At 46.0% G+C, this 110913-nt stretch overlaps 3 protein-coding genes and 1 pseudogene across 5 annotated transcripts; 2 read left to right on the plus strand and 2 right to left on the minus strand.

Moving 5' to 3' along the window:
* Positions 1-1833: 1833 nt before the first annotated feature.
* On the minus strand, positions 1834-15816 carry LOC121453321 (protein FAM53C). Of its 3 annotated transcripts, none has more exons than XM_041659998.1 (5): positions 15678-15816; positions 12054-12282; positions 11652-11709; positions 6021-6814; positions 1834-4712 (listed from the first exon to the last, which is right to left on the minus strand). In XM_041659998.1, the coding sequence occupies exons 2-5, from the start codon at positions 12129-12131 to the stop codon at positions 4455-4457; spliced, it is 1188 nt and encodes a 395-aa protein (XP_041515932.1). In that variant the 5' UTR covers positions 12132-12282; positions 15678-15816; the 3' UTR covers positions 1834-4454. The 3 variants fall into 3 exon arrangements, with proteins under 3 accessions (XP_041515932.1, XP_041515931.1, XP_041515934.1); XM_041659997.1 differs by lacking the exon at positions 15678-15816 and adding an exon at positions 15226-15490; XM_041660000.1 differs by lacking the exon at positions 15678-15816 and adding an exon at positions 15226-15489 and having other exon boundaries at positions 6030-6814.
* Positions 15817-16551: 735 nt separating this feature from the next.
* Positions 16552-21001, minus strand: LOC121453570 (annotated as a pseudogene).
* A 3857-nt stretch (positions 21002-24858) lies between these two features.
* Positions 24859-48583, plus strand: LOC121453320 (M-phase inducer phosphatase 3-like). Its single transcript, XM_041659996.1, has 14 exons — positions 24859-25002; positions 25300-25524; positions 27124-27218; positions 28763-28808; positions 32359-32392; positions 32637-32726; positions 33255-33353; positions 34281-34430; positions 37778-37879; positions 43308-43370; positions 45287-45385; positions 45898-46031; positions 46899-47010; positions 47239-48583. The coding sequence occupies exons 2-14, from the start codon at positions 25334-25336 to the stop codon at positions 47386-47388; spliced, it is 1365 nt and encodes a 454-aa protein (XP_041515930.1). The 5' UTR covers positions 24859-25002; positions 25300-25333; the 3' UTR covers positions 47389-48583.
* Positions 48584-61154: 12571 nt separating this feature from the next.
* LOC121453517 (GDNF family receptor alpha-3-like) lies at positions 61155-87614 on the plus strand. The gene is made up of 8 exons (XM_041660365.1): positions 61155-61285; positions 72641-72928; positions 78060-78152; positions 80598-80910; positions 84714-84817; positions 84975-85109; positions 85441-85532; positions 85740-87614. Exons 1-8 carry the CDS (start codon positions 61204-61206, stop codon positions 85827-85829), a joined length of 1197 nt encoding a protein of 398 aa, XP_041516299.1. The 5' UTR covers positions 61155-61203; the 3' UTR covers positions 85830-87614.
* The last annotated feature ends 23299 nt before the right edge of the window (positions 87615-110913 follow it).

Here is a 110913-nt window from a genome sequence, read left to right on the forward strand (position 1 = left end):
TTCTCTGGTTACAGGTACGTTCCAACCCCTATTCCTTGTAACTTTTCTCTCCTGTAACAAAGTGGAGAGACCTGGACTGAGTCCTTAGAGCACATGGCCCATAAATTATTCATAGAAGGAAAACGGGTGAATCCATATAGGACCTATCTGCCTTGCATCTTTTCTACCAAAATTAACTACTGAAGGGTTTTCCTTCCATATGAGCCTTTAATCCCTGCCCCAGTGTCTACAGCTGACTTTGCACAGCACTGTGACAACTATATTTAAGCTCAGGGATGGGATGGGCAAAGGAGAAATTCATCTAACAAATAAAACAGGCACCTTTTCATGTGCCAAGAAATTCCCAAGTATTGAGGCCACAACACTGAATAAAACAATCCCCTGCCCTTATAAAATTTACACCTCTTTCCTATAGAGACTTCAGCAATGAAAGTGATGAGCACATTTGGCCTCAGAGAACTTACAGAACTTACAGCTCTCCATAGAGCTGAGGGAGAGCTGAGCAGGAGACTATTCACCTAGCATGTACTCAACCCTTGTGGTTTTATCCTCCGCACAGCAGATGCACACACACAAACACACACAAATTATAAACCAACTACAAGACTAAAAAACAAAAATAAGGATTATTGTCATTTTAGTTGTTCAAACTTTGCCCTGGCTCAAGCAAGTGCAACAGGATAGTTGTGAAGAGAGAAAAAGCAGGAATAGAAATTTCCCTAACCATGTGTCTGCCATAGTCTATCTCCAAAGCCCCTCCTCCTTTATTTCCAGGGCAGGTGGCAACTCCCACTCTCTAGATTCCTGCTCCAGGTAACCAGGCCAGTCCTGTCTTGTACACAACATTGGTTTCCAAGATGAGTCCCACAGATTTGAAGTAGAAAACCAGGACATAGGGTGAGCACCTTGACTCTCCATTCAGCCTGGTAAGGAAAGGCAGAGGCCCTTGCTTAGCTAAAGTAGCTGTATTTCATCCATACACATTAAAAAATGTTAACATAAGGAGAAGGGTGGAATATAAAAGCAAAGACTTCAACAACACCTTTTTTTTTTTTTTTTTTAGGCAACAACAGAAATTTTTTTTTTTTTTTTTTTTTTTTTTTTTTTTTTTTTGGTTTTTCGAGACAGGGTTTCTCTGTGGCTTTGGAGCCTGTCCTGGAACTAGCTCTCTAGACCAGGCTGGTCTCGAACTCACAGAGATCCGCCCACCTCTGCCTCCCGAGTGCTGGGATTAAAGGCGTGCGCCACCATCGCCCGGCCAACAACAGAAATTTTAAGGAACATGTCCTTTTCTAGGACAAAAGAGCTTTGCTGTTAGGATAATTTTGCAAACAGGATTTTTAAGATGGAAAAGTTACCCAGATCTTGGAATCTGAGTTCTGAGGACTAAATCTCTCTCTCCAGAATATTACGTGAAAACTTACGAAGGGATTCTTTTCTGTTCTCTCACCATTCAAAGACAATGAATTAACCTAGTCAAGTGTCTAAGTGCCCATCAGCCATATCTCAGGGAATTGGAATGTATTAGTACTTGCTTTTAACCAGCTGGAAATGAGAGTGATGGCAGACAACACATGTAAGTACCAGGAAAACTGGAACCAAGCCATGTGAACAGAATTCCAGGCAACAGGGTCTGATCATAGAAGGGTCTAGGGACCAGATACAGTCCTTTTGTGGGGGCTGGTCATGCCTTAAAAGGATTGGGAAGTCAAGCATCGTTCAGTTTCTTCCTCTTACTCTCTCTCTCCCTGTGTGTGTGTGTGTGTGTGTGTGTGTGTGTGTGTGTGTGTGTGTATGCACACGTAAGGGAAAAAGACACTATAGTACACGAGGTTGCTTGGGAAAATGGATTATTCTAATAAAACTTTATTTTTTCAAACACAGCCACAGAGGCAGAACCTCATGTTTTAACACACACAGACTTATGGAATTTTTAATATAAAACAAAGTTTACGAAAAATTTTTTTCCACTTTTTGTTTCTATAATCCCATTAGCACAGGGACTTTGGCAGCAGGTGGGAATGAAGGGCAGCTAGGGCTGCCACTGGGCAGTCACCGGGCACAGGAGGAGAGCATCAGCCTGGGAGTGGCTTCACTCACACACGCAATAATACTCACCTACCGGCCAGCCACACCACACACGCAGCACAGATGCAGACGTCTAGTCAGCCACAAGCCCCGGAGGTGTGCTCCACTCTGGGAAAGCCCAAATGTGAAAACCCAGATAACGAAACCAGCTAAAGTAGAGGGAGGTTGCTTGCTTTACAAAAGAAGCAATCATAGGCTGCTTTTAAATGACCAGCAGTCCAAATGCATCAAAAAATAGCATTTGGTTTACACAGAACTGTCGGAACAGATCTATTGTGTAAAGCAAAATGATTCACTTCTTGAAAAGGCTTGTTCCAGGGCCAGAGGCTTTTAAACTGGGAAGCAAGATGATAGTTCTGCTTAGTTTAACATTCCAGACTTAAAGGAATGGAATTAAACTATGACAACTGTAGGCCTCCTTTCCCTAAGGGTGGTGACCTAAGGGCTCTGGGAAAACCAGAATGAAGGCAGAATCACTGCCTTCACTTAAACTTAGGGTCTTGCAGAGACCCCATTGGCATTGCCAGTGACCTATTGGAAGCTGACACTGCCATCTGCAGCAGAGACCCCATGGATGAGGATGCCCCAGGTGGAAAAGAAGCTGGCACCAGGGAAATTATGGACCAGAGAGGGAGAACCAGGGAAGGATGAAACCAAGGATAGGTAACTCCCGGGCTGTTTCCCTGGACTCTCAAGAGAGCCTCTCTTAGGCCCTCAGAGACTGGGAGCCCAGTGGTAATATGTGGTAACTAGCCAGGAGACAGGGAGGAGTCCTGGAAAAGCAGAACCTCTGAGGGCCACAGGCTCAAGAAGACATGGCTACCTCCCTTGAAGACACCCTGGAAATTGAACAGAAAAATGCCCTTACTATAATAAGCGGGAAGGGCAGGTTCAATTTCATTATGCAGGGTGTTCTAAACAAAGACTCGCAGATTGCAATCGTGGCAGCTTCTATACACATGCCCACTGGTGCCAATCCTACCACGGTACCTACAATCTTTAAGTCCATTACTGTAGCCATTGGGACCTGCTGCACTGGCTGAAGTTGTGGGTAAGAAACAAGAAAGGAAATTCAATCCAACAACAACAAACTCCCAGCTGCTTCTCATAGTCTTTGCTTTACACATCCCCAGCCAATCCCTTGGTGAGCCCCAGCCTTTCTGTGGTCTCTCAGGGCCAATTAGAGGCAAATAAACATTTCCTGGCAAGAGTGGAAGACAAGCAAACTATTAAATGCTGAACGCCCTTCCTCTGTCTCGCAGATCAGAAAGAGACTGGGCCTCCATCTCGCAAGAGTAAGTTTCCCTACAGCCAGCTTCCAAAAGGCAGTGCTGGGGTGGGCTCCAGGACTTCTGGATACAAAATGTCACTGCTCCCGCTACAGGTCAGCCTCAACATATTCTGGGGATCAACTTTGTCTCTGATTTAAAAGATCAGAGCATGAAAGGGTCCCCTTGGTGAAGAAGAGAAAGAACCCCTCTGCTCTGCCTCAGCTGCCCATGTGTGCACCTACTCAGAGAACGAGAGAGGCAGGCTGTGTGCAGCTTAGGTAATCGATGAACACAATGAAAGTGACCTTTCTACAAGCCTTCTTGTGAGATTTATCTAGTGAGTGAGGGTGGGACTGAGGAAAAGACCATTAGCTGAGGTCACAGTTCTTAGATCCCAAAACAGAGCCATCTGCAGAGCAAGTAATGCTATGAACTTAAAAGCCTGGCTCCAGAGTTAAGACCAAAAAAATAAAAAAATTTTAAAAAAATTAAAAAAAGAGCCCCCTTTTCTCTAGACACCTTGAACAAGCCCAACGTCATATTTAAAAAGAGGAAAACAAAACAAAACAAAACGTCAAGATTCTGGGGGCATGCTGACGCTCTGCTGTTAAAGGAGCAGCTGCCTTCCTTCCCTAAGGCTACACAAACACACCCCTCCTCAAGTACACGCCCAAGCACACACACACTCACACAATTTCTCCGAGGAGGCTGACTGAACGCCCCCACCCTGGCCAAATTCTAAGACACAAGTGCCCTTTGAAGCAAAGGGGCTAGTGAAATTCCCCGAGCTGGGGTCAGCAGACCCCTTCCTTCCCTGCCCATTGCTCTCTCAGTGGCAGGGATACTCACACTCAGGGCCGCCATGGGGAGGGTCTGCTCTGGGGCTGTCCCTCCCGCCACCAGCTCCGTTTATCTTGTCCCGGCCAGTTTCTTGGCATGGTCGAGCTTGCTGGAGCGAGAAGACTTGGGCTGCCCTGAGTTGGAGCCCTCACTCACCCCCTTTCCCAGGCTGGGCCCTCAGCCTTGGAGCCTCCACACGTGTTAGTAGCCATTAGACAGTCAGTCAGTGTGGCCCCAGGAAGCAGTCTCTCAGTTTTAGTTTTCCTCAATCAGATTCAGGTCCAGGTCCCCAAAGTCCTGCTGGCACAGTGTCCGCTTGTTTAGTTCCTGCCGTCCCCACCGCACAGCCCCCTCTTCTTCCTCTTCACTTTCACTCAGCACATGGGATGAACCCTCAACAGGACTGCAGGAAGCAGAGAGAGGTGGGGGGCTACAGGCCATGAACCATGGTGGAGAGATGCTGCTGCCTTCTGGAGCTGTTTCTTGGAGACAGAGACCTCCTGAGTATGGTTTCTGTCAAATAACATAGTTAAGACAAAAATATTAATTTCCCATAAGTAACCTAAAATTTAAAAACTTTCCATTGATTACTTTATGTGTATAGGGGTTTTGCTTGCATGGAAGTCTGCGTACCAAGCAGACAGAACAATGCCTGCAGAGGCCACTAGAGGGCGACAAATCTCCTGAAACTGGAGTTACACGACACGGGTGCTAGGAACCAAATTCAGGTCCTCTGTAGGAGTAGATGTGCCCTCCTGGCCCTCCAAAAATATATTTTAAAGGATCCCTCTCAGTTACACTTGAGGGCCAAAATTCTAGGCTTTAGAGCGAGGTTCCAAATCATAAAATTTGGAGCATTTAGTACACATGTAAATTCTCTGAGGAGAGAACTCCAGTTTCCCCCTTTAATCTATTACTTGGGAGGCAGATCTCTGAGAGTCCAAGGCAGGCCTGGTCTACATAGTGGGTTCTGGATTACAGTAATGGCCTATCTCAAAAAACCAAAGCAAACCAAAACCACAGCAAAGCATAGAAGCCTGGGGGTTGACTATTAAACACAGGGACACAGGTTCACTCACAAGTACCACAGAATAGAAGCAATGAGTTATGATGGGGCATGGTGGTATCTAAAATCTCATAGCTCAGCGAGCTGAACCCAACCTGGGATAAACAGAAAAACTTTATCTTAAAAAACAAACAAAATAAAACAAACAAACAAAAAAAACCCAGCTCATTTATAAGCTTTTACAAGCTCCATGCAGCCAGCAACACCATCTGCTTATTTGGCCACTCTTGTCTGCCTGTGCCTAAGCAGAATCGAGTACATAGATTTTGCCATGAACGCTTCCTGAATGGAAGACTAAAGGAACAAATTCTCAGAGTCCTGTGACCAAGAAAAATCTGGAAAAAGTGGACAAGTACATCTCCAGCAACTGCTCTCAGGCTAGGACTTTAGAAAAGTGCCTGCTAAACTTGTTTCGGCCTCCGAAGGCCCACGGGGCAGTGAGGGCAGAGAGCAAAGCCCACCCTGAGCACAAGGCCTCAGCGCCAATGACAGGGCTTTCGTGACTTAGGAGTTCTCTGAGAGGAATAGTGCCTCTGGCAGGACAAGGTTTAATGTCTCAGCCTAGTTTCTTCAAATACCAAGGACTAATCTGACAGGGCTGGAAACTTTAAAGGTTAAAACTCAAATAGTTCCAGGCAAGCCAGAAAGGTCTTCCCAGAACAAACTCCAGAGAAGAGTTCTCAGAGATGCCTGCAAAAAAGGCGGAGCTAGATGTTTCAGCCGTCTTCCCACTCATCTCTGCTCTTCCGGCTTACCAGTCCCACCTGATTCATCTTGTCAAAGTCCAAGGAAGGCCTCAGGCGCCGGGAGTCCTCTTCGTGCCGCCGCTTGATGCCAGTTTTGCGGGCATCCAGGTCACAAGGCTGCGAGCGGCTTCGGGGAAGGTTGCGGAGACCTCGAGGTCTCCAGGGTAGCTCTGGGGAAGATGCAGGGGAGCTCCGGGCAGAGGGCAGAAAGCGGCTTGCCTGTGGGCCCAGGCTGGGTGACAGGGAGAAGCGGCGCTGGGGTGGGCAGGGTGACAGGGACTCAGCATCACTCTCCCAAGAACCATTCTGAGGGGAGGTGGCACAGGGTTGAGAGGAATCTTGGGCCAGAGCCAGGCTGAAGAAAGGAGGGCTGTAGGGTCTGTGGGCTGGGGCACATTGAGAAGAGGCACTGGGAGCTTGGAGGAACCTGAGGCTGGAGACCCGCTTTGGGGGGCTCTGGTGAGGCACCTGCGGCCCACCCCCTCCAGCACTGCCCCGGTGCTTGATGGGAGTCCACAGCTTGGAGGGGGCGGGCCGCCAGACTGGCTGCCAGCGAGACAGGTCCACAGGCACCGAGAGTGAGCGGCAGTGCCTCTTGGATGGAGGAGCAGGGGGCACAGGAAGCTTCTCTGGGTCTGGGGGTTCAGGGCTTAGTACTTGGGAGAGGGGCTGCTCTTGTGGAGAATTCTCCCGACTGGGTGGTCTGAGGTGCAGGCTTAGGCCTGAGGGATGGTAGCTGAAGTTGAGGCTGTCCTGGAATTCCGCACAGGAACAGTGGGGCAGGCCCCTCCAGGAAGCACCTTCTGAAAGGCATTCATCATAAAAAGGATTAATAACTAACATCATATAATGCAGAGAATACTTCATGTAGTTTCACAAAAATCTTCATGAAGGAGGTACTATGATTACCCTTTTTCAAGGTGACAGCAGTTAACCTGCTATCAGTGAAGAAAACAGGATTCCAACTGTACTATACTATGCTACCTTTATCCTAAGAACGTTTACACACCGTCTTTCACTTCCTCTCGAATGCGCAATTGTCAAAAGAAACCTGTATGTCTGTGTGTGTATGCCCTACTCACCCCAATCTCCCAGACCAATCCTATCTACGGCCCAACCTTCCCTGTGCCCAGTCTGGTTCTGAAAACCAGGCCTATATTCACTTTCTCTGGCCTTGTTCCTTCCTTATGTTCTCCAGGACCAAGCAAAGCAGTACTGTCTGGAAGAAGTAATCAAGTGGCTAAGCAATCACTTTCTTGTTGTTTTTTGGTTTTTCAAGACAGGGTTTCTCTTTGTAGCTCTGGCTGTCACTTTGTAGACCAGGCTGACCTCGAACTCACTTTCATCCTAAGTGAGATGTTGGTGGGTCTGATGGCAGAACGTGCTAGAGAATCTTGTGTTACTTTTGTTCTTTTATGTTTGTTTGTGTATATACTCTAGTTCTCTTCCCCTTAGGCCTTCATAATAAATGTTTGAGAAAAAAAAATGTTTTTGAGCCTAGGTCTCACTATATTTCCCTGGCTGGTCTGAAACTTGCTATGTCTAGATCAAGCTGGCCGCAAACTCACAGAATCTACCTATATCTGCCTCCCAAGCGCTGGGATTAAAGGTGTGTGCCACTATGCCCAGCTCCAAGCCTTTTAATGTTTTTTTTTTGGTTTTTCGAGACGGTTTCTTTGTTGCTTTGGAACCTGTCCTGGAACTAGCTCTGTAGACCAGGCTGGTCTCGAACTCACAGAGATCTGCCTGCCTCTGCCTCCCGAGTGCTGGGATTAAAGGCGTGCGCCACCACCGCCTGGCCAGCTCCAAGCCTTTTAAAGACAAATAGATTGAAGGACCAAGTGGGTATAATGGCTCAAGCCCATACTCCAAGAATTCTGAAAATGCAGGCAGGAAATGAGTTCGCAGTAATCAATAACTACAATGTTGAATTTGAGGCCAACCTGGGCTACAGAAGTAAAGATAAGAGAACTGAAAGAAAAGGAAATGAGCTAAAAGAATGATCCTCACTTGCTACACTCCAATAAAAACCGTAACGTACGGAGTGTATGTGTGTGCACACGTTCATGTTTGTGTACACGTTCATGTTCACATGGGTATGTATGGACTGATCTCAGAGGTCAACATCTGATGCCTTGCTCAACAGCACTCTACCGCATTTTATTTTTAAATTACATTTATTTATGTGTGTGGGTATGTGTGCCCCAACACCACAATCATGTGTGTGCAGGTCAGAGGACACTTGGGGAAGCCACTCTCTCCTTCAATCATGTGGGTCCTATGGATGGAACTCAGGTCATCAAGAACTTTAGGACACCCTACCCTACCTGCCCCCCCCCCCCGAGGTAGGGACCCTCACTGAACTGGTCACTCCTCAATTTGGACAGGCTGGCTGGCCAACTGTCTCTCAGTCTCTAGACACTGGAATTAGACTCTGCTACCACTCCTGGTTTTATGTGAATGCTGGGAACCCTAACAAGTTTATAATGCAAGCACTTTATACCATCTTTCCAGCCCCCAAATTGTGACTTTTTTGGAGACAAGGTCTCGTGTAATCCAAACTGGCCTCAAACTTGCTATATAACCTTTATTCTCCTTCTTCTACCTCCCCATGTAAGACACATTTGGGGGAAATAGCTCACTACAGGACAATGGACCTATTCCAAGTTTTCTCAAGAATTCTCTAGAAAAGGCACAAATCAAAGTACATAAAATCAGACTTGATGACAGCAAGTATTTGGTCAACAGTTCTTCATCTTACTGAACTTCATAGGGCAGGAATAGTGGATCCTTATGGTATAATAACTTGCTTTCAACAAGTGCTTAAGGAAGAGAAAGAAAATGGATGTAGCTGCTTGCCAGGTCCCCCAGAACAGGAAATGTGTAGCAGCCCAGCAACACGGGTTAGGGAGCTCCTGGCTGTCTTAGCTATGCTCACGATCACAGGCCCTTAGATTAATCCTACGCTAGGAATTTACATCTCAGATGTATTTTTACATATCAAACATGACCTGGGGCAAAGCTATTCACTACAGTTCTCTGTAAAGAATAGAAAATGAGTCTGGAGAGGTAGCTAGTAGGTGAGAACACTTGCTGTGTAAACATGAGCCCTAGAGTTTAGATCCTAGCACAAATAGCCAGGGATCCACCCCTGAGTCTGTAGGGTGGAGACAGGAGGATCATTGAGGCTTGCTGACTGCAAGCCTACCTCTCCAAATGAAAGACTGTCTCAAAGGAGTGAGGCAGAGGGAGAGAACACAACACCTGACACCCTCCTCGGGCTTCAGTACACGTTTAGTATCCATACATGCATACATGCATATACAATACATGCACAAACGCCCCAAAAGTAGAAGACTGCAAATGTCCAAATCTCCATCAACAGGGAGTCGGTAAGTGAACGCAGATCCATGCAGTGCAGTAACGTACAACTACATAAAACAGGAAAACACTCAGCGCAGACAGGGAAAGGTACTCAGCTGCACTAAGCTATAATGAAGCGTGGACTAGCAGAAACTCTGTGCCAAAAAACAATAAAGCAAATAGACTTATATTGGCCTCTACTTGCATACAGATATCTCGGTGCTGCGAGAGGACTCAGAGAATAAAGGTATTTGCTAGCAAGCCTGATGACCTGAGTCATCCCTGAGATCTACACAGTAGCAGAGAACCAACTCAGCTCTACAGGCCATGGTACACATACCCTGCCCCTCCGTAAGTACAATTTTAAAAATTAGACATTATGAGTTAGGCCTGGTGGCACAGACCTGTAATCCCAGAGGCTGAGGCAGGAGGTTATAAAGTAAAAGTCAGCCTGTGACATTTAGAAATGCCCTCTCTCAAGATAAAAAAGTGAGCTGGGCCTAGAGGCACACACCTGTAATCCCAGAACTCAGGAAGTGGGAGCAGAGAATCAGGAATCAACATCAGCCTCAACTACAGAGCAAGATCAAGACAAAACTGAGCTGGAGATGCAGTCCTGCTGTGGAATAATCCTGTACTCTGTGAAGGTGTGCTGCTCTCATTGTTAATAAATAGCTGACTGGCCAATGGCTAGCTAGGCAGGAAGAGGTTAGGTGGGACAGCCAAACTGAGAGGATGCTGGGAAGAAGAGCAGAGTCAAAGAGTTGCCATGGAGAGCTGAGGAAGCAGGAAATGAACATGCCATGCTGAAAAAAGGTACTGCCACATTGTACAGTGTAAATAAGAAATATGGGTTAAGTTGTAAGAGCTAGTTAGTAATAAGCCTAAGCTATTGGCCAACCATTTATACTTAATAAGTTTCTGTATGGTTATTTGGGGGCAGGTTGGTGGGACAGAAAAACTCCACCCACACAGTCCTGTACAGAGTGCTTGCTTAGCATGTCTTAGCATGAGGTTCAATCCCATGTACTACCAAAAAAGGAAAAAAAAAATTCTAGTTGGATATGTGTACAAGAAACTAGTTAACAAAGCCCAAGCAAGAAAGCTCAACAGATAAAGATAGCTGCTGTCAAGCTTGTTGACTTGAGATGGATCCCTGATCCCTAGAAGCGACATGGTAGAAAGAGAAACCCAACTCCTGAGGCATGTCCCTCACCTCCACACATGTACCCGACATTCATGCATGCACAGCCCATCCGTCCCCTTCCCCAATGTAAAAAAGAGAACAAGAAATTTATAGGTCAACAAAATGGCTCAAAGGGTAAAGATGCTTCAGGCCATGTGGTGGGTGAGAACTGATTTCCTATAAAGTGTCCTCTGACCTCCACACACTGTAGCATAAACTTTATAAAATAAATGTAAAAAAATGACAAATAAAACCTAGTGTAGGAGTTGCCTCTCCATTCCATATATAGTTCTTAACAAAGGAAGAGCCGCACATACACTGGCCGAATGCCCTGTCACTGAGCACGGCTTACAGAAGTTACTTTTAGAGAGGAACTAGGAGCTAACTAGGAGCTAAATGGATTGGAAACAGGAGACAATGACTTCTATCAACGTAATATTTTTGCTATTTTTAAACTACATAAATGTATTACCTCTTCAAAGCAATTACATTAGGAAAGTTATACTGATTGAGGCTCACACCTGTAACCCAGCACTCAAAAGCAAGACTGTTAAGAGCTCTAGGTCAGCCTGGACTAGAAGATCCTGCCTCAAATCTAAACACAACAGTAAAATAGAGATAAGTAGCACTCTTAGAAGGTGGCCTTGACAAAAACAAAAAACAAGCTGGTAGGCAGAGGAAGGTGGAACTCTGAGTTCCAGGCCAGCCTGATCCACAGAGTAAGTTCCAGGGCAGCCGGAGCTACACAGAGAGCCGGTTTCAGGAAAAATAAAAACAAAGAAACTAACAAAATGAAAATAAAGAATCAAACACAAATGAAAACAAAAATAAAAAAACAAAAAACCAAGTTGGGGTGGTGGCAGAACGTCTCTTACACTAATACTTTATTACTTGAGGCAAAAGCAGGAGATCTCCATGGCTTCAAGGCTAGCCTGGTCTACAGAGTAAGACCCTGTCTCAAAACAAAACAATTAGGCTACCACAAAAACTAGAGGTAGGCTAACCATCTCTGGTCACTAAAAATTAATCAAAGAAATGTGTGGACAGAAGCACAAACAAACACACATATATATAAACCACAGATTCCTTACCAGACACAAGCTGGAAAGGGTTCCCACAGTTGGATATGTCTGCATGATCAGGCAAAGGCTAAGAGAGAGATTATCCATCATTATTTGGGTTCAGGACAAGGACATTTCTAGAGAGACCTCTTATATTCTTCCTATAGCTCATGAGCTACCAGCATATTAGAGACTCCTGTGTTGTTCTCTTCCTATTGTGAGAAACAATCCACACCTTCAAACATTACAAAGCCCTTTTCACCCAAGTTTTAGCGTCCCTGCCCCCTTCCTCTTGGGCTGGGTTGAGCCGTTAGTGGGCTTTTCCAGTATAAGTATGTTTCATACAACACAGAACAAGGGTAAAGTCGTAGCAACAAACAGCCTCCAGGAAAGGGGCTAGATCATGAAGAAGTGGAAACACTGGTCTTTTACCAGACTGATGCTGAAGCGCGTGCATTTCAGCTCATCCAGGGTCTGCTTCTGTAGCTGCTCAGTGATCAGGGTTATCATGTTTTGTCCAGGATTTGACTTGCACACTTCGGAGCAAGTGATGGATGTCTTCTATGTCTTTCTTCCAGGTCTCACTCGTGAGCCGACTTCTGCCACTGCAGCACCGTGCTAGCACCATTGGGACTTCCCTCTCCAGTCATGCCTGCTGAGTCTGCCAATTACAGAGGGATCGGCCCCAAGTAACATTAGAGATGCTCCTGATGCAGAGATGGGGAATGCATGGTACACATACCACAGCATCCCCATGCCAGGCCTCTGGCAGACATCATTAATTGATCATAGTCCTCTCCCAGCAAGCCTAAAAGAAGCCTCAGAAACACACTGAACTAGGCACTCTAGATATCCAGTAAAATAAACTGGAGAGGGCAAACTGAAGCCTATTTACTGTTCCTAACTTGGCTTATGCTCTGTTTTGTCTACCTAGAATATCAGCACCACTAAAGAAACAGCTCAAATGAGAAAGATGCCCAAGTGGTTATTTCCATACAGAATCAGCACAATATTCTCTTTATCTTACAGCCAGAAGCCAAGAAAGGAACCCTTCTCCTAAACCACCGGGGCACAGTGCAGGGAGAGGAGCAAGGCATGGCCTTCTGCTTCAGATCAGAATACGATTTTGAATCCTCCTATGGCCTAAATAGCTGATCCATCTTTATTCCCCAGCAGATATTGTGGGTATTCTCTTACACAGTGAGAAGGAATGGTCAGGGTGGTTCCGATTACATTTCAACTGTTCAGATATTAAAAACAACTCCATGACTTCATTCAGCCAAGTTTTTTCATGATCCCACTCAAAGGCCATGAATATAGCTAACCAAGAATCTTCCTTATGACTGAAGCAAACTATTTTTTTTTTTTTTTAATCAAAGAGCAAGCTTCAAAATCCCACACATTACTACCTGAGCAGCCTTGGCTTGCTCAGAGGGAGGTCAACAACATCTTTTCTTCTACCTCTTCCATAACTAACCAACATGCAGACCAGAGTACGCGGAGGATTAACTAGTACAGAGAACAATTAACCAAGAAATCTAAGTCCTGAGCACACACCCGGGATCCCAGCACTTGGGAGGTGAAAGCAGAAACACGAGAGCTCACCAAGGCAAGCCTGGGCTACAAAACTGTCTACAACACAAAGAGAAAAAGCTGCCGCCACCACCACCAAGTCTTAATTCAATTTGCTCAGTTTTGGCTGACCACGTAACAGTCCTGCTTACCCATATGCAAGATGGGTCTAACAATCTTATTCTATCACAGGAACGAGGCTACATGAAATATCGAACTGTACAATACCTTAACAAATGGCCTATAAAAGGTAGAAGTTCACATAGGCTCTTGTTTCTTATCGCTCCTATTTGTTTGCTGCTCCTCAAAAGCCTTGGCGTGCCCAAAGTGGTGATATCATTAAGGTGAAGAAAGTACAGGGTCTATCTCTGGCTGGACGCCATCCTCCCTCTCTTGTTCACCAGGGAAGAGCCTAAGGGGTCGGGCTCTTCCTCCTGTGACCTTGGGGGTGGGGGACACCACCCCTACAAAAAAAGAGGGTGTCACCTCAGAGAAAGGCAAAAAAAGAATGCAAAGCACCCTAGGATGTATTTGGAGGTCTTTGGAAGAGAGGTGCAGAAGTCAATCACCGCTCTAGTTAACTATCATTTCCACACATAATTAGTACTACCACTCTGAACAAAGTTCCAGCTTCCTGCGAACTGCTTCAGCTGCTTCCCCTGTGTTCTGGTGGGAGACGCCAAAGCCGGAATTACTTCTGCTCCTATTTTCTTAGTTCTGCCCTCAAAAATCAACAAGGCAACCTAAGTGGAGACTTTTACCCTAGAGACCCCAGGCTGACCAGACATAAGGAGCAGGGAGTGAGAAACCTTTGAAGCTTTTCATGAGGCATTTGGACAAGCAGCAAACTCCCAGCCCTCTCTAGAAGCAGCTGAAGAGAGTGATTTTCTATTTTTCTGCATTTTAATTGTTGGGATGTGGCCACACACAGCGGTAATTGGAACAATGCAACTACCACCACGCAAATGATACTCTGAGCCCGAGTTTCCTAAAACAGGCCAGGCTGAGAGGGGGAACAGAACGGAAGCCATAAGGAATCAAACCAGGACACAAAAGAAGGCAAACCAGCTCTGCAAGGGGCCTTCTCGTTCTCAAGCAGACATTAAAAAAAGTGTGAGAAGGCCTCTCTGGCAGCCTTCCTTCCCCTTCCATTTTGTAGATCTGAAGGGTAGACAGCCCTCGACATCCACTAAACAAGTTAAAACTTCTCAGCTTAACATTACTGGCACAAGGCTCAGCCCTTCACTGAGCAGCAGGCCGCACGGCCCTCCCAGCAACCCCACCAGGCCTAACTCTCAACCCAGGATCTCCCGGCACCACAAGCCCCCTAAGATAACGACTGACCCTCCTCCCCTATTGGAAGGAAGTAACCCCTGACACTTGCGTTTCAGGGATACTGAGGTTGTGCTGAAACCTGGACAAGCTAGCAGTCAGGCCAGGGGAAAAGAAAGTCATAAATTCCCTGGGGGGGGGGCATCCCCCCCCCCCCCAGGTCCCAGTCCCAAACCTCTGGGAGAAACTGAAGGAAAACATAAGCGAGGCGGGGAGGTGCAGGAAAAGGTAAATGGGTATCAGACTGCTCTTCTTCCATATGGCTCTGGGGAAGATAGGGGTGACAAGTGGGGTGCACCCATCCCCCCACCACGACGAAAGAGCAAACGGCTAGGCTCCCTCTAATCTTCAACCTCTCCCTCAGTTGCCCTGCCTGTCCCCGCGGGGTGGGGCATGGGGCATCTACTGGCTCCCGGGGTGGGGGGGGCACTCCAGGGTTTGCTCAGGGGGCCTGTCGCTCTCCTTTTTCCAGTCGGGTTCCCCATCTGACCGCGGGAAGCGAACTCAGGACGCAGAGGATGGGGAGGGTCTGGGACATGCACTCCGCCACCCCCTCCCCCACCGGGTCCCGTGCTCTCCCGCCGAGGCGGCCCTGCGAGGCTCAGCCGCACAAGCGGCTGGACTGGGGGAGGGGAGAGAGGGAGGGACGGTCGCGGTGCCCGCCCCGAGGCCCCAGCACCACCTGCCCTCCGCTACCTACCGCGGCTCCTCCAGCTCCCAGGGCCGCGGCCGGAGCAGCTCTGAGCGCTCCGTTCGCCCCACGGTGCCCTTAAAAGGCGCTAGCACGAACCAACGGGCCCTTGAGGAGAGTGGGAGGATCGCTCCTGTTCGCAGACTCTCCCGGTACCGCCCGAAGAGGCCCGAGCCCTAAGTGGTTTCTCCCTTAAGCCTTTCCAGAATAGTGCCGTCGGAAAGGAGCCTAGAGCTGTGATTTGGGGACTCGAAGGTCTCCTCACTAACGAATCACCCCCTCCAAAATATTGCAGAAAGTGGACGGGCCCAGTTGGAAGCATATCCTGAAGCCCGTAGGGGTAGCCATGTCGGATAAAGGTAAACAAAGCCACTGTCCACTCCTTCCATTTCTTCATCTTCCCAACTGAACTGTCTTACTTAACTCAGACCCCGAAACAGTATTAGACATAGCCTTCTCACCTGGTCTTCTGTCCCTTCCGAAACAGCCACCTTTCTGTAAGCATCCCCCCCTTCCCCCTGGCAAAGGACCGATCCTTGGTGTGAAGGCTGCCGGGAAATGTAGTCCAAGCGCCGATCAGGGCCTGCTCTGAGCCCCTGGAGCCCCTCTTCTAGCTGCGGATCTGCTGGAACCTTTATAAATCTGGGATTTATAACGGTTGTGGGGCTGTGTCTTATTCTATAATTTGTCCTCCCCCAAAATACTTTGTAAAGCTGAGGCGGCCCCGAGGCTGTTCACTCCCTCCCTTCCCTATCCGCCTCATCCCGCCCCCCCCCCCCAGCAGGATGAGGTAATGGGATTGTGATTATGACATCATAGGTGGTTCAGTTGCAGGGTGTGTGTGTGTGTGTGTGTGTGTATGTATGGAGGGGGAGCACGGTGGTTATGGCTGAACCACTTAAGACAGAGAGGGAGGAAGCTGGCATATGAGGAACCGATGTCGACAGTACTGTATTTCCTCTTCAGGAACTGGAAACCACCTTTTTATTAAGTCTCCACTACCACCACCATCTCCCACCTCAGCCAAAGTTTTAAGTCCTTTTTCAAGAACTGAATGTTGATATAGGTGGTGTGTGAGGGGGGGGGGGAGTCAAACCACCATACAGGTTCCTATCTCTTCTGTAAATTGGAGTCTCAGCTGACTAAAAAGTTTTCAATAAATGTTGTCGTGCTGTGATCACTAGTAGGTCATAGTTTTAGATGTCCTTATTAATTGGTTGGAAAGTGGTCATTCCAGTCACTTGTCTAGGACAATAGTAGCAGCGAGTCCCTACCAAACATGGGTTTTCTTTAGTTTGCACCCTACATGTCTGGGATAGGTAAACAGCAGTAGACTCAGTGGTGAAGCTCTTCCTTTTTGAGCTTGGGAGGAGAGGAAACAGGACCCTTCAAGTATGCAAACTGAAAAAGAATGAAAAAGAGAAGAAGTATTAAAGAGTGGAGATAGAAAGTCAGGTGTGGTGGCACACGTGTAAAATCCCAGCACTTGGGAGGCAGAGCCTAGCCTGCTCCACATTTCAGGTACCAAATAAAATATAGGAGGGGGAGGGTGGAGATTCACTTTGCTTTGTACATTTGACAAAGCCTATGGGAGCCATGGTTCCCAGCAATTGCACTGCGCTACTTACTCTATATCCTTGTTTTTGAGACAAGCTTTTGTGCAGCTCCTGCTGGCCTCAAACTCACTATGTAGCTAAGAATATCCTTAAACTCTGTTCTTCCTGCCTCAGCCTCCCGGATGCTAGGATTACAGACATGGACCTCCATGTCTAGTTGCAATATATACTTTTGTTTTGGTTTTGATTTTTGGAAACAGGGTCTCTCTTTGGGTAGCACTGGCTGTCCTGGAACTCACTCTGTAGACCAGGCTGGCCTCAAACTCACAAGAGATCCACCTGCCTCTGCCTCCCAAGTACTGGGATTAAAGGCGTGCGCCACCACTGCCTAGCGTGCACTCTGTAGTTTAAGTAAATATATTTATTATCGTTTTCCTTTCAATCACCATATTTAAAAAGTCAACAAAAGAACCACCTGAAAGGGTAAAGGGCTGCCAAATAGTAGGTAAGGTTATATCAAAATCTGAGACTCTAACTCCTTGTATGTTTGTTTCGTTTTTTTGTTTTGAGATATGATCTCACCGTGAACATCTGGCTGTCCTGGAACTTACTATGTAGACTAAACTAGCCTACAATTCCCTGATATCCCCCTGCCTCAGCCTCACCAGTACTGAGATTATGGACATGGACCACTAGATCCAGTAACACCTTGCTATTATTAATATGTTTACTAACGTTAGATGGCTGTGTGAAAGTTTAGTGCTTATTAGCAAAACATAGAAACTGAGTCAGATTAAAATTTACAATCCCAACCCTGGAGAGAAGCAGGAGGATTACTATAAACTCCGGGCCACCCTGGGTTACATAGCGAATTCTAAATCAACCTGGACTACAGAGTAAGATGCTGTCTCACCTCCCTCTCACCAACAAATGAATAACTAAATAAATAAAATTAAAAAGGAAGGAAGGAAAGAAGGAGATTAAAGTAACCTTAAGGACATATAGCTCAATACTGCAGGGCAAAAGAAAACCGCAAAACTAAATTTAAAACCACTGCAAGTCAGGCATAAGAACTCATGTGAGGGGCGGGAGAGATGGCTCAGCGGTTAAGAGAACTGGCTGTTCATGCTGAGGACCCGGGTTCAATTCCCAGCACCCACATGGCAGCTCATTCCTGCCTGTGATTCCAGTTTCAGAGTATCCCACACCCTCACACAGATATACATGCAGGCAAAGCTCTAATGCACATGAAATAATAAAAAATTAAAAAAAAAAAGAACTCATTTGAAAGGAAGGGCACACCGTGTTTCAGTGTGGCCTAAGACTGCCTACTTGTAGAGCCAACACTGCCCATACCTATGCCTGCTTCAATTTTCAAGGGTGTTTTAGATTGCCTGGTTGATGTTTTTGTTTGCTTGCTTGCTTGTGAGTCTTGTTTTTGTTTGGCAACAGGATATAATGTAGCCGAGGCTGGCCTTAACCTCCTGATCCTACTGTTAATTTCTGTAATAACGAACTCTTAAATGTTTCATACAAATCAAGTTTTAAATGACAGAAATAAACAATTCCTTGTCCTTTGCTTTTCCCTTCCTAGTGCTGGGATTACAGGGGTTGCCAACATGCCCAATTCCCTTTGTTCTATTTGTGGTGAAGGAGATGAAACTCAAGGCCATATGCATGGAAGGCCACGCCCTCTATCTCCAACCCCCAGCTCTTTTGGACTCTACCCTGTGCCCTCATAGGTCAGACCCCATCTAGTTCCCTAATCCAGTGGTTTTTGGCAGAGGACACTACCTGGGCCTCTTTCTGGCCTCTGTCCCAATTCTCTGAGGATTCTGGGGCCTGGAGCCAGTCATCCAGGAGATCATCCAAAGGAGCAGAATCCACTGGCCTTAGGAAGTTCTTAGTTGCCTTCCTAGAGAGGCAGTGGAGTGAGAGAACATGCACTCATGCAGATAACCCCAACTTCTACCCAACAAAACCTAAATCTTGCAAAGTGGAGAAAGTAGGGCTCATCCTACACCACTCATAGAAGGAACCAGATTAGTGAACACACCCCAAAGCCTCCCTGTCATGCAGAGGCTGGCTTGGGGGGTCCCAGGTATGCAGGGCTCTTCTCCATTGCCTGATCTGGGCATCCCAGGATCGGCGACTGTACCTCCTGTTTTTGTTTGGTGTTTGAGGGTAAAACCCAGGCTGTCGCTGTGCCCTGGCAACAACAAACATGGGTCAGATTGAGGTCAAAGGAAAGGGATACTGCCCACTGCTTACCTGTGAATCAGAGGCCTAGACAGGGATTACACAAGGGCAGGATAATACTCCATTCCAGCAAATACAGTGGGACCAGGCCTGGTGGCACATACCTAGAATCCTGAAATCTTAGCACTTAGAGGTGGAGCAGGAGGATCAGAATTTCAGTGTCATAATTGACTGACTACACAGTGAGTTTGAAACTAGCCTAGGCTACATGAGACTAAGAGACACAGAGGGAGGGGCAAGGAATAACGCCCATTTCAGCAAGCACACATACTAAAATTAGAATTATACAGAAGCTTAAGCTGGTCCCGAATTAAGGATGAGATCCAACTTTTTGATGCATTTCACATTGTGTGTGTGTGTGTGTGAGAGAGAGAGAGAGAGAGACAGAGAGAGAGACAGAGAGAGAGAGACAGAGAGAGATTAAAATAGAAAGGGAACTATAGAGGAAGAGGAGGTAAGAGGTCTAAATGCAGCAGAGAGGAGAGAATATTGGAATGTATGTGACATGAAAACAGAAGAGGGGGGCTGGAGAGATGGCTCAGAGGACCTGGGTTTGATTTCCAGCACCCACACGGTGGCTTGCAACTGTGTGTAGTTCCAGTTCTAGGGGATCTGATATCCTCTTCTGGCCTCCACAGGCATACATGTGGTGCACAGACATACATGCAGGGAAAAAACCCATATACATAATAAAAGATTTAAAAACAATGAACAAAGAATAATGGAATACATTCGTATAATGAAAACATCCCAGCAAAATCCATTCATTTGCAGGGCGGTGGTGGCGCACACCTTTAATCCCAGCACTTGGGAGGCAGAGGCAGGCGGATCTCTGTGAGTTCGAGACCAGCCTGGTCTACAGAGCTAGTTCCAGGACAGGAACCAAAACCACAGAGAAACCCTGTCTCAAAAAAAAAAAAAAAAAGAAAGAAAGAAAGAAAAAGAAAGAAAGAAAGAAATCCATTCCTTTGTACATCAACAAAGAAAATTCATAATAAAAAAAAGAAACACGGGGGCCAACAAGATGGCTCAGTAGGTAAAAACATTTGCCAGGGTGCGGGAGGCTGATGACCAAGTGTGATCCCCAGAACTGCCTGTGCTAGAAGCAAAGAACAACGTTTGAAAGTTATCCTTTGACTGTGACAGGCACATCTGCACTCACACAGCTCAGACATTAAATGACAAAAGCAGGGAGGCTGGAGAGATGGCTCAGAGGTTAAGAGCACTGGCTGCTCCTCCGGAGGTCCTGAGTTCAATTCCCAGCAACCACATGATGGCTGACAACCATCTGTAATGAGATCTGGTGCCCTCTTCTGGCATGGAGGTGTACATACAGGAGGCACATTGTATACGTAATAAATAAATCTTTTTGAAAAATGATTAAAAATAGAACACAACAAAGACTTTAGAAAAAAGAAACGGACAAGCTTTGAAAATCTTCTGGGTTAAGGCTTTTTCTACTTGAGAGAAATCTCACACTTATTTTGGGGGACTAGATTGTGGGAGAATTGGTCATTTTTCACCTCTGCTAGAGCACTCAGCTGCCAGTGATCTTTCCATCACTCGACCATGAGCTACAGCCTTCTGGTTGACATTCTGGCTGTAAGCGCCCCCAGTTGCACTCACCTGGGGACCTGCTGCAGAAAGCACTAGTAACCAGGTGTGCCCTTGCCAGTCTATCTGCTTCTGCCGCCGCTACAGGACTACCTCATCTGTCTCAACTTCCCACCTGCAGGGAAGTACATGCGGTGCCTTGAAAAGTATGATGGTAGCCATCAAAGCAGAAATAAGCACACCTCACACTCCCTTAAACCCCAGGCTTATTTTTCAACTTACCTGGCATGACAGGGCTCTGTGATGACTCCCACACTTACCATCTCTATCCTAGAGGACAAAAACTTTCCACATACCTCCTCTCTGGGGAAGCAGTTTCTGCAGATAAAAAATATCCTGCATCTATCTTCCACCATCACCACCAAGATTTTCATAGGAGATGAAGGTTATAGATTTTTGTTTGTTTATTTATTTATTTATTATGTATACAATATTCTGTCTGTATGCCTGAAGGCCAGAAGAGGGCGCCAGACCTCTTTACAGATGGTTGTGAGCCACCATGTGGTTGCTGGGAATTGAACTCAGGACCTTTGGAAGAGCAGGCAATGCTCTTAACCACTGAGCCATCTCTCCAGCCCCTATTTTTTGTTTTTGTTGTTGTTTTGGGTTTTGGTTTTCAAGACAGGGTTTATCTGTGTGGCTTTGGAGCCTGTCTTGGAACTCACTCTGTAGACTAAGGTTGGCCTTGAACTCAGAGATCCCTCTGCCTCTGTCTCCTGAGTGCTGGAATTAAACGTGTGCACTATCAAGCCCAGTTTCTTTTTCATGTGTGTGGGGTGTGTATGTGTACAGCTGTCCACGTGTGTGGGGGGTGTGTATGTGTACAGCTGTCCACGTGTGTGTGGGGTGTGTATGTGTACAGCTGTCCACGTGTGTGTGGGGTGTGTATGTGTACAGCTGTCCACGTGTGTGTGGGGTGTGTATGTGTACAGCTGTCCACGTGTGTGTGGGGTGTGTATGTGTACAGCTGTCCACATGTGTGGATGCATATGTGCCTGAAGGCAGGTCTCTTAGTCCTCACCTTGTATATTGGAGTAGGGTCTCTCATTTGAACCCAGAGCTCACAGATTTGGCTAGTCTAACTAGCCAGCTTGCTCCAAGTGCCTCTGCCTCCAGAAGGCTAAGATAACAGGCAGGCCGTCGTGCATTTATGTGGGTTCTAGGAATCCAAATCTGGTCCGTAAGCTTGGTCTGCAAATGCTTTATCCACGGAGACATGTCTCTAGTCCTCAAGTCCAGCTTTAAAGGTTATTTTTCTGACTTTTCTCAAAAAGTGGCCTGCTATTAGCATGAGTAGTACCTGACAGCCTTGATCATTCCTGGGCCATACTCTATAGATCTACTGACCTGCATTTAAAATACTTCCTAAGGTTTTATATTAAAACATGTCCTTTGTTTTTGAGACATCATTTTACTTGGTAGCCCAGGTAGCATTGAACTTGTGATCCTCCAGCCTCAGCCTCTCAAGGGCTTTGACTACAAGCTCTCACCACCAAGTTCCCCACATTTTCTTTGATACTAGGTCTCATTATGTAGTGAAGACTAGTAATTCTTCTTAATCCTTTGCAGAGCTGGGATTACAAATGGACATTACCATACCTATCTTAAAAAAATTTAATTACAAAAAATTTCAAGAGAGGTGTGGTGACACATGCTCTCCCAGTCTGGAGTCTGGGACATGCAGTCCCAGAATTTAGGCGGTTAAGGCAGAAGAATCATGAGTTTGAGGTTAAGACCTTGCCTCAACTACCCATTAAAAAGAAGAGAAAGGGGCTGGAGAGATGGCTCAGCGGTTAAGAGCATTGCCTGCTCTTCCAAAGGTCCTGAGTTCAATTCCCGGCAACCACATGGTGGCTCACAACCATCTGTAGTGAGGTCTGGTACCCTCTTCTGGCCTGCAGACATACACACAGACAGAATATTGTATACATAATAAATAAATAAATATTTTTAAAAAAAAGAAGAGAAAAAAAATGGCTGGAGAGATGGCTCAATGGTTAAGAGCACTGGCTGCTCTTCCAGAAGACCTGGGTTCAATTCCCAGCACCCACATGGCAGGGGATCTGACACCTTCACGCAGATTTACATGCGGGAAAACATGAATGTACATGAAATCGAAATAAATAAATTATAAAAAAGAAAGACAAGAGCCAGGCAGTGGTGGCGCACGCCTTTAATCCCACCACTTGGGAGACAGAGGCAGGCAGATCTTTGTGAGTTTAAGGCCAGCCTGGTCTACAAGAGCTAGTTTAAGGACAGGCTCCAAAGCTACAGAGAAACCCTGTCTCAAGAAAACAAAAACAAAACAACAAGACAGACAAGAAAATATTCACATTTATTCTGAAGCAGAGTATAGGAAACTGGATGGGTATGGGATCACACACCTGTAATCTCAGAATCCAAGTGGTTGAGGTGGAAGGATTTCAAGCTGAAGACAAATTTAGGCTAAACAACACACAAAATCATAGCATAATGCTTTGTTACTTAAGAGTATGGTCCTGGGGGCTGGAGAGATGGCTCAGTGGTTAAGAGCATTGCCTGCTCTTCCAAAGGTCCTGAGTTCAATTCCCGGCAACCACATGGTGGCTCACAACCATCTGTAATGAGGTCTGGTGCCCTCTTCTGGCCTGCAGACATACATGCAGACAGATTATTATATACATAATGAATAAATAAATATATAAATATTTAAAAAAAAAGAGTATGGTCCTGGGGCCAGAGGCATCATCATCAACTGAGAATTTGTTATGAATGTAGAAATTTTGGTCTCATACCCCGACCTACTGAATCAGAATCCAGTTTCTCAGGATCTCCAGGTGGTTAGTATGTATGTTAACTAAAATTTCCCACCCAGTCATCACCCCCACACTCACGGCCAATTATCTAATCTATACTCACGCTCGCTCTCAAAAGATTTGAAGAAAATAAAAAAGACCAACATAAGAACTTTTTGGGCTCAGGGGCTGGAGAGATGGTTCGGCAGTTAAGAGACGTATAGCTCTTGCAGAGAAATTGAATTTGGTTCCCAGCACCAATGTTGGGCAGCTTATAACTGTCAGCAACTCCAGCTCTGAGGGATAGCCTCTGACCTCCCAACTGGCACAAATTCTCACTCACACACACACTCACACACACACAATTAAAAATAAAAGAAATTGAAATCAGGCAGTGGTGGCACATGCCTTTAATCGCAGCATGGAGAGACAGCAGCAGATGGAGCTCTGTGAGTTTGAAGCCATCCTGGTCTACAAAGCGAGTTCCAAGGAAGCCAGAACTGTTACACAAAGAAACCCTATCTCGACAAAAAAAAAAAAAAAAAAAAAAAAAAATCTAAAAGCTGTTACCGGGGAGTAGCAGCTAAATGACAGTACTTGTCTAGCATTCCCAAGGCTCTGGTTCCATTCCTTCCATTCCTATTTTCACCACCACCACCACTACTAATATAATAATCTTCGCCAGCCCTCTCCTCCTTCTAGAAGGGTCTCTCTCTAGCCGAGGGTGATCTGGAGCTGACTGTGCAGTGCAGGCTGTCCTCAAATCACGACGATCTTATCTCAGTCTCTCAAATGCTGGGTTACAGTCATGAAACCACCCATCTCCCTACATATAAACCTCATCTTGTCAATGTTCGAATCTACATAAATAGCTAAAGGTTAAGATCCTTTAGAATGTCGTAAGGATTACGTCAAAAGGTTTAATTCCTCTATTCTCCCTAACAGGAATTTCTACCCAGAAAACGTCTTGGAAGTGGTCAGCGGCGACTCAGCATCAACACACTCCTGTCATGCCCCAACAACTGCCACGCCGGCGACAAAATGCTCCATTTCCAGCCGAAAGCTAACAAAAGTCAAGAGAAACAACGCAAGAAAGTAACAAGGAGAAGGAAACACTTCCAACTCAAAAACAGTTCCTCCAGACCATCATCATTAGTGGGGCTCTATTTAAATCTCCCGGGTTGCTGGGGTTGCGGGAACTGTGTACAGGAAGGGTGTGCCGATTGGCCAGAGGGAGAGCCAATGTACATCAGGCTCTCTGTGTGCCGGAGAGATACTAGCCTAGTGATTGGTCAGAGGGCGGGGTCATGGTCTGAAATGCTGATTGGCTGACGGTGCAGGCAGGCGGGCGGTGATAGGTTGTTGGGAGAGCGGAAGGTTTGAATGGACTGGCCTATGTCTGTTGGTCTTGTCCTTCTGGCAGTTCCGGAGAGAAGCTGCAAAGCTGGACCTCTAGTTACAGAGATACAATTTTAACCCGAAGAAACGCTTCTGTTCCTCAGATTCTTTGTCATCCTTTGGAATCTTTGCTTCTGTCCAGTCCTGCAGGAGGTTCTCCAAGTTTAAGTCCGCCTCTACTTAAGGTAAGCGGAGAGCTGTGTCCGTTCGGGAATCTCGGAAACCCGATTGTCCCTGCAGGATTCTTTCGGGACCAGAGGTCCCAAAAGCCTTATCGCATTAGTTAGATTCATTTTTTTCTGGTCAAGAGTGTGAAACTGGATGATTTGGATCAAGCCAATTTTCTCTGAGCAACTGCAGTGTGACATTCCAGCTGCTTTAGACTCGATCGTTTGGGGTTGCTCTTCCACCCGGGCTTAGGCGGGCTCTGGAAAGGGCGGAGAGCTTGAAAAAGTTGAATATCTGCAGTGTTCTTCTCTTAGATAACCCTCCTCCCTTGGTGAAGACTTGGAAGTCATGTCTACAGGACCCTTTCCACCTGCAAGAGAAGAGGAACGTTCTGTTTCAGCACCCAGTTTTAGGTCCAGTCAAAGGAAGATGTTACACCTAATTTTGGAGAGAAATGCTTCTTTTACCGCCCGTTCAGATTTCCCCGGATCTCCAGGAGACAAACTCCTTGATTTGCCAAACCTAAGCATTTTGTCTGGGTAAATTCATTTTTTAAAAAAGACTTATTATTTTTAATGATGTATAGGAGTGTGTGTGTGTGTGTGTGTGTGTGTGTGTGTGTGTATTTCACATGTGGATATATGTTTGTGATTGTAGGTGTTTTCAGAGGTCAGAGACATTGTACCCCTGTACAGGTGGTTGCTCTGCTTGAAATAGGTGCTGGGATCCTAACTACAGTCTTCTGGAAGAATTTTTTTATTTTTATTTATTTTATTTTTTTTTGTTTTTGGAGACGGGGTTTCTCTGTGGCTTTGGAGCCTGTCCTGGAACTAGCTCTGTAGACCAGGCTGGTCTCGAACTCACAGAGATCCGCCTGCCTCTGCCTCCCAAGTGCTGGGATTAAAGGCATGTGCCACCACTGCCCAGCGAGAACAGCAAACTCTTAACCACAGCCATCACTCCAGCCAGTAAATTAATTTTTAGTTTTACATCTTATTTTTGATTTTATGAGCAGGTTTGTTTGCTGAATTATCCTGTTTCAAGTTTCAGGGTTTGAGTCTCATCCACGACCTTGAACATGTGACTCTTTTGAGTCTTGAGCTTCCTTTCTATGTAACAAACAATAAAAAACATCTTTTTCTATCTGGGACTTGGTGGAGTATGTTTGTGAAGACAGGATGACCACAGGTTCAGGGCCAACCTGGGCTTACCTTGAATTTCAGGACAATTATTGGGCTATGGAGTGAGACTCTATTGCAAATAAATAATAACAGAAAGAAAAAAATCATATCTTTTTAAAATTATTTATTTATTATGTGTATGGCTACATATATGCTTCCACACCAGAAGAGAGCACCAGATCTCATTATAGATGGTTGTGAGCCACCATGCGGTTGCTGGGAATTGAACCTGGGTCCATCTGGAAGAGTAGCCAGTGCCCTTAACCTCTAAGCCGTCTCTCCATTTCTGTCTTAACAGGAATAATCTTTTCCTGTCTTGTCAGAGTCAATGTGCCGTCTAGGGAGAACTCTGAAAATTCTATTTTGATGTTGTGTGAGTTGGTCACTTTAATTGTATCCGTTTTTGTGCTGTACTTTTGGACTCTGGTCGTTTCGTCTTTACACCTCACTAGCAGACAAGGTTTGAGGAGTAGCAGAGATTCCAGGGAGAAACTGAACAGGATAGAGAATGTGGGCTCTAGATCCTATTGACTGGGCAGTGAGATGGCACCAAGCCTGATGACCTCAGTTAGAGCCACTGTCTCCTCGAGTTGTCTTCTGACCTTCACACACAAGTATGTGCTCATACAAAAATAAAATGTAGTAAAATTCTAAAAAAAAAAAAGAAAGAAAGAAAGAAATCCCTTTAGTTCTCATTAAATAAATCACCTCCGTATGTTGGTGAGAAGAGATTGAGGCTCACATTGTCACACTGTTGTCAGGGAGATACGTGAAACGTGGAGGATTGTTTTTCTCAACCCAGTCTGAACTATTTCAAAATAGCAGCTAAATTGGTTTGGATACTGTTTAGACCTTTGTGGTGGTAACTGAGAGAGATTTCATATGAAGACATGATCTCTACCTTTTTAGGATAGTATACCCTAATGGGAGTCTTGATAGAGTCTTATGTCTCAACAGAGGAACTCCAAAACGTTGCCTTGATCTTTCGAATCTTAGCAATGGAGAGCTGTCTGCTTCTCAGCTTCCTGCTTCTGCTGACTTTGATGAAACCGGTAGGGGACAGTCTTCAAAGAGAAAACTAACTTTAAATTTTTATCTTTATTTAATTTTTATGTGTATAAATGCTTTTCACGTGCATGTATGATGTGTACCACATGCATGCCTGGTACCCTCAGGAGCCGGAAGAAGAGTTGTGAGTTGGATCCCCTGGAACTGGGATTTCTGACTGTGATGAGCTACTGTGTAGATGCTAGGAAATGAACCTGGGTCCTTTGGAAGAGCAGCAAGTGCTCTCAGCTGCTAACATCGCTTGTGCTGGAGAGGTGGCTCAGCCTTTGAAGGCTAAGGCTTGGCCTGGCAGTGGTGGCGCACACCTTTAATCCCAGCACTCGGGAGGCAGAGACAGGCGGATCTTTGTGAGTTTGAGGCCAGCCTGATCTAAAAGAGCTAGTTTCTGGACAGGCTCCAAAGCTACAGAGAAACCCTGTCTCGAAAAACAAACAAACAAACAAAAAAGGCTAAGGCTTATTATAACTTTTTCGAGAGAACACAAGGTAATAGCATAGAAATGGAAGATGGTGAAAATAGATAAAGAACCTATGTAAAACCAGGTATATTAGTTTATGTAAACCCAAAACTTGGAAGGTTGAGACCAGCCAGCGCTACCACATACCAAAGCCCTGAGAGAGAACATTTGCCTAAAAGTAGAAATTTTGAGGTTAGATAATTTTTAGTTGAATGATAAATGGAAAGAGAAAATAACAGTAATAGAAGTTGCTTTGCATTAGAAAAGTTTTTCAAGAAGTAATTTATTTTGTTGACTGATTAATGGTGCGGATGCAAGTGCAGTAAATTTTTTTTAATCCCAATTTAATCTCACTAGAAGCAAAGAAATTGGCATAAAAATACTTTGTTCTACAAGACCCTTCATTCAGTCCTCAGTACCCTCCAAACTCAAAAGATATACGTTGTCAACTAATTGGTGTGTGTGTGCGTGCACGCGTGTGTCTGTGTGTTTCTGGGTCTAAACCAAAAAATTTTGCTAGTAAACCATTCTAATGTTTGCTGTAATTTCAGATTTCCTGAATAGCCACTTTCTTTTCTGTTTGCTTTCTTGGCGAGGAGAGAAGGTGGAGGTTTGAGACTGTCTCATGTAGCTCAGGCTGGCCTCAAACTTACTCCGTAGTCATTGCACTTCTGATCTTCTTTACCTCCCAGGTTCTGGAATTGCAGGCATATTTGTGTTTATTCCTTCTGAAGCCTATGTTGTTTTGCCTGCATGTACAGTGAATTCTGGAGCTGAGAATGGTTGTGGAGCACCGTGTGGGTGTTGAGAACCAAACCTGGGTCTCCTGCGAAAGCAGCAAGTGTTCTTAACCTCTGAGCCATCTCTCTAGCCCAATTAATGTTTTTTTTCCAAATTATTTATTATTAGTGCGTGTTTGTGTGGTGGGGTGGGGGTAACAGACTATGAGATAACGGATGTGTGCCACCATGTTTTCATACAGTGCTGAGGATTGAACTTTGTGCATGCTAAACAAACACTCTACCAAGTAAGCATCATGCCCAGCCCATTATTCTCCATAACTGATTGCAGGTTCCTTGGATTCTTCAGGACCTCAGGATGCACAGTTAACCGCGAAGTAAGTTCTGCTGTTGAAAATGGTCTGCACGCCCTCACTGCTCACAGGGAAGTCCTTTGTGGACTCCGCAGACGGCGAAGTTCTTCCCTTGGGGTATTCGTGGGCTTGGAGGCCTTAGATTCTGGCTTGACAGATTTTAAGTTTTCTGGTTCTAAATTGTGTTGTGAAATGCAGACTATTTTAAACCGGCACACACAGAAATAATCTTGTTTTTACATGAAGGGAATGGTATACTGCGCGCACGCTGGAGCTTCTCTGCACGTGTGAGGTGCTGTATTTCAGTGACTCGGGATGCAGGGTCAGGAATGAGATTGTCTGGATCCTTGTGACTTACTACTTCACCAGCTGTGACCCACAGTTTCTTAATTCATTGGATCAAACTTTCTTTATTCATAATAAAAGATAACAGTAGCACTTTTTTTTTCTTTTGATTTTTCGAGACAGGATTTCTTTTTTTTTTTTTAATATTTATTTATTTATTTATTATGTATACAATCGTCTGTCTGTGTGTATGTCTGCAGGCCAGAAGAGGGAACCAGACCTCATTACAGATGGTTGTGAGCCACCATGTGGTTGCCGGGAATTGAACTCAGGACCTTTGGAAGAGCAGGCAATGCTCTTAACCACTGAGCCATCTCTCCAGCCCCTCGAGACAGGATTTCTATGTAGCTTTGGAGCCTGTCCTGGAACTCACTCTGTAGACCAGGCTGACCTCAAACTCACAAAGATCTGTCCTCCTTTGCCTCCCGAGTGCTGGGATTAAAGGTGTGTGTCACCACTGCTTGGCAATAGTAGCACTTTTTAAAAACAGCTATTGAAAAGATTACTTAAAAGTGAGAAGGCTGCCGGGCATTGGTGGCGCACTCCTTTAATTCCAGCACTCGGGAGGCAGAGGTAGGCGGATCTCTGTGAGTTCGAGGCCAGCCTGGTCTACAAGAGCTAGTTCCGGGACAGGCACCAAAGCTACAGAGAAACCCTGTCTTGAAAAACCAAAAAAAAAAAAAAAAAAAAAAGTGAGAAGGCTGCTGGGCCATTTGAGACACTGTCTTAAATGAAACAAAATACCATCCAACCCAAACGTTAAAAACAAATACTAATCAGAGCCAGGTGATATGGTTTACATTCTAATTCCAAAACTCCAGTGGTCGAGGCAGGGCAGCCTTACCTATGTAACAAGTCTGAGGCTAGCCTGGGCTTTGTAAGTACCGTCCCCATTTCTACCCCCTCCCCTCAAAAAGCAAACAAACACAGAAGAACGAAGCAAAACATATATATAGCAAATACCAAGCATTTTATGTTAGTTGTTATAACTATGATGAAGTATCTCTTGGAGATCCTAAAATATTTAGCTAGGAGGTGTACACAGAATAAAAACTGACTTCGGTTAAACTCAAAACTTATTCTAGACAGTGGTGGCGCACGCTTTTAACTCCAACACTTGGGAGGCAGAGGCAGCAGATCTCTGAGGTCAAGGCCAGCCTGGTCTACAGAGCAAGTTCTAGGAGAGTCAGGAACTTGTGTTTCTTTTGTGTGTTTGTTTGTTTGTTTGTTTATTTATTTATTTTTTATTAACTGGTCAGTTTTATTCCCAGAGTTATAGAAGGTGTATGTGCACACCCCCACCCCCAATAAGTACTGTAAAGCATTCCCAGTATAACTCTGGCACTCCATGCTCTGTGAAAATAAAAATAAGTGTTTATGCTGGCAGATTGTAAAATCCCCTACTACTTCCTTTATTCCATCTTGTGCTTTTTGTTTTGTTTAATCTATTTTTTATTGACCTCTACATTTTTCTCTGCTCCTCTTTCTGCCTCTCCCCTCCTCTTCCACCCTCTCCCAAGGTCCCCATGCTCCCAATTTACTCAGGAGATCTTGTCTTTTTCTACTACCCATGTAGATTAGATCCATGTAAATCTCTCTTAGTGTCCTCATTGTTGTCTAGGTTCTCTGGGATTGTGGTTTATAGGCTGGCTTTCTTTGCTTTATGTTTAAAAACCACTTATGAGTGAGTACATGTGATAATTGCCTTTCTGGGTCTGGGTTACCTCTCTCAAAATGATATTTTCTAGCTCCATCCATTTTCCTGCAAAATTCAAGCTGTCGTTATTTTTTCTGCTGTGTAGTACTCCATTGTATAAATGTACCTCATTTTCCTTATCCATTCTTCGGTTGAGGGGCATTTAGGTTGTTTCCAGGTTCTGGTTATGACAAACAAAGCTGCTGTGAACATAGTTGAGCACACGTCCTTGTGGCACGATTGAGCATCCTTTGGATATATACCCAAAAGTGGTATTACTGGGTCTTGAGGAAGGTTGGAGAAACCCTATTTTAAAAAACTAAAACCATGGGGCTGGAGAGATGGCTCAGCGGTTAAGATCACTGGCTGTTCTTCCAGAGGTCCTGAGTTCAATTCCCAGCAACCACATGGTGGCTCACAACCATCCATATAATGAGATCTGGTGCCCTCTTCTGTCCTGCAGGTGTACATGCAGACACTGTATACATAATAAATAAATAAATATTTTAAAAAACTAAAACCATAACAAAAAATCAATACTTATTCTAAATTAACTGTTTTAGTCTTCTTAGACTCTCCTTAGATATTGTATAAGTAGATACTATGTAATCGCACTGGGGAAAGCTTTCTCTTTTTTTTTGTTTTTCGAGACAGGGTTTCTCTGCGGCTTTGGAGCCTGTCCTGGAACTAGCTCTGTAGACCAGGCTGGTCTCGAACTCACAGAGATCCGCCTGCCTCTGCCTCCCGAGTGCTGGGATTAAAGGCGTGCGCCACCATCGCCCGGCTGGGGAAAGCTTTCTATGGCAGCTTTTATGAGTACATATGAAAATTTTATTTGTATTCATTGTTGTCTTTGAACCGATTTTTCTGTCCCTCCTCCTCTTCCTCCTCCTCCTCCTCCTCCTCCTCCTCCTCCTCCTTCTTTTTCTCCTTCTTCTTCTTCCAGGATTTCTCTGTGTAGATCAGGCTCCAGAGTGCTGGGATTAAAGGCTTGTGACCACCACCTGGATTGATTTTGGTTTTTTTCCTCTTTCAATACTTTTTTCTTGGAGGCTGGGTCTCATTGTTGTCCAGTATGACCTGACTGCTGGCTCCACAGTGTCGGGCCACCGGCCTGGTTTTGGGTTGTTGTAAATAGCCCATGCTTGTCGACTAGGTAGGTTGTGGGAGGGAAGATCGAAACTCAGCTCTAAAGAGCCTCCTGTAGCCAGTGTGGGAACAGGAGTGGCAGGTGTTGTCTGGTGGTCGCTGGGCTCACCCAAGGCCCCAGGGGTACATCCTAGCATCAGAATAGACTTTCTTGTGCACGTGTTTATCTCATCCAGGTCAGGTATGCTGGTGAACTGAGGGCCTTTTCCCCAGGACGCCACTGAGTCTTGATATTTAATACCCTGCGTATTGTTGGAAGAGGCAAATAAACACTAGGACTCCTTGAATAGAAGAAAGGAAAAGCCAGGTGCCCCTAACCACCGAAGAACCAAACTGTGTTTGGGGATTACCTGACTAGTGGTCTGTTTTTGTTTTAATCTTCAGGAATCATCACCAGGACCTTATGAAAGGCATCCCAGTAGGTAGACCGGCCTGCCCACCCACCTTCCTACCTCCGCCCCTTCCTTTGAATAGGGGTCTCACTATGCTTGGCTAGCTGGGCTGGAGTTGAGCGCTGACACTTCAGGCATGCATCACCAAGCCCAGCCTAGACTCTCCCTTGGTTTGACTGTGGCTTTATTTCTCTGGTGGGAAGCAGAGGGGTCCCAGCTGGTGGTGTGGCTTACGGAGATTGGATGTTTTCAGTAGACACCGTCTTTTAGGTGCAGCTTCTGTGTAGTACTCCAAATGCTTTGGACCATGGCCACAGAAAAAAAGATGCAATGCGTGACCTATCTGCAAATAAAGAAAATGTGAGTATTTAGTGGAAACCTTGCTATATTAATTTTATTTTTTTAAATGAACAACTGCTTGATGTCATGAAACCTAGGCTCAATATGCTAGACAAGTGAATTCCATCACTGTACAACAAAAAAAAAACTCTTGTTTTTCTACCTAATGTTTAACCTTAGGACAAACATCTAGCTCTATTGCAAGTTATCAGTTATCTCCAGTTCATCAGTTTAAGTATACAGATTGCCATTACTATCATGTAAATGATTGTTTTGAAATGGTCATGTTGTGTTTGTAGGTGTAGGCACGCGTAGTACAACCTATATGCAAATATACCTTCCCAAGCAAACTTTCTTCTCTATCCTTTTGCTTATGATGATAAAATTTGTATTCTCCAAAGCAAATCTAAGTATCAGACATGAAGTCCAAAGTATTATATATCTTCCGATACGCATTTGATGTTTGTGTGTATGTGTTTATGAGATGTGATTCTTTTGGCAGACATTACTACTTCTCTTCCTCCAGCCAATGCAGTTTTTCTTATGCAGATAAACACCAATCTGAAGACACTGGAGTGGGAGGCACCTAGGACCCCGAGGTTTCGAAACCTGCCTGGAGAGCCCCTGGCTTCTCCCCTTCCTGTGCTGGTGAGTTGTTGGATGTGTTGATGACTGGAGTATCATGGACCAGAGAGTAAGCTGTGGACTTCTGGCCTGTTGACTCTTTCTCAGCTGCTTTAGGTGATAAAAGGGTGAGGGAGTAAATCCAATCTCTGTCTTTTTAGGTGTTTAAACTATGGAGTGAGAATTTTTCTTAGGCCTTTGGTTCCTTCTTCTTTTCTCTTCCTTTCTTTTTGGGATTTTGAAACAAGGTCTCACTCTGTAGTTCAAGCTAGCCTGGAAGTCGCTGTGTAGTTCAGGCTGTCCTAAAACCTACAACAATCCTGATATCTCAGTTTAGTGCTAGGATAACAACCCTGCGCCACGATGCATGTTGCCTAGATTCTTTATTCTTTTTTGAAGTGAGGTTTCACTGCTCAGGCTAGCCTTGAATGCCTGTTCTCTGTCCTCCTCTTTGGTCTTTTGAGTCCTGATGTTATAGGTTTCTGCCCCTACAGGTCGCTTTTAAGAGTTGTACACTTTTAATTCTTACATTTATATTGTTAGTATATTTTGAGTCAGTCTTTGTACATGATACAAGTGTTCTGGTTTTGTTTTGTTTTTCCGGTTTTTCAAGACAGGGTTTCTCTGTAGCTTTGAAACTAACTCTTGTAGACCAGGCTGTCCTTGAACTCACAGAGTTCTGCCTGCCTCCAACTCCCAAACAATGGAATTAAAGGTGTGCGCTACCATCCCCCTCCCCCGACTGATACAAGTGTTCTGAATAAAGTCAGGGTTTCTTGTTTGTTATTTTTCATTTTTTGTTCCTTCATTGAGACAGGATTTGAATATGTAGACCAGGCTTGCCTTGGCCTGCTCTTCCATTTGTACCAGCCTCTTGATTAGTGGGATCATGGACATGTGCTTTCCCACTCAGCCCTAACTAGGTTTTAATCTCGTCAATATACTTGATAGGAAAATAGAATCATGGTGGAAAATGAAATGAGGTGTCTGGGCAGTCCCATTACTACAGTTCCAAAACTGAGTCAAAATCTAAAGCTAGAAGACCAAGAAGGGATTTCAGAGGAGCCAATGGAGTTTTCCCTGGAAGACCAAGGCACCAAGGTACGGTATTCTGTTATTTTCAATTTTTCATCCTTTCTTTTCCATTTCATTTTTTATGTGCATCTGTCTGTATGTTTGTGTGTATGTGCATGCCATATGTGTGGTGGTCAGAGGGCAACTTGTGAAAGTTAGTTCTCTCTTATCATCCAGGCATCAATCTCAGATCAGCAGGCTTCACGAGCTGAGTCATCTCAGTGGCCCTTGATTTCTGCTATTGTTGTTGTTGTTGTTGTTGTTTTTTTCTGTTTTTGGTTGGTATTTTTTCTTTTAGTTTTTTGAGACAAGGTTTCTCTGTGTAACAGCCCTAGCTGCCCTGGAACACACTCTGTAGACCAGGCTGGCCTTGAACTCACAGAGATCCGCCTGCCTCTGCCTCCCTACTGCTGGGATTAAAGGTGTGTGCCACCACCGCCCTGCTGTCTTAGTTTTTTAAAAACAGGGTCTCAGGATGTAGTCCGAGTTGCTGACATTGCTGTTCAGAGCAGCTTTGACAGCACACTCCTGTTTTAGCCCCCGGGATACTAAGACTACAGGTGTGTGGTCTTGTGCTGCTTTTCCAAATTGTCCATCTCAGTTTGTTTGTTTGTTTGTGACAGGGTCTAACTTTGAGGCCCAGGCTGTCCTAGAACTTACTTGTATCCAAAACTGGTCTAGAATTCACTGTATAGCCCAGGTTGTCTTGGAACTCCTTAATCCTCCTGCCTCAGTCTCCCAAGTGCTAGAATTACAGGTATGAGCTTCTACATTTGTTCCTAAGTAAACAATAGTCTATACCTATTTTTTTTAGGATTTTTTAAAATATTTATTTATTTATTTATTATGTATACAATATTCTGTCTGTGTGTATGTCTGCAGGCCAGAAGAGGGCACCAGACCTCATTCCAGATGGTTGTGAGCCACCATGTGGTTGCCGGGAATTGAACTCAGGACCTTTGGAAGAGTAGGCAATGCTCTTAACAACTGAGCCATCTCTCCAGCCCCTAGTCTATACCTATTGTACAGGGCTGTGAAAACAAAACAAAAAGCCAGGATCTTAGTCATGATACATGCCTATAATTTCACTGCTTGGTAAATAGAAACAGGAAGGTTGTAAGTGAAAAGCCAGCCTTGATTACTTAGTGAGGCCTGGTCTCAAAGGGGTAGTGGGCTGGAGAGATGGCTCAGCAGTTAAGAGCCCGGGCTGCTCTTTCAGGAGATCAGGGTTTAAGTTCAAATTTTTATTTTAATTGAGAAAGAAAGAAAGAAAGAAAGAAAGAAAGAAGTCTATAGACTCAAAGACTCACCTGACGGATAGAGTCTTGTCACCATGGAGATCATCCTATTACTGGATGAGAAATTTTAGTCAGTAATTTGAGGCATCAGCAGAAGTGATGACTGGAATAACCAGGCAGGATCTTGTAAGTGTTTTATGGTGTACTTCCCACACCACTAGGAGATAATTTGAAACTGCTTGTGCCTTGTATGTGTGTGTTGACATTCCAGAGATAGTTTCTGAGGTGTTTAGCACTTCTGAATCAGCTTCATTGATTTGAAACTAATGTGGGCAAAGATGTTTGAAAATCCACTCCTGTAAGTGGAGTAACTCTGTCTGGAGGGATAAGCTGACTAATGGAAGTGGATGGACACAAAAGGGCAGGATGAGGGGTTTGGAAATAGTGCACTCGACATACAATGCACCCTTGTACTGAAACTTTATAAAGTTAAAGATAAATGATTTGCCAGGCTTGGTGGCTGATGCTTATAATTCTCGCACTTGGTGCGCTGAGACAGGAAGGTTTCCTCGAGCTCGAAGTTGGCCAGGGTAGCAGAGGGATACCCTGTTTCCACAAGCTAAGTGTAGTGAGTTCACAAGGCAGATGTGGTCCATGGGTTTCAGTTCCTGTGTTAGGCCATCTGCCATCTACTGCGAGCCTCAGTTTTCCCTTATAAATGGGAGAGCAGGGCTGGGCAGAAGGCTCAGCTTATAAAGTCCCAGAACCCACATAAATGCTGGGTGGTTCCACCTGTAATCCAGCTCTAGAAAGGGGAAGACACAGACGGAGATTGGGGTCAGCAGGCTAGTAGAGCAGCCTCACCAGCCAGCTCTCCGTTCAGTTGACAGACTGCCTCCGTGAATGAGGAGAGCGATTGAGGAAGACTATTGGCGTCCACCTAGGGCCTCCACACGCATTCACAGACACGTGCACACATGCACGTGGGTTACACAAATACGTATGTCAAATGGAGGACATGATAACTTCCACAGAATTCCTGTCCATATGATAAAGTATTAAGAGCAATTTGTATAATTCCCGCACTCAGGAAGCTGAGGCAAGAGAAGTCCAAATTCAAGGCCAGCCTGTCTCAATCTCTGCTTCTCCCTAAAATAAAGCATGTATGTTCTTATCTCACACATCTGTGTGTATGTGTGTGTGTAAACACAGGGTAGCAGTGTTTAATGGAGGAGAGATCCACCTGCTTCTGCCTCCCAATTGCTGGAATTAAAGGCGTGCACCACCCTGCCTGGCTAGAGAAGACTGTGGAGCTGGTTCTCCCTTCCACATTTATATGGGTTCTGGGAATTGAACTCAGGCTGCCAGGCGCCAGCAGGTACCTTACTTACTGCGCCATCTTGCCAGCCCTGTTCTTTACACCTTTTTTTTTTTTAATTGTATTGATTTTTATTGAGCTCTACATTTTTCTCTGCTCCCTTCCCTTCAGCCCTCTCCCAAGGTCCCCATGCTCCCAATTTACTCAGGAGATCTTGTCTTTTTCTACTTCCCATGTAGATTAAATCTATGTATGTCTCTCTTAGTCCCCATTGATGTCTAGGTTCTCTGGGATTGTGGTTTATAGGCTGATTTTCTTTGCTTTTTGTTTAAAAACCACATGTGATAATTGTCTTTCTGGGTCTGGGTTACCTCACTCAAAATTATGTTTTCTAGCTCCATCCATTTTCCTGCAAAATTCAAGGTGTCGTTATTTTTTTCTGCTGTGTAGTACTCCATTGTGTAAATGTACCACTTTTTTTTTTTAATCCATTCTTTGGTCGAGGGGCATTTAGGTTGTTTCTAGGTTCTAACTATGACAAAGCTGCTATGAACATAGTTGAGCACATGTCCTTGTGGCACAATTGAGCATCTTTTGGATATATACCCCAAAATACCCAAAAGTAGTATTACTGAGTCTTGAGGAAGGTTGTTTCCTAATTTTCTGAGAAATCGCCGCACTGACTTCTGAAGGGACTGTACCAGCTTGCACTCCCTTTACCCCACAACCTCTCCAGCATAAGTTGTCATCAGTGGTTCTGATTGTTCTTTAAATCTTTAACATGAGAATTGGGGTAAGTGAGAGTTTTGTCATTTCAGAGCTTAAGTCTAAAGAAGATGGCCCCTCTCTGTGGCATCAATGCCATTCAGATGGAGGAGGAAGAGTCTGAACAAGGGTATCTGATTGGTGATTTCTCCAAGGTGAGTTTGTTTCTATCTGCCTTTACTATGCATGCGCGCGCGCGCGTGTGTGTGTGTGTGTGTGTGTGTGTGTGAGCTCATAGAAATCTCCCTGCCTGTGCCTCCTGAGTGCTGGGATCAAAAGTGTGTGCCATCACCACCAGGCTGAATCGTCTGGATTTTAATTTCTGTTTGCAGAGGATGCTAGATGTAACACTAAATGTGCTTTGCTGACTTAAAGGTATATATACCTCAACCCTAAGTCTGTCTACTAAGAAGGTATTTCTTGTTTATCTAAGAAAAATCCACAACCCTGGTATGTATATGAAACTTTGTATCCTTTATTCTTGTTAGAAATATCTTTTTGAGAGCTGGCAAGATGGCTCAGCAGGCAAAAAGCACCCTGGAGCTTGTGGTGGAAGAAAAGAACCAATTCCGGAAAGTTGTTCTCTGACCTTGACACACGCGTGGTGGCGCATGAGTACCCACAGTCACCCTCACACACATTTCAAAGGCATTTATTGATTGTGTATACAGTGTCCTGCCTGCATTTGTGCCAACGTGCCAGAAGAGGGCGCCAGATCTCACTACAGATGGTTGTGAGTCACCATGTGGTTGCTGGGAACTGAACTCAGGACCTCTGGAAGAGGAGCCAATGCTTTTACCCTCTGAGCCATCTCTGCAGCTCTCACACACAATTTTTAGGATGTTTAAAAATCTTTTAACTGGGTATAACGGCTCATATATATAGTCTCAGCACTCAGTAGACAGAAGCAGGAGAATTGCTGCAAGTTTCAGATCAGCTTAAACTCTATAGTGAGTTCTAGCAAACCAGACTATCCAGTGAGACCTTGTCTCCAAAAGCAGTTTGTGTGTGTGTGTGTGCAAATAAGTAAAATGATATTAATACTTGGTTAATATAAAAAAGTAGAAAAATTTATTCCAAACCTTTTTAACCAGGAAGATTATTTTTTGTATATATTTCTATTTCTACAGACTTTTTCCACACAAACACACACAGACACACACAGACAGTATTTTTATCCCCCAGCCCTCACTAACAAAAAAAAATAACTGTTATGCTCTTTTGGGTCTGCTGAGGTTTTGTTTGCTTCTCTGTTGTTTTATGTCATCTTGTGGGCTCCTCGGAATAAGAGCACAGCTCAGTGGTAGAGAGAATGCTTGCCTGCTGTGCCCAGGTTTCGGACTGGATCCTCAAACTGCCATCTTTTCTGAGGCGGGGTGGTGAGATCCTGTCCCCAAACCACAGCCGAAGCTTTCAGGTGGGGGCTGGAGATGTAACAGTGATAGAATGTGTGCTTAGATGTCCAAGGCCCTGGGTTCAGACCTCAGGCAGACAATCTTCCCAGCAGCAAACAGTTCTGTTTCATCATTTATCTTTGCTTTTACAATGTTTTTATTGTTAACGTCTTTAAGTTTTTTCGAGTGAGTGTGCGTGTGCATGAGAGTGTGCGTGTGCATGAGAGTGTGAGTGTGCATGAGAGTGTGTAGTGTGCATGAGAGTGTGAGTGTGCATGAGAGTGTGTAGTGTGCATGAGAGTGTGAGTGTGCATGAGAGTGTGCGTGTGCATGAGAGTGTGTAGTGTGCATGAGAGTGTGCGTGTGCATGAGAGTGTGAGTGTGCATGAGAGTGTGTAGTGTGCATGAGAGTGTGCGTGTGCATGAGAGTGTGTAGTGTGCATGAGAGTGTGTAGTATGTATGAGAGTGTGTAGTGTGCATGAGAGTGTAGTGTGCATGAGAGTGTGGAGTGTGCATGAGAGTGTGTAGTGTGCATGAGAGTGTGCGTGTGCATGAGAGTGTGGAGTGTGCGTGTGCATGAGAGTGTGAGTGTGCATGAGAGTGTGTAGTGTGCATGAGAGTGTGAGTGTGCATGAGAGTGTGTAGTGTGCATGAGAGTGTGTAGTGTGCATGAGAGTGTGTAGTGTGCATGAGTGTGAGTGTGCATGAGAGTGTGTAGTGTGCATGAGAGTGTGCGTGTGCATGAGAGTGTGTAGTGTGCATGAGAGTGTGTAGTGTGTATGAGAGTGTGTAGTGTGCATGAGAGTGTGTAGTGTGCATGAGAGTGTGCGTGTGCATGAGAGTGTGAGTGTGCATGAGAGTGTGTAGTGTGCATGAGAGTGTGAGTGTGCATGAGAGTGTGTAGTGTGCATGAGAGTGTGAGTGTGCATGAGAGTGTGCGTGTGCATGAGAGTGTGTAGTGTGCATGAGAGTGTGCGTGTGCATGAGAGTGTGAGTGTGCATGAGAATGTGTAGTGTGCATGAGAGTGTGTAGTGTGCATGAGTGTGAGTGTGCATGAGAGTGTGTAGTGTGCATGAGAGTGTGCGTGTGCATGAGAGTGTGTAGTGTGCATGAGAGTGTGTAGTATGTATGAGAGTGTGTAGTGTGCATGAGAGTGTAGTGTGCATGAGAGTGTGGAGTGTGCATGAGAGTGTGTAGTGTGCATGAGAGTGTGCGTGTGCATGAGAGTGTGGAGTGTGCGTGTGCATGAGAGTGTGAGTGTGCATGAGAGTGTGTAGTGTGCATGAGAGTGTGAGTGTGCATGAGAGTGTGTAGTGTGCATGAGAGTGTGTAGTGTGCATGAGAGTGTGTAGTGTGCATGAGTGTGAGTGTGCATGAGAGTGTGTAGTGTGCATGAGAGTGTGCGTGTGCATGAGAGTGTGTAGTGTGCATGAGAGTGTGTAGTGTGTATGAGAGTGTGTAGTGTGCATGAGAGTGTGTAGTGTGCATGAGAGTGTGGAGTGTGCATGAGAGTGTGGAGTGTGCATGAGAGTGTGCGTGTGCATGAGAGTGTGCGTGTGCATGAGAGTGTGAAGTGTGCATGAGAGTGAGTGTGCATGAGAGTGTGCGTGTGCATGAGAGTGTGTAGTGTGCATGCGAGTGTGCGTGTTCATGAGAGTGTGCGTGTGCATGAGAGTGTGTAGTGTGCATGCGAGTGTGTGTGTTCATGAGAGTGTGCGTGTGCATGAGAGTGTGGAGTGTGCAAGAGAGTGCGTGTGCATGAGTGTGTAGTGATCATGTCATATACTGGAGAACTACTTACGGGAGCTGGCTTTCTCCTTCTACTATGTAGGTCCTGGGGTTGAACTCAGGTTTTCAAGTTTGGTGGCAAATACCTTTACCCACTGACCTCTGGTCCTGTTTTTGTTTTTGTTTTTGAGACAGCCTATTTTTTTGCCAGGCTTATGCACAGCCACTTGGCTTATGTTTTTGTTTTTTAAGATATCTCATATTGCCAGGAGGTGGTGGCTCACGCCTCTAATCCCAGCATTTGGAAGGCAGAAGCAGGCGGCTCTCTGTGAGTTTGAGGCCAGCCTGCACTACAGAGTGAGTTCTGGGATGGCCAGGGCTGTTACACAGAGAAACCATCTCAAAAAAAGATAGCATCTCATAGCTCAGGATCCTTCTGCTTCAATCTCCCAAATGCTAGGATTACAGATGTATACCAGTTCTTGAACATTTAATCTTTTGACTTTGGGTGTGTGGAGGCTGCTGTATGTGCTTTAGTGTATGCGTCCATGTGAAGCCATAGGTCAACCTTTGGTGTTCCTCAGGAGCTGTCACCATGTGTCTCTCACTGGAACCTAGGCTTATAGATGAGTCTAGACAAGCTCCAAGGATCCTTGTGCCTCTGCCACCCCAGCTCTGGGATTACAAATGCATACCATCCCGCTAGCTTTGCTTGTGGATGCTAGGGGGTCAATGTGGGTCCTCATAGTTGTATTTTCTCACCTGACCTATCTCCCCACCACCCCCATTTTATTTTTTTATTTTTTTTGGTTTTTCAAGACAGGGTTTCGCTGTGGCTTTGGAGCCTGTCCTGGAACTAGCTCTGTAGACCAGGCTGGTCTCGAACTCACAGAGATCCGCCTGCCTCTGCCTCCCGAGTGCTGGGATTAACCCCCATTTTATTGTTAACAACAACAACAGAATTGTTTATTTTTATTTTGTTTTTACGTGTTTTGCCTGAATATCAGTACAGGCCAGTGACCTATAATGTGGGTGCTGAGAAATGAACCTTGGTCCTCTACAAGAGCACCAAGTACTCTTAACTACTGAGCAATGTCTCCAGCTCCACATTTCATCAAATAGTGCACACCTTTAGGTAGCCAGATCTCTGTTTTTTTTTTTTTTTGTTTTGTTTTTTGTTTTTTCAAGACAGGGTTTCTCTGTGGCTTTGGAGCCTCTCCTGGAACTAGCTCTGTAGACCAGGCTGGTCTCGAACTCACAGAGATCAGCCTACCTCTGCCTCCCGAGTGCTGGGATTAAAGGCGTGCGCCACCACCGCCCGGCGCCAGATCTCTGTTAATCCAAGGTCAGCCTGGTCTACGTAGTAATTTCCAGTACTCTCAGAGTTACGTAGTGAGACTCAGAAAACAACAACAAATTTTTGTTTGTTTGTTTGTTTTTTCTAGACAGGGTTTGGTTTTCTCTGTAGTTTTAGAGCCTGTCCTGGATCTAGCTCTTGTAGACCAGGCTGGCCTCGAATTCACAGAGATCCACCTGCCTCTGCCTCCTGAGTGCTGGGATTAAAGGTGTGTGCTACCACTGCCCAGCCAAAAATGTTGTTGTTTTTTTTTTTTTAAAGTTTTATTTATTTTGTATACAGTTTTGCCTGCATGCCAGAAGAGACCACTAGATCTCATTATGTAGTTGTGAACCACCATGTGGGTGCTGGGAATTGAGCTCAAGAAGAGCAGCCAGTGCTCTGAACTGCTGAGCCGTTTCTCCAGCCCCAACAAAATGTTTTTGTTTTATGTATATGGGTTGTGTGCCTGTGTCTATGCATTACATGTGGGCAGTGTCGTCAGAGGCCGAAAGAGGGCATCAGAGCTATTGATGCTACAGCTGGAGACGACTGTGAGCCACCACGTGGGTGCTGGGAGTCTGAACCCGGGTCCTCGGGAAAGCAGCCAGCCATCTCCCCTGAGCCACCATGTGGGTGCTGGGGGTCTGAACCCGGGTCCTCGGAAAGCAGCCAGCCATCCCCCAGACCTGTAGTTCATCATTTTCAATATCTGTTCATTAGTTAATTCTTTGGCTATTCATGATTTCTCTATAAATCCTTTCTGTGGGACATTTGGGTTTATAACTTTCCTTATGAGTAAAATGGGCATACTTGTGAAAATGTAGAGTTCTGTGTACATCCTTGAAAAGTTCCTAGGGATCGGTTATTAGAAACAGAATTGCTGTTTGGTTTTCTAATATCACTTGAAAGCCAGATGTGGTGTTGCACACCTTTAATCCTAGAGCTCTGGAGGCAAAGGCAGGGGGATCTCTGAGTTAAGGCCAGCCTGCTCTATAAAGTGAGTTCCAGGATAGATGTACACAGAGAAACTCTGTCTCACTTGGAAAGGACACTGTGGGAGTCTTGGATCTGACTTGGGCTGGGAATCCCTGCTGTAAATTCAGTTCTTGGGTCTTTCTAGGTGTGTGTGCTGCCGACGGTGTCAGGAAAACACCAAGATCTGAAGTACGTCACCCCGGACACAGTAAGCAAATTTCTGCAGATGATAACTGGGTGATCATATCGTCAGCCATCTGGCCTGTGCGCCCCTAAAGCCTACCTTGTCTGTGTTGCCATCACTCTGTCCACTCTCATGGGCTTCTTATTCCACTGAGGCTGTGTTAGAAGGACTTCTTTGTATCCATTTTCTATCTTTTTATCAATCTGTCCATCTATTTTAGAGATAAGGTTTCCCTCTGTAGACCAAGCTGTCCCGGAACTCACAGAGATCTGCCTGCCTCTGCCTCTGGAGTGTTGGGATTAAAGGTGTGTGCACCATGCTTTTCTGCCTTTTAAAATTTTTAAATTAAGTAAATGATATATTATAAATAAGGGAGAGAAGGGAAGGAAGACATAAAAAGAAAAAAAATTATTCAGTTGGGACCAAAGTAGCCTTGAACACTTATTTATATGTTAGCAGTCTCTCTCTTTCTCACAAACAATAGCAACAACAACAACACACACACATACACACAAACAATAGCAGCAGAATCACACACACACACACACACACACACACACACACATACACGATGACTCTGAAAAAGTCTCCTTTATCCCAGACTGTTTGTAAATTCACTGTGTAGTTTTTTTTTTGTTTTTTTTTTTTTAATTTTTGAGACAGGGTTTCTCTGTAGCTTTTTGGTTCCTGTCCTGGAACTAGCTCTTGTAGACCAGGCTGGCCTCAAACTCAGACATCCTCCTGCCTCTTCTCACTCTTTTTGAGACAGGATCTCTCTATGTAGTTTGAGCTGGCCTGGAACTTGCTATGTAGATCACACTGGCCTTGATCTGCTTGCCTCTTTCTTCTGAGTACTGGGATTAATTTTAGTTTATAAAAAAATGATGAAGTTACACTTTTGCTTGGTGAGATTATTGTAAGTATTTGAAGCCAGCAATGGCTACATGGTAAGACCTTGTCTCAAGAAAAAAAAGGCCTGTCATGGCACACATCTTTAATCCCAGCACAGCACCTGGGAGGAGAGGCAGGTACATCTCTGAGTTTGAGGCCATCCTGATTTATAGAGAGATCCAGGACAGCCAGGGGTATACAGAGAAACTCTGCCTTGAAAAACAAAACAAAGAAAAAGATGCACTGTATTATTTTAATAACTATATAATCCATTATACCAGAATGTATAGTTTATTTAACTAAACCTTTCTTATTGAATATTAAGTTGTTTCTAATATTTCAGTGTCCTAAAACAATGCTAAGATGAATATCAATTTGTGAATTTTTACTTAAAGTGTTAGAAGAAACTGGGGGTAGTGAGTACATGCTTTTAATCCCAGCAGTTAGGAGGCAGGGCCAGGAGGGTCAAGAGTTCAGAGTCATCCTCAGGTATAGTGAGTTTGAGGACAGCCTGGGCAACATAAGACTTTATCTCTTCAAAACAAAGACTTTAAAATAGGAGGTATAATTTTATGTATTTTTATATGTATTTATAAAGTTTCTTTCTAGAAAGGCTGAACCTAATTTATTCTTCTAGATGCAATTTTAAGTTTTCCCCTTTAAATACAAATCCTCACCTGTATGTTTTCTGAAAGACTTGGTGAATGGGGAACTATTTCCCATGTCTTCTTATAAAATTGGGTTCTCTAGCTACTACGCTACTGCTGTCCTCCTCGGACGTCTCCTGAGAGGCTGCTGGTGACCATGCTTGTCTCTAGATGGATAGGTAACCTCAACATCAGCCACATGGGGCCTCTGCACAGGCATCTCCGCTTCATGCTCATATGTGGGACTGGGCTTAACCATTGCCATGTTGCAGATGCAGGCTACCTCTGGAGGCTGTGCATGCAGCGCGGCCCTGGGTGACAAATGGGAGTATACAAAAAGGTGCTGTGGCTCCTCTCTCTGAGTGACAGCGGACAGGATGTTCAGTCTCCCTTTCCCTGCAGGTGGCTGATTTACTGTCTGGAAAGTTCCAGGATCTGGTTGAGAAGTTTTATATCATCGATTGCCGCTATCCGTATGAGTACCTGGGAGGACACATCCTGGTGAGGTGACACTGGGAACATTAGCAAGGAAGAGGCTGGAGATTTGGGTTTATTGAGAAGAGTGAATGGGATCGAGGGTCCTGAAATCTAGCACCAGGACGGGGATTATCCGTTTGGATCACATCAGAGGGAATCTTCATGTCTGTGTTAAGTCTGTGCCTTGAGCAATTCCTTTCCCTCCTAGATAATCTCCCTCTTTCCTGTGGGAGCCCCGAAGTAAAAACAGTCGGAGAACCAGGAACACTTGCAAACATTTAATGTTCACACACAGTTCTCAGAGTTTAACCTGTACTCCAGTGGTTCAGTTCTGTGAACAGGCGTGGAGCAGCTACAAACCAAACTCTTTGCCATGCCCTAGGGTAGATACAGAGATAGGCTTAGCCTTTTGCCCTGAAATGTCTTCTTGCCTAGTCTTTCTGGCCTGAATATCCCCGCATAGTATCCCAGGCATTCCTGAGTATTGACTGGACACAAGCCCTTGAGGAAATTCTTACTAACATCCTTTTCTACAGGGAGCCTTAAACCTGTACAGTCAGAAGGAACTGCATGAGTTCTTCCTGAAGAAGCCTGTTGTCCCTCTGGATGGCCAGAAAAGAATCATCATTGTGTTCCTCTGTGAATTCTCCTCAGAGCGAGGCCCCCGAATGTGAGTGTCTAAGGTTGGCGATGGAAATGGATCTTGAGACTTGTCAGACCAGTTTAGACAGACTAACCCGAATGAGCTCCTTCCACTGCAGTTAGATGGTGTAAAACTTTGAGACACAGGTCTTGGCTAGAACACACAGGCCATAGGATTGGGCCTTGGGGGTTGTAGTCCAGCCCTACTTCCTGTCCCATACCTGCTTCCTCATTCACCAAGATGTGAACAAGCTGGGCAGTAACCTCCCACTGCCAGCAGTGAGGCTGCAAGACTCCATGCCTTAGGGTGATTGAAGAAAAGTGTTCCCAGATTCAGAAGTTTGAGCACTAAAGGGAAGAACTGGGCACTGGAGATGTGATTCAGCTGGCAGTATGCTTGCCTAGAATGCATGTCCTTGGGTTTGATCCCCAACATTGCATAAAACTGGTCATGACTGTACACACCTAGAATCCCACCTGGAAAGGTGGGAGTCACACAACCAGGAAGAACAGAAGTTTAAGGTCCTCCTGGGTTCTAGATCAGTTTGAGCTAGAGAGCCGGTCTCAAAAAAAGAGCCAGACACGGTGGCGCATGCCTATAATCCCAGTACTTTGGAGGCAGAGGCTGGCAGATCTCTTTGAGTTTGAGACCCTGTCTCAAAAACAAAACAAAACACAAACAAAAATCCATGTAAAGACACACACACACACACAAAGAGGTTTGGGGATGAAGCTTCAATGGAGGAAATGGAAGAGAATGCTATTTGGACCTTGGTTAGCCACAAAGGTTCTTTTGGGAAGTTAGTCATGGTCTGCCCCCAACCCCCACTGAAGGCTCGCGGGCTCCTGACTTTTTGCTTCCTTCACCCAATTCATCTCTGGATTTTCTCTAAAGGTGCCGTTCTCTGAGAGAAAAAGACAGAGCTTTGAACCAGTACCCGGCATTATACTACCCAGAGCTGTATATCCTCAAAGGGGGCTACAGAGACTTCTTTCCAGAATATATGGTAAAGGGACATGGAAGAGCCCAAACATGGTGGGATGTGGAGATGAGGTGAGGTGGGTGGTGGTGGTGTGGCTCAGACTCGGAAGAGCCAGCGTTAGCCTGCAACCTCCAAAACTGTAAACATCCTGAGAGGAAAATACAGCTCAGCCACTGGGAGCAGCACCTCTTGTCCTTCGTGGGCAGAGCTCAGGAGCCTAAGGAGACCTTGTCCTTGTCCCCTACCTTTCAGGAGCTGTGTGAACCACAGAGCTACTGTCCTATGCACCACCAGGACCACCAGGCTGAGCTGCTCAGATGGAGAAGCCAGAGCAAAGCGCAGGAAGAGGAGCGGCAGCTTTGGGAGCAGATTGCCATCCTGGTGAAGGATGTGAGGCCATGATAGTGGGTATGACAGTGGCCATGAAGTCGCCAGAAGACAATGGAGATGCCAAACAGAAAGAGTCATCTATGCCGCTAACCCTATGATTGTTAAGCTGCAAACATTGGGGATAGTCAGGCACGGTGCAACACCTTTAGTCCCAGCACTCAGGAGGTAGAGGCAGGAGGATCTCTGTGAGTTTGAGGCCAACCAGGGCTACACATGACCCTATCTCAAAAACAAATAAAAAGCAAACAAAGCAAAACCCATCAGACAAAAGCCTCCAGGTGTCTACAAGCCAACAGGCTGTCATTCTGACGGACTGCTAGGCCTGAGAACCCGCTCGGTGTCAGTGAGCTGCTGCCCGGGGGCTGAATGGTGAACTGAGGTGTTCACCCTGCTTCAGGGAGTTCATAGAGCTCTGCTCAGTTTCCCATGTCTTAGCAGAAGCCAGACAGCTGGTTCTCTGACCAGGCCTGGCTGTCTGACATCCTGCCTCTTCTCTTTCTTTGTATTTTCTCCCATTGCTCCCCATCCTCTTTACTGAATGGGAAGGTAAACATAGATGTGTGATTGTGAACCCAGGCTCTTCCTAGAAGATCTACATAAAGCAGCGAGGAATCATGAGTGAAGCCCCTTTAAGGGATTGTCATGCTTGGTGAGGGGTTTGCCCAGCAGCTGCAAGTACCCTGAGTTTGGGCTCTAGCACTGTAAACAATTTAAAGATGCAGTCTTGGGCTGGGGAGATGGCTCCAAGGTACACATTTGCTGCGTACGCATGAGGACTGAGTTCCAAACCCAAGAAGCCCTGTAAAACTGAGCACTGTAACTGCATCTGGAGTCCTGCTGCCCTTCCATGAGACGGAGGTGGGAACAGAGGCCCGGGACCCTCTCGGGCCAACTGAACCGGCATACGTGAGTGGACAACAGAAAGGAGACCCTGACTTAAATAAGGTGGAAGATGGAGACCAACACCAGAGGATGCCCTGACTCACACGCACACAGCTTTGAGACCTAAAGGTATAACCTGATAATGCCAAATTCTTCTCTTTAGTGCTTAAGTTTTAGAGCATGGGCCCTCAGCATCATGAATTTGAACTAAAAAAATCATGGTGTTTGCTTCAGCAGCACATATACTAAAAATGGAACAAAAGCTCAAGGAGAATGCACAGATCAGTGAGCCATTCAATATATACCTGTATACCACACATGTATGCATACATATACAGATAAAATACTTATTCCTCATTTCAGGTTTTTTTTTTTTAAGATTTATATATTATTATTTTGTTTTCTTTGAGACAGGGTTTCCTAGTAGCTATGGAGCCTGTCCTGGAACTCACTCTGTAGACCAGGGATTAAATGTATATGCCACCACCACCACCACCACTAGCAACAATCCCAGCACTCAAGAGGCAGAGGCAGGCAGATCTCTGTGAGTTCAGGGTCAGCCTGGTCTACAGAGTGAATTCAGGACAGCCAGGGCAACACAGAGAAAACATGTTTCCGGAAAAACAACAACAACAAAACAACTTTCAAGTGTGGAGCTAGTGCCTGTAATCTGAGTACTTGATGAGGTGGACCTAGGAGGACCTGAAGTTCAAGGCCAACCTCGGCTACTTGATCCTACTTCACAAAATCAGCGGGGCAAACGTTCCTCCTCAGGTCCTCTGATGTGCCTTGAAGCACAGTAGCCATTGTTCTGGAACTAAGGAAGGTTTTCGCTGAATTCTCATGCTGGACTTAGTGGTAAGTCCCTAAGAGGCCAAGGCAGGAAGTTGGTGAACATTAGGTGTCAAACCTGGGATTCACTAACAATGAGCTCATGTACAAGATACAGGCCTGTGGTGAACTTTTTCATTGTCTTTTCTTTGAAAATTTATAAAGATTAATTTATGTCTATGAGTGATGTGTGTGTGAATATGTGTATTTGTGACTTGTGTGTGTGTGTGTATGTGTGACTTGTCTGTGTGTGTATGTGTGACTTATGTGCCCGACACAAGATGCCGAGGCCATCACAGGACACTAGAACACCTGGAGCTGGAGTTGGGGATGATAGTGAAGCCACCATGTGGGAACAAGTGCTCGTAACTGCTGAGCCATCTCACCACCCCGTTTCTCATTTTTATTTTTGAAATGACTTCACTCTGTAGCTCAGGCCTGTCTGGAGTGACTAGTTTGGTGAGCACTTGTCTAGTATACGTGATTTCCCGGGTTCAGTCTCCAGCACCACACGAATGGGCATGCTGGGTACATGGCTGTAATCCCAGCTACTGGAGATAAGAGAAGGGAAATTAGAAAGTCCGTGTCACTCTTGGGTGCTTATCAGCACAGGCCACACAAGACCATGGCTTTAAAATGGCAAGAGGGTGGAGAAGTGCTTGGCAGTTAAGAGTAGTCACTGTTCCTCCAGAGGACCCATGTTCAGTTCCCAGCATTGTCGTCAGTAGCCACCTGTTCTCCAGCTCCAGGGGAGTCAATGCCTTCCTGTGGCCCCCATGGGTACCCACATGTGGTAAACACTTAGCAGTTATTTTCCTTTCTCTTTTTTTTAAAGAACTGAAAAGACGGCTCAGTGGTTAAGAACACTTGTTGCTTTTGTGGAAGACATTCACATGGTGGCTCACAAACAGTCTCTAATCCCAGTTCCAGGGTATCTGACTCCCTCTTCTCGGGGGCATCTGACACATGTGATGCACATACATACATGAAGGCAAAACACTCATAAATCTAAAAATATCCATACACACATGCCATGGTAATCATGCAGAGGTCAGAGGATAAATTGCAGGAGTTGATTTCCGCCTACCACCTGACTTGGAACTGGATTTGGGAGGGACATCAGGCTTGGAGGCGATGCCTTTACACACTGAGCGTCTCCCCAGCTGTGCTGGCTAGTTTTCAATGCTTCTGACAGAAGCTAGGGTCATGTGGAGAGAGGAACTCTTAATGAGAAAGTGCTCCACGGGGTTGGCCATAGGCAAGTCTGCGGGGCCTTCTTGATTGGTGATTGATGTGGGAGGCCCAGCTCACTCTAGGTGGTACTACTCCTGTGCTGGTGGGCCTGGGTTAAAGGAGAAAGCGGGCTGAGCAAGTCAGTAAGCAGTGTTCCTCCATGGCCTCTGTGTCAGCGCCTGCCTCCAGATTTCCAGTACAGCCAGTGCTACACAGAGAAACCCTGTCTTCAACAACAACAACAACCAAAAAGAAAAGTCACTCTTTAGTTGCTTTCTTGACAGAGTTGCCTAAAAGTGTCCTTAGTGGGTAGAAGCTAGGGAGATGGCTCAGAGGTTGTTAAGAGCACTGCTTCTTCCAGAGGTCCTGAGTTTGATTTCCAGAAACCACACGGTGGCTCACAACCATCTGTATTGAGATCTGGTGCCCTCTTCTGGCCTGCAGGTGCACATGCAGGCACACTGTATGCATAATAAATAAATAAATCTTTAAAGTAAATAAAATTGTCCAGGGCAGAGGTGGCAGCTCTGAGTTGGTTTTATAATTTCCTTGTCTGTAGCTGGGATTTTGTTTTTCTATTTTTCAAGCTCCATTCCATTTTAAATCTCAAGGATAAAGTGTAGACTCTAGGTTAGTTGAAAATGGAGACTTGTGATATATGAAGATGCAGATAGAAGTACAGGAGCTTGGGCATGGTGACGCGCCCTTAATGCCAGCACTGGGAGGCAGAGGGAGGTGTATCTGAGTTCGAGGCCAGCCTGGTCCACAGAGTGAGTCCTAGAACAGCCAGGGCTACACAGAGAAACCCTGTCTTTAAAAACATAACAACAACAATAATAAATAAGAAGAAAGAAAAAGTAGAAGTGCAGGGGAAAATCAGCTGGACTTCAGGAAGACCTTTCAAACCTTCCGCAGTGCTCCGGACATTCCCAGAGCTCTTTAGGTGGGCAGCTTTCGTCGTGTGGTGAGACACACAACTCTGGTACTAGTGACTGAGAACCCAAGATTAGGAAAGGAGGAAGCACTCTAAAACAGACCAGAGACAAAAAAAGAAAAAGATTCTGGAACAGGATAACATTCTTGATGTAAATCTGTTTCTTGTTGAATGCAGGCTTCCCAGCAGAGGGCACTGCTGCATTCTCAAAGACAGCCTGAGCCTTGACTCCAGCTGTCTGTGGGAATGAATGCTACCTCCATTGCCACTAAGCCCTTGATCTCAGCCTCTGAGAGAGAGGGCGGAGGGGAAGGTACTGCTCCCAGTTCCAAGCTTACAAGTGCCAGGGCCAAGCCAGGACCCAGTAGCCTGAGGAAGAAAGTATTCAAAACACCCAACTGGGGAGTGGGGAGGCACTCTGGACTCCTTACTGTCCCGGAGAGGTAGATCCAAGCCCCAATACGATACTGCTGTCTGTGTGTTCACATTTCAGTAATCTTCTTTATTATTTATTTTTGGTTTTTAAGGTAGGGTTTCTCTTGTATAGCTTTAGTTGTCCTGGAACTCTCTAGACCAGGCTGGCCTCGAACTCATAGAGATTCACCTGCCTCTGCCTCCCCAAATTCTGGGATTAAAGGTGTGGGCCCCCACCTCCCTGATACCTCCCTCTATGTTGGGACTGGATTGTCAAATTCATATTACTTTCAAAAATATTAATAGCACTTTGCAACTGCTTGCTGCATGCAAGACTGTTTAATCTCACCGGGCGGTGGTGGCTCACGCCTTTAATCCCAGCACTCAGAAGGCAGAGTCAGGTGGATCTCTGTGAGTTCGAGGCCAGCCTGGTCTACAAGAGCTAGTTCCAAGACAGCCAGGACTACTACACAGAGAAACCCTGTCTCGGGGGAAAAAGAAAAAAAGAAAGACTTTTAATCTCATTCCATACATACAAACTAATTTTCACAGCAATCCTATGGAGAGAAATCGAGGAACAGAGAGGATAGCCAAACCACATAGCTGCCCCACACAGCTCACACCTGTAATTCCAGCGCTCCAGACAGGCAGGAGGATTGCCTAGAGTTTGAGGCCAGTCTAGATTACATAGTCCTAAACTAGTCTGAACTAGTATGAGATTTGTCTCAAACAAAAACAGAAAAGCAGGTATGATAGCACACTTATAATCCCAGTATTGGGTTTAAGACCAGCCTGGGCTACATGGAATCCTGTCTCATAAGGGAAAGGGCCTAGGTCTGTAGTTCAGCAGAGTGTCTTGCACCCACAAAGCCCTGGGTGTGACCACAGCTATAATTCCAGCGCTGTGGAGCTAGAGGCAGAGGACTGGAATCTCAAGATTATTCTTAGCTACTTAGTGAATTCATGGGCAGCCTGGAATACTCAAGAGAACATGTAACAACACATGCACGCACACACACAAGTGAACAAAAACAGTAAACTAGTAAATAGTTACTCTTCATGTTTTTTTTTGTTTGTTTTGTTTTGTTTTCTTTTGTTGTTCTGGTTTTTGAGACAGGGTTTCTCTGTGGCTTTGGAGCCTGTCCTGGAACTTGCTCTGTAGTGGCTGCCCTCAAACTCACAGAGATCCACCTGCCTCTGCCTCCCAAGTGTTGGGATTAAAGGTGTGTGCCACCACTCAGGATTTTATGCAGCATTGATAAAGATCTAAAAGATTAAACTCTTTCTTTGACTTCATCATACACACTCATAATACATTCTGATTACTCTCCCCTACCTGTCCTCGTATCCCTTCCATACTTCATAAATTCTGATGTTACCAAATCCTCATCCTACCTTTTGGGAGTGGGTGTGTAGTGGGCTTTAAATCTGTATTATATTTGTAGGTTCTTGAGCACTCGTGTGTGGTTTAGGCTTGGAAAAATAGACCAAGGGCAGACACTAAATCACAAGGCTTTGTAGGGGGCATAGCTCTCACTGTTGGCCTTGAACTACCTGATATTTGTCAGGCAATGAAGAATGGAAATCTTTTGATGTAAAAGTTGAGTAGTTATCAGTGTCAGCTCAGTGCCTGGCTGACCTGATTAGGAACATATTATTAGGCACAAGCTATTATTGCTCACTCAGGTCAGGCAGATATTACCCGAAGTCCCACGAGGTAGACGAGGTGGTCATGTCTATAAGTCTCAGCACTGAGGAGGTAGAGGCAGGAGAATTTTTTGCAAGTTTAAGGCCAGCCTGGTCTACATAGCCAGCTGCAGGTCAGTCAGGTCTACATTGAAAGTCCCTGTCTAGGAAAAAAGGAAGGACAATTCTTTCTAACATGTATATATAGAATTGTCAATTCTTGGTGCCAACAGTGTTTAAACGTGACAGAAGCACTGCCCTTAGGAAACCGACAAGGCATGTAGAGATGAAGGCAGCTGGAGCTACCTGAGACCCTGTCTCAAAGCCAAACAAAAAAATACCATATCCAGCCAAAGAAAGAAATGCTGTCCCCTCTTTGTTCCAAATCGGCAGACCAGGTGGTGGGAGCTGGCCAAGTTCACAGAATAATTAGCTCCTGTACTCCACCTGAGATGAGGCAGTTCGTTCAGCGCTTGCTCCGCTGAGGTCATTTGCTGAACCCACATCCAGTATGCACTCAACTCATAAACCTTATATAATATAATGCCCTTAACTTTATAGATGAAGAAATGGAGCGCAGAAAATTGACTTGTTATTGTTGCTCTGCAAGGTGCTGGACAGAATATTGAACCTAGGCAATCTATAATGTGTGCTATTAACTACTCACTATGTAATAAATAAATACATAAATAAATATAGCCAGGCGATGGTGGTGCACAACTTTAATCCCAGCACTTGGGAGGCAGAGGCAGGGGGATCTCTGTGAGTTCGAGGCCAGCCTGAGCTACAAGAGCTAGTTCCAGGACAGGCTCCAAAGCTACAGAAAAACCCTGTCTCAAAAAAAAAAATGAGATGTCAGTACCTCCCTTTCTTAAAAAGTTAGCTGATCCAGAGCGACTATGATGTCTTATGACCAAAGAACAACACCAAAAAACAAAAGCCAGGATTCAACATATAAACAAATTCTGTAAATAAATAAAATATAAACATTGTATTATGTCAGAATTTGGATAATAACTGTAGCAGCTTTGGCCTAAGCATTGTTCTTGGGCACTCTGACTATTAAGAGTTAATACACTGGCCGGGCAGTGGTGGCACACGCCTTTAATCCCAGCACTTAGGAGGCAGAGGCAGGCGGATCTCTGTGAGTTCGAGACCAGCCTGGTCTACAAGAGCTAGTTCCAGGACAGGCTCCAAAACCACAGGGAAACCCTGTCTCGAAAAACCAAAAAAAGGGGGCTGGTGAGATGGCTCAGTGGCTAAGAGCACTGACTGCTCTTCCGGAGGACCTGGGTTCAATTCCCAGCAACCACATGGCAGCTCGCAGCTGTCTGTAACCCCTATTCCAGAGAATCTGAGGTCGTTATATCAATGTGCATGAAATAAGGTTAAATAAAGTTTTTTTTTTAAAAAAAAGATTTAATACACTCCTTGGGACAAGGCAATCTGCCAGGGTTGACTTGGAGATTTTATATTGGTTGAGGATCCTTGTAGCCACAAAAGCTACTATCCTGAGAACGGGCTTTCACATACCTCTAGATTCTTAAAAATCGAGATATGGGGTTGATGAGTAAAAATTATTATAAAAGATAACTCTCAATGATGATTAAACTTGCGGGAAAATGATTGTAAAACTCTGTTCTGTCACAGTTTATCAATGATAAGTAAAAATGCGCAAGAGGAAGTGAAACACATATTCAAAAATCTATGCTTTGGAACAACATAAATCTATCCCTGATTACTGAATTCTGTATAAATAAAGAAACATTCTGGCTGCTAGTCAGTGAGGCTGCAAAATTCTCCCAACCACCGTGCTTGGCTCATCTTCCTGGCCTCCTCCTCTCCTCCCAGAACCTGTCAACGGTTGGGGCTGGCCCCCAGCAGTTCAATGGGGAGGGGATATGCAGAGCACACAGCCCATTAGCCTACTCAGAGGGGAGAAAATCAACATTGCAAAGGCCAGTGCATTAAGACAAGGGACTTTGGACCTCTGGGCACCGTTGGTAGACTGTAAGGCCTCCCAAGTCTGGGTTTGTGTCTTAATCACTTTATACTAGCCAAAGCTGTGCATGTAGTTGATCTTAAGAAGTCCGTGACTGATGGCTAATGTCATTTCTGTAGACATGACTGGTTCATTTGTCACCATCTACAAGTTTCCTAAGGGCGATGCCACATGCTTCGCAGGTGTTGGCAGTCTGAGGACATGGTTGATGGGAAGAGTATGCCAGGGGCAGTCAAAATTAGTCTTGGGGTTATATTTATTTGCAGATTTCCTCAACCCTCCCTAACCTTGGTTGCCAATCCTCATTAAAGCCCAGGGATGGTAAGCTCAGACAGAAACAATTCCTTGGGCACCTCTTTTGCCTTCATAAAAGGCTGGTCTCTTCCAGGTGAAAGTGGGCAGCTCGAGTTAATTTGACTGACTGAGCCATGTGGGCGGCCGGGTGCCGGAATGTAGCCCGCCGCTCCTACTACAACAGATGGCGCCCAGACGTGATGGACTAAATCCACTTAAAAACCTGAGAAGGCTTAAAAATAAGGGAGAGAGAGTTTAACACAGATTTTTGCTGTTTGTTGGTGGCATGCTGTAGAGAGATTTCCTGATTCAGCAGCAGCAGCAGAAAAAAAGCTGTGTCATTTTAAAGTGCGGCTTCTTGGGACTGTGCTGCCAATGCAAACTCTGGCTTTAAAGCATTTCAACTGCTTTTATGGGACTCGATGTTTGTGTTCCCGCTTGGGATCGAAAGGAGAATGCTCTGAGACCATGCCAATGGCTCAGCCGCAGCTCAGAGGCACAAGCAGCTCCACCATGCTAATGGTGCAATGTGCAAGGATCAGAGGCACGAGCAGCTCCGCCATGTACAGCAGGCAGTACCTGTTTTTGACCTAGGAATGTCACAGCTTAGATTCTTAAGCGCCTAATGATTTAAAGGCGCAAATCAAAAGTGCTCCTGGATAGTAAAAAAAAAAAATTACAGATTCACAATAAAACAGATTCAGACACTGTTGGATGAATATACATAGGCTTGGGAGAGAGAAGAAAAAGAATATAGAAAATAAAGTTAATGGTTTTAAAAAAAGGTAAAGTCTTTAAAGAGACAGAGTACAGATAGTTAAGAGATTAAAAGAAATAAAGAAAAATAAGCCATGTAAAAATGGAAAATTCACAGTCTGGATTATGTACATTGTGTTTTCTTTAAAATTTTTGACTGTGAAGGAGCTAAGTACAGAGAGACATTTTATTACATGGGCTGCCAAGCTAAACCAGAATGGATATAAGGGTATTACGATTTCAAAATTTGGGTCTAAGGATATGATGCTTTGGAGAGGGTCTTCTTTTGTTTTCACAGAGGACCAGACCCTATGGATTGCATCTATCCCGATATGGTATGATAGACCACGACCTCCCAAAAAGTTCCTATGAACACCCTCAAAAAATTACTTCACTCAACTGCCAACTGAGATAAACCTGGCACACAGGTTACACCCTAAATGATCTGATTAACAGCACCCCCATTCAGCAGGAAGCAGTTTGGAGAGAAAAAACCGCGCCCATGTTCCCAAAATATTGTTTATAAATGTTCTTTTACATTTAAAGGGGGAAATGATATAGGTATGAATAATTTGCATTGGTGTGGATTTTAAGGTCAATTTTGCTATATGTATATGTATTTCTGCTCTTGATTAAGGTATTGTGATTGTGGGCCGGGCGGTGGTGGTGCGCGCCTTTAATCCCAGCACTCGGGAGGCAGAGGCAGGCGGATCTCTGTGAGTTTGAGACCAGCCTGGTCTACAGAGCTAGTTCCAGGACAGGCTCCAAAGCCACAGAGAAACCCTATCTAAAAAAAAAAAACAAAAAAACCCAAAAAAACAAAAAAGGTATTGTGATTGTGTAGTTCATTTAAAAATGTAATGTATAATAGGAAATATAGGTTGTTAATGGATAATCATCGATAATAGTAAAGCTTGTAGTCATGTTAGTTAGATTTTCTAGATATATAAAGATATATTTCAGATAGGCATTCTTCATATCTCTCAAAGGCTACAGAATATGGCATTTAAAATATTTTAATAACTTAGGACTTTTAATGACAATGAGACATATCTGTTCCTGGCGGCACCAATCAACTTCGAAAGGAAGATGGGCATCGAAGAGGATCCTTATGGAGTTTGATAGCCATTTGGGCAAGAATCTGCTCTTGCCTGGACTGTTGCATAAAATGGACACAGAGAACCCGCAGAGAGAGGACTGCTGAACTTGCCTAAAGGTGAGACGGTCTTTTGGGGTTCATGACTCATGAAAGAGTCTGCGAGACATTCTGCAGGACACAGCAGATAGTGACTGAACTGTCTTTGAAATTGCCTGCTTCATGGAAATGTCTGCTGGATACTATGGGCCTGAAGGCTGAAGATGGATGCCCCAATGGTATAAAAGAACTTTGGATGACTGTCCAGGCAGCGAGATGTCTTTGTCATTTATAGAGTTTGAAGTTTCTTAGTTCTTGTTTACTTAGGTAATATTATATCCTTCTGGAGTCTTTGATGGAGTTGAAGAATGGATAGATAGTTAAAGTTTTCCATTGTTATGATAAAAGATAAAATAGATATAAATATTGTAACTGTAATTCTTGCTTAATAACTGTTTTGTTATATGTAATTTTGCTATGTTAAAGTTAAAGCCTTTCTTTTTTTTTTTTGTTTAAACAGAAAAAGGGGAAGTGATGTGGGAGTGTCATATATCAATCTGTTGATTTCATTGGTTAAGTAATAAAGAAACTGCTTGGCTGGCCCTCATATTTTTTTTTTTTTTTTTTTTTTTTTTTTTTTTTTTTTTTTTTTTGGTTTTTCGAGACAGGGTTTCTCTGTGGTTTTGGAGCCTGTCCTGGAACTAGCTCTTGTAGACCAGGCTGGTCTCGAACTCACAGAGATCCGCCTGCCTCTGCCTCCCGAGTGCTGGGATTAAAGGCGTGCGCCACCACCGCCCGGCTGGCCCTCATATTTTAAAACATAGGTAGGCGGAGTAAACAGAACAGAATTCTGGGAGAAAGAAGCTGAGTCAGGGAGTCGCCATGATTCTCCCACTCCAGGCAGACTCAGGTTAAGATCATTCCTGGTAAGCCAGCTCGTGGGCTACACAGATTATAAGAAATGGGCTAGTCCAGGTGTGAGAGTTAGCCGAGAAAAGGCTAGATATAATGTTTAAAAGAATACAAAAATACATAAAAATATAATGTTTAAAAGAATACAATTTGTGTGTTGTTATTTTGGGGCATAAGCTAGCAGGTGGCCGGGGTGCCGGGAAAGTAGCCCGCCGCTCCTATTACTACAACTGACCTTGTTCCTGCATTTATTTTAAAAGCTAGATTTCCCACTATGTAGACCAGGTCGGCATTAAACTAGCAGAGATTCACCTGTCTCTAGCTGTTGAGTGCTGGGATTAAAAGTCTGTGCCACCAAGCCAGACAGTCCCCAAATTCTTGGTTATTCTATGGGAAAAGTATTGGAAAGATACTTTTGGTACCCTTTTTCAATGATAGTTTGGGTGCTGGGGAAGTGTATTGGGGTACCCTTTGGCCAACCCACATCTTTGTGAGATCTTAGAACCTGGTCCATTCCTAGCATCTCGACCACCTGAAATTGTTTCCTTTTGCTATGTAAATTACTTTTGAAACTCCTTCAGGAATGAAGTGGAATGCCGAGCTGTGGTGGCACATGCCTTTAATCCCAGCACTCGGGAGGCAGAGGCAGGTGGATCTCTGTGAGTTCAAGACCAGCCTGGTCTACAAGAGCTAGTTCCAGGATAGGCTTCAAAGCTACAGAAAAACCTTGTCTCGAAAACCAAAAACAAACAAAAAGAATGAAGTGGAAATCTGAGGCCAGCAGCTAGCTCCCCAGCTGCAGGTTTCCTGACCTCATTGGTGGGGAGACGTGGGTACTTAGGGATGGGGTGGGGTTGGGAGCCAACAGGCCCGTACAATGGCTGGGTAGCCAGATGTTTGCTTTCACAGCTCTCCTGTAAAACTAGCAGGGCAGATATAGATAAAAATGCAGCACAAACTCCATTTAAAGTCCATTACAGATCAGGAGCCAGCTCCCCCCAGGCAGGAGAAGGGAGGGAAGGGCGCAGAGGCCACATCAGTCCTCTTCTTATCTAGGGCCACATGTCTCTCTTCTAGCTTTGTGAAGCGTGATTTACACCCCTGACTGGAATGACTCTCTTTCTGGCCTGATTACATCTGCAAATGCCCCCCAGAGGCCACAGCAGGATGGCCATTTTCAGACGGAGCGGCCAATAAATCTCAGAGGTTTATATTGTACTTCACGGTGCCTTCCCTCTTGGCCCTCTGCCAGTCGGGTTGTGGAAGGTGGGGGGGGGGGGCGGTGCTCAAGTTGGAGGCTTAGGAGACAAAACCCTCCTCTGCTGTCACCCTTTACTCTTGTCCTTCTAGACCTGGCTTAGTTCTGATCTTCCCAAGTCAGTTTTCCCTCTGGAAACGGGTGGGAACCAAGCCCAGGCCTGGCCGTTGTCCTTGCTCTCACTGGTGACGGACGTGCTGTGTTCTGGACACTGCAGCTCCCAGCTAGTTTAACCCTGGTACAGCAGCTTGCTCACAAACCCCCGTCACCTGGAAGTGGGATCGTGAGTGACTTGGCAGGAGTTGCGGGGGGGTGGGTGGTTGGAGGCAGGGTCTCTAATCCAGACTGGTTTGCCTTTGAGCTTCTGGTACTCCTGCTCCACCCCGGAGTGCTGAACCCAGGGCCTCACTCTACCACTCTATCCACTGTTCTGCATCTGAGTTCTGGTCAGTGTTTGATCTGCTTAGCAGGAACTGGGCACTAGGGGTTAGGGTGGGAGGAATATCCTTCCCACTGCTCTCATCAGTCCGAGGGGCTTGATTTTGGAGCAGATGGGTTTACCAAAGCTCCTGAGTCCTGCCCTGCTTATGTTCCCCTCTGTCATTTCACCAGTCTGGGGAACATTTTTTAGAGTCTTGATTTCAATAATCACAAAACCTTACCCCTGGAAATACTTACTTAAGGACAAATGAGATAATAGACGTGCAAATTCACACACACACACACACTCACAATCAAGATACCCTTGTTCAAGATTTCTTGATTTGATTTAGCTTTGGTTTTGTTTGTTTTTTTGTTTTGTTTCGTTTTGTTTTTCTGAGACAGGGTTTCTCTGCATAGCCTTGGCTGTCCTGTAGACCAGGCTGGCTTGAACTCACAGAGATCCCCCTGCCTCTGCCTCCCAAATTCTGGGATTAAAGGAGTGTGAGATACGGTGTCTCTCTGTAGCCCAGACAGGTCTGGAACTCACTATGTAGGTTAGGCTAGTGTCAACTCACAGCAATCCTCCTGTTTCCACCTCTGAGATCTCAGGAGTGAGCCCACACCAAATTGATTCCAGTGTTGTTACAAGATTTCATTTGTTCCTGGATGGGGAGAAGGGCTCCAAACGAGAAAGACTGCTTTGTTTTTTGACAATTACTTAACAGCAGCAATCTTGCCAGGGAAATTGGCAGCGGACAGACAGTAGGTTGGCAGATCCAAGTGGCTCTAAGGTCTTGTCCCGCTCTGGGTCCGGGAGAAACAACTATCCGAAGCTCCCTCGCGCTTCAGAGTTGGAGGGCGGTGCCCACGACCCTAGTGGTAGAGTGGCGGCGCCGGGAGGAGGGGCGGGAGGCGGCGGTGGGAGGTGCCGGCCGAGGGAGCCCTGTTCGCCGAGTCCGGAGTCCCGAGTCCCGCGCACGGAGGCAGGGGAACGCGGCTCCCAGGAACGCGGCTCCCTGCGCAGGCAGAGCGCCTGGAGAGCGGACACCCAGCGTCCACACCCGGCCATGGGACGCTCCCGGAGCGCACGACCGCCGCCGCTGGTGCTCTTGCTACTGGTGCTGTCGCTGTGGCTGGCACTAGGAGCAGGTAAGTGTCGCCCCGTGCATTCACTCAGCCTAGAACCCTCTGGGGCTGTAGGACAGGTGGACCTAAGAGTATTGGTGGGGTGCTCGCTCTTCTGTCTCTGGAGTCTGGGGAACTGGAATAGAAAGTCCAGAGTGTCAAAAAGGGGCTGGTTTCCAAGCCTAGACGAGAGTATGGACTCGTGTAGATGAAGCCCTATCAAATCCTGGCCACCTAAGCATCTCCTCGCCCCTGGTTCTACTTCTCTCTTTTGAGGTGCATCTAAATCAATTATGGGCCAACCTGAAGCCCGGCACTACCAAGTCATTATCTGCAGGAGGTGAGAATCTGATCAGAGGTTGCCACTGGCTCTCAGTGGCTTTCAACTCTTTCATACTGCAGAAAGGAAGTAGAAACTGAAGAATTTGTGTAACTTGTCATAGAATAGGCTTGTGAACTGCTTAGAATGTGCTAACCTCATTACCTGATTGTATTGTTGAGAATGCTACCACAACCTGCCCTCTTCCTACACTGGGATGTGCTTTTTAATTACTTAGTTATTTAATTTAATTTATTTTTTTGTTTTCGATATAGGGTTTCTCTGTGTAGCCCTGGCTGTCCTGGACTCAGCTGTAGATTATGCTGGCCTTGAACTCACAGAGATCCGCCTGCCTCTGCCTCCCAAATCCTGAGATTAAGGTTTTTTTTTTTATTGAAAATAGATTCTTCTCTCATACTATACATCCCAATGGCAGTTTCCTCTCCCTCCACTCCTCCCAACCCCCACCTACCTTTTCTCTCCCCCAGATCTACTCCCCTCTGTTTCCCTTCAGAAAAGAGCAGGCTCCCAAGAGACAACAACCAAACACGACAAAAAAGGATACGATAAGACAAGGGAAAAGCCCTCATATAAACTGGACAAGGCCACCCAATAAGAGGAAAAGTGACCCAAGAGCAGGCAAGAGCCAGAGACATACCCACTCCCTCTCAGGAATCCCACAAAGTTGGTGTTGAGAATTCTCTTTCTGGCCACACGGCTTTTCCCCAGCTACCCAGAACAGTGCCTTCTCCAGAGGGTAACTGACCCGCAGTAAATTTTGTGGGATGATATAATTCAGGGCTGAATTAGAGCCATGTCCTTTTTTTTTTAAAACATTTTTATGGTTTATTTAACTTTTATTTTATGTGCATTGGTGTGAAGTGTCAGATCCCCTAGAACTGATCTTCAGACAGTTGTGAGCTGCCATGTGGGTGCTGGGAATTGAACCCGGGTCCTCTGGAAGAGCAGACAGTGCTCTTAACCACTGAGCCATCTCTCCAGTCCCGAGCCATGTCCTTCTATCCAAGGGAGAGAATCGTAAGAGCCACAATCCCTGGAAAGAAAGATAATGACCTTGGGAAGGCGGAAAGGCACTGGGGAGTCTCACTGCGGTCTCCTGGATCTCGAGTGAGAGACCACACACAACAGGGGTGGTGCTACAGAAATCCAGTCTTGAGCAGGTCATGGTGCTGTGAGAAGAGAAGACCTTGAGTTTGAATCCAGCCTGGACTAGATACACAGCAATGCCCTGTCTCCAAAAAGGTGCAGAGTGTGGGGAAGGGGAACAGAGTGTGTCTGGGGAGATGGTCAACAGGCACACTGCTTGCTGTGCAAGCTTGGGGACCTGATTTTCAGATTTCTAATACTTACATTAAAGTTGGGAGCTCACATCTGTAACACCAACAACAGAGGTGGGGTGTATAGGGGTAGAGACTGGGGTTTGTTGTCCAGACAGTCTAGTCAAAATGATGAGCTCCAGGTTTGGTGAGAAGACCTGTCTCCAAAACTGAAAGTAGCCAGGTGGTGGTGGCGCACGCCTTTAATGCCAGCACTGGGGAGGAAGAGGCAGGCGAATCTCTGTGAGTTCAAGGCCAGTCTGGTCTACAAGAGCTAGTTCCAGGACAGGCTCCAAAGCTACAGAGAAACCCTGTCTCGTAAAACAAAACAAACAAACAAACAAAGTAAAGAAAGAAGAGAACAATCAAGAAAGACTTCTAACGTGGACCATTGGCCCCCACAGGCACATCTATGTGCACTCAGACACACATACATACATGTGAAAATAACACACACAAGGAAGAGATGAGAAAGGGGAAAAGGGAGGAACTAGTCTGTACAGCCTGTCTCCGTTGGTAAATCTGGGCAATAAGAACTCGTCAGCCTGACTTGGCTGCCCACCAGGAAATTCCACTAGTCCCAGCATCTCTGCCGGTTAGGATCAGAGGTAAACATTAAATACCTTCCTCATTAATTGGTGAAGTGGAATGACAGACAGGTCCATCCCGCCGTAACTCTCGTAATAATTTCTGCTTAAGAGGCCTTACCAGGGCCTAGGTATGTGGGTGTACTTGCCTTGCGTCATTCCTAAGGCCCTAGGGTTTAATCCCTAAGCACTACAGCACACACACACACACACGCACAGAGCACACACATGCACAGAGCACACGCACACACCATTGCTGTCCAGTAGCTGCCAAGTGCTGCTTATGAGCTAACACTAACGGGGAGTTTTTTGTTTTTTTTTTTTTAAACGGGGAGTTTTTAACAATTGAGTAGAGAATACTAGTGCTCACCCCAAGCCAAACATAAAGGGGACTTCCCCCTCTCAGGGATGTGGCATCGTGGACTAAAAATCATTCTAAACTAGCTAGAAAACATGCGTTCTAAGTTCTAACTTTGAGCTAGGCTGGACCAGCTACATCCCCTGGTGCGTCAGCACAGAGCTGTAGATTTAAAAGAAGAGAAGGAAAAGGACTCGGGGTGTAGCTGAGCATTGGACCTCTTGCCAACAGGAGCTAGATCCAGTTTCCCAACTCTAGCCAAGAAGAAAAGAAAACACGCGTCAATTAAAGCACACATCTGTGCCTTGTATCAGTTTATGATCTTGCCCTGACTTAAGCCCCAGTTTCACAATCCAGAAGACAACTTCTACTTTTTTTCCTCTTGAAATTTAAATTTAAGTCCCTCCAAGTTCTTTGTGGCCTGAGCGGTTTATGAATCCACCAGGCTCAGGCTCGGTCAACTCCCAGAAAGAAGAGCTTTTCCTTTGGAAGAGTTAGGAGTCAGAATTTGGTCCAGTTAAATGTTCATTTAATTCAGTAACCGCAAGGAGACTGAAGCCTGTGACATTTCCTTCAATCAACCACTAACTCGTGTTTATTTGTAACGAGCGTCTCTTTAAACTTTCTACCCCCTTTGGGTAAAGGTCTTTTCTTTTTTTTTTTCTTTGAAAAGGGTCTCTCTCTGTAGCCCTGACTGTCCTGGAACTCACAGAGATGCTCCTGCCTCTGCCTTCTGTGTGCTGGTATTAAAGACATGTTTCACCATCCATGTCCAGCAATCTTTTCCAATTTTTGTTCACCATCCTTAGTCATTAATAAAACACACCACACGTTACACACACACACACACACAAGCAAATATATAAATCTCATACCTTCCTTAAATATTTTTGAAAATTCAAGAGTTTTGTGGCTTCTTACACATATGAAGCTATCAAGTAAAGTTTCTATTTTATATGCATGTGTGTTTTGCCTGAATATATTTGTGTATATTTGTGTACCACACAGTCCTTGAGGCCAGAAGAGGGTGCAGGATTTCCTGGACTGGTGTTACAGACAGGAGTGTGCCATCATGTGGATCCTGGGAACTGTGCACAGGTCTTCTGCAAGAGCAGCCAGTACTCTTAATCTCTAAGTCAACTCTCTAGCCCCCTTCTTTTTCTTTTCTTTCTTTATTTTTAAAAAAGATTTATTTCATCATTTTTGTGTATGTGTGTATTTGTGTATCTTTTTGTCTTTCTGTATGAGTGCAAGTGCCAGAGGAGGCCAGAAAAGGGTGCTGAATACCTTGGAACTTAACTTGCAGATGGTTATAAGCTGCCCCATGTGGGTGCTGGGAATTGAACTCAGGTCCTCTGAAAGAACATTATTCTTTCTTAAGAGCTGAGTCTCCAGAGTGGTGCTTTCTTCTTCTTCTTCTTCTTCTTCTTCTTCTTCTTCTTCTTCTTCTTCTTCTTCTTTTTCTCCTTTTCCTCCTCCTCCTCCTCCTTCTCCTCCTCCTCCTTCATCATCATCTTTTACATTTGTTTACTTATTTGGAGTGATGGAGGATGCATATGTGGAGACCAAAGAATAACCTACAGTAGTTTCTCAGGCTTGGTAGGAAAGGTCATCTTGCCAGCCCGGGCAAGCTTCTAATCTGGGCATGGTGATGCATGCCTGTAATCCTAGTTTTTGGGAGGTTCAAGGTCATCCTCCACTGCATAGAGAGTCTGAGGCAAACCTTGACTACCTAAGGCCCTAGTTCAAAAAACAAACATGAACTTTTACATGTTCAAGGTGACAGAAAAGAAACCACACCGTTAGTGACAGAGTTACCACCACCTTTCATGGATTTTTGCAATTGAAAAATTCTCATGACCATGGGTACTATGTTACTGAGCAAAAGAAGCTGTGTCATTACGGTGGCTCATACCTGTAACCTCAGCACTCAGGAGTCTAAGGAAGGAGGGAGGATGGAGAGTTCAAGGCCAGCTTGAGCTCCTGTGGTACATTGCGCTATTTATCAAGAAAAAGAAAAGAAACCCACTAAAAGGGGCTAGAGCAATTCCTCAGTAGGTAAGAGTGATTATTTGGTAAGTATGATGATTTGAATTAAATATCTAGCATCCACAATTAAAACAGCAAAACACAGTCACGGCTGTGTGTACCTATAACCCTGACATGGTGGGACAGAGAGAGGCAGATGCTGAGAGCTTACTGGTCAGCCAGCCTAGCCAAAAAGATGAGCTTCTGGTCTAGTAAGAGATCCCATAGCGAGGCAACAAGGCAAAGGACAATAGAGAAAGACACCCTTACATGCTGCCATGACTTCTGCGTGTGTGTGCACAGGCACATGTACTGCACACAGGCAATGCCCCACACATAAATAAACACATACATACTTGCCAAGGTGCAAAAAAGAAATAACCAAAAAAAACGCATATTACGTGATTGAAAGTAAAACTGATCTCTGTTGTTAGAAATAAAATGTTGGACTGGACGGTGGTGGTACACGTCAGAGGCAGGAGGATCTCTGTGAGTTCGAGGCCAGCTTGGTCTACAGGGCAAGTACCGCGTGCCAGGATGGCCAGGACTACAGAGAAACCCTGTCTTGAAAACACACACACACACACACACAAAGATACTGACTTTCTTGCAGGTACCCGGAAGAGGACTTCAGGGCCTTGGGTACTGTTCAGTTTCATTACTCGGATGCTGGTTACATAGATGTATTCGGTTTGTAAAATTCATTTATTTTATTTATTTATTTATTTATTTTTTTAGTTATTTTGTTTTTTTTTAAATTTATTTATTTATTAAAGATTTCTGTCTCTTCCCAGCCACCGCCTCCCATTTCCCTCCCCCTCCCCCAATTAAGTCCCCCCCCCCTCAGCCCGAAAAGCAATCAGGGTTCCCTGTCCTGTGGGAAGTCCAAGGAACCCCCCACCTCCATCCAGGTCTAGTAAGTTGAGCATCCAAACTGCCTAGGCTCCCACAAAGCCAGTACGTGCAGTAGGATCAGAAACCCATTGCCATTGTTCTTGAGTTCTCAGTAGTCCTCATTGTCCGCTATGTTCAGAGAGTCCGGTTTTATCCCAGGCTTTTCCAGACCCAGGCCAGCTGGTCTTGGTGAGTTCCCAGTAGAACATCCCCATTGTCTCAGTATGTGGGTGCACCCCTCACGGACCTGAGTTCCTTGCTCGTGCTCTCTCTCCTTCTGCTCCTGATTTGGACCTTGAGAATTCAGTCCTGTGCTCCAATGTGGGTCTCTGTCTCTGTCTCCTTTCATCGCTTGCTGAAGGTTAATATTCAGGAGGATGCCTATATGTTTTTCTTTGGGTTCTCCTTATTTAGCTTCTCTAGGATCACTAATTATAGGCTCAATGTCCTTGGTTTATGGCTAGACACCAAATATGAGTGAGTACATCTCATGTTCCTCTTTTTGTGTCTGGCTTACCTCACTCAGGATAGTGTTTTCTATTTCCATCCATTTGTATGCAAAATTCAAGAAGTCCTTGTTTCTTACTGCTGAGTAATACTCTAATATGTATATATTCCATACTTTCTTCATCCATTCTTCCATTGAAGGGCATCTAGGTTGTTTCCAGGTTCTGGCTATCACAAACAATGCTGCTATGAACATAGTAGAGCATACACTTTTGTTGTATGATAAGGCCTCTCTTGGGTATATTCCCAAGAGTGGTATTGCGGGGTCCAGGGGTAAGTTGATCCCGAATTTCCTGAGAAACCGCCATACTGCTTTCCATAGTGGTTGCACAAGTTTGCATTCCCACCAGCAATGGATGAGTGTACCCCTTTCTCCACAACCTCTCCAACAAAGGCTATCATTGGTGTTTTTGATTTTCGCCATTCTGACAGGTGTAAGATGGTATCTTAAAGTTGTCTTGATTTGCATTTCCCTGATCGCTAAGGAAGTTGAGCATGACCTTAAGTGTCTTTTGGCCATTTGAAGTTCTTCTGTTGAGAATTCTCTGTTCAGCTCAATGCCCCATTTTATAATTGGGTTGGTTAGCCTTTTACGGTCTAGTTTCTTGAGTTCTTTATATATTTTGGAGATCAGACCTTTGTCAGTTGCGTGGTTGGTGAAGATCTTCTCCCAGTTAGTGGGTTGCCTTTGTGTCTTAGCGACAGTGTCCTTTGCTTTACAGAAGCTTCTCAGTCTCAGGAGGTCCCATTTATTCAATGAGGTCCTTAATGTCTGTGCTGCTGGGGTTAAAATTCATTTATTAATACATCTTCCATTCGTAGACTTTTCCTGCACCCTGCTCTTCAGTTTATTACTGAGGATCACAAGAAGCTAACAAGCACATAAAAATACACGCAGCCGCCTCAGTCATTAGAGAGATGCAAATGAAAATCACAATGAGAAGCGTTCCTGGGGGGGGTGGGGTGGGGGGGGGGCGCACAATAGCAGCAAAATGGAAAACCAGCAATTTTCCATTGTAGGTCTGAGGAAAAACCAGACTCTTCTCAGCTTGGCTGTGGGAAGCTAAAAATGTAGCTTCTGTGGAAAACAGTTGACAGTTTTCCCCCCAAAAGTTAAGCATAGCAGGGCTGGAGACTGCTCGGTGGTTAGGGGAATTTTGTCACTCTGCGGAAGACCCAATTTTGGTGCTCAGCACCCACAAAGAGCTTCATAACTTTGCCAAACTCTAGTTCCAGGATATCCAGCTCGCTCTTCTGGCCTCCATGGGCAACATACATGTGATATACATATGTACATGAGGGCAAACATACACATAAAATAAATAAGAATGAGAAAGTAAATCTTGGGTCTGGCAGGGTGGCTCAGTAGGTAAAGGCACTTACCATCAGGCTCTGGGATGGACTTAGGTGGTGGAAGGAGGGGCCCAGATCCTATGGATTGGCTTCTGATCTTCACTCGTGTGCTGTGGCATACAGACCCTTCAGAAAGAAGTAAATATCATAAAGGAAGTTTTAAAGGAACGTAAATTTTATGTTGTGTGGATTTCACCTTAATAAAAAGTTTACTAGATTACAAAAGGGGTTCACTAAATAAGATAGCCAGAAGATGGGAGAGAAGGGCTTTGGGAGCTACAACCGTGGAGACCTGACAGGAGACTGGCCAAGGGAAATGGTGGATAGATTCCCAAAAGTGGTTGCGGCAACGGGACTTGTTGAACACATGCATCTTAGGGTTTCTGAGGCTGTAAGGGGACACCATGACCATGGCAACTCTTCTAAAGGAAAACATTTAACCTGGCCGGGCTTACAGTTTCAGAGGTTTAGTCCATTATCATCATGGCGGCACGCAGGCGGATACAGTGCTGGAGAAGGAGCTGAGAGTTCCACATCTTGATCCACAGGCAACAGAAGCAATTCTGGATCGCATTGGACAGAGCTGGAGCTTAGGAGACCTCAAAGTCCACCCCAACAAGGCCACCCCTCCTAATAGTGTCAGTCTCTATAAAGGTCATTTTCTTTTTGAGGGGAGGTGGTTTCAAGGCAGGATCTCTCTGTGTAGCCCTGCTGTCCTGGAACTCTGTAGACCAGGCTGGCCTTGAATTCAGAGATCAGCCTGCTTCTGCTTCCTGAGTGATGGGATTAAAGATGTCTGCCACCACATCCCGGCTGCCATTTTCTTGCAAACCACCCTGTCGAAACATTTAAATTTTAGATTTATTTATTTTATTATTTTATGTGCATGAGTGTTTTGCCTGCATGTGTGTCTGTGCCCCACAGGCACGTCTGGTGCTGGAGGAGATCAGAACAGCGCTGGATCCCTTGGACTGGTGTTGCAGTGGGTTGTGAGCCTCCATGTGATGCTGGGAATTGAACCCAGGTCCTTTGAAAGAGCAGCCAGTGCTCTTAACCACTAAGCTACCTCTCCAGACCCGAATTTCCACTTTAAGCAGCTGGCGGGAAATGATGTTCCGTGACACATGGGGATACCAAGTCCTAGAAGCAAGAGCTTCTTCCATGACTGAACTGCAACTGTCTGGGTATTTCTAAGAAAATAAGTGGACCAAATACCCGCCCCCCATTTAAAAACTATGTTTTATATGCTTATTGGAAGGGGTCAGGCATGCCATAGTATGACTCCCAAGAGTTGCTTCTATCCCTCCACCATATGGATCCTAGGAATTGAACTTAGGTTATCAACTTGGTGACAAGCACCTTTACTCACTGAGACATCTGGCCAGTCTACCTTACAGTGTTTTTAAGAGATTTCAAATGAGGGGGCTGGAGAGATGGCTCAGTGGTTAAGAGCATTGCCTGCTCTTCCAAAGGTCATGAGTTCAATTCCCAGCAACCACATGGTGGCTCACAACCATCTGTAATGAGGTCTGCTCTGCTGCCCTCTTCTGGTCTACAAACACACAGAGACAGAATATTGCATACAAAATAAATAAATAAATATTTAAAAAAAAAAAGAAACACCTTTAAAAAAAAAGAGAGATTTCAAATGAAAGACTCAAAGGTGTTGCTAACCTGCGTCTGGAACTCCATACACACTCTCAACCCTCTGGTTATGATGGCAGCTCTGCCTGTGGCATGGCTCTGCCCAGGGCTACTTTCTCCTGTCCCTGGAAGGATCACTAAGTTTATTTCCTAAAATCTGGTCTCCTCTGCCTCCTTGGAGGCTGAGAAACCTCTTCACATCTTCATCTCTTCTCAGGTCTTTCTGCTTCATGTCTATCGTGACAACTGTAGACTGTCCAGTCCACTGTGTTTCTTTCTCTCCACACTTTTTTTTTTGATTTTAGAGGCAGGGTTTTTCTGTAGCTTTTTTTTTTTTTTTTTTTTTTGGTTCCTGTCCTGGAACTAGCTCTTCTAGACCAGGCTGGCCTCGAACTCACAGAGATCCGCCTGCCTCTGCCTCCCGAGTGCTGGGATTAAAGGCGTGCGCCACCACCGCCTGGCGTCTCTCCACACTTCTTAAAAAGAAATATATACGTGTGTGCGTGTGTGTGTGTGTGTGTGTGTGTGTGATGTGGTATTCTCCTCTGTATGCTGTGAATATCATTGGCTAATGAAGAAACTGTCCTAGTCTGTACAGGGCAGAATAGACGTAGACAGGGAAAACTAAACTGAATGCTGGGAGAAAAGAAGGCAGAGTCTGGAGAAGCCATGTAGCCCCTCAGGAGACAGATGCCAGAACTTTACCTGGTAAGCCACAGACATGTGGTGATACACAGATTAATAGTGATTGATTGAAAGTGTAACCCCAGCCCCTGGCATTCATCCTTGGGGCGCCAATGGAGTGCCAGCGGACCAGAAAACTCCATCTCAGGCCCCTTCCTCCTGGGAGTTGCCTTGCTCCGGAGTCCACCTCTGGAAAAGTACACCAAGTGCTGACCCCTCCTTAGGGAGGGTCAGGACCACGCCCACAGGCTATTTAGGCTGCTACCGAGAAAAAGAACACGTGGTCTTTGGATTTTGTGTGCCCCCCCTCTCTACCTGCCTTGCTTCCCAGACCACCCAGGAGTACTGCAGTAAATATGGGCACTCATTCGGTCTAATTTGGTCTGATTGGAATTATTTGTGTTGGCAGAGAGGCTCATCTTAAGAATATTCCTCACAAATAGAAATAGGTTAAATTAAGATGTAAGAGTTAGCCAATAAGAAGCTAGAGCTAATGGGCCAAGTAGTAATTTAATTAATACAGTTTCTGTGTGGTTATTTCAGGACTGAGCAGCTGGGAACCAACAAGTAGACTCCTATAACATATGTAAAAGAACAAAATATGTATGTTTTTGAGATAGGGTTTCTCTGTATAGCTCTGGCTGTCCTGGAACTTGCTCTGTAAATCAGGCTGGCCTTGAACTCAAGGAGGTCCACCTGCCTCCCGAGTCCTGGGATTAAAGGTGTGAGCCACCATTGTCTGGCTCAAGTGTATATATTTTAAAGAAGCACAACAACTCAGAAACAGCTCTTTGATAGGTGCCATTGGCATGACTCGTGTGCGTGTGTGTGCACAGGACTTAATTATATTTTAATTTGTTTATGTCAGTGTTTTTCTTTTTTTTTTTTTTTTTTAATATTTATTTATTATGTGTACAATGTTCTGTGTCTATGCCTGCAGGCCAGAAGAGGGCACCAGACCTCATTACAGATGGTTGTGAGCCACCATGTGGTTGCTGGGAATTGAACTCAGGACCTTTGGAAGAGCAGGCAATGCTCTTAACCACTGAGCCATCTCTCCAGCCCCCGTCAGTGTTTTTCTTGTATGTATGTTTGTGCACCACATACATACAGAGGTCAGAAGGGGGTGACAGATCCCCTCGAACTGGAGTTATGGACAGTTGTAAGCCATCATATGGGTGTTGGAATTTGAACCTGGGTCCTTTGTAAGAGCAGCCAGTGTTCTTAACTGCTAAGTCATCTTTCCAGCACGCTCCACACTTCTTCTTCTTCTTCTTCTTTTTCTTCTTCTTCTTCTTCTTCTTCTTCTTCTTCTTCTCCTTCTCCTTCTCCTTCTCCTTCTCCTTCTCCTCTCCTTCTTCTTCTTCTTCTAATTTATTTTTTTCTGTGCATGGGTGTTTTGCCTACATGTATGTCTGTGTGAGGGTGCCGCATCCCCTGGAACTGGAATTACAGACAGTTGTGAGCTGCCGTGTGGGTGCTGGGAATTGAACCTGGGTACCCTGGAAGAGCAGCCAATGCTCTTAACTTCTGAGAAATCTCTCCAGCACCCTCCACACTTATTCTTAAAGGGCTTTGTGATGCCCTAGAGTTTTCTCATGATTTCTTCGGAATCTGCCCTTCCTCACCTCATGATTTGGTGGCCTCACTTGATTGCTGTCTTTGCAGGAGACTCCCCTCCCACAGAGAGCAGGTTTGTGAACAGCTGTATCCACGCCAGAAAGAAGTGCCAGGCTGATCCTGCTTGCAAGGCTGCCTTCCATCAGCTGGAGTCGTGCACCTCTAGTGCAGGCACTGCACTGGCCCTAGAGGAGTCTACCATGTCTGCAGACTGCCTCCAGGCGACGCAACAGCTTAGGAACAGCTCTCTGATGGGCTGCACGTGCCGCCTGCGCATGAAGCACCAAGCTACCTGTTTGAAAATTTACTGGACGGTTCACCCTGCCCGAAGCCTTGGTAAGACGCTCTCCTAGAGTGGGCTAAGCTGTAGGTGGATTTGAGGAAGTTATTTCTCAGTGGTGTGAGATAGACCGTGTGACTGATTTGGTGGGGACAAATGAAGCTCTGCGAGTGGTATCTGGAAGAGATGCAGGGAAAATTTGGCATTATCTTCTTGGGTCCTTAAAACTTTGCCCTCCCCTCTAACTATTTCTTTCTTTCTTTTTTTTTTTTTTTTTGAGACAGGGTTTCTCTGTGGCTTTGGAACCTGTCCTGGAACTAGCTCTGTAGACCAGGCTGGTCTCGAACTCACAGAGATCCGCCTGCCTCTGCCTCCCGAGTGCTGGGATTAAAGGCGTGCGCCACCATCGCCTGGCCCCTCTACCTATTTCTACATTTCTTTTTTCTTTTTCTTTTTTTAAAATTTAACCTTCTCATTTTAATTGTTTGGATTGGAATGTGCTATACATTTTTTCTCACTCCCCTTTTCTCCTCCCCTCTCCCCTCCCACCCTCCCCCTGTTCACAGAGTTTGCTCCAGAACAGTCAGGGCTATACAGGGAAACCCTGTCTCAACAAACAAACAAACAAAATTTCTTTATTCATGTGTGTAGATCTATGTTTGTATGTGTGTCAGGGTGCACGTGAGTTCTGGAGTAGCTTCTCTTCTTCTGGGAACCAAACTCGGGTTGTCAGACTTGGGGGCAAGCCCTTTAACTGCTGAGCCATCTTGCTGGCCCCTTACATCCACTTTTCTTCCCTGTATCCTCCTCTTCACAAAGCTCTAAGCTGGAAGATCCCAGCCTGAGGAGTTCCTGAAATAGGATGTTGAGAGAAAATGAGGAAAGGAAAGGGATCTTAACTCAGAACATGTTTAGGACACCACAGGGCCTGCTGATTCAGAAAGAGTAGCTTGTGACAGAAAGGTTTTTCTTAATCACACAAGAGGCAGCAAGAGAGAAGGCACAGAGAGAGCCAAGCAGGTTTACACCTGTCTCTTGCCATAGGCCCATCTTTACTAGTCATCATTGTTAGGAATATTTTCCTAACGCGAGCTCTCCACTCATGCAAAATCCCAATCAAGCCAAATCAAAACAAGCCAAATTAAGAAATATCCAGGTTTAATGGGAGTTTCTGCACTCTCGGGTGACCCTGAGACCACAAGGAGGAAGGAAAAGAGACCACGTGTTCCTCTTTTGGGAGTTCACTTAAATATTCTGTGGGAGTTGTCCTGACCCCCTTTCTGGCCTGCTGGGATTTGGAGTCCAGAGTGCTAACTCTCAGGGTCAGCTAGGATAGATGCAAGGGGCTGGAGCCTAAGCTCCCAACTTAACAGTCATCTTTGTAACTAACTAACTAACTAACTAATTTGGGGTTTTTTGAGACGGATTTCTCTGTGTAGCCCTGGCTGTCCCAGAACTCGCTCTATAGACCAGGCTGGCCTCGAACTCAGATATCTACCTGCCTCTGCCTCCCAAGTGTTGGGACTATGTTGTGGTAACGAAGAAGAGGAAGAAGAGATCCATAGGTGAGCATGGAGGCTTGTAATCCCAGCACACGAGGGACTGAGGTATGAGGATCCCCAAAATTCAAGAATAGCCTAGGCTAGTGAGACCCTGTCTCAAACAACAAAACAAAACAAAAACCCAAAACAAACAAAAAAAGATCAAAGGGGGCTGGGGAGGTAACTCAGTCAGCCTTGCAAACATAAGAGACCTAAGTTTGAGCTCAGAACACACATTAAAACAAAGCAAATGGGCATGTGACATTTGTAATCCCAGGGCCGGGGAGCAGACAGGCAGATTCCTGGGGTGTAGACCAGACAGCTGAGCCTGCTCAGTGAGTCCCGGGCCAGTCAGAGGCCTCATCCCTAAAACAAAGAGACAAAGTGGGGGCAGTGTGAGGAGGGGGCTGCAGATTGTTCTGGTGGTTAAGAGCACTGGCTGCTCTTCCAGAGGACCAGGGTTCAATTCCTAGCACCCAGGAGGCCACTCATGACTGTCTGTAGCCCCAGTCCAGGGGATCTGACACCCTCTTCTGGCACTTGGACATTTTCAGGTTTTGCCCAGTGGTCTTACTCTGAAGCACAGAATGGCCTCAGACGTGTGCCCTCAACCTTTGACAGCAGAGAACACAGGCCTATGTCCCAGCTCATGGAATTTTCTCTGCTGGCTCTGGATCTGGCTCCTCTTGATCTAGAAACCCATAAATTGAAAAGACAAGGCATCCGCCTTCCGTATTCTCAGTGCACGGTAAAGAACGGAATCAAGACACAACGCTCAGAAAGGGGAGGCTGGGAGGCATAGGGCACAGTGGCTCACAGCGGATGTCCAAAGACCGTCCTCCCTAAGAGGAAGGGTGTTCCCTTTGTTTTAGGGGTGCAGTGGAATGTCCCCTGTTCTGTAGGACTCTTGGCCCAGGCCTCTGCCAGCCTCTTGCTTTTCTATTACTCTCTTTGGCTGTGTTTGAAATGGGCGTCGGAGACTGAGCCTCCTTGGGGACGGAACAGTATTCTCAGCCTGCTTCCTGCTTGACGGAGGTCGGGGATTTTAAGTCTCATAATCTTTTAATATGGGCTGGTAGCTCTTGGCTGTACAACGCACAATTGCTTTTTATATCTTTGATTTCTGTCATCTCATGAGCCTAGTAGCCTTTCCCACAAAGACATGTGCTTCCTTGTAGCCCTAATTAAAAGTCCCTTGCCCTTGTTTTTCCTCCGGAGTGTATTTGTCCATCTGGCAGGATTTATTCCTTACCCCCTCATCAATCGTGAGATCCCAGCAATCACCAGGGTACCCATGTGTTTGATTTGCTTTCCTTCTCGTTGAGTTCTGATCAACTTCATAAGTCAGAACCCTTTCCAGCCTTATCTTCTGTGTCCAAATAGGAGAGAAAGTTGCTTCTCTTAATCCTGTAACCCTAAAATTCTGATCTCTTTTTTTATTTATTCTTAATTTATATACATTGGTGTTTTGTCATGGATGTTGGATCCCCTGGAACTGGAGTTACAAACAGCTTAGCTGCCAAGGAATTGAACCCAAGTCCTCTGGAAGAGCAGTCAATACTCTTAACCACTAGGACATCTCTCCAGTCTTGTCTTTTGTTTTTTTGAGACAGGGTTTCCTTGTGTAGCTTTGGTCACTTTGTAGACCAGGCTAGCCTCAAACTCAGAGACCCATCTGCTTCTCTGATGTCTTGAAAATCAAAACTTTTGCTAGGTTAAACCGCAGTTACAACAAGCCCTCTTCCAGACCACTGCTTTCATTTATTTATTTATTTATTTATTTATTTATTTATTTATTGGGGGTGTCTTGAGACAAGGTTTATCTGTGTAACAGTCCTAACTGTTCTAGAACCAGCTCTTGTAGACCAGGCTAGCCTCAAACTCACAGAGATCCTCCTGCCTCTGCCTCCCAAGTCCTGAGATTGAAGATGTGCCCCACCACCGCCCGGCTCAAACCTCTGCTTTTAAAAAGAAAACTGTCTTTCTTGCTCATGTTTTACACCTGACGCCAGCTTCCGTCAGTTGACTTTGCTCTGCCTTCCGTCCTCATGGAACAACCCTGGCTGGTAGAGAAAGGAGGGGCAGCAGAACCATGCGATGGGTCTAAAATGTCTGCTCAGATATGGCTTACAACATTACAGCCTAAACTCCACAGGCTGAAGCGAGCCACATGGCCAAGCCTGACACCAGTGGGCTGACTGTGTGTGTTCCTCTCACAGGGGACAGGGAAGCCCCACTTCCTGCTTTCTGCTCCTCATCCTAATGGTTTCTCAGTGCACGGTAATCTTCCTCAGAGACCTCTTCCGGGACTCTCCCACTTCCTGCTTCTCTTCAGGAGGTCCCAGGTCTTCCTTTCTTAAAGCCTGTCCTCACAGTTTTTCTCACAGCTATGCTCCTGCAGTCTTCAAGATGCTTTTACAGAGGCCTGTTGGGTGACACCAGCAGCTCACCTCTTTCTTCCAATAGGAAGGTCTAGAGACAGGGTCTCGTGAACCCAGGCTGGCTTCTAAGCAGCCAAGGATGGCCATGAACTCTTATTCTGCCTACTCTCCTTCCCAAATGATGGTGTTACATAGGAGTCTCTATGCCCAATCTGTTGTTGGCACTGGGGTTGAGCCCAGAGTTTTGTACATGCCAGGCAGGCACTCTAACACTGAGCTGCATCACAGCCCCCAACACTTATTAACGGCATTTATTGAGCGCCCACCATGCTTATAACCTGGCACGTGCCCTTCAGGAGTCCGTAGCCCCACAGGAGGACGGGGAGGGAGGTGCTGGCTGTGGGGCCACTGTGTCTTTCCTTCCTCTGGTTTTCTCAGTTTGGTCCAGCTCCGGACCTGGCCTCACTTCCATTTCTATGCTGTCTCTATAGCCAGTGGTCAAGCCCAGAACACAACCCGTTTCCGTCCCTTCCCTGATGGCAAGGGACAGCAAGAAAACATCTCCTTGCTCATTTGTGCACCCACAGGCGAGGTCTATTCTTAGGAGCAGAAACTCTAGAACCAGTGTGGGTTTTATATCCCACCCCACCTCTTTATTTGAGACAAGGTCTCACTATGTAACTCTGACTGGCATGAAACTCGCTACACACACACACACACACACACACACACACACACACACACCAGGCTGGCCTCTAATTCAGAGAGAGCTGCTTGCCTTGTCCCAGAGCACTGCGAGGAAAGGCATACACTGCAGTGCCTCGCCCAGGTCCCCTTCTTATTAAGCCCGTGTGAATCCAAACAAGTCACTTACCCTCTCATTCTCAATTTCTTCTTACCTACTCAGACTTCCAGAAGGGATGAAACGAGCTGTGTGTGTGTCTGTGTGTGTGTGTGTCTGTGTGTGTGTGTGTCTGTATGTCTGTGTGTCTGTGTGTGTGCGCACATGCATGTGCCTGGGATCCAATGTGTTTAACAAATGATAGCTCTTAATTATTTTCATATATTTATTCATCGGGCCTAACCTGTGCCTTCATGGCTCTGAATTATTCTCCTTTCTGTGCAGCCGTAGCTCCCTAGGTACAAGACCTTGTCTTGTCTTTTGCTGTACAGAGCCTTGCTGCCTGGCCCAGCAACTTCAGCCCTCCCCGCTCCCCTTTACAAGTCCTTGTTTTTGGTGGTCGCATACTCTCCATTCTCTCTAGGTGACTACGAGTTGGATGTCTCCCCCTATGAAGACACAGTGACCAGCAAACCCTGGAAAGTGAATCTCAGCAAGCTGAGCATGCTCAAACCAGGTGTGGAGGACAAGCCCTAGGATGCAGAAAGGGAGGCTGGGCTTGGGCTCTGAGGGGAGCATAAACTGGGGGTGCTTTGGGGAAGAGTTTCTGCCTGCTGTGTCAGGATGGAAGTCTGAGCTCTGGTGCACGGTCTGTGTTCCCAGGAGTCATTAAAAAGCCACAGTTACTAGGGAAACCTCCAGAGCCCATTAGGGCTACTGGTCCTCAGGAAGGGTGTGTGGGAGCAGCAGCAGAGCAGAAAACACACTGAAATGGAGTATTTACCCACATTTAAGGTGGCCAGGAAAGTAGTTTTTTTCAGAAGTCCCTAAGGACTAGGAAATTGCTTGTTATCAACCGTTCTAATGGGGTGGGTGAGAAGTTGGGCAAGAGAAAGTAGCAAGCATCTCATTCCCACAGGGGTCACTCAGGGTGGGAGCTATCAGTCTGGTGAGGGCTGGAGTGCACGTTTTTCCTCCAGGCCTGTGAGGCTGTGAACTGATTGAGAAAGAAGACAAATGCACAGGGGGAGTGAGGGGGTGTAGCACAGCCTTAATCCAAGCTCTGGAGAAGTAGAGGATAGACTGTCAGGAGTTTAAGGTCATCCTCAGCTACAGAGTAACTTCTGGGCCAGACTGGGCTACCTAGCTAAAAAACAAAACAAACAAACAAAACAACAAAAAAGAATACATTCAGGCAGTAGTTTTTAAGACACAAATAAAATTTATTGTATAGTTGGTTCTGTATTTTTAAAATTAGAATTTTTCTTGTTTTTGAGACAGGGTCTTACTACGTAGCCCAGACAGGCCTTGAAGTCTTGCTATTTATTCTTCTGCTTCCAAGTGCTAGAATTATATGAGTGCACTGCCATGCCTGGAAGAATTACTATATATATAGTAATATATATGTATATCTATATATCTATATAGATATATAGATATATATTGTTTTGTTTTGTTTTGAGTCCTGGCTGGCCTGGAACTCACTATACAAATCAGACTGGCCTCAAGCTCCTAGAAATTCACCTGCCTGTGTCTCCTGAGTACTGGAATTATAGACATGTGCTATCACATCCCTCTTAAGAATTAGAATTTTTATTGAGTTTTATATTATAGTCAACTGTATATATCTTAGAACTGGAGTTTTGAAGAGAAAACACAGATTTCTACATAACAGACCCATTAGGAGGAATCAGTAAACAACCTGTGAAAAATCACAGCCTGCTGGAATATTCTGGGCTGTTTGTTGGAATATTCTGTTACTAGAAATATCATAGGGGTGTGAGGCTGTAGCTCAGTGGTGTGTAGACGGCATGCAATGAAGTCTAACCCCACAGCTCCATACATTAAAATATCATTCTAGCTGGGTGGTGGTGGCGCACACCTTTAATCCCAGCTCAGGAGGCAGAGGCAGGTGGATCTCTGTGAGTTCAACACTAGCCTGGTTTCCAGAGCAAGTTCCAGAATAGCCAAGGCTACACAGAGAAACCCTGGTTCATGAAACAACAACACCACACACACACATAGTGTTGTTATAATATATATATCATTATATATATTATATATCATTATATATATTATATGTTATAATATATATATATCATTCTAATTTTCAAAGTTTCAGAATATGGGAGAATTTTTATATGTGAATCAGTAAATGAAAGATGGGCAAGTAACATAACACTGAATAGAATAAACGAAAGATGGACGTGGTAGTTCATAGCTGTAACCTCAGCCCTGGGGAGGTAGAGTAAGAAGAGGATCAGAAGTTCAAGGGCATCCTTGCTAGACAGTGTGCTCAAGGTCAGTCTGGGCTCTGAGAGTCCCTCTCTCAAAAACAGGACAGATGAGATGGCTCAGTGAGTGAGGGCTCTTGCTGCCAAGCCTGGCCACCTGGGACCCATGTGGTGTCGGAAGAGAACCAGCTCCCTCAAGCTGTCCTCCAGCTTCCATGCATGCTCCCTAGCAACACACACACACAATTTTAAAAAAGGAAAGAAAAGATATCCCCTCCACGAAAACTAAAAAAACCCTGAACAGAGTAGAAAAGCCTCCAGTCAAACCTAAGCAGAATTTGGTCGCATCTTCTTAACAGTTGGGAAGTTCTCTGGGGATTGCAGAGCTTCTGATTGGTGATCCCCACCACCAGGCCTCACTGCAGGGTCAAGGAGCCCCTTTTGTTTACCGAGCTGTCTCCTGCTCCTATGCTGGATAAATGAGTGGGTGTTAGATGTGCGTGGATGTCGGTGGTGATGACGATAATGGTTATGACGATGATGACGGCTAGGATGATTTTACCTGACCATATGAGGGCAGGGAAGGAGAGAAGTGAGAGAAGTGTTAGGAGTGGATTAGTTCAGGACAGTCCTTCCTTTCTGCCACCTCAACATCCTGTCACCTCAGGCGTTTCCTGGACTTCCTAGTGAGACCTTGCCTTGGTGACTTGGTGCTACTCTCCCCACAGACTCGGACCTCTGCCTCAAATTTGCTATGATCTGTACTCTTAACGACAAATGTGACCGCCTGCGCAAGGCCTACGCGGAGGCGTGCTCAGGGTTCCGCTGCCAGCGCCACCTCTGCCTCGCACAGCTGCGCGCCTTCTTTGAGAAGGCGGCAGAGCCCCATGCCCAGGGCCTGCTGCTCTGTCCATGCAGGCCTGAAGATGTGAGCTGTGGCGAGCGCCGGCGGAACACCATCGCCCCCAGCTGCGCCCTCCCCTCTGTGGTCCCCAATTGCCTGGATCTTCGGAGCTTCTGCCGTGCGGACCCTCTGTGCAGGTGCCTGTGAGGGTGGGCAGGATGGGCAGGGATGTGGCACACCTCTCCGTCTGGGTCTGGCTATCCTGCGGAAGCCGCGTCTGATTCCCCAGACACCGGGAGCCCACTGACTCTTATCTTGGAGATTTTGTGACCCTCCCACCCCCCACTCTTCCTTCTTTCCTGTAGCCCAGGCTGTTCACTACATTATGTAGCCCAAGCTTTCCCCTGGATTTCCCGAGTGCAGGGGATTATAAGTCACCTCACCACTTCTGGCCTTGACCATTTTATTTTATTTTATTTTATTTTATTTTTTGAGACAAGATTTCATATAGCCCTGAATTCTTTTGATCTTCTTTCCTCTGCCTCCTAAATGTCTGGTCAACTTACTGGGTTCCAGACCAACCAGGGTAGCAAAGTAAGACCCTGGCTAAAAATAAAAAATAAAAAACAAAACAAACAAACCCCACATTTATTTACTTATTTGTTTATTTATTTATTTGGTGAGGTGAGGGAGGCAGGGTAGTCCTGCAACCTCAGGATTCAGAGTGCACTTGTGGAGGTCAAAGGTCAACTTCCACTGAGTCAGGTTGTGGAGAGATAGGAAGGAGCTCAGGTCTTCAGGCTTGCTAGTGAGTGATTTTATCTCATTGGCTCCAGAAACTCTTCTTTTCTCTCTCTCTCTCTCTCTCTCTCTCTCTCTTTTCTTTTCTTTTGTTTTTGTTGTTGTTGCTGTTTTTGTGAGACAGGATCTCTCTACAGGTCCTGGCTGTCCTGGAACTCACTAGGTAGACCAGGTTGTCCTTTGGGTTTAGAGATCTGCCTGCCTCTGCCTCTGGAGTGCTGGGAGGCCCTGGGATACCTGGTTAGCACCTGCAGTCCAGGTATTCCTACAACCAAGAGGCAGAGGTAGGAGGGGCCTCCAAGCTTCTGGACCAGGAAGGCGGCAGCTGCAAAACCAAGAGAGACTGTCCTAAGGCGTTAGTGGAAGGTGCGGAGTGCTCCCCATCCACAATCGATGGCTTCCTAACCATTCCCCGTGTAAATAAGGAAAACATTTCTAATTAAAAATTAAATAAAGAGATAAAATCCCAAGCCAGGCTAGTAGCTCATGCCTGAGGCCAAGGGAGACAGAGCAGAGATGGAAGAGCATTCTCGGATATATCCAGAACTTGAGGCCAGCATAGGCTACGGAAGACCTTGTCTTAGAAAAACAAAAATTAAAAATAAATCAAAATCAAGCTCTTAACGAGCGCTAGCATTCACCGAGCACTTGCCCCTCCCCACAAGGCTGAGCGCAGGTTAACTCCAACCAGAATCCCTTGAGATCTGTAGGCTATCCCAGCTTTTACAGAAAACTAGATAGAGCCTTGGAAGCCTGAGGCAGGAGGATGCTTGAATCCAGGATTTTAAGACCATCGTGAAAAACACAGTAAGACGGTTTCAAAAGATGAAAATTAAAAGTGTAGTGAGAATGTCGTTACAAAACCCATTATTACACATAATTAATATATGCTAATACAAAATTAAAAAAAGTTAAAACATCACTCAATATTCTGTAACTATTCTAGAAAGCATTCCCTGCCAGATTTTTCTATCCGGGCAACAAAACAGGCACATCTGTGTCTTTTTTTTTTTTTTCGAGACAGGGTTTCTCTGTGGTTTTGGAGCCTGTCCTGGAACTAGCTCTTGTAGACCAGGCTGGTCTCGAACTCACAGAGATCTGCCTGCCTCTGCCTTCCAAGTGCTGGGATTAAAGGCATGCGCCACCACCGCCCGTTTTTTTTTTTTTTTCACATCTGTGTCTTGAAGTCTTTCCTACACTATACACCGCTCACCACGAGTGATCTCCTGTGGAGGCAGGGTGAGCGTGGGTGAGACGTTTCAAACATGTAAGCTCAGGTCTGTGCTTAGCTGCTAGATCCGTCTCAGCTGTAAAGAGAAGCTTCACTTGCGGCTGTTGCAGGGGACCTGAATTCAGTTCCCACACGATGGCTCACAATCGCCTGTAACTCCAGTTCCGGGGCATCCAACTCCATGTTCTAGCCTCCATGGGCACCAGGCACACACATGCTGCACATACGTACACGCAGGCAAACTTCGTACATATAAATGATTTTTTTAAAAAGCTTTTACTTTGAGCTCTCAATAATAACACTAGCATTTCCAGCCACTTCTTATGGACTTGATACTGCTTTAAATACTTAGTATCTTCTTGTTTAAGTGGCAGGAAGCCTATAAGCTGGTTGCTGTGACTCTTTTGTATCGTCCTCAGTTTACAAATGAGCAAGCCGTAGTGGAAAGAAGCAGAATAGCATGCTCAAGGTCTACAGGGAGAGAGTCTGGCCTCTTTTTCTTATTCTTTTCTTTTTATTAAGATAGGATCTTTCTATGTAGGCTTGATTGGTCGGGGACTTCCTAGGTGGATCAGGCTAGTCTCAAACTCTCGGAGATTTGCCTGCCTCTGCCTCCTGGGAAAGGTGTACACTACCGTGTCAGGCAAAGGTCAGATTTCTAACTTGGCTTTGGAGGGCAGGAATATGACTTAGTCTCTAACCATTCTGTGTTCATGACGACTATCATTCTAGTAAACATTACTATCATCTCACACATTTTATTTATTTTTTTAAGGTTTATTTATTATGTACACAGTGGCCTACCTGTAGGCCAGAAGAGGGCACCAGCTTTCATTACAGATGATTATGAGCCATCATGTGGTTGCTGGGAATTGAATTCAGGACCTCTGGAAGAATAGCCAGTGCTCCTAACTGCTGAGCTATCTCTCCAGCCCCCTCACAAATTTTAAAACGAGTAAAATACTGGCCTTTAAGGAGTCCTAGCTGTGTAGAAGTAGTAGAGAAGTAAACAACCTAGCATGAAGTAAAATGTAGCACAAACTGAAGAAACATATACAGGACAAACTCACTTTTAGCACCTAAAAATGACTGGTATGTCAGGTGGTTTTGTTCTTTAAGGTTTTTTTATTTTGATTATATATATGTTTTATCTATCTGCATGTATGTACGTGTTCCGTGTACATATCAGGTACCCTGAGAGCCAGAAAAAGGCATCTGATCCTCTGGGACGGGAGTCACAGATAGTTGTGAGCCACCATGTGGGTGTTAAGAATCGAGCCCCTGTCCTCAAGAAAAGCAGCCAATGCTCTTGACTGCTGAGCCATCTTTCCAGCCCTGGGGATTGCATTTTATCTCAGTAATTGATGTGATCGGATCAACCATTGTGAGTGTAGCTGTTCCCAGCGCTTAGGGTCCTGAGCTGTATAAAAAGAATGTGAACTAAATACCAGCGTGCATGCATTTTCTCCCCCCTCTGCACTGTGGACGTGAGTGGCCACTTCAAGTTCCCGCTGCCATGGCTTCCCTGCTCCGTTGAACTGTGACCTGGAACTGTGAACTAAAATAAAACCCCAAATTTTACCGCAGCAACACAGAGAGAAACTGAGAGGGCCGTCTTCCCTAATGTAGGATGGATGCTAATAACCAGAGTGTCTGGCGTTGGCTAAGCACGGAATGTGCGCCAGGCACTATGCTGAATGCATCCTCCTGTTCGTCTCCTTAAAGTCGGCCTGCTTCGGCTGTTGTCCTCTCTGACTGACAGTCAAGGAAACCCCAAAGGTCGTGTAGCCAGGGACTGTGGAGCTCACGTTCACTGTGATGGGCTGTGGGGCCTCGGGGGTGGTGACTGGATGGTGCATGTAGGGCTGAAGGAGAAGAGGAGCTGGCGTGAAGACAGGCGTGGCCAGCTGAGGACAGCGAGAGTGAAGTCTGGGTCCTCAGTGGGGGTCCTGGGTTCCTTTCTTTCAGATCGCGCCTGCTGGATTTCCAGACCCATTGCCATCCTATGGACGTCCTTGGGACTTGTGCCACGGAGCAATCCCGATGTCTGCGGGCTTACCTGGGGCTGATTGGTGAGGCTGGAGCATACGTAGGGAATCAATAGAGTAGCCAGCTCCGAGGTGTGAATACACTGGAGACAGCGCCCGGGATGGCGCTGAGGTCCTGGGACAGGCGGAAGAAGATGGAGGCTGGAGTTGGAGTTTATCCCTTCCTCTCTTCGCCCAACAGGGACTGCTATGACCCCAAACTTCATCAGCAAGGTCAATGCTAGTGTTGCCCTAAGCTGCACCTGCCGAGGCAGTGGCAACCTGCAGGAAGAGTGTGAGCAGCTGGAAAGGTCCTTCTCCCAGAACCCCTGCCTCAGTGCGTAAGCCCCTCTTACCGCCAGCCCCTGTGACTGTTGGGGGGGGGGGGAGGTCCTGTCCATCTCTCTAGTCAGAGCATCCTCTTCTGGGCTCAGCCCTTCATCCCTCCAACCTGAACCTTTCTTCCTTTTCCCACTCCTCCCACTCCCAGAGTGGCCTCCATGCTGCCTGTTCAACTTGTCTAGGCCCCGAGATGAACAAGTCAGAATTCCACTTCCTACCCACCTGCCCACTGTACCCCAGGGGCCCCCGGCATTCCCTTTCTTGCCTTGGGAGTCTGAGGAACTTCCTGGCACCTTGCTCCAATCTACTTTTCCTCCTGTACTTAGTGGAGGCCATTGCAGCTAAGATGAGTTTCCACAGACGACTGTTTGCCCAGGACCCGGTGGACGACCCTACCTCTTCTGTGATACAGCAGCCGGTAGGACCCCCTCGGTCACATACCTCACGGATTTTACCGCACTAGTTGGAGAAAATGCAAATCAGTCAGACAAAGGGACAAGGTGGGAGAGACACCATGATACAGACCTCTAATAATATAGCCCTCCAACGCACACATCATGTGACTGAGGCTTAGGTGTTGAAGCGAGATGTCCTCTGGGCTGACTCTATTCCATTTCTTCCACAGAAAAATAACACTGCTCCAAGACCACAGCCCAGGCTACCTGTTCTTTCTATCTTCATACTTACCTTGCTTCTACTTCAGACCCTCTGGTAGCTGGTCATCCTCAGGGTCTTTTGTTCTTTCCGCCGCACCCAGACTGACTTGCGCCTGTTATGGGTGAGAAACTGACAGCCTCCGGAAGAAGATGCAGTGTGCAACACCGTAACCTTGGACCAAGCAGGCGTCTCGCCTAGCACGTCCTGTCTGCTCCAGATGAGGGCCTGGGAGAAGCTAGGGGCTATGACCTTCAGACCCTGACTGGCTAGTTCTCAAACCTCCCTGACCTCTTCTTCTATCTCAGGCTGTCCCTCCTTAGGACTTTTGTCACCGCTGTTTTGGCCATATATTCTGGTGGCGATTTGCTTCCCCACCCCCATCCCTTCTTCCTCTTTCCCAGGATTGCCCAGAGCCTAACAAGTCAGCCATTCCCTGTTCCATTCTTTAGGAAGGCAGGGCTGAGGGTTCTGAGGCAGCTGAAAAAGACGCTCCCTTTGTGAGGAAGGCTGGTGTTCCTGGCCCCTCATCCCCTCTGAATGGAAGTGAGAAATTGCTGTCTTCACTGCTCTGACGTGCAATCCTGAACATTTGGGCATCAGGAGCTGAGGCCTTTGGGTCTTGCTTAACTCCTATGACTGTCCTCAAGTCCCCCAGCCCCTTGGATCATGATTAAACATTTTGACCTAAAACTAAATCTTTTCCCATTTTCTTAAACTGTGAGTTTACACAAGATTAGTGGCATGCCTCAGTCACAAGGGCACTGAGCAGATGATGGGGAGACCAGCCTCCCTCCTGGCTGCTGACGGCTGTGAGCCTTCAGGCAGCTCTCTCAGCCGCCCTTGCCACAGAGTTAGAATAAAAATAGTAAATAAAAATAAAAGATGGTCTCCATCCCAACTCTAGGATTCTGGGACCTGCCTAGAATCTACCACTGAGGCCCCCAGTCAGCCGCAGCATTGATTGAACCCTTGTCTGATGAGCTGCTCCAGATCACGACAGGCCCAGAAGAAAGCAGAGGCTGATCCTTGCTCTCGGGGAATCTAGTCCTACAGGAGTAAGGAAGCGTCCTTCCCGAGCAGAGGAGTTGGAAGAATGTATTTATAGAGCTGTGGGTGTTTGCTCATTCATTCCTTCTTTCTTTCCGAGGCCGGCTAGTCAGTTCTGTCTCCGTGAGACACTGGGGTAGACGGAAGAGGGGCTGAGGAAGCCAGGCTCAGACACTATTCCAAGTCTTTTCTCATACCAGAGTAGAGATGCCGAGAAGACAGTCAGTGATATTGGAACACAGCAGTGTGGTAAATGCAGCAGAAAATGCTAACAACCCTCATTTCTTGAGCTTACGCTGTGCGCCAGCTACTGTCTAATACACACTGTTTTCAGGAACACACATTGATTCATTTAGGCCTCTGTTGTAGCTTAAAATAATTTTTTAGATTTACTTTTTTATTTTATGTTTGTGAGTGTTATGTACCACATGCGTGCCCAGTGCCCACAGAAAAGGGCACCCTGGGACAGGAGTTACAGAAGGTGATAACCACCGTATGGGTGCTGGGAACCATACCCAGGTTCTCTGCAAGGCCAACAAGTGATCTTAACTGCTGAGCCATCTTTCCAACTCCTCCACCTGTGCTGTGGTTTAAATGTGAGGTGTCCCCCCACCATAAGTCTACAGCTATCTTAGCTTATACATACTTAATTTCTGAAATGTCACTCATAAACTCATAGAGTTTTTTTTATTTTGTTTTATTTCATTGGTTTGTTTAGACAGTTTCTCTGTGTAGTCCTGGCTGTTCTGGAATTTGATCAGTAAACCAGGCTGGCCTTGAACTCTGAGAGACACTCCCCAGCCTCTGTCTCCCAAGTGTTGAGATTTGTTTGTTTTTGAGACTGGGTCTCCGGTGATTTGAATAAGAATGGCCCCCCCCCCCCAGGCTCATGCTTGGTCTCCAGTTGATGGAACTGTTTGGGAAGGATCAGGAGGTGTGTCACTGGGGGTGGGTTTTGAGCTTTGATAGCTCACTCCAATTCCAACTAGCTATCTCTGCCTTCTGCTTGTGGATCAAATGTAAGCTCTTGGCTACTGCTTCATTGCTGTGGCCATGCCCCATGCCATGGTGGTCATGTGCTCACCCTCTGAAACTGTAAACAAAACTCAATAAACTCTCTCTTCTATAAATTGCCTTAGTCATGGTGTCTTTTTTTTTTATTGATATTTATTGACCTCTACATTTTTCTCTGCTCCCCTCCCTGCCTCTCCCCTCCCCGCTTCAATCCTTCCCCAAGGTCCCCAGTCATGGTGTCTTATCTCAGCAATAGAGAAACATCTAAGACAGCATCTCATAGAGTTCAGGAGTCCTCAAACTTGCCATATAGCTGAGAATGACCTGGTCCTCCTGCCTCTACCCCCCCCCCCCCAAGTGCTGGGATTATTGGCATTCACAACTATGTCCAGCAGTTTTTGTTTTATTTTGTTTGAGACAAAATCTTACACTGTAGCTCAGGCTGGTCTGAAACTCACTGTGTAACCCTGATTGGCAGTGAAGTCCTAACAATCCTGATTCAACCTTCTGAGTGCTAAGATTACAGATGTTGGTCACCATGCATGGCTTCCCTTCCTTCCTTCCTTCCTTCCTTCCTTCCTCTCCCCCCTTCCTTTTCTTTCTTTTTATGGTGCAGCTTGGAATCCAGCTCAGGACCTGTATACACGAGGTCAAGAATTCTGCCACTCGGGTAGTTCTCAGTACTCTGCCACCCCGCTTCCTTTTTTGGAAACAGGGACTTTCCATTTAGCATGAAGTCCCGGCTGGCCCTTGCTATGTAGCCCAGGTTGACCTTCAGCTTGTGGCGATCTTTCTCTTGTCTTATGAAGTTCTAGAGCTTTTGAGAGGTGAGGCTAACTGGAAGTTTTGTTGTTGTTGTTGTTGTTGTTGTTTTGTTTTGTTTTTCAAGACAGGGTTTCTCCATGTAGCTCTGGCTGTCCTGGAACTTACTCTGTAGACTAGGCTGGGCTTGACTCACAGAGATCCACCTGCTTCTGCCTCCCAAATGCTGGGATTAAAGGTGCGTGCCACCACGGCCCGGCTGGGTATGTTTTGATATGTGTGTGGAGGTGCACATCCAAGTGTAAGTCACAGACACTGCAGCAACTGTGAATGGAGCCTGAGCTGCGCCTGCTCCTCTTTGCTGCACATCGTGGACTTGTATGGTATATGCACAGCTATTCAACCAGTTCTGAACTCATGGATATTTGATTGTGTTTTATTTTTTATTTTTCGTATGTGAGCCAATAAACATGCTATGGTATATGTGTAGGGGTCAGAGGACAATTTGAAGGAGACATTTCTCACCTTTTAAAAACTTCATTTAACTTTATTTTATGTGTTTTTTATATAAAGGTATCAGATTCCCTGGAGCTGGAGTTACAGACAGTTGTTAGCTGCCATGTGGGTGCTGGGAATTGATCCCAGGTTCTCTGGAAGAACAGTCAATGCTCTTAACCGCTGAGCCATCTCTCCAGCCCCAACTTCTCACTTTTTATGTGGGTCCCAGAGTTCAAATTCAGGTGCTCAGGCTTGGTAGCAAGCACCTCCACCCAATGAGCTATGTGTTTGTTTGGTTTTCGAGATAGGGTCTTCTGTAGCCAAGGTTTATCTCCAACTTGATGTGTATTTGGTGATGTGAGAATGATCTTCAACTTCTGATCCTTCTATCCCTACTTAGTTAATCTTTTATTGCCAATAAACAATATCACAGATCTGGTAAATAATAAGGGAAAAGAGGTTTCTTTGGGCACAGTGGCACAATCTGTAATCCCAGCTACCAGGAAGCTGAGTCAAAAAGATCATGGGTTTAACAGCAAGATTCCCTGTTCGCTAAAAGGTGGTTTATTTGGTTTGCTTCTGGATTAAGATCAAGGGGCTCTCTCTGGCTCTGGCTTTGCTGGAAGAATCTCTCTCTCTCTCTCTCTCTCTCTCTCTCTCTCTCTCTCTCTCTTTCTGACACCAGTATCCAATCAAGGAGGCACATCCTTGATTATCTTTATCTGATCACTTCTCAAAGGTCTCACCTCTAAATACCAAAGTTGGATGTGTGAGACAGAGTCTCACGATGCAGCGCTGGCTGGTCTGGAACTCATTATAGAGACCAGGCTGGCCTCCAACTCACAGAGCTCCTCTGCCTTCTGATGGGGATGGGTGTACACCACTATGTACAGCCTCCAGTGGGGACTGAACTCCAGCAAAGCTTTCTGTGGAGACAAATCAGTTCACACCAGAATGCTTTCCATTTTCCTCTGATCTAAGGCTTTGTGTGTGTGTGTGTGTGTGTGTGTGTGTGTGTGTGTGTTATGATGAAGACTGAACTGAGCTCCTCACACAAGTGCTCTGCCACTCGGGTATGTCCCCAGACGCTGCTTTTGTTGTTTGTTTATGAGTATTTTGCCTGTGTGTGTTTGTGCATCACATGCACACCTGGTGCACACACACATACACACACACAGACACATACACACACACAGACACATACACACACTGCTGCCAGAGTGGTGGGTGGAATAGGCAAGCCTCTCCCTTCATATTCTTGTATCCTCATAGCCTGCCTAGCCCAGGAAATGCTCAGCCAAGCTGCCTCCCAGCAAACTCCAGCGGGGGCTCAGGGTCTACCCGCCTTCCCTCTTTCTCTCCTCCCGGGGAGAATTCTGAGTATCCGAGGCTCAGATGCTTTGGCTCCATTAGCCCGGGCCTGGGGGTGTGAATGGTACAGTCATTCCTTGCTAAGTGCTTGAATTAGACTAATAGGTCATCTGTGCTTTTCTCTGAAGAAGGTCCAAATTCCTGGTAAACAACTAGATACTCTCCCAGCCCACAGTCCAGGGCCAAGATCAGGTGGAGGCACGGTGGCTGGGCTGGAGCTCTTCATGGTGTCGTGGCTGGGATGGTTAATGTCATTAGACTAGTTTCTGTGAAGCCCAGTGCAACGGGCTCTGGGAGCAGAGGGCTGAAGGACAGTCTTGGGACAGCAGAATTTTGTGCTTGTTTGTTTGTTTTGTTTTGAGACAGGGTCTCACTATGTAGCTCTGGATGGCCTCAAACTTACAAAGATCCACCTGCATCTGCCTCTCAAGTGCCAGAATAAAGGTATGTGCCACCATGCCTGGCTTCCATCTTATTTTTCGAGATAGGGTCTCTTACTGGACCTAGAGCTCACTGATTCACCAAGACGACCTAGGCAGCAGGTTTCAGGGGTCCTCCTGTCTCCAACCCACCCATGCATGGCTAGAGCTGCCATACCTAACTTTTTTTTTTTTAATGTGGACATTGGGGATCCAAATCCAGGTCCTTATGCGTGTGCAGTGAGTACTTCCCAAATTGATCTCTCATCCCAGCTCCCCAACTTGGTTGTTTTAAAGGTTGGAATATATTATTATAATACTTTACATAGTGTAACATGAGGGGGCTTGCTTGTTGTGGTTTCTGTCCCACCTGGTACCCTACAGCCGGCAAGTTCCAAAGAAAATCACACAGAGATCTCCATAAGTTATAAAACTGATTGGCCCATTAGCTCAGGCTACTTATTAGCTCTTGTAGCTTATATTAACCCATTATTCTTATCTATGTTGGCCACATGGCTCGGTACCTTTCAGCTGGGCAGGTTACATCTTGCTTCTCGGTGGTCTGGGCTGGAATGGGGGAAGTGCTTCCTTCTTCCCAGAATCTTCCTGTTCTCCTTGCCCCGCCTCTACTTCCTGTCTGGTTTTCCTGACTAAGTTTCCTGCCTGGCCAATCAGCATTTATTTAAAACATGATTGACAGAATACAGACAATTCTCCTGCACCAACATAGTGCCCCCTACAGGATGATTACTGGGTAAATGACAGCCACTGTTATTGTTGCTTCTGGGAGAGACCTCTGTGGGCACCATGGCTTCTGTTCTAGGACCTGAACCAGCACTAAGATGGTGTTGATGACTCTTCCACTAATTGTTCCCAGGTTCTGTGTGGAGCAGCCTTAGGACATCCTTTCAAAAGCTGAACTCCAGGCTGAAAACCAAAAGGCTGAGTTTGCTCCTCAGATCCCAAGGGACCTTGGACAATTCGTGAAAGCAGAGGTAGCATCTTTGTCAGTAGGCTTTTGACTCCAAGTAACAGAATTACTTGAATTACTTAGTACAAGGGTAACTAACCGTTATGTAATGCAGTTCCAGGAAGTTCAAACAGGCTTTAAGGAGGCCGACCCAGTGAGTCAGGAGCCAGGGGCATCCTCAATTATTTTCCACTTTTTGTATACTAATTTTCTCTACATGAGGAAATCTGGGTTCATGGTCAAGACTGGTGCTTTTGGATAGGGGTAGTACCAGGCGCAGAAAACAGAGAAGTTGCTGTTGGCTTGCTAGATTTCTGGTCTTGACTGTTGAAGAATAGGGCAGAGTGAATGTGTTATCCACAAATTAAGTTTATTTTCACATTGAGCTGAAGGCAATGAGAACCGACAGAAATGGTAAGAGTTTTCTATCATTGTGTGTTTGTTTTGTTTTGAGGGCAGGTTTCTTTTTGTAGCCGTGGGTGTCCTGGAACTCGCTCTGTAGACCATTTTGGCCTCGAACTCACAGAGATCCATCTCCCTCTTGCCTCCTGAGTGCTGGGATTAAAGGCATGTGCCATCACCTCTGTCTTTTATCTTCTGAAGACTAAGGCATAAATTTGCAATCCAGGAAGGGGCCTTCACTGTGGCAGAGTGACAAAGCTGCCGTTCTATTCCCCTTGAGGTTTTTGCAACAAGGTCTCATGTAGACCAGGCTGATCTCAGACTTGCTATGTAGTGGAGAATGATCTGGAACTCCAACTCTTCTGTCTCCACCTCCCAAGTGCTGGTATTACAGGTGTGTGTTACCAGGCTTGGGCTCAGCTAGCTTGCTTCCTTCCTTCCTCCCTCCCTCCCTCCCTCCCCCCTCCCTCCCTCCCTCCCCCCTCCCTTTCTCCCTCCTTCCCCCCACCCCTTTCTTTCTGATAGTGTTTTCCCATGTTACCCAGGCTGGTCTCAGCAATCATGTCTCAGATTCCCAGATAGCTTGGGGCTTCTGATGTGCAGCCCTATACCTAGAGAAAAGCTACTCCTTTTGTTTGTTTGTTTCAAGAGAGGTTTCTCTGTGTGACCCTGGCTGTCCTGAAAGTTACTCTGTAGACTGGGTTGGCCTCAAACTCAGAGATCCGCCTGCCTCTACTTCCCCAGTGCTGGGATTAAAGGGGTGTGCCACCCCTGCCCAGTGACAAAAAAAAATGCTACTCTTAAATATTTTACAGATTTATTTTTATTTTATGTGTATGAGTGTTATGCCTGCATATATATCCGTGCATCACACGCATGCCTAGTGCCCGAGGAGGTCAGAAGAGGGCATCAGATCCCTTGGAACTGGAGTTAAGGATGGTTGTGAAACACAGTGTGGGTGCTGGAACTGAACCTGGCTTTCTGCAAGAACCACTGAGCCATCTCTCCAGCCCCAGAAAAGCTTTTCTTGTTATCCAAAGGAGGACTTAACACCAAGATGAATTCGCATAAATCGACTTTACTGAAGAGCAGGCAGCTTCCTTAGCTTCCTATACAAGCCTGCTAGTCACTTCTCTGCCACCCTTCGTTCCAATCCGCGTCCTTTCGTTAGAGGCGACATAGACTCTCCAAAGTCTAGCTGTCTCTCACTTCTTTTCTAAACTCCTGTACAATAGTGACAAAAAAATCCAGCACCTTTTTATCCCCCCCTCCCCCCCGCATCTGTGTGTCCCTGTGACCAGCTGCCTTCCATGCCCAACACCACGCCCTCCTTTCCACAACAGGCTACTTTTAAACTATGATCCGGACTAAATCCTTTCCTCTCTTGGAAAGGAAGTCAGAGGTCAGGTGTAGTGATGCACTCCTTTAAGTTGGAAGCAGAAGCAGGAGGGTCTCCGTCGAGTTCGAGGCCAGCATGGTCTACCTAACAATTTCAGGTCAGCCCAAGCTATAGTGAGATCCTGTCTCAGTCGAGAATAAAAACAAACACACCCCCACCCCCACGTGCTTGTTAGTTTGATTTGTAAACCTCCAGACACTTTCCTCGGCTGATGAGCCCTCGGTTTTCTTCTTCCACGCTTGCAAGGACGCCCTACGGTTCTGTCCTGCATCCTCTCTTGGGAATCTCTGGTTCTTAGCGTGTTCTCAACATAGCTGTTTCTCTCCAGAGGAGGATTTTCACATCTGGATCTAAGAGATTAATTCCAATAAAATTCTGCCTTCCAAAAAAAAAAAACCAAATAAACAAAGCAAAAACCTTTTGCCTTTAGATACTGAAGCGGTCAAGGCCTTATCTGAATGCTGTGGGTGGAATGGGAGTGGAAGAACAGAAACAAGGATAATGGCTACCATTTATTGGGAGTTTAATGTGTATAAGGCACCATGCTAATGGCCTAATGAGCATTATCTCATTTAATTTTCATAATCATCCTATTTTATTTTCTCAATTTTACATGGAGGTCCAGTGCAGCCAAACAACTCACCCAAGGCTCCTGAGCTGATGAGTGACTGATCTGGCAATCAAAGCTCAGCCCGCCTGACTCCGCGCACATCTGAATATCCAGCACTGGGCCAAGACCCCATAGCCTAAATTACAAGAAGCGATAGGATCTGGACTTGGCCTCAAACACAGAGAGCTCTTTCCAGGCTGCAGGGACGGCTTCCTGGAACGGCCAGGCTTGAACAATGAACAAGATTTGTTTTGCAGAGATGAGGAAAGGGCGGCCCAGAGATCAGAGGGACAAATGCAGAGGCTAGAAAGGTTAAAGTGTTGGGAAGGCGACCAACGGTTGGCTGTGACTGAGGTTCTGAGAGCAAGCCCTCCTGTCACTTCCCTCCCCGAGGAAGGACACACTGCATGGCAGGGCTGCTAGGACACAATCTAGGCCTTGTGGAAGGGGCAGGGGTCTTGGAGAGCGGGTATGTAGCTGGCATGCTTGGTATTCCTGGCCATGCAGAGATCTGTGACCCTTCACCCTTTCAGTGACATCCCAGAGCAAAGGTCATTAGCACGAGGGTGTGTGTGTGTGTGTGTGTGTGTGTGTGTGTGTGTGAAAGGATGAAATGAGCCTGTGTCTGGGCTACAGCCCATCCCCCACAGAGGATGCCTATGAACAGACCAGACCATCTGGAGTCTCTGTTGAACTGAACAGAAGAAGGGAGAGGCGTTTTTTTTTTCCCAAGACCCTGGGCTGCTCATACTTGTGTTGGCTTTGAATCTTCTGCTAAATACCTGTGGTGGACTGGGTAAGGCAGGCAGTAGGGTGACCCAGAGATAAAGCAGACAAACAGACAGACAGTAGTGAGAGGCATTATTCTTTGTGAGCGCAGTGTCCAAAACCGCACTAGCTTTACCTGTGTGGCCTTTTAAAGTCGAGTGCCTCATGGTTTGTTTCTTTTTAGTATCTATCTTGTATCTGTCAATTCTGAAAGAAAATTTTAATATAAACTGCATACTCTTTGAAAAAAAGTGGCAGCAAGACTTAAATTCTGTGGCTGAAGAGATGGCTCAGGGGTTAAGAGCACTTGCTGTTCTTGCGTAGGACCCGGGTTCTGTTCCTAGAAACCACATGTTGGCTCACAACCACCTGTAACTCCAGTGCCCTCTTCTGGCCTCCATGAGCACCAGGTATATACACAGTGTATAGATGATATAGATATAGATATTCATGCAGGCAAAACACACATACTCATAAAATAAATAATTACTTGGGGCAGGTGCTATTATCTCATTTTGGTTTTTTTTTTTCAAGACAGGGTTTGTAGACCAGGGAGCCTTCAAACTCAGAGATCCCCCTGCCTCTGTCTCCCAAGTACTGGTATTAAAAGTGTGTGCCACCATGCCCAGCTTATTATTTCGTTTTAAATCCATCACCATTTCTTATATTTTCTTGCTTGAGGAGGCCAGAAGGGACCTCAGTTCTGCCTTGACACTGTCCACCTTACTCCTTTGAGGCAGGATCTCTTGCTGTCTGGAGCTGGACAGGCAGGCAGCAAATCCCCTCAATAATCTGCCTCCACAGTGCTAGGCTATAGAGGCAAACAACTGTGCTGGGCCTTAACCAATGATTATATCACATTTATTTACTTGCATGTCTATGAATGTTTGTGCATGTGTAGAGGAGGCCAGGAGACAGCCTGCAGGAGGTGGTACCTTCATTACAACTTGTGGATCCTGGGGATAGGGCTCAGTCATCAGCCTTGGTGTTAAGCGCCGGGCCATTTCAATTGCCTTCCACTGGTTTTATTCCTGGTTTGTTAACAACAGTACAGGGATCCAAACCCAGGTCCTCAGGCGTGTGCTCTCCCCTGCAGAGCCATCCCAGCCTCCATTATCCTGTTTTACAGGAAGGAGAAACAGGTGTCTGGACTTTGACCCGTGCAGAGCCACAACACTAACCACTGGTAAGTGGACCGCAAGTGTGTCCTTTGCTAATGGGAAGAGGCCTGAGGAGGGGCAGGAATTCAGCACGGCCCAATCCCTGAGGCGTTGTGAAGGAGGAAACTTGAAGGGCATCGTGGACTGAAGCAAGGGCCCAGGGTTCCTTCTGAAGGGAGGCCTTAGAGACAAGTATATCAGATAGGCTGTGAAGGGGGTAACTTCGCCCCTCTCCCACAAGGAGGGTGAGCCTGGCACTTAGGAGATTTGTCTGTTTCCCAACTTTGCCCCAGGCTGACTCTGTCTGTGTGCCCTCTTAACACAAAAGACCCCTTGTAGTCCCTGAAAGAGACCATCTGACTCAAGCTGGCTCCCCACTGTGGGGAGGGGGGGAGATCTGTGGTAAAGGGACCTGGAAATGAATTCCCAAATCAAGTACTCAGTTCCCCAGAAATGGCTTGCTGACTGTCCGAGAGCACAGACCTTCAGTGGCTTAAAGACCACAGAGTGTAGTGAAAAGGGCACAAGGGAAGCAGATCCGGCTTGATCTGGATTTGAGACTCAACAACACTAATCAGCTGAGGGGATTCTGGCAAACGGCCTCATCTTATTGCTCTTCAGTCTCCATCTGAAGACCAGTGGGCCCTTCAATTATATTACAATAAATACAGACTTTAAAGTAGCACATTAAAGTTACTGTTACCAAATATTTTTATACATAACTTTGTAAAGGTGTGTTCCACTTGTTTGTGTTGTAGAATCTTTGTTTAACTGTGTAAAGCTGTGTTGCATTTGTTTAATTATGTAAAGATGTGTTGCTGTTTTACCTTGCCTGCCTAAGGCACCTGATTGGTCTAATAAAAAGCTGGACAGCCAATAGCAACATAGGAGGTATAGGTCGGAGAGTAAGTAGGAGAGAGAATTTAGGCTTGGGGGACAAAAGAAAAAGAGATACCAGGGGCCAGATAGAGAGTAAGCAGGAAAGCAGGATGTACTAAATGAAAGGTAAAAAGTCCTGGGGCAAAACGTAGATGATAGAAACAAGTTAAATTAATTTATAAGAGTGAATGGGACAAGCCTAAGACAAGGTTGAATATTCATAATTAAAAAAAAAAAGAGGACTCTTCCAGGCAGTTTAAATCCCAGCACTTGGGAGGCAGAGACAGTCAGATCTCAGTGAATTTGAGGCCAGCCTGGGTCTACAAATCTTGTTCCAGAACAACTAGGGCTACACAGAGAAATCCTGTCTCAGAAAACAAACAAACAAACGATGGGCCCCTTTGTGTGGTAGATGAAGCAAAGAGAAAAGAGGAAGAGGAGGGCCTGGAGAGATGGCTCAGTGGTTAAGAGCACTGAATGCTCTTCCATACTTCCAGAGGTCCTGAGTTCAATCCCCAGCAGTCATATGGGGACACACAACCATCTATAATGAGGTCTGATGCCTTCTTCTGGCCTGCAGGCAGACTTACAGGCAGAACACTGTATATATAATAAATAAAGCTTTAAAAGAAAAAAAAACAAAGAGGAAGAGGATCTATTGGCCGCTAGATACAGCGATTCTAATATTTACTTCAGGGTTGGATGTTAAAGACTTGTCAAATCCAGGTCCCCCCCCCCCCCAGGAAAGATTCCTAGACAGTGGAGGGAAAAGAGGGCAGCAGATGAACACAGAGGGCTTCTGGTCTTGCTGCCTCTTCACTGTGCTAGAGCAACCCCACAAACCTCTCTAAAACCGTTTCTTCACCTTCACATGCCTCTTCAATTTAAGGGATACTCTGGAAGGCCATTCCATATTTATTTATTTATTTTTATTTTTATTTTTGAGACAGGGTTTCTCTGTGTAACAGCCCTAGCTGTCCTGGACCTAGCTCTTGTAGACCAGGTCAGCCTCAAACTCACAGAGCTCCATCTGCCTCTGCCTCCCGAGTGCTGGGATTAAAGGCGTGCACCACCACCACCCGGCTAAAACAGATTCTTGTAGATATATTTCAAATCATGTGAGTGAGGGCTGGAGAGATGGCTCAGTGGTTAAGAGCACTGGCTGCTCTTCCAGAGGTTATGAGTTCAATTCCCAGCAACCACACGGTGGCTCACAGCCATCTGTAATGAGATCTGGTGCCCTCTTCCGGCATGTGGGCATACATGAAGGCAGAATGTTATATACGTAATAAATAAATAAATCTTAAAAAAAAAGACAAATCATGTGAGTGAGTGTTCTTCCTGTGTGTATTTATATATGTGTGTGTGTGTGTGTGTCCTGGGTCCTGAGGCCATCTGGAACTGGAGCTACAGATGATTGCGAACCACTATTGGGTGTTGGGAACCCAGCACAGGTCCTCGAGAGCAGCTAGTGCTCTGAACTGTTGAGCCATCTCACCAGCACCAAGAGATATACTTTTTAAAGTTTACATTTTAGGGCTAAAATTACAGTGGGAGATTGAATCAGGGGATCAGAAATTCAAGACCGGCCCAGGCTACTTGAGAATCTCTCAAAAAAATAACAACACACACACACACACACACACACACACACACACACTGAGGGGTTGTGGGGGTAGACAGAGAGACAGGGAGACAGAGAAATAGCAATCATAAAGTATACAAAATTTGGGACCCCTGTATTTGTGTTTTGCAAGAGAAGACAATTTCTCTGCCACCCAAGGAATTCCAGATCATGACCACTTTCTGGATGCATTGGCACAGGTCTGCAATCCCAGCACTCCAGAGGCTAAGGCAGGAGGATCGAAAGTTGGAGGCCAGCTACACAGGGAAACCTTGACTCAAAAATCAAAACCAGGGCCAACCTGAGGGCACACTGGGTAAAGGCACTTGCTGCCAAGCCCGATGACCTCATTCTGGAAAACCCACGTGGTGGAAGGAGAGACCCAACTCTGGCAAGTTGTCCTCTGACTTGTACGCTTGCTGTGGCACACCCACAACCCCTCTCTCAGCACACAATAAATAAATTGTAATTAAATAATTAAAGACAAAGAAAACAAAAACTTGACCACTTCAGAGAAATGAACATCCAGGAAAGATAAAGCAAAGGGGGAAAAAAATCAGAACTGGAGTTTCAGGATTCACGTTACTGAGGCTCAAATTATCTGTGGCCGTCCTGCCGAGCAGCAGATATAAAAACCCTTAGCATAGTGTCCGGAGTTACCTAGGGGTACAGCACAAACCTGGGAGTCCAGCCGGTTGGTGAAGGGGGCTGGGAGCCCCGCCTTCACAGTGCTTGCAAGTCTGTGGTTCCTGAGTTTTCCCTCCTCCTACCAGACCCAATTTCCACTATGTGTTTCTAGAGTCATTATAATGAATCATAAGCTAAAGTATGTTAAGTGCTCTGCCCAGTGTAGGAACACAGTAAACAACAACACGGATAACCGCGCTTGAGCTGATGCAAAGATGGCCAAATCTTGGAACAATATCCCGCCTCCATCCATCCCGGGCTGGGACCCTGGTCCCGTGAGCGTAGCAGCTGCTCTAGGTCCTCAGCCAACCCCACTGCTTGCGGGCGCGGCGCGCGGGAGGTTGGTGCCCAGGCGGGGGTGGGGGGGGGGTGGGGGGGGTGGGGGGGGGCGGGAGCTGCGGGCAGAGAGCAGGAGGCCGCTAATGCAGTCGTCAGTTAATTAGAGGAGAAGGTTATGTCATTAACGGCGGGATCGATGTAAAGGTAATTAGGAGGCTCTGGCAGCGCCACCGCTGTACACTCTGCGTGGGCCAATTCCATGAAAATTCGATACGCATTAGCGCGCAGGATCAGCAGCGGCCCAGGGCAGGGAAGGCGGGCCTGGGACCTGAGACTCGGACCTGACCCGGTGTCCTGGTGTGACGCCAGGTCTTTCCGAGTGCTTGTGAGGCGTGGTCCCTGCCGGGCCGCACCTTCACTGGTCAACATTAAACCTTCCAGCAGATCTTCCTCAGGTCACAGAGAAGATGCTCTGACCTCCCTAGACTAGCCCAGGCCCCCCTCAACCTCCCTCACCGCACTCGGTTCTTTGTGGCATTTATCAATGCCACAATATGGTCACCTGTGTAACTTCTGTGGCTTTCTGCCCACCAGACTAGCCCAGGCCCCCCTCAACCTCCCTCACCGCACTCGGTTCTTTGTGGCATTTATCAATGCCACAATATGGTCACCTATGTAACTTCTATGGCTTTCTGCCCACCAGACTGTCAGTCCCAGGCCTGAGGATTGTGTCTGTCTTGTTTATCTGCACAGTGCCCGAATGCAGCAGGTGCTCAGTAAATATTTACAGAAAGTGAATTTTCTTAGCAATCTAAAGAACTGAAAGGAGAATTAAGGCTGAAAGAAAGGAATTGACTTTATCAAGATTACCCTGCTTTCCCAGATTCCCAACCTCTTTGCTGGAACACATCTATTAACGTATCTGAATCTTGATTTTCCCAGCTAGGAAAAAAAAAAAAAAAAAGAGCTACAGCCGCCTTCTGCTAGGTGCCAGGGATTGTGCTAACATTTTCTGTATGTTTGCCGCTGAATTAAAGTCATTTAATGAGGCAGGAAATTGACACTAGTTTGCCCTCACATTCGCTCCTCTTCGGTTACCATGTTACAGAGGCCCGCCCTCTCCTCTAAACCTGTCCACTCCTGATCAGGCTGCGTTTCCCAGGCTCCCTTTCTAAGTTGGCTCTGACTGAGGTTGGCCAACGGGAGCGAACGGTACCAGATGGAAAGGTTCTGGGTTGGATCCGAACTGTCCCTCACAGGTCCACATTTTCCTTCCTTCCTTCCTCCCTCCCTCCTTCCCTCCCTCCCTCCCTCCCTCCCTCCCTCTCTGCCTTCCTTCCTTCCTCTTTTCTTTCTTATTTGTTAATTTATTTTAATTAAATAGTCTGCATGTATTGTGTGTGCTGTGTGCATGGCTGTTGGCTGTCCTGGAACTGAAGCTGTAGATGATTAAGAACCACCAAGTAGGTGCTGGGAATGGAAGCAGGTCCTCTCACAGGGCAGCAAGTGCTCTTAACCACTGAGACATCTCCAGCTCTCAGGCTCATGCTTTGAATGTTAGTTCCCCAGCTCTCCTATAGTGGGAGGCCCAGATGGTCACAGTAGGCCTCTAGAAGTGAGCCCTCCAGTCCTGTCTGACTTTATTTTCTGATCCTTCTGTCTACTTCCTGGGCCTCAATGATGTGAACAGCTTTGCCCCCATGCTCCTACTGCTGCTAACTAAGATGCTCTGCATGCCTCCCCTCCATGACAGACACCCTCTGCCACGCCTTCCTCCCTTTAGGTTGTTTCTGTCTGCTACTGTAGTCACCGTGACATGAAATGAAATGACATAGAGGACAAAAGGGACAGAAGGCAAAATACCCCTACCCTTGCTATTTTCTGACCCTGCTTATAACGTCTGGTTTGCTTTCCTTTCCCCGTCACATCAGTGATGGCTTCTCTGTCTCCTAAGCTGCCACAGTGTCAATTCCTTTGCATTAGATACTCTGCTTGCAATATTCAGGGTGAAGTCATTTTCATGATTACTTTAAGAGCCATAATTTGAATCTAGATCTTTCTAATCTTTTCTAACCTCACTTACTTAAAATTTCTCATAAAAGGTGACAACGGGACAGAATGAAAGAATAACAACTGCCTGACCATTCCTACCCGTGAGAGTTCGTCCCGATAATCTCCAAGAGACCAGCTGTTGCTGAGACAAGGTCCTGCTGTATAGCCCTGGCTGGCCTGGAGCTCACTGTGTAGACCCGGCTGCCAGAGAGCCATCTGTTTCTGCCTCCTGAGCACCTTAATCACAGATGTGAGCCCCATGCCCAGCATAAGAGAGAGACTAGTTTTGAAGATAATGACACCTCTGTGGTACCTCTTCATGAATGTTTACTGTGTTTTAAAAACTCTACTTTTGACAGGCGGTGGTGGCACATGCCTTTGATCCCAGCACTTCGGAGGCAGAAGCAGCCAGATCTCTGAGTTTGAGGTCAGCCTGGTCTAGAGAGCAAGTTCTAGGATAGCTAGGGCTACAGACAGAAACCCTGCCTTGAAAAGCCAAAAAGAAAAAAAGAAACCCTGACTCTACAGACCAAAATCAACCAAAACAAAACAAAACAAAACAACCCCCCCCCCAAAATCCCAAAAAACAAAAACCCTGTACTTTTGATACCTAAACATTGTTTCCATCTATAAACAAACACAGGTGGTAATGGCATCTGCCCGGCCTGGTTGTGCTGGCTTTTGTTTATTGTTTGTTTTGTTTGTTGAGGGCAGTAGCACCCCAGGAAGCTATCCTGGTTTACAAAAGAAAAGTGTCTGAGCCTGGCGATGGTGGCCCACGCCTTTAATCCCAACAATCGAGAGACAGAGACAGGCAGATCTCTGTGAGTTCAAGACCAGCTTGGTCTATAGAGCAAGTTCCAGGACAGGCTCCAAAGCGAGCGAGCGAGGGGGGAGAGGGAGAGGGAGAGGGAGAGGGAGAGGGAGAGGGAGAGGGAGAGGGAGAGGGAGAGGGAGAGGGAGATAAGAAAAAGAAAAGAAAGGTGTCTGAGCCTGAAAACCTAAAAGCGGCTTCCCTCGTGGGTCCCGCCTGTCCCTGCCCCATGCCCTTCGATGCTGGACAGTGATAGGGAGGTGTAAGCCAAACAAACCCTCTCATTCCCTCAAGTTGGTTTCGTTCAGTGTTCACAGCAATGGAGGACAAACTAGAACACTGGCAAAGCTGTGACAATGAGATGAACTAGTATATGCCAAGGACCTACACCGGCCGCTTGTTCAGTGGTCGTCCTTTTTTTATATATAATTTATTTTTTTCTTGTGTGCATTGCCTTTGGTCTGCATACATGTCTGTGAGGATGCCCGATCCCCTGGAGCTGGAGTTACAGACAATTGTGAGCCACTATGTGGGTGCTGGGAATTGAACTCAGGACTTCTGGAAGAGCAGCCAGTGCTCTTAACCACTGAGCCATCTCTCCAGCCCCCAATGGTTGTCCTGAGGAGTTTTTTGTGTATTTGGTCTTCTCAGCTAGGTCTGCCCACCCTGCCCTGGGAGGGCAGCAGAGGTGTCTTTCATTCTCGTGTGTTCTACTTAGCACATGGTAGACTCAGGGACTTGGAAGTCACAATCAGATGGCTGGCCTGGCAGCTACAATACACAGAAGATGTGTGTAATGAACATTAGGTCTGACTGAACGCTCCCAAATCAATTGGCCCACCCCCTGGGACTTGGCTGGCAATGAACGGGAGTGTGAGGTTCTTTTGACACATGTTCTCAGGGCCTGATTTGAGCTAAGATGTCTGTTCAATGGTCCCCAGGGCAATTTTCTCCTGATTGAACTGCAACTTTCGATTTTAATGGAAAAGAAGCCAAGTGTAAAAGGCAGTTTTTCCCAGGAGCAGACATCCTTGTTCTGCTTTTCTTTCTGAATTTGAGGGGTGCCAACGCCTGTCATCTGCAAAGGGGCTCCAGGGATGGTAGTTTTCTAGGGACAGGAACACAGGTTGAAGTAGAAATTGGGGAGAGAAGTTTTTTATTTCTTCTCTTTTTTGTTTTTTATCTATCTATCTATCTATCTATTTATTTATTTTGAGACTGAGCCTTACTATGTAGCCTTAGTTGGCCTGGAACTTTCTATGCAGACCATGCTGGCTTTGAAACTTATGGAGATCCACCTGCCTCTGACTCTCAAGTGCTGAAACTGTAGGTGTGTGCCATCCTGCCCAACTCCTTTTTTAAAAATTTATTTGTATTAAACACAGGGTTTCACTATGTAGTCCTGGCTTGCCTGGAACCCACAAAGATCTAGCTGCCTCTGTGTCCCCAGTATTGAGGTTAAAGATTTGTGCCACATGCCCAGTCCAGCCAGGGCTACACAGAGAAACCCTGTGTAGAAAATTTTTTTTTACTTTTAAAAATCACCCAAGCGATTTGTACCTGTATAGGTGTGCTATGTCTGTTTCCGCTGGGCTGGACATGAATATAGTGGTCTTGAACCAGGGCAGCAGGGATCGTCCATGGAAGACCGGCAACTAGATCAAGCCTGTTAACATTCCCTTGGAGGCCTGGAGCCAGCACTTGCGAGGCAGCGATAGAAGATCAGAAATTCAAGACTGTCCCTATATAGCAAGTTCAAGGCCAGCTTGAGCTACCTGAGACCCTGTCTGGAAAACAAACAAACATTCCCTTGTGGATAGACGGGAAGAAGCTCCTTTGGGAGACCTCTCAAGCTTCACCCCTTCCCAGTTACGAGAGGTAAACAACCGGCTAGGTTGATTCTCTTTGGTGACGTGGCTGTCCATCCATTTCCAGGGGAAACTCCGTGATGCAGCTTTTCGTGGGCCGTCTGTGGGGAAGGTGGTATTCAGTGGTGTGGCTGCCCAGCAGACCTTTCTGCCTTCCTTGCTGTTTACCCTCCTGGGAGTCATTCCTGCTCTTGAAAGTAATTCCACCATGCTGGGATTTGATAGGCTTCTCTCTCTCTCTCTCTCTCTCTCTCTCTCTCTCTTTCTTTTTGTTTTGTTTTCCGAGACCAGGTTTCTCTGTAGCTTTAGAACCTTTCCTGGAACTTGCTTTGTAGACCAGGCTGGCCCCGAACTCACCGAGATCCACCTGCCTCTGCCTCCTGAGTGCTGGGATTAAAAGCGGGCAGTGGTAGCGCACAAGGCTTGTTTATTTAGTCGGTGGGTACTCTCCCAACTCAGAGAGAATAGATGTGTCTTTATGTCTCCCAGGAAAAGTCATTCAACAATGAGGTAAGAGTAATCTTTTAGGGGCTGGAGAGGTGGCTTAGTGGTTATGAACACTGGCTTCTCTTCCAGAGGATCCGGGTTCAATCCCCAGCATCCACAAGTTATGTGCTGCCTGTAACTTCAGTTTCAGGGGAGCTAACGATTTAGGAAAAAAGAAAAAGAAAGGTCCTTTAATAATTCACCACCAGAGCCAGTGTCACACACCTTTAATCCCAGACGCAGAGGCAGGTAGATGTCTGTGAGTTTGAGGCAAACCCGGGCTACACAATGAGTTCTAAGCAGGCCTGGGCTTCAGAGTGAGACCCTGCCTCAACAGTGAACAGTGGTGACACAGATGCCCCATTAGGGTGGAACGCTCAAGAGTCTGCATTTTCTCATGCTTTGACCAGTTGGTCTCTGCATTAACTGCTGCCCACTGAGGAAAGATGTTTATCTTGCCAGCATTAAGTGCGGCACTAGTCAGTGGGTATACACACTAATATTTAACAGGGAGTCTGACAAATTGACCATCTAGTAAAATGGCAGTAGTAGAACACGTCCTACCCCCACAACCTATGACATCCCACGTCATGGCCTTTTGAAAGGTTTACATTTCCTTCCTGTGGGGCAGATCTCAGATCCAGCCAGAGAGTGGTTAGTTACCCCCATAACCTTCATGCCACTATTACAGCAGTGGGCATATCTTACCTGGTATTTCAGTAGTCAGAGTTCACCACTAAATAACAAATGCCATTGATGACCTTTCACTCTTAGTGACCTGCTTAGCATCTTCCAACACTATGAAAGCAAGCCAGCCTGGAGGAAGGCGTCAGGCCAGTTCCAGCGTGATGTCACTACGCCCTGCAACTGAAATACGTTGTGTCTTCAACAAGCAGTTCTGGGTAACCAAGAATAATGGCAACAGCCTGAGAACTTATTGTTTACTTTTTTTTTTTTTTTTTTTTTTTTTTTTTTTTTTTTTTTTATTTTTCGAGACAGGGTTTCTCCGTAGCTTTTGGTTCCTGTCCTGGTACTAGCTCTTGTAGACCAGGCTGGCCTCGAACTCACAGAGATCCGCCTGCCTCTGCCTCCCGAGTGCTGGGATTAAAGGCGTGCGCCACCACCGCCCGGCTTATTGTTTACTTTTTATAGATGAAACTGATATTCAGGGAATTAGTTTATCTGTCAGGGCACAGTGGACGGTAATGGAGCTGGCCTTGGGCTTCTCTGAAGGAGCCGAAAGTCTGTACTCTTTGTTAACATGCTCTTTGCCTCCTGTTAGGGTGTGAGCCTCACCCAGAGTTGGTGAAATACTGGCTACCTCCCCTTGCCTGACTTGGTCTCTTGTGATAGACGTAAAAGCTTTTTGTTCATTCTGCCTGCATTTTCCAGCTCAAGATGAAAGAAGAGTGACTGGCTCAGTAAGTGTTAGTTGTTATTAATATTGTATTGTCCAGGTTCTTTCTGGCAGCCAGGGAGGTGATTCCCCAGGCCATTGCTACAGTGAGTACTTAGAAGTGTTCTTGAATGAAGGAGACCAATGGGTTGGGAGTTTGGAGAGTAAAGTTGATCTAGGAAAAAGCTGAAAGGGAGCCTGGGGAGGGAGCAGTGGGGCAGAGGAAGCAGTTGGCAGGATGCCAGACTGCACTTTGCCTTTGGTGCGGCCGTCCCTGAGGGTTGGGAGGTGTGGGGGGTGTTAGCCCCTCTACTCCTGATTGGTCAGATCTCCTCGCTTTAGGCCTCATTTCTTCCCTTTCAGGGCAGATTGAAGCTTGTGGTTACATAGAGACCCCTGGAATTCTTCCAGGAAGAGGGTGAAGTGTGCCTTGAAAACCAAGACTCGAGTCCTATGTGGGTCAGGAGCTGTGCACTGCCAGGCACACTACACTCACGCTGCTGGAGAGCTTCCAGATCAGCCAGATGTCGGTGCACATCTCAGCATCCCCGCTCTTGCAACTGTGTGACTTTGCGCAGGTAACGCATGCGTCCCGTCCTGTTCAATAAGGTTGATAAGTAGCACCCACTGTCCAGGTGCTTTTGTGAAGGCTTCGTGGGCGAATGCATTTAAAGGCTTAGCATGGTGCCTAATCAATAGCCTTATTACTGTTCTTGTTATTATTAAGTGTTGTTAGAATTTGATGTCCCATTGGCATGAGCTCATGAATTCTCCAACCTCTTCCTCTCGCTCCTGTCTGTCCAGTCCTGGAGAATATGAGTTAAGTGCACTCAATGGCTCTACATGCCTTGACTTCCAGTGAGTCAGCCCTTCTGGTACCTCTGGGCAGCCCCAGGATGATAGCAACTGTCCCTCCAGGATTCTAGGATGACCTGTTTGTCCCACATCACGGGAAAGACTGATACAAGCTTTATCTGAGTCACATTCCATTACGGGATTAAATCAGACTTGTTCTAGTTGCTGCCGTAGGCTGGGTTCCCAGCAGCGGTTATTGCCTTTGGCCCAATCTGAGGTCATCACACTTCTTTGTACCCAAGGGACCCACCCCGCCTCAGGCAGAGGAGGAGGAGAGGTCCTGGCAGTCAAGGGGAATTCAGTTAGCAAGCACTACCTAAGTGTGGCTACCGACAGACAGGCACTGGAGGGCACACTAGGAGAAAGGAAGGCTCCAGACATCTGCCTAGCCAGCTCTCTCAAATGACATTTGTATGAGGGCAATGAACAAGGGGCATCAGCAGAGAGGTAAAGGGGCAGAGGAATGAATGTGCCCGAAGCAGAATAGTGGTTAAATTTCTCCGAGCTTCAACTTCTTAGGACATTACTGATTACTAAAAAGAGTTAATCCAAATGGAAACACACTGATTTAAAGGATGTTTGTTTGTTTTCTCAAGACAGGATCCTAGGTAGTCCATACTGGCTTCAAGCTTGCTACAATGACCTTAAATTTTGGATTCTCCCACCTCCCAAGCAGGACTTCCGCACGTGCTTACGCAGTGCTGGCTTCCATCGGCAGAGCTCCACTCCCTGCCTGAGGTTGTGGAAATAAGTGTGGGTGGTGGGTGGTTGGGTTTAGCTCTTGGCTTGGTTGCCTCCTGACTTTTTCTTTTAATTAAAAAACAAAAACAAAAATCAGAGTGTAATTATGTAGCCCAGGTTGGAACCCACCAGCCTTCTGCCTCTATTTCCTGAGTGCTGAGGTTACAGACGTGCAAAGCCGAGCTAGACTTGCCCGCTGACTCTGTGCCATTCTTCTTCATTTTTCCAAGCCTCGGCTTCCTAGGTATTAAAAGGCGAGAATATCTCCCTCCACAGGTTGTTGGAAGGGTTAGAAAAAAACTAGACATACGATATAGTTGGCACTTGCATGTGCATATGAACCCCAAATTATGCCCAATGAAACAACTCATGTTTTCTTTTCCTTAAGGTGGTATAGAGAGGAGTGTTTCTCCACCACTGACTCACCCACCATACAGCCACCCCCAGTGCGATATTAACACCACAGAGATGTGTTTATATCGCAGGCTTTGCTGGGTCAGCAAGATGGCTCAGTGGGTAAAGTAAGGACCTAGGACCCAGACAGAACCCCGGGAATGCAGTCAGACAGGGAAAGGGGCCTCAGAGAAGGATCGACAGTAAAAATGGCAGTCTCCCTCCCAGCTTCTTTTTTGCCATCTTTGCCAGGTTCAAAGGATACTCCAATTCCCCAAACCCCAGAAGGCAGTCCAATGGGCTCAACCTGGGATTTCTGGAGATCAGATCAAAGCCAGCCTTCCTCAGGAATTCGTGAAAATGGTTCTCATGCACTGATGGAGTCATTTCCCTTACCACTGGCAGAGGGACATCGGGGCAGAGGGACATCAGGCTACCTGTGGTGCCTATTAGCGATGCTCTTCTGGATCCCAGGCTCCCTCAGTATCACAAGTACCTACCTGTTAAACAGTTCAAAGTTCATACTGTCCTCCTAGCCCTTCTCACCTCCTTCCCTACCCTAAAACTCCCTCCAGCTCAGCTCATGGGCTTCCCTCCCCTGGCTTCTCTCTCTCTCTCTCTCTCTCTCTCTCTCTCTCTCTCTCTCTTTCTCTCTCTCTCTTCCTCTCCTCTCCTCCTCCTCCTCCTCCTCCTCCTTCTTCTCTCTCTCTCTCTCTCTCTCTCTCTCCCCTCTCTTCTCTCTCTCTCTCTCTGTAGTGGGAGCTGTGGGGCTTCATTCTGCCACCCAGCTCCCGCCACCGGCTAGCTTATGCCCGAAATAATTACACGGAAACTGTATTCTTTTAAACAATGCTTGGCCCATTTCTATCTAGCCTCTTCTCGGCTAACTCTCGCACCTGGACTAGCCCATTTCTAGTGTAGCCCACGAAGTGGCTTACCAAGGAGATTCTAGCCTACGTCCATCCTGGGTCGGAGCTTCATCACGTGTGTCTGCCCAGAAGCGGGGCATGGCGTCTCTGCTGAGGCGTCTGCTCCCGAGAGGAGAGCTGTCGAGTCTGAGCTCCCTTCCTCTTCCTCCCAGCATTCTGTTCTGTTTTCTCCACCCACCTGTGTTCTAACCTATGAGGGCCAGCCAAGCAGTTTCTTTATTTTTTTAACCAATGACCTTCCTCCATCATCTCTCTCTCTCTCTCTCTCTCTCTCTCTCTCTCTCTCTCCTCTGCTCCTGCTTCTCTCACTGTATCTTCTCTATTCTTTTCTCCCTGCTGTTCGTCCCTCTCTTGCAGATAACCCTGGTCAGATCCAGTCTGCCGACCATGCTTCTTTCTCTCTGAGCTCTAGACCCTTCCAGATGCCTCCATCTGTTCTCCCTCTCATATCAACAATAAAAACCTTCCCTTTATATATCACAGAACAGTCACGTCATCAGATATACAGGCTTGATTTGAATTAAAGACCTGGTGGTGTTTTCTCCTGCCAGTGGGTCCCATCCATAGATTCAGGCTAGTCAGGTGTAGTCAAGGCTTGTCCTGAACATGTTTACATAAAGATACTGGTCTATCAGTTTCCCTTTCTTTGTTTAAACTGATGAACCCAAAATGGGGGAAGAGGACCCATCCCAGGCCACCAAAACCACTTAAAACCCCCAGCACTCCAGTCTCCTCTCAGCTCTGTGGGGAGTTTTTAACTCTGTATGCTTTATCCTGTGTGTGTGTGTGTGTGTGTGTGTGTGTGTGTGTGTACTTCTTTTGTTTCCAATAAAGGTTGTTATAAAGCTGTCTACCTTGTCTGAGATTTTTCCTGACTTTTAATATTTTAATTAGCTAAGAAAACAAACTCAATTAAGACCTCTAGATGTAACAAAGACATTTGCCTCCAAGCTTGATGACCTGAGTTCGTTCCCTGATGTCCAAAAGGTAGAGAAAGAGAACTAACTCCTGCAAATTGTCCTCTGACCTCCACACAGGAGCTGCCTAGAAAGTGTGTGTGTTGCCAGGTGGTAGTGGTGCATGCCTTTGATCCCAGGACTTGGCAGGCAGAGACAGGTGGATCTCTGTGATTTCAGCCTGGTCTACAAAGTGAGTTCCAGGACAGGCTCTGAGTCTGGGGGATGGGGGGAGGGGTGGAGAGAGAGAGAGAGAGAGAGAGAGAGAGAGAGAGATTGTGTAAGAATGGAATAAAAGGTTTTTTGCATCTGGAAAGGTAGCTCAGCAGTTAAAGGCACGGTACTTGCTGCTCTTGCAGAGGACCTGGGTTTGGTTCTTAGCACCTACATGATGGTTAACAACTGCCTTAACTCCAGTTCCAGAGCCTACAGCTTCCTCTTCTGGCAGCTGCGGGTACTGCACATATGTGGTGCATAATATATACTTGTATGCAAAACACCCATATAGATAAAATGAAAGTTAAAAAAAAAAGTTAGAAACCTTCTTTTCTAAAGGTTACTTGCTCTTCATTTAGGGCCACAAGGGAACTAAAAAGACATGACATCTCTACTCTTATTTTATGTCTTTCTCTTTTACTTTGGATCCTTGTTCTTGCTTAATGCACCTAGGTTTATTAACCACTCAGGGAGTGTCTCTACCTAACCTAGCTTGTCCTCTTCAACGCTGAAGGCACAGAGATAGGTCATTGCCCCACACCTGTTT

This window comes from Microtus oregoni, unplaced genomic scaffold (assembly GCF_018167655.1).
Source record: "Microtus oregoni isolate MIOR12 unplaced genomic scaffold, Mior012 000011F_ref0000422, whole genome shotgun sequence".
Classification (NCBI taxonomy): domain Eukaryota; kingdom Metazoa; phylum Chordata; class Mammalia; order Rodentia; family Cricetidae; genus Microtus; species Microtus oregoni.

Bases quoted from the DNA above. Each gene is read 5' to 3' on its own strand.
- LOC121453320 (XM_041659996.1), top strand. From the start codon at position 25,334: ATGTCTACAGGACCCTTTCCACCTGCAAGAGAAGAGGAACGTTCTGTT. The intron at 32,393-32,636 runs GTAGGTAGACCG...ACCGTCTTTTAG, and splicing joins ACCTTATGAAAGGCATCCCA to GTGCAGCTTCTGTGTAGTAC. The intron at 47,011-47,238 runs GTAAAGGGACAT...CCTACCTTTCAG, and splicing joins ACTTCTTTCCAGAATATATG to GAGCTGTGTGAACCACAGAG.
- LOC121453517 (XM_041660365.1), top strand. From the start codon at position 61,204: ATGGGACGCTCCCGGAGCGCACGACCGCCGCCGCTGGTGCTCTTGCTA. The intron at 80,911-84,713 runs GTGCCTGTGAGG...CCTTTCTTTCAG, and splicing joins CGTGCGGACCCTCTGTGCAG to ATCGCGCCTGCTGGATTTCC. The intron at 84,818-84,974 runs GTGAGGCTGGAG...TTCGCCCAACAG, and splicing joins GGCTTACCTGGGGCTGATTG to GGACTGCTATGACCCCAAAC.
- LOC121453321 (XM_041659998.1), bottom strand. From the start codon at position 12,131: ATGATAACCCTGATCACTGAGCAGCTACAGAAGCAGACCCTGGATGAG. The intron at 11,710-12,053 runs GTAAAAGACCAG...TCTCTCTCTTAG, and splicing joins CGCGCTTCAGCATCAGTCTG to CCTTTGCCTGATCATGCAGA. The intron at 4,713-6,020 runs GTAAGCCGGAAG...GTTATTTGACAG, and splicing joins AGATGAATCAGGTGGGACTG to AAACCATACTCAGGAGGTCT.